The sequence below is a fragment of the Anser anser genome (assembly GCF_964211835.1).
Source record: "Anser anser genome assembly, chromosome: 1".
Classification (NCBI taxonomy): Eukaryota; Metazoa; Chordata; class Aves; order Anseriformes; family Anatidae; genus Anser; species Anser anser.
This window is the reverse complement of record NC_139720.1, coordinates 133,679,878-133,816,035: the sequence shown is the minus strand read 5'-3', so window position 1 is coordinate 133,816,035 and position 136,158 is coordinate 133,679,878. Positions and strand designations below refer to the sequence as shown.

At 40.1% G+C, this 136,158-nt stretch overlaps 2 long non-coding RNA genes across 3 annotated transcripts; one reads left to right on the top strand and one right to left on the bottom strand.

Annotated features, from left to right (window-relative positions):
- The first annotated feature begins 22,735 nt into the window (after window positions 1–22,735).
- LOC310894893 lies at window positions 22,736–38,703 on the top strand. Its single transcript, XR_014580264.1, has 5 exons — window positions 22,736–22,861; window positions 28,206–28,326; window positions 32,781–32,885; window positions 35,243–35,322; window positions 36,128–38,703. It is a non-coding gene; the product is annotated as an uncharacterized lncRNA (long non-coding RNA).
- Window positions 38,704–72,391: 33,688 nt separating this feature from the next.
- On the bottom strand, window positions 72,392–133,480 carry LOC310894903. 2 transcript variants are annotated; one of them, XR_014580272.1, is made up of 3 exons: window positions 133,384–133,480; window positions 89,885–90,050; window positions 72,392–75,388 (listed from the first exon to the last, which is right to left on the bottom strand). It is a non-coding gene; the product is annotated as an uncharacterized lncRNA (long non-coding RNA). The 2 variants fall into 2 exon arrangements; XR_014580273.1 differs by lacking the exon at window positions 133,384–133,480 and adding an exon at window positions 114,004–114,831.
- Between the last annotated feature and the right edge of the window lie 2,678 nt (window positions 133,481–136,158).

The window sequence follows — 136,158 nt, the reverse complement described above, 5'->3', positions numbered from 1 at the left end:
TTAAAGAATGAAAAGCACATAATTAGTACTTATATTCTCAGTTCAGTTACATTGTTCCCATATGGCTAATACAAAATGTTATTAACAAAGTTTGTGGCAGAGACTCTAACTGCAGGAAGATAGAAAAAAAAAGTTGTTTGCACTGGAAAAATGTTCCATCCCTGTCACCAACTTCTTTGCAGCTTCTAAAACTTCAGCACTTGAGGTACTAAATTTTGTAGACTCCTGAGCTGTTGTAGATTCAGGTTTAAAAATCAAATTCATATTCAATCTTCTCTAGATGTTATAAGGACCTTGTTCTAAGTAATTCATTTCTTGTGTCAACATCAAATTTCTATTTTTCTGTTCTCATGTACTTTGAAATACTTTGTCAGATTACCATGGAACTCATTCAGAAGAGTCATCAAACTGAATTCTCATGATCTGGGTCAAACCAGATGAAATAAGACAATAAGTCATGCTTATTTACATGAAGAAAAAATGCTCCCAGTTTTGCATTAAGCTTCCTTTGGGATGATCCTGGAAGAATGAAGAACACCTTGGACACAAGCAAAATACTGCCACAGAAAGTGGCACAATAGATGGGTTGGCTTTAGCAGCTGATTATTCCGCTTGTCATCCAATGTTCAAGTTGTCCCCTAGGACAACATGTTTAAAAGCATCCCTGAATGCTTAAAAGCAAGTACAACACCTCAGCAACCTCTACAAGCTCTTATCTTACAGAAATGCAGGAACAGTATTTTGGGAAGTTGGAAGAAAGCAAGCATATGTGGAGAATTTGTAAAATATTTTGCTTTTCTGAGAACAGAAATGTGTGGGTTGGAAGGGAAAGAACTTTACTTGCTTTTATCCTATATCTAGAAATACCTAAAGTCTTTAATAATAGATGGGAAAATGTACAATCCAGTTTGTATAGTTCATACAGAAGGTCTTATGTTAATGCTTTTCTAATAGTCACTGAGAACACTTATGGTCCATACATCATTTTGTTGATTTAGTGATTTTTTTCACAGAATTAGCCAGGACAGGAGGTTGGGAAATATGTTGAGCACTATATCTCATACCGTCCCATTTCATGTAAGGATTAAATGTGTTAGTTAAACCTGCTGTTCTCATTTCCTACCATGATTAAATTTCTTAAGATCATCCAAGCCACATTTCTCCTAGATCAAGGTATGTGACTTACCAATGCTTGTCACTATTTTTTAAGTTGTCTGTATTAGTTCTTGATCTCTGACTAGAAATTTAGAAAACAGTTGCACCTAGCATGTGAAGTTTACACATAACAGCACATCCGCTGTCTGCTAAGTGCACAGAATGATCGCATTTACTGATTTGTCTCTCTTCCATTCATGATAACCCCCATTATTCACAGTACTGTCTGTGTCCTGTTGCATTCTCTTCAATGCTGATGATTCTAACATCCAAACCAAATGTATTTTTCAACAGGATTTTTTTTCAGGAAAATTATTTTCCCATTCAATTTCTATTCTCTCTTTGTTGCCTTGTATCCTAATGCATAAGCACTTGTAAAGCTTACTGAAGAATAGCTAAGGCATATAGTTAAAGCAGAAGCTTGATCTGAAAAGCCTGGTTATTCTGCATTCCTCCATTTTATAAGTAACAAATGCTTTTGACCCACGTACAAACCTTCAGGCCAGCAAAATTCACCATATGTGTAACTAAATATGAATTACCGATATTCGTGATAAGGAAGGGAAGAGGAACAAATTGGATCAGTGAAAAAAAATAAATGCAGTTTTATCTGAAAAACATGTTGGATATGTCACAATACGTGTCACAAAACATGACTTGGGAAGAATGGTACATAAATTGGCAATTAATTCAAAATTGTTATACCATGATGAAGTTAATTTTAGAAATCATTCATCTTGGGTCTCTGTGGTTAATTTGTGCAGTTATATAAGGCTAAATGAATTATTAATATGAGGAAACAAAGTGGGTCAGAGAGATTATAAAAATAATAATAGAGAGAAAGGAGGTAAAAATTAAAAATGGATAAATGAAGATATGTCCATATGAAGATGTCCAGAAGCAGAAAAAAAAAAAAAAAAAGATAAACGAGATATGTGGATTGTATTAAAATATCCCACAGATGAAATGTTGTTCCAGCTTACTATATTCTGAGAAGGAAGCCTTGCCATAAGTAAAGCTCCATTCTTGAAAGGGAGAATTATATTCTGTATATGGTGATGTTAGTACCAAAGCAACCAGGCTCTGAGGCAGGTCTCCTTTCATTGGTTTACAGTTTATTTTGAAAGTATATTGTATTTATTTTTTATATATATTTATTTTGAATATATATATTTGAATAATGACGATCACATTCAAAATATATATATACGTATTTCTGAAGTTCATCTATACCTAGCGGATGGAGTGTAGCTGATGAAGTGATACTGGAGTTCAGAGTTTAGCTAATGCAGTCATATTTAGTGTTTTAGCCTGAAATAAATCCTCTTGTGACATGACCAGAGTATATTAGAGAATGTTTCTTGCTTTCTAGAACTTTGCACTATCCATCAGATTATTAATTTACTGAGCAGAGTCTTGCTGGGTTCATAGCTTTCCAATAATTTCTACATTGGATTTGGTTCACCTGAATTTATTTCTGGAAGTGTCATCCTGCTTGGTTTATACTTCATATGACTATTGTAAAATTCAGTCCTGTGGAAAAAAAGGTAGCACAATAAAATAATACATTTCATGTTTGTTTCTGTCTTTGCAACTTTGATTTATGAAAATATCGACATACAACTTTGTTGAAGTATCCTGATAAATCAGCATTCTGATAGTAAATTAGATTATTTCTTTCTGCATCTTGCTGTTACCTCTCAATCATGTCCACTGCACAAGCTTTTCTTTATAAAGTCTTGCAGGTGTAGGGCCAATCAATGCACCTTCAGGAAATAACTCTGTTCAGTGCATAAGTACAGTCTGACTCATTCTTGCAAAGTACCTGTAGGGCGAATAGCAGTAAATATCAGAAAACTGTTTTTAAGCTTTCTGTTCTAATTTCTCTGGGGGAAAAAAAAATGACGCACACTTAACTAAAATTTCTGAGTCATATCTACTGAAATAAGCTTCCACTGTTATCTACTGCTGTTAGCTCTCACTCTATGTTCCTCCCATTTTTCTCTGGGTAGGAGTAGATTATTGTACAGGTATTTACTAAAGTAATAGGGTGGAAAACTGGCAGCCCATTTAAGCTAGCAAAGTAAATATCTCCTAGTGGTATCTTTGTGGATTGCCCTGTATGCTTTTTTTTGCCCATGTGAAGTTAATATAGAATAATAAATGCTAAAGAATTGCAGAAGAAATAAAAGAGTTTCTCTCTTTTGACAGGCAACCCAAGAGGTCAGTAAGTACTTTGCAAATTATCTATGAACTTTATCTACCCTCCAATAAAAGAAACTACATCAGTATGGTCACTTATTATGAAATTTTATGTTTCCATGAAATTACAAAAGAAAAAAAGTAAGAATAAATATACCGTTAGATTTGAATAGTTGTATTTTCTGCCTTGTTCATTATAATAGTTTGTTTCAAATGCCAAATTTTATTCTGTCACTGATTTAAAAAAAGAAACCTGGAAAGAATTGAAAGGATTTACATAAATTTAAGATATGACTAACAGGTACACTTCATAAGTTATTTAAATGCTCTCAGTGTGTGTTAAACGTAAATGTGTTGCTTTGTACTCCCAGAGAATCAACTGCATTTGACATTTTATAAGGGCTTTGTTAGAATCCAGTCAAGCAATTCAGCATTCAAATTAAATTATAGTTAGTGTAAGATTGCATGAACTTTTCAAATATCCTTTCCCACAAACAAAGTTTGCAACATTTATGTGATTCTCAAGTTCAGGTTTCTGTAATCATCCCAGTACCAAGATGACATTAGTAAGGACATTCTCCCACTATTGGCTATGCTTGTGTGTGCACTGCAATTTCTGTTTCTGTGTCTATTGTATGGGAAAATAGAAAAGGAAAAGATCATATATGCAGCACAACCCTCACAACCTCCTCACAACCCTCACAACCCTCCTCAGCAGGAGTTTTGTTGGATATTACAAGTGAAAAAATAGTGAAACAAGTAAATATTTTCTAATTTATATTCCATGTATCTCAAGCATGCATCCTAGAAATCCTATAGACATTTAAATTCTGTATTGTTTCCACCACAATCACCCAGTCTACTTTCCATGTAATACGTACCAGTTGTCACTAGTAGTGCTACTGAATTGTTGTACCCAGTCATGATATCCACTGCTCAGAAAAGATGCTAAAACAGTGAAGGGGCTTCATAGGAACACAACAGGAAACACACCTTAAAGGAAATATATATATAATAATAATTTTTTTAATATTAAGTGTGACAGCAGGCAAATACCTACTTTGGGAACAGAACTTCATTCATCTGCCTTTTATTTTTAGCAATGAAAATGAAAGTGATTCCCAACTTTGGAAAACTCAACAGCAGCAGCAGTATTTCTTATCTCTAGACTGAATTTTTAATTTTCTTATTTTGAATATGAACTAATTCAAAATCTGTCATGTGTGTTATAGATTCAGCGATTGCAATGGTCACATTTACAATCTCTGCCTAGTGGATTTTTCTCTAAACTGCAGCCATGGGAGGTCTGAGTGAGTACTGTTTGGTTTATGAAGTGAAAATGTATCCCTTGAGATAAAGCATGTAGTCATTAAAATGTCTGAGAAAGCCCTGCCACAATGAGACATCAATCACATTCCTCCAGCCACTTGCTCTGGACACTGGTGGGACGAAGAAAACATTTACGTATGGTTGTCATGATTCAGACACACGGAGCCTGACCAGAACATTTAGCATTTCTGCATGCATTTATGAAGATTACACTAATCTAGAATGCCTACAATATGACACTATGTACACACATACAGGCAGCAAGTTGCAAGTGAAAATAGCTTAACTTCTTAGTAAGTATAAAAATGTTCCTTCGTAAACTAGGGTATTCCTCCATCATATGCAATCTATCTGTATAAAAAGTTCTCTGAACTTAGTCCTTCTTCAGTAGACCATCTCTTCACTTTAATTCTGTGAACTGTAGAGAATTTAATAACAGATTCTTTTACTCACAAGAGTAATTTCACCTTGGAATAAGAAAAAGCTGTGGTAAGAGACTTTTCCCACTCTTTTTGGTAAGCAAAATATATTCCTTGGAACACAACAATTGATTAAATGCCCATCACTGTTTATGGTACTTTGTTAGATGGACTTTCAATCAATACAGCAATGTCCTTTTCACCTGTGCTGTCACAAAAATGTGGCTTCTGTTTCTAAATGTAGCCTTGAACAATGAACTGAGTATGGGAAACAGCATGGCTTCTATAAGGGTAATTTGGGATTGAAACCTCATAAAGCAAGAGCATAGCACAAACAGGCTCTAGGCAGACCTGCTTTGGCATCATGCCTGCTCTCACATCTTGTAAATTTGCTTTGACAGAATTGCCAGTCAATTACAGAACAGTGAAGATGATAATGCAGGGAAAAATATTCTGAGAAGCAGCATTCATTGGTACCATCTGAACTCATTTGTTTCCTAAAAGAAAGAAGAGTTGAACCAAGGCTCGTGTGGAGCAGCTCCTTCCATCTCATGTTCTATGGAAATACAGAGCTCATCTGGCTCACATTGAGACTCTCTGAGACTGAACTTAACTGCTGTCTGTCATTTAGGATAATTTTCTAAGGATGCTAAATACATATTTCTTCTCCTTTTCCCTCCTCTCCACTTCCCTAAATGTGAGTATAACATTGCTCAGCAATTTAAATACTCGCCAGGCAGAGGTTTTCTTTGGCTGGGATCTTAGAAACAATGATTGAAAATACAGAGAAAACATGCCTGAAGAGAAAATTCAACCCAACACAACTATGACATCATGTGAGGAGCCTAGAGAGTCAGTTTTTAGCTCATGATGTCAGCTACAAGATATTTACATCTGGAACTGTTGCTGGTAGTTTGACTTTTTTTCCTGTGAAATGGCAGAACTTCTGAATTGAGCAGAAGACTGTCAGAAATATGTCACTCCAATGCCAGTTTGCTCTGAGGAAGCCTGCATGATCCCAAATTTGGACTAACTGATTTCTAAGAATCTGACAACGTAAAGGCATCTCAGCTGTCCCTTATGTAGTGTTGCCTGATTTTTCAGCACTTTATTTCAGTGCTTGGAGAAATAAGTATAGTATATATTCTCCAAAAGATCAAGAGTTCCTAGGATGTCTGTGTTCTTGATTCTTTCGTAGTCAGGACGGGTAATTCGCTTCCTATAGAAACTATGTATATACAGCTTTCCTCAGTGAATGATGTTAGCTTTGCTCACTGCCAGTTCTAGCAACTAACCAAAAACTATGTAGTAAGAAAACATAGACTTGCATTAACTTTGCTCCATATGAGTGCTTACATTAACAGATGTAAGTCATCAGCTACCCCAAGTTTTTATATTGGGCTACTGCCAGTAAAAATGTTACAGAAGACACGGATCCACTGTTTTCTACTGTTGAGCGGGGGGTAGATCTGCTCACGGACAGCCCAACTTTCAGCTTTTCCTAACCCGCTATTAAAGTCTCTGAATGCAGCCCTGTGACTTAAGTATTCTAACAGCTATCCACCCCTAGCCAGAAAATATTCAGTTGTCACCATCCTGCTGAACTGTTTTGCATATTTCTAATTTTTAGTTCTTTTCTAGGCTTGTGATAGAGGGTGATTTAATTTTATAATGTGATACCAGGCTTAAATGATAAGTGATAAGTATAGCCTGATAAACACAGAGCACTGATATTTAATGTATTCATCTCCACCCTGCAAGTCTAAAAACAATGATCAGTGATTAGAAAATAAGCTTAGCATGATTTTATTTATGGAACATAGTTAATGAATCTGTTTTTCACTGAATAATTGCAGTAATCAACTGAAATAATAGCAGAAGTGCAATAGTAAATAGGTCAGATCAAGTAAAATTTTAAATGTTTATTCCCAGATGTCTTTCAACCAATTCCTGTCTAAAGGGTTGCACAGCATTTTCTTGTTGGCTTGTTTTCTTTTCTGTGTGTTTCTGTCCAGAATTCAAGCGCAGGTTTATTATAACTTCCTATGGGCAATGACCTTGCATTGCTAATAGAAATAATGATCAGATTGCAGGATTTTCTTTTCTTATTGCCTTGAAGTATAGAGATGGCTGTAAAAATAAAAAGTGACAGTTTATAAGATCCTTTATGAAGGTGGTTGACCTTTTCTTACTCTACATCTTCAAACAAAATTCTGAAATAATGTGGTTGTTTTATATGTTCATAAAATTAATTCACCTTAAGTTTGCCCACAGTGGGAATCCAAAAGCTGTAAAATGAACTGCCATATGTGCCATAAGCCACTGCCAGGTATTGATGCCAGTCTTTTGAGTACACATGACTACTTTGCGGTATTTGTGCACTGAAACATATTCACCAACTCTTCAGACAGACTTTCTTTGGACCTCTGTTTCAAACAAACAAACAAACAAACAAAAATAGAAAAATAAAAGATTTCCCTGAAGGTGACAAATCCAGGAAAGGAAGGCAGCATTTGGCTACGCTTAAATCAGAAAAGGAGCGTAAAACATGGCAACTAATTTTGGACAGGTTGTTTTTTAAAATCCTAAACCGTGAAAAATGACAAAAAAAAAATTGAAAAATGACAAAAGCAAAATTTAATCTCCATATTGGTAACATTTAGGTTAAGTCAGTTATCTGAACTGAACCTTCACAAGTTGCTAGAGGGAATCAGAACCTTTGGCCTATGTGTAAGAGCTTCCTTCTCTCGTTCTTTAAGACAAATATCAAATTATTAATTGAGTTTTGTGAATGTTGTTACTTGTGAGTCTCAGCCTGACTGCTCCTAAAAGTTGCTACTGACTTTTAAATCTATTTCTTTGTCTCCCAAAGTTTTCACAAATTTTCAACCTACAGTTTATCCAGGCAAAAGTGCAGAAATCCTCAGATTAGCATCAGTCTAAGCTTTTATTTCCACAACGCACTGTCCTCTGCTCAGGAAACAGCACAGGTCTCCAGGAAGCAGAGCTTGTTAGCATAGACCCAGATTCATGCAAATGTGGCAGCAGTGCTTCAGGATGTGAACTAGTTCAGGCCATGCCAAATAAAAAAAAACATGCCAAGCACCAATGAGCCCCAGCAGCTGTCAATAAATTATAAATGTAAGTTCGAGCATGATTTACTTTTTCAGTAGCTTTGTTCATCTCTGTAACTTCTACTGACTGTCATGAAAAACACCATGCCAGGCAACTGAATGGGACCCATAACACCTTAACTATACTGATAATTATAACCAAGTGCAACAGAAATTTATTTCTTTTTTCATGTTTTATGTACCTATAGATATGCACAGATATCTATACTAGAACCTAATTTAATAACTTCAGGACTTAACATAAACCATCTGTATGAATGATAGAAAATTCCTGTATGTTAACACTCATCTTACATATGTGAACGTAGACTTTATTAATACATACATTAACCCTAGTGATGTAACAGCCTGCTTTATTCATTGTTTGTTAGTTACAAAACCTTATTTTCAAATGTGTTGTAAACCGTCATTCGATTATTTGTAAGCACTAACAAAACAGAGGCTGTCTACTCTGAAGGCCAAAGCTGGAAGATATATTCAGTGGCTGCAATTGCAGAAATGCCTCAACAACAACAATGGGAAAAAAAAAACCTGCCTGTCAATATAATTGAAGTCTTACAACACAAAGAAACGTATAGGGTACCTTGTATTTCTCAAAGGCGAGATTTACCTTTCTTTAGAAATTCATAATGAAGCAGCTTCAGCAAACCTCCCCTCATCCCTCACCAAATCTCTTTGCATCAGGCAAAACTGAAATCTTATTAACCTGTGCTAAACATAGCCTGTTTCAGCTGGATGGAAGGCTTCTACAGGGATAAATGCCATCTCTACAACGTGCTCTCCACTGGCTGGTCAGGTCCCCAGGTTAATACATATAAATAATGCTTTTGATTTATGTTATAGGCAGCTGTAACAGATGAATGGCTTTAATTTACCAAGCTAGGAAATCAGCATTTTTTTAACAAAAACTAAATTCCTTCTCTGCAGTTGTGAAGGCTTAGTAAGGCTTACATGAGTTCTGTAGCTGATCCATAACCCAGAGGATCTGTAGTTGGCCCCACTGAAATGATGGTCGGTTTCTATGCAATGATGATCAGTTTCTGTGCCTGTTAGTAAAGGTGTCACCTATCACTTGTTGGGGGAAACAACACAATAAATAGAACCCTTATGGTATTTGTTTGATATCTGCTATGTCTGAAATGTTGAGCAGAGAAATTAGACTGAAAGTCCAGCTTTCCTTATCCCTAATTAGTCCCACCAAAATCTTGCATCAGAGATGAATGCTGAGGTGATGTTCCTGCAGCTTTTATCTGATGTTTTTTGTCAAATATTGACCATTCTCAAATCCACTGAATTCAATTGCCTCCATTGCCTCGTTAAAGCTCACATATAAAGTACTGCCTACGACACCCTTAAAGGCAGACAGCTTTACAAAGCAAATGCACCAGACCGATAACCCCTGCCTATATCCAGCCTTAAAGGAAAATTCTGCTGGCCTGTTTCCATCTCACATGCTCAGGAAAGTAATCAGGTGTAGTAAGGAAATCATCTGCATCCTGCTTGCTTTTCCTGTTGGTGACACCAATTGCCTGTAAATGTAACTTAAATTTACTGTGGGTTGTGTCATCTGAGACATGTGAGCATGTATTTCTAAATAGCTTGGAACAGACATATCAACCCCTCCTTCTTGCGTTATTCATTTCTCATTCGGAAATGTGTGCTTTGTCAGCCTGATGTGTTTTTTGTTTTCTGTTATTACTATCAGATGTCTGTTTCCCCCTGTTTCATCTGGAGTTCAGATAGAAGTAATAGACACCAGTCTGGATGCTGTTCTTCAGTCCACCAGGCCTATTGTTTCAGTCCCCACAGTACCAAAACATCAACATCCCAAAGTCTTCATTGTGAATAACTGAAAGCAAGAGCTAGTGGGCCATTTGATCAGGATTTACTGATGATGATACTGGTATGTTGTGATTCCAGAGACAACCTTTGCAATATTATTTTATAAGAAAAAAAATCGTATGTCTAACTAGAAAAAAAATGGTATGTCTAACTAGAAAAGCCACTTGTCTTGTTTCTTCTTGCATGATGGTAGGACTAGGATAGTCCTTGGTGTTTTTCTTCTCCTTTTGTCACCAAAAAGACAGATAAAGAATAGAAAAACCACGGCTGTGGTTTAGCCCAGCAGGCAGCTAAGCATCACATGACTGTTCCCTCACTCCCCCAGCCCCCATAATGGGATGGGGCAGAGGATGGAAAAAACAAACAAACAAACAAACAAACAAAAGGTTAAAAAGTAAAAAACTAATGGGTTGAGATAAAGACAGTTTAATAAGACAGAAAAGGAAGGGAAAAAAAAAAAGAAAAGAAAAAAATATACAAAGCAAGTGATGCACAATGCAATTGCTCACCACAATACAATTGCACAATGCAATTGTTCATCCACCGACTGATGCCCAGCCCCTCAAGCAGCAACCCCCCCTCCCCCCAGTTTTACTGTTCAGCATGCCACCACGTGGTATGGGACATCCCTTTGGCCACTGTGGGCCAGCTGTCCTGGCTGTGTCCCCCCCCCCCAACTCCTTGTGCACCCCCAGCCTCCTTGCTGGCAGGGCAGCATGAGAAACTGAAATGTCCTTGTCTCTTTGTAAGCGCTGCTCTCCAACAACTGAAACATTGCTGTGTTATCAGCATTATTCTCATCCTAAATCCAAAACACAACATCATACCAGCTACTAGGAGGAAAATTAACTCTATCCCAGCTGAAATCAGAACAATCACACATCTCAACCTTGCCCATTCTTTAATGCAGAGTTCAACTAAGTTCCATTAGGATCCTGTTTATGGTTGAATTTTTAGTTTATTGTCATGCATCACACCCAATCTAGTCAGTCACAAAAGACTGTCTGAGTTATCAGAAAGTACCGCTTCCAATTGAAATATTTCTTTTTAATTTTTTTGGCAGGAATCACAAGATGGTGCTGTTACACATGGCCCTGAATATCAATCTTCATGTCTTTTTAGACATTTAAATGATTCTTTATTGTAAGAAGAAATACTGTGTTACATTAGAGCACATTTGTGATTTTGTTTTTGTGAGGTCTTTTATAAAGTCTTATCTCAGTTCCAGGTCTGGGATGTGGTTTCTTAGTAAAATTAATCTGCCAGAGAGTCTGCCTCACTGAGTCATTTGAAATGGAATCAGATCTTTAAGGGTGCTAGGGGCACAGTCCTGTACAGTTTTAATTTGGGGCTTTCTAGTTCAAAACTAATGAATATAAAGGCCAAGATTTTGCATATCTTTTAATCATTGCAAGTGACCAATAAGCTAAAATTAAAACAATGAAACTGTGCTGTACAAGGAAATAGATCTGCTATATAATCTGCATAGTGTATCTGGGTTTCATTTTACTACACTGGTTTAATAGCTTATTACAGCAATCCAGCTGGTGTTCCAGGAATAGATCACTTCACTGCTATGAGTGGGATTTTTTTTGTTCTCACATTTATCAAATATTCTGGCCAGCTGGCAGTCTTTGCATACTTGGCTTCATACTGCACCAGTCCCAATGAGTGCAAATATTCTATAAAACCTTGATGGGGGGGATTAGATGGGTTCTAAGAGGACATCTGTGAAAACATGGGTGAAAACCTTGGAGACATGCAGTCACTTGCCAAAGGTGTGTCTGTTACTTTTCCACATGGCTGGGTATTATGTAACAACACACAATAATACACTTGCTTTTGGAGAGTTAGAGAAAATAAGTTGAAAACATATAATTATACACACTACAAATATGGTTTTACCATATGAAGGATACCATTCAAAACCTGCCTCTTAGTCAATAGCTCATATGAAAACCTGGGGGGGGGGGGGGGGGAGGGGGCTATTTTCCTATATATACTTTTTTTTTTTCATTTCTTGGGAGGAACAGATGTAGGATCATCTTGTCAAAAGTTTAACTGAAATTTAGGTCTTGCATTCTGCTCTGCCAGCTCAGTGAATATCGCCAAGCTCTAAAGAATGTGATAAGCATGAGAAGTTTTGCCATATAAACTATAAAGATAACTTCACCAGAAACTACAGTTTAAAAACAAAATAAAACCAAAACCCACAGGCTAGGTTGCTAAAATAGAGGATGAAACAAGCAAACCCTTTTGTCTTTCTTCTGAACTTTCAGTCCTTATTCAGGACACCCTGAGGTTAGGAGCTTCTACTAAACAAAGGAGGTTGTAAATAAGTTACTCCCACAGTCTGAAGCAATGTTACGAAGGTCTAAGCCACCTAGTCCAAATACAGGAGAGGTGCAGGTGAGCTTTGAGACTGTGACTGAAAAGCAAATAAAACAAGACCTATTTGTTTCTAATATAACAAGAACCTGGACACAAGTAGACCCCAAATGTGTCTTAGTCTGGAACTGAATCCCCCTATCAAAGAATGTCCGAACATAATATTAAAAAGTATATGGCAGGAATTGAACAGGTGCTGCTACTAATTGAAGCTTAGGAGCATGTGTAACATATGGATAGGGTAATTAGCAAGTTAAAATGTGCATGAAGGAAGATGATAGCCAACAGCAAATGCATGGTATACTGTATATGGACCTGACTGCACTCCCATAAAGGAGAGGTGCATAGCTCAGGTTGAGTGGTTAGACCCTGCTGTGTGCCCTGTTAAAAGCATTATGTTTGTCAGTCACAACACTGCTCTGAGTAAAAATAGCCAGGGTGAAAAGAAAAGATAAACTGTGCTGCTGGGCAGCGTTACACACATCTCATCTCTGGAAGAAATGTGTTTGGAAAGAGGCTGAATGGCCAGCTGATAAAGAGCTGCCCCTGGGTTGGGAAGGGTTGACTGGGCTTTCTGCTGGGCCAGGAGCCCTCAGGTGCTGCTGGGGGACAGACGGGCACATACTGGAGGAAACCACCACATTTGTGACCATTCCGCTTGTCTGAAAGCTGTTTGTAAGTTTTGTTTTCTCAGACCAAGTAGAAAAAAAGCAGAAGTAAAAAGTAAATTCGTTTCTTGTAGCTTCCCAGACCGTCTTAGAAACAAGGCCTACACCGCCTGATGCCAGTCAGTCCCCACACTCACTGCCTGTGCAGCCTAATTCAGCAAAAATGCTTAGGATCAGATGGATCCAGTTTTGCTTAGGCCATGGGCCCACTGTCCGAGGAGAACAAATATCCAGAAGAATATTGTCTGAAAGAATATTTCCTTCACATCTCCATGGCTTCGTTCCTTTCCACACTGCACCAGCTCTGGGCTGGGCTCTGCAGCAGCCCTTCTTTGGGGTGGCACAACCCCTCACACGGCTGAGCCCTGAACTGCACTGAGTCGACCCGATTTAAAATAATATCACTGAACTTTCCTTCCCAAAGGACCAGGATGCAGGGAAGGCTCAGGCCAAATGGCAAAACACTTTATGCCTTTGCTCCGGAGCCGTGGGAGCATTGGGAAGTTCGGTTTATTCACTGCCAGCCTCCCACGGCATCAGCTGTCACCCTGCACAGCCTGGCCATTGCTCGCCTGGCATCGGTGAGCTTCAGCACTGCCTGCAGCTCCTTGTGTCCCCAGGGAGCAGGGGCTCCCGAGATGGCAGCAGGAACACTTGTGGCTCAGTGATTTCTGCTGGATGCTATGGGAAGGTCCTGGATTACCTTTTGTTCCCCGCGAGCTGGGCAATCTTACAAGCAGCAAGGTGCATTGATACTTATCTCAGAATAAAACATACACTCTAATTAACAGATGAGCAATTATTGTTGCTTTCAGCAGCATATTTTCAGCTTTACAAAAGGACTCGTATCACATTGGGTTATATCAGATGTCTTGTAAGATTTTTTTCCAATGTCAGCTATCCACTGTATGAGTTGTATTGTTTAACAAACCCAAAGCACATATGAATATATATATATATTTTTTTTTCCAGCTTCCTGCCTGGGCATTGTGCAAGAGTGCACAAAATAATGAAATGAAATGAAATGAAATGAAATGAAATGAAATGAAATGAAATAAAATAAAATAAAATAAAATAAAATAAAATAAAATAAAATAAAATAAGCCTTCTAAAATTTAATCCAAAATGAAATGACTGGATATAATTTTAATATCAAGTTGATAGGGAAGATAAACGTAAAGCTAATGTCGGAAAGTTTGGAAATATCTTTAGAAAATAAGTGCCTTCATATGACCTTTTTTGGATTTTTTACAGTTTTAAGTGTGAATGCCATAATTATTAAATTATATATTTATTTAATTTTATACTTCCCCTGTAAAGAAAAAATTAATATTACCCTTTGAGTTTCCACTTCAGAATACAGGATTTTCTAGTTTATGTTGAGGGTTAGGTTTTCCTTATTTAGCAAAGCTATTTTCAAAAATCATTCTTTCTTGACAGACAATTTAATTTATAGGGCAGTATCTGAACGCTTAACAAATTTTAACAGCATCACTGCCAACCAATATGCTTCTAATAACATACACTCACAGCACATGCATTTTGCCAAAGAATTCTTTAGGGTGATGTTCAGCTCCATATTTTTTCCAACTACAAAAGTAAATATTTGCCAGAAAAGTGAAAGGAAAAGTTCTAAAGCTGTGGTATATAGCCCATGTTCAACTAAAACCTTATACATCATCTGTTCATGATTTTTCCTCACTTCTTGCTGCTCAGTTCAACTTATAGAGAAAAAAAAAGGGGGGGAGGGAGGGCAAAATAAACCTGAAACTAAAAATTAAATATTGATCCATGTGAAAAATTGCTTTAGCTCTGTCTGTGAAGAAAGAAGCAAGATTCTCTACCAGACAAAGGACAGGTCAATGCTGGGAATCAGCACTGGCTGCTCAGTTGAGCTATTAGTTGAAATAATTGCACCTGCAGGGGATTGGGTTTATCTGTGAAGAACATGGGAATCTCTAAATTAAAGGTATATACCTTAGAAGAGAGGATAAGTACATTCAGCCTACTAGAGGGTAGCATATAAAATGCAAAGTGAAACCAGCGTGTCATTTTAGCCTTTCCTGTTTGTAATTTTTAAGCATATTTGAAATGCTTTGTTTATTAACAGGTCTTAGTGGTATGTCCGCTTTAAAATTCTGGACTTTAGACTTTCCTGTAGCCAGCGTTATCCTGGCAGTGGCTTTCGTTTGGTTTTAAACTGAGATGTTATCAAGCATTAGATATGAAATAGATACTATTCAGTCTGAATTAGCAAGAAGTTGAAGTGCTTTGATGTACCATACCATGAGAGAACTGAAAACAAAAATTTAGTGCAAGTAGGAAGGAGAGAAAAACTGTAAGGTATCAAAGAACTTCCCCCCAAAAATACCTGATAATATGGACCAAAAAAAAAAAAAAATCTTCTTTACAGTATTGGCCTTCTTTACATTTCACATAAAACCCAGGAATTATCCGAAAAGATAAGTATTCTCTAAAAAAATATAGGCACTTTGTAGAACTCTAAGCTTTGTCTCAGATTTAATCTTCCAGAGGCTAAAAACTTCAATGTGTCTTTTTTATGGACCTGGACTACCAGCAACCAGACTCTCGATTTTGTATTTCATTAGCTAAGTAAAATAAACAGAATGCATTCTTTTAAGTAGTTTTAGTTAATTCTGCTTTCAGCATTATATTATACATCTTTTGCAAAAATTTCAAATATTCTGAAGCCATATAAAAGAAAAAAGATGTCTTCTGCATTGCAATGTGAAGATGCTGGTAGGTCCTGAAGTCCCTAAATAGAGGTCAGTTAGAGATCTACTTAAGACATATGCTTTTTATTAAGAAAGTATGGAAATACACAACTGAAAACAAGACATGATTTTTTAACCTTGTCTCCATCCTATTGCTTTTCCAACCTTTATCACCTTAGTCTCTTTATTTACAAAGTAAAATTCACACGCAGGACTGAATTTTCAAGCTGCTGTGCCTTGGTTTCATCTGTGTCTCTTCCACTGACTTCTTAATGGGAACTATACGAAAAAAATCCCAAATAGCTTTATGAAAATGTAGCTTTCTGCAGCTTTCTCCCTCTGAGTGACGACTGCTGTGATTGCAGAGGTGGGAGGCAAGAGACAGATAATAAGAAATTTAAGCTCAAAGTATCTTTATGACACATGAAAGATGAATTGAAAATGCTTTAGTTTGGAAATTAGTTTTCATGGCTTTTAAGGTGATTGATGAGATGACTCCAAATTAGATCTACCCAGCAGCGGTCACTGTGTGGTAACAGCAGAAGGCTTATGGAATGCGAGTGTGTATCACGCACTGCACAGCTACAGCTGTCTGTCCAACTATTTAAACATATCTGAACAGCTAAAGTTTTTGCCTTACTAGGATACAAATACAGCTAACTGGGATTTTGTGAAGTATTTTTTTTTTCCATAAGCAAAGCAAACTTGCTACAAATACGACCCGCTACAGCATGGAGGCACCAGTTTCAGGAGGAAAAGGTAGATAAAAGGTAGGCACGTGTAGGGAAGATGAGAAGAGCAGAAAAATGATGAGTGTGAGGGTGGGCATCAAACTTAACCTAGAATCCACAAGAGCTTAATGGCAGAGACACTTATCTGAGGTATGGCAGACCAAGGTTCAAGTCTTTGGTCTTTTGGTTCAAATAGGTTTGAACTTGGATTTCCCATGTTAGTTGGCTGTACTCAGTCAGCCTTCCTCTGTGCAAAGGAGAGCCTGGGAAGGTCAGGCCAAATCAGTCAAACCCTTATGCCAATGCACTCCTCTGTGATGTGCGAGACCCTGCGGTGAGCTTTGGTCTCAGCTGACTGTTCTGAGATGATAGAAGAATCAGTCTCTCTCTTACTGCCTTTGTCTTTTTTTTTTTTTTTTTCCTCTTCTTACGAAAAGCTTTTAGACATTCATCCCAGCGTGGGATAGGATTTTTTTTTTTTAATCTTGACAACTTTATTGGAGCGGGGAAAAGCCTTTCCACCCAGTTCTATATGCAAGTGTTTCATTTTCCCCTCAGGATATTAAGATCACACTGAATTCTGAATTGGAGATCAAGACTCAGATATGTTTCAGGCCACTTTGAAATTAAGTTTAAATATTCTGATGAATATTTAGCTAAGGATCATTAGGTTTGTTAGAAGTGATCCCACACTATTGTTGATTTGAATGATGAATTTTTTATTGCTTTCCTTCTCGTCAATTCTCCTCTCAAAGCCTTGCAAATTACATCTCTTTGTGGTTTTGCCTTTTTGTGGTATAGGTTTACAGAAAGCAATACTGAAAATAAAGGATCTTGACTGGTATTTAAATGTTGGTGTGCACAGTCCTGGTCGCCTGCCTGTCTGGAGCAGGGATGCTGACAGAGCCTTCTGCTCCTCTGCCCTTGCCCCCACAGCCTTACGGCAGCACCAGGGCTCAGGCAGCATCGCCACAGCCTCAGCCAGGGCTGCGTTCCCAAGTCTGTATTTTAAACACACCTCATGAGGCAGCTAACCCAACCTTCTGCTAAAAAGCAAGATCAATTATTTTATAATGACTTCCTCAGGCAGCCAGTTCTAGTGTTCCTCTCTATTTTTACAACTGGAAAGTTTTCTTAATGTCTAATTAGGATCTCCCTTGCCACAGCTTAAACCCCTTACTTTCCTTTCCAGTCCCAAAATGCTTTATTCCTTCCTGTACACAGTAGCATGGTTGTCTTTTCCAAATAAATTCTCACAATCCCTCCTTGCCTTTCCTTGCCTTTCCTTCCCTTTCCCTTGCCCGTGCCCTTGCCCTTGCCTTTCCCTTTCCCTTTCCCTTGCCCTTGCCCTTGCCCTTCCCTTGCCTTGCCTTACCTTCCCTTGCCTTTTTTCTCATGGGTCATGTTTTCTGGACATGTCACACTAATATATATGACACCATAGGATTAAGCTTAGTTTAGTTAGCTGGCAATAGGAGAGGCAAATAGAAGTGGCAAACCTTGCTTACTTGTTGATTCTCACCCAGGAAAACTCTCTGGTCCTTTACCAACAAGCAAGCAATGTACAAGCAAAGTGACAGCCTGTATTGGGATACCAGTCTGCAACTGGACCTCAGTAGTAAAAACAGAAATGCAGGTAAGAGAGTATCTAGACTAAGGGAAACAAGCAACATACAAGGGTCATAAATAACATCTCCTCTTTTTTTTTTTTTTTTCTGAATTGTTTTAATATTCAACACTGTATAAACTGCTGGCATTATCCCAAATTTGCTGTTCAGAAACTAATAGTTATCACTATATACCGAGGTTTCGCATGGTTCCAGCATGAGACAGATTTGTATCTTTGAAATACCAAATCTGGTCTGTGTTTTCCAATGCTAACCATCCCAGGGGACTCTGTTTTTGAGAGAAGGGTTTTTTCCCACCATCTCACCCGTCTGTTCATTTCTGTTCATTCTCTTGCACATAATTTGGAACCAGTTCTTATGACATTCTACCACCTCAGATATGACTAGAGTACAATGACGTTATCTTTGTATCGGTTTGGGTTTTTTTCTTGTTGTTTGTGTTTTTTGTTTTTTGTTTTTTTTTGAGTATTTTGCTCCTTTTGACCTAAAATGGTTATCTAAAATTGAAGATGGTAGTTCAGTTCCTGGGAAGAGAAAGCAATAATTTCTTATACATACTTACGGTGGTTGCAGACATAACTTTCAATGAGATTTAATGTTATCAGAAAGAGAAGATTGAAAACATTTGTATTGGAATATGAGTGTTCCCATGAGAGGTTTTTGATTTGTTTGTTTGTTTGTTTTCAGGAATAGTTGTATTTTAAACTCATGCCCTATCTTTAACTAAATGAACCACAAGCAAATCCTTAGTGGTAATACTGGTAGCTATGCAGCAATGCCCTTGAAGCTGGATGAGCTGCTACAACACAGCTTGTGGAAAACATTGCTTCTTTTTTTATGCCTTATGGAACTTTCTAGCACACAGTCTGGCTCTTTTTGCTATCTGCCAGCAAATCTTTTAATGCATGACCCATACCAAAATCTGCTTACAGGGTGAAAAACCTGAGTACCATTTGGAGTTAAGCTGGTTAAAATAAAATGGTCTAGTGCTTATTCGGGTAGAATAGCAGTTTGGAGATTTTTTTTCCTTAAAAGGCTCTGATCATTTTTCACTTCAATCTCAGCATCAAATAAGAAGGTGTAAGTGTGGGAATGAATATTTACAGAAAAAATAATGGAAAGATTTCTAGAATAATTCAAACACATTAGTTGTGATAATTAACCATTAAAGAAAAATACTAGTAGCACCTCAAATTAATAGCAATATAAATATTCATAATTTAAAGCATTTTAAAACAGTTTATTGTGAAGAAGACTAATTTAAATCTAACCTCATTTTTTAAATCAGCATATTCAGTCAGGCTTAAAAACAAATTTGTATAAACTATTTATTAGATGCTGGATGTGCAGAATCAACTGGCATGTTTTCAGCCTACTGCAGGCAGATTTTTGTAGCAGTCCAGGGGTTCTTACAGGGAACAGAAAGTTTGCAAAAGTGGCTTCAAACAGCTCCTAGCTCCTATCTGTTCCTATCAAAAATATGTGACCCATGGTGGTCTATGGAATTCACACAAAATAGGACTTATCCGAGAAGCTGGCATGGATCCAAGGTGAAAAGGGCTGCAGTCACTGCTAGCAGAGCTTGGCTCTGTGTCCTCATTCGTAGCCTGTTGTGTCCCTCTGGTACCCTGTCTGAGGTCTTAGCACCCAAGCAGGAAGAAGTGAGGAAGGCCTGAGTGGTAAAATAAGGATTTTGGGAGGAAGACACGTCTGCTTCTCCTGATGATGAGACCTGCTAGGTCAAAAACTAAACCCAGATAACCCAGATACCTGCCCAATTCAGACAGAGCAGCATGAGGGTTGGAATAAATCTTCCTGCTTGGAGTACCACCCAATAAGCAGCATCAGGAGAGCATCTCTGCTCTAGCTGCATGTTTTTGTTGTTGTTGTTGTTGTTTGGTTGGTTGGTTGGTTGGTTGGTTGGTTTGGTTTTTGTTTTGTTTTGTTTGTTTGTTTGTTTTCCTTTATTCCTTTGCCGTTCCAATAGCTTAACATCACCTGAGAGAAAACACAACACATGGGCCATTTAGCCCTGTAGGTGAAGGTAGCTTTCTGCCCACTTCTTCACGCATCTGCTTTGTGAAGCAGACCCCAAAGGGTTATAACACGGCCATTTATCTTCCATATCTAATAAGAGTGATACTCTTCAGCAATTGCTCAGTAGAAAACATTGATTGTGAATGGTGAGGACATCAGGACATCTTAATGGCCATTAGAAAATACACTCATTGTTAGCCCATGGATAGGTATCTAATTGATTTTAATAAATCCACTATAAAAACAAGCTGGAGATCCCTGTAGCTCAGATGTGCTCAGAATCATGAAGTAATTTGGCCATTCATTTTCTGTTAAATCACACAAATCTGCACAATTACAGCCCTGGACAGCCCTGGAAAAGTGTTAGATTAAAGTATTACAGCACCTACTGATCCCTCTGACCCGCACCCCAGCGGAGCTTCCTTGAACAGTGGCAGCAGAGATGTTTCATGACAGTTGTTGTGGCAGATACAGTGGGCAGTTTTGTCGTATGGCTCCTCAGGGAGATTTATCGCAGCTATTTTTACAGCACAAAAAGAGAGGTCTTTGCTGCAGGAAAAGCCCTGCAGAGATTAGTCACATGGATCTCCAGGAGAAATCCCTCCTGGCAGAAACCAGGACACTGAGGTTCCCACTCCTCCTTGGCAGGCATCGCTGGCTTAAACTCCCCCTTGTCTTGGTCTCTCAAAGACCAAGCTGGCTCTGACACATTTTCATGGGCAAATTGACACATGTACCAGGGAGCATCTCCCTCCCACGGCAGTGATTTTCCTCTCTGTCTGACATGAGGGCAGCTTTTCAGCTGGAGGGGAAGCCATTACACATGTGGTTAATGCACGGGCTGAGCCAGAGGTAAAAGAGCCCAACCAGCAGTATTTTGTAACCCACAGAGCCTAGCATTACGGGCCCTGCCTGTAAAATGAACATAGGTACCTTCTAAAAACAAAGTATTAGCAATACTTCATTTATGTCTATGTATTTAATGCAAAGTTATTTTGAAGACTGTATACAGCATATTTAAAGGAAATATGTATTTTATTGAAATAAAAATAGGTTGTTATAAAAATATGATTTTAGATAAAAAACAATAGATTTTGCTTCATGCCATCAGCTTTGGGAAAGGAGATAGCACTTTTAATTACCTCCTCATGGAGAAATTAGCACATCCATCTGCCTTATGAGTATACAAATATTTTTTTGTAATATTTCAATGCCTCTGCACCAGGAATATTTACAAGCAGTAAAAGAAAGAAGTCTTAGAAGGAACTGCAAGAGGTCATGTAGGAGACGACTGTCACAGGAGCAGCTTTCCATAAATCCTGCCTGATGCCAGCATGTGTCATCTCTTCCTCTGATCTCCAGTGATATATGTATGGTCTTCAGGCAAGATGTGGCAGAGAGCCATTTTCCCTGCATTTCTGTAGAAGAAAATGAAGGTTATAGTAAATAGGAATCCGTTTTCTGAATTCATGAAAACTATTTAAATCCATAAACCCAGCAAAAAGGAAACTTGTACCCATATTAATATTTCAAGCACATAGACCCTAGCTGTTCTAGAGGAGTGTGTTTTTTCAACACTGACCTGAAAAACTTCCTTCTCCAAGAAAGCACAGGTTGTGGCTTTGGATGATTTGTTCTTTCGACTGTAGCTCAGCCTGTGCTTTATATCTCATGGGCTTGGGAAGCAGAAGAGCCAGAACTGGAAGAGTTAAGAAGAAAATGCACGGCTGATCAGGTCTCATCCCTCCTTCTTAACAGCTGTCATTTGCAAAGCTGGCAAAAATGGTATTGTGTAGTCCAGGACTAAAGGGAGTTTCCTAGGTCTGGCACCATGCCTTACCATGCAAAATTGACTGGTTTTATGCCGTTCTTTGCTCTCAGTGATCCCTCCAGCTATCACTGGGGGCAAACCCCACTGCAGTCGGTGGGCCTAGCAATTGCACTGATAACAACTCCAGTTACTCAAGGAAGCAGTTAAATGTCAGTCTGTTTAGTAAGGCAACACTGAACAGATGCTAGATCATGAATGCCAGAGTCTGACATATCAAATCCATTGTAAGGCATTGCCTAGTGGAAATTATTGGTACAATAGAAGTAGGAGGGAAAGCTCAGCAAGCAGAAGTGGGGACATAGCGAAAACAAGTTACAAACACAATCCCAAAAGGCTGAGAGTGAAAATGTGTGGACTAAATACCAGTTCGAGAGCTGTAAGCAAGCAGATTCAAGCCAGTAAATAGGAATTCCTCAAGAGTGCATTTACCAGCTTCTTGTTAGTGAAGGGTGACCCATCATACCTAACTGAAAGGATCATTGCCAGAATGTAATTTAAGCTATTCTATTAGGCTTCCATGGCAAGAGCTTGGTAGAGGGGGTGCTGCAGGGGTGGCCTCTGTGAGCAGAGCCCAGCAGCTGCCCCACGTCAGACCAGAGCCAGCTCCAGCCGGCTCCAAATGGGACCTGCTGCTGGCCAGAGCTGAGCCAGGGAGCGACGCTTGTGGGCCTCTGGGAGAGCAGACTGAAGAAAGGGAAAATACCTGCTGCACAACAGAAACTGGGAGAATGAGGAGTGAGAAGCAGCCCTGCAGCCCCCAAGGTCAGTGCAGCAGGAGGGCAGGAGGTGCTCCAGGCAGGCAGCAGCAGTTCCCCTGCGGGCTGTGGAGAGGCCCCTGGTGGAGCAGGCTGTCCCCCTGCACCCATGGGTCCCACACGGAGCAGATCTCCACGCTGCAGCCCGTGGAGGAGCCCCCGGTGGAGCAGGTGGATGTGGCCTGGAGGAGGCTGCGGCCCATGGAGAGCCCCCGCAGGAGCAGGCCCCGGGCCGGAGCTGCAGCCCGTGGAGAGGAGCCCACGCAGGAGCAGGGGTCTGGGGGGAGCTGCCGCCCGTGGGGGACCCGTGCTGGAGCAGTTTGCTCCTGGGGGATGGATGGACCCCGTGGTACGGAGCCGTGTGGGAGCAGTTCTTGAAGAGCTGCTGCCTGTGGGCAGCCCCCGCAGGCTCAGTTCGGGCAGGACGGCATCCCGTGGGAGGGACCCCACGGGGAGCAGGGGCAGGGAGTGACCGTGAGGGAGCGGCGGAGATGAAACATTAGGGACTGACTGCAGCCCCCATTCCCCATTCCCCTGCACTGCTTGGGGGGAGGAGGTGGTAAGAGGGTGGATGGGGAGAGGATGATTTTAGTTTGCATTTAGTTCTCACTGCTGTAGTCTGTTAGTGGTTGGCAATAAATTAAATTAATCTTCCCTGTGCTGAGTCTGCTTTGCCTGTGATAGTAACTGGTGAGTGGTCTCCCTGTCCTTATCTCAACCCACAAGCTTTTTTTTTTCGTCATATTTTCTCCCTTTATTCCTTTGAGGAGAGGATGTGAGAGGGTGGTTGTGGTGGAGCTTAGCTGCCCAACAATGTGAAACTACCACAGCCCTTGCACTCTAAATGCACTCTCAGCAGAAGCAGAGACAAACTTAAGGAGAATTTTACTCGTATATGTATCAGCCAGATATTTTCAAATTCCGTAAAACTGTCAAGGTACAGCCTTTCCCACTATTTAACTGCAGACACACAGACAGAGCCTCATTTGCAGTGCTGTCATAAGGAGCATTTTTCTGGCTTCTCCTTAAAACACGTTCATTCGTATGTATACCACAGAACAGAGTGTTCGTAAGAAATGTTCATCCACTTAGTATGTGTTCATCTACAATTGAATTAGCTGCACTTCAAAGGGCTGAAGTTCTACTCAATAGCAGGATAATATGCTAAAATGTGGTACGTTATTCTTGGAGGATCCCCAAATTTGGATACAGCTCTAACTTTCCAGTTCTGCCATATTCTTTCTTTCTCATTATTACTTTTTTTTTTTCCCTGTGGTGATAAATGCCATAAAGAACCAAACTTCTAAAATCTGAACAGTCTCCCAAAAGACCTATGTAATACATAGTATCCTGAATCCCTTTTGAAGTAGTCCTTGGTGAATAACCCAGTGCAGTTTGCTGTGGCTACACACAATTCTTTGCTAGCTTCAGCTCAATTCCAGTATACTTCCTGTTTAGCAGAATTTGCAATAACCCCAGAGACTCATGAGATCAAGGCAGCATAGCCTAGACTAATATTTAAATATACAATATCTGCCCTGGAATTTAGACAGCAGTCATGTCCTTAAAGTTGCATGTGATTCACAACTAATTGCCATGTTTATAATGGCGTAGTTCATTTAAGCTGATAAAAAATGTGGAATTTAATGAATTCTGTAAGCATTTGTTATCAGTATCTTTTCTAGAAAGAAAGAAAAAAAAAACACTTCCTCATATGAATGGTGTTGTAAAGTAAATGAGTTATAGTTATCTAGATTCAATTTATTGGTATTCTCTGCATAACAGTTTATGTCTTCTTCTGGTTCTTGCTGTGAAATCAGCTGTGAAGGTGATTCATATAACTCTAGACTGTCTTGGCAAGAGGCTGCTTCTTTGTTTTGTTTGTTTTTTGAAAAGAGGGTATTCCCACAGATGATCTAATCATGCAGCTCCGCTCTCACAACATTTCTAGCATTTGTCATTTGTCATGAGATACATCTGAGGAGCATTAGCAGTCTACGGACTCCAGTGAATTATTTTTCATCCTGTTTCCATGACCTCATTTCCATAGAGACCTCTATTTCTCATTATGAGGGTTCTCCCACTTGTTTTCATGCTGTTACATGAGTACTATAGAGGCCTTTCAGCTTGTGCAGTGTTTAATGAGGGAGTTCTGGTTCTAAAATGACAAGTCAACAATGAAAGCTCTATCTTAAAAGCCAGCAAGTGTAAGGAGAAAGTGAGTAATTGCCAAAAAATCCATCTGAATTAGTTCTTGCAAACAAAATTAAGCAATGAGGATTTTAGACAGGCAATGAGAAATAGGATAAACTTAGAAGAAAGTGAGTAGCTATTCAGAATGAGGCACAGGTGAAAGGTAACTTTGGTATTAGAGGTAGAGAAAGATCACCTTGATTCATTTTTCACCTTGATCAGAGCTGAAGCCTACTCCTGGATGTTGGGAGATACACATGTCATCCAGATAACATGCTCAAAGCATGAATAGTGAATTGAGAAGAGTTTTACAACACTGTAGTGTTGCACATCCTCATACATTGGCTAAGTCCAGCTTCAGTATCATTCTGGCCATTTAAAATAAAATCTGTTCCCTAACATAGCAGAGAGTGCCAAAAGCACACTCACACACATTAAGTGCTTCAGTGAGGAGACAGCCAAGAACATATCACAGGAAAATGGATAAATAATGGAAATAATGGCCAGTACTCAATGTGCATCCACTTAGATTAGCTGATCTCCCTTCCAGAACTCTGAAATAATTTCCAGAATATGGAATGACGATTCATGAGCAAAAGTCGCAAATAAAACCAAAGCAGGCAGAGTCAAATGAATAGAAAATCACAAAAATTATACCTATGGCTCTGTAACAAAACCATCCTCAAAACTACAGTCCATGAGTCTTATCTCAACAGTGAGCAAGGATTTGGAAGAAACATTGAATCTGTAACGTGAATGGAAAATGAAAAAGAACGCATGATGGATTTCACAACATTCATTTATGCCAGATTAACGTTTAATAAAATAAACACTGTTTTAGGCTATTCTATAATTGGTCTTAGGTGAAATATTTGATATGATAACCAAAAGGATATTGTAAATTTTACTGGAAAAGAGGGAGTTTATTTCAACAAGTCTGAAACAGCCCTGGAACTTACTATGGAGGCAACAATATGTTATGCTAACAGGGGAACTGTTGAGCTAGAGAAAGTTTATTAGTGGAGTTCCTCAAGGACATATCTTGGAAAAGACTCAGCTTCTTCCTTAATGACATTAGCAAAAAAATCTAGTGAAAAGAGTGGATAACATGCAATTGGAAAATGTTTTGTTGTTGATACAGAAGATGATTGTGATGCAATTAGGGGAGAGGTGGACTAGAATATTTGGAGTTAGAATGGCTCAATAATAAAATAACGAGTAATAAAAATATAGGATTTGAACCACAGGATTAACTATCATGAATAACGTATTCGTCAGTTAAGAGCAATGGTGAAGGAAAAAGAACTGTATACGTCTGTTGATCACAGGATGGGTATGACCATTAGTGGGATGTGGCAATGAAGAGGATAAATGGAGTCCTCAGGTACAGAAGGAGAGCATTTCCAGCACAGACAGGGAATGATGGATAGTACTGTATAGGTCACAGTGAAATGTCATCTAGGAAACCATGTGACATTTTGGTTACCATTGCTGAGGAAAGATTAACTAAGACAGAAACAAATGTAGGGAGGAACTACTAGGCTGATCAGGAGAATGAACAGTCTGCCCTAGAAACAGACTGATTGTTTCACAGACTACTACTGATAAATTAGGATGCAGCACAGATTTAAGCTACCATGGCTAGTTTGTTTCTGAAACCTAATTTAGTTCCAATGTCTCTGCATTGTGCTACAGTCAGTACAATGTGGACATAGCCTAAAAGGGAAAAAAAAAATTGTAGTACCGCAAAGGGGATGCTGATTTAAGTTAAAGCACAACATGAGTGCAAGAACAGTATGTGCACGTATATTCATTAAGTTTGTTTTCATTTAACACACAGAGCTCTCAGACTCCAGGCACAGTGGCAGCCAGGTAAAGCACTGTGAGAAGATTGAGTGTGTTTTCGTGGCTGGACTCTACAATGGTTTTCTGCAATACCAGAGGATAGGAACTGCATTACAGAAGACAGAATCACAGAATCATCTAGGTTGGAAGAGACCTCCAAGATCACCTAGTCCAACCTCTGACCTAACACTAACAAGTCCTCCACTAAACCAGATCACTAAGCTCTACATCTAAACGTCTCTTAAAGACCTCCAGGGATGGTGACTCAACCACCTCCCTGGGCAGTCCATTCCAACGCCTAACAACCCTTTCAGTAAAGAAGTTCTTCCTAATACCCAACCTAAACCTCCCCTGGTACAACTTCAGCCCATTCCCCCTTGTCCTGTCACCAGGCACGTGGGAGAATAGACCAACCCCCACATCGCTACAGCCTCCTTTAAGGTACCTATAGAGAGCGATGAGGTCGCCCCTGAGCCTCCTCTTCTCCAGGCTGAACAATCCCAGCTCCCTCAGCCGCTCCTCGTAAGCCTTGTTCTCCAGACCCCTCACCAGCCTTGTCGCCCTTCTCTGGACTCTCTCGAGCACCTCCATGTCCTTCTTGTAGCGAGGGGCCCAAAACTGAACACAGTACTCGAGGTGCAGCCTCACCAGAGCCGAGTAGACCTGACATACTCCAACTTTTAAGATTTGGTGTGGCCTTCTACTGCCTTGTTAAAATTCATTTATTACGGTAAAAAGAAGTAAAGTATAATAGTTCTTACTTGTGGGAAATTGATAGTTCATGCTCTCAGCAGCTTTTCACAGCAACTTCCCAGAAAATATCAGCCCATAACCATCTTAAGGAACTGCTCCTATCCCAATATTTCTAAATATAGAAAAGAAGTCTCACTAGTTACAAGTCTTTCTCTCTAAGGACTTTGATACAATGGAATTTTTCAAAAATAGAAAATGGGATCACATGATAAAATACTTGGCAATATCTTTATAAGAAATATTTATACATTCTGATTATGTCATAACAATGGTATAATAGTTAGGCTTTGCACTGCTGTAGGAGAGTAATAAAAATTAAGATTATACCTCATGGAAATTTTTATTCTTTCACTAAATATCTAAATTTTTTAAATTGTCAGTTACCATCTTTTTTTGTGTCTTCATCCACCTTTATTTTGTACATTATAATTCTTTTAGTACTGAAGTTTTTAACTATATAATACAGTGTACATCTTTCTGTCATAAGAAAAGACTTTTACTTCAGCTGTGGTAGTACTTATGGATATCAAGCAAGTATTAATTCCCTTTTCAATCACTAGATGCTCTACAGACAGCAGAAAAGCAGGTCCTTTCCTGAGAGCTCACCACCCAAGATTTAGGTGATGTGCAGGGTGGAATAAACAGGCCAAAAGAGGGATGGACGACTGGGTAACAACAGAGGTATGCACTTACATTATTACTCTAATAATTCACTGTATTAAATTATTTCAGTATGCTTCATCAAATCTAATAACTCATTCATATATTTTCAATGTTAATAGTTAAGTATTAACAGTTCAATTTGACCCTGAAAGAATAAGAAAATAGTATGGAGTATCAGCTTCTACCTCCAACACTTAAGAGTGCAGAGCTGGGAAATATGTATTAAGGCACATTCTCACATCATACACTGACTACTTTTGCCTGAGATATTTTAGCTGAAAAAGGTACCAAAAAATTCTTTGTTGATGTTATCAAATTAATTGAATCACTCAGATAGAAGGCACCATTCCTATAGGAGCAGCAATGTTTATATTATGGCCAAAAAAATGGAGAATTTAATTTCTACCCTGTATCCTTCTCTCCCTCTTGCTGCCTCCCTCCCAGCCATCGAGTGCCTGTGATCTCGCCTAGAATTTGAGTCTTGCTTGATTTACCAAATAAGGAGGAATGGGGGGCAATTTTACCCTCTTAGTGCACATGATACACTGTGACACAAGGATGAGAGCTGGAGAAGATGTGGAATCTGCGCTGACCCTTAGGCCGCAGACTGAATGTTGCATTACTGAGTATCAGCTGGGCCTCTAGGGTGACTGCATCAGAAGAAACACAAACAGCAGAATCCACTGTGACAGAAAATAGCATATCAGATCTGAAATTAAAAACTGAATCTGTAGAAGCTCTTTACAGGAGTGGGTGGTTTTATCCTGGCTTTGCTTTCAGACATGAAAATCCTTTGCTGCATGAAATTATTGGGTGAGCCTGAGCACAGTCAGGATATAAAAACATATTTTATGGATATAAAAACATATTTTTCTATAGTATTCTTAGCTTATGTAGGTGCTTTGGGGTTGTTTTGTTTGGGAGTTTTCTGTTTGTTTTTTGGTTGTTTGGTTGTTTTGTTTTTTTTTTATTTGTTTGCTTTTTTTTACATTTAAAGTGTGCTCTGATTGTGTCTCACTTGAGGACAAGAAAATTCTTTTGCATGAATTTTGCATGCTTTATGTACCTTATTCTCTTACACACTTTCTTGTGGCATGGTCATCACATCATTCCTTAAGTCCCCTCAAACAGTGCCTTAAAAATCTTAAGTAACAACTGTCAGGAGCTCACCCAGCGAGACAGCAGAGAGAGCAGGAAGACCAAAAGCAATTAAACTTGTAGGTAAAGACAAAAACAATCTAAAAGAGGTAGGGGAAAGAAAAAAAAAAAAGTGATGCAAAAGCAGTCACTCACCACCTCCCACAGGCAGACTCAAGCTCACCTAGTCTCTGAGAAAAGGCCACCTTGGTAGCCAATCTGTCCCCTCCTTCTTCCCCTAGCCCAGTTTATTGCATTGGAGTATGATGTTACGTGGTACTGAATATCCCTTGGGCCAGTCTGGGTCAGTTGTCCCAGCTGTGTTCTCTCCCTATCATGCCCACCCACAGCCTACGAGCTGAGGGAACAGAGTGGAAAAATAAAGCTGTGACGTGGTGTTCAGCAACTATTGAGCAATAGCCAAAATATCCGTGTATTATCAAAAGTATTTTAGGCACAAATCCAAAACACAGCACCATATGGGCTGCTGTTAGCCCCATCCCAGACCTAGCAGGGGGAGAGAGTTGCGAGTAGCTCTTGTCTTGCTCCAGTAACCCCATGGTAATGAACACTGTAAGCTGGAGCATTTTTTGGATGCGATTTTCTGGAAGACAACTTCCAGCTCAGTTTCATCTGAAAGAAGTCCAGTTCATACAACCCTGAACCAGTCTGCAGTTTGAACAAAAGCCTGGCAAATGGCTCAAAAGTGCACAGAGCATCTGAACTAAAACAGTGATGTGGAAAGCAGTGAGTGAGCACCCAACTGTCGGCCAGCCTGCCGCCAGAAATTCGTACCTCCTGTGAGGAACAGTACAGCAAGGCACGCGGTAGGATTTCCTGAAGCTGCAGTCCCTGGGCTGGGTATCAGCCACCATGCAGGTGGATGTTTGTACTGGAAAGCAGATTGCTAATGCGACCGTGAGCTGAACGGTGCTGCTGTCCCCGACAGAGCAGCAGGATTCACCAGCAGCGGGACAGGTCGAACTACTGGAAATAGTGTCAAAGAAGCATTACATGTGAAAAATTTATATACTTTCAGTAGGCTAGAAAATGAAAGTAACTCCAGGACAAGTTATGATATAGAAAAGACAACTTTTCTATCTTCAGATTTTTTGCCAGCTCTGTCAGGAAAGCAGCACTTGGTGCCGGGTGGGAGAATGGGCTCCAAAGGCAGGGCAGTGCCACTGGAGGGAGGTCTCCTTGCAGGGCGACAAGATGCATGAGCTACGTTGCGTACAAACATATTGCTGGAGAGCTGCAAAGTGTTTTGCTTTGTTTTTCCTGTGGGTATATATGAAGAGAACTTTCTGTTACAATATAGGTTCTTTATGAGAAATAATTAGGCACAGAAAGGGCCCAAGGGAAGCCAGAGAGAGATAATCTAACCCAGGGATGTCCCATTGCAATTAGGAATTTGCAGAGACTGTGTACATGCTAATGAGCATCTTCTCTGTTACCACTTCATTTCTGATAAGCCCAGTGCCTTAAACCAGAAAAAGAATTTCTTTATACTTTTCTACTTAGAAAATTATTTTTTAGCCTATAAAAGGAAGAAAAGAAGAAGGATATTAAAATAAAACAATAGAGACAAAAAATAAAAAATCCCTAATGTAAGCTATAATACAAAGATGTAAGGGAGAAAAAAAATAAAGTAGTTTGGTTCTTGTTGTTGGGCAGGATTTTTACTTTTTAATCCCAATGTTATTGCCTTTTTTTTTTTTTTGAATAGTTCAGTAATCTCACTAGAATTTTTCCTCTATAAAATGCCAAGGATTGTACCCAAGGTATCTCACATCTTTTCCTATTACACCAGAGGGAGAGGCTGAATCATACTAAAAGAAGTTTCTTGCCTTATTAGGACATGAGAGTCTCATATAAAGAGACATGAGCCGGTAGGAATAGCTAGCCCTAATACCTGCTACATGTTTCCCATTACTGCAGCACATCCAGCTAACTGTAGACTGTTAAAAAAAAAAAAAAAAAAAAAACACCCTATGGGGGGGGGGAAAGCTATGCCACTAATGAGGTCATTTCTTTTTGATGTATGTCAATAAATAAAGAAGGAAAAACATAAATAACATGTTTCTGTATATTAACCTCTTTTGAAGGAGGATTATGTTTTAAGTGTGCTTAAGATATTTCTCAAATGCCCTTTAGCATTTTTACGGTGACATAAGGCACTTAAGGCTGGATTGCAAGCTGATTGCTACAGACAGAAAGACTGCCGTTGCCACTGTCTGGCGTCTTAGATGTGGATTACGAGCTCTTCAGTGCAGTGACCTTGATGATGTTTTGTGTCCATATAGATCAGGCACCATAATTTTGTTTTCTTTCTAAAGATATAGTTAAAAAGGAAGCACAGATCTAATGGATGTCAGTTTCTCCTAAATAATGACTATCTCTAAAAGCTAAAAGGAAAAAAAAAAAAAAAAAAGGAAGAAAACAAGAATGAAAAGAAAAACAAAAGGAATAAAAAAGAGGGAATAGTATAACTGAAGGGAAAAAAAAAAAAAACTTTTTATTAGCTCACGCAAATCCTGTGCTCCTACTGCCGATCATATTGGTAGAGCTGCCACCTGTCAGGCTGGAGAGGCAGTAAAGTACAAAGTGAGATATTAAGGATGTCAGAAAAGTGTTTACAGCTACCAGCCGTGTATGCTCATCTGCACAAAGGCAAGAATAGAAGCTTGGTTTTGATGAAACCCATACTGATTAGGAAAATAGCTTCAGCTGCTCAGAGTAGACAGGAGAGACAGTTTTAAATGAAGCCTCAAAAGAGCCTTTCAGCTGATGCAAATAATTAAGACTTCGCATGACAGTTCTTAGCAAATGCCATGGTTGTGCTGCACCTTGCCCACACCCTAGAGCAGGATGCATTGCAATGAATGTAAGGAGTGTATTAAGAACTGCAGCTCTTCCTTTATGTGTCCGCTTGACTGTTTTCCTGGTTAAAAATAATAGCGTGTGTACTTCACAGTACTTTTAATATTGAATACATCACAGCGATGTTTTACAGCCCAGTTACCACTCTGTTGAGAGCAAATAATGAAGCATTTGTTTCTTGTTTTGTTGCCGTGTTATTAGGACTTGAGGGAAGAGCTAGTAATGGGGGATTTTTTGCTGTATGTGATAAGTAGAGGCTTGAACCATCTTTCATAAACTGTTTTTGCTTTGCAAAATACCCCTCTTCTTACCTTTCTATCCCTTTTGTGCTTTTTGCTCTTCATGCAACAAGAGTAATGAGAAGGAAACATCCTGATATATAGCCAGCCTGAATAATGCCATCAATCACTCCAGCCTTCAAAGTCTGACCGCACATCTGTTTTTTTCCCTAGCTTTTCCCCAGATTTCACCACCTCTTTGGAGGCCTGGGTCAGCACCACCGTCTGCTGCCAGCCCTCCCAGCGTGCACGAGCCATCCCTGCTCCCAAGATACTGAGGTAATTCCCTGACCAAGCTGAAGAAGAAGGGAGGAGCGTAAATATCCTCAAGGGCAAGAAAGTGCCCAGATTTTTCTTATCCTTATCTGGCACCCCCTTCTAAGAGGGGAGGAGGGATGCTGGCTCCTTTGGCACTGTGGGTGCATGTTTCAGACCAAGAGGAGTTTGTGCAGGGAAAGTGAGGCATTTCTGTGGGCAGCCGCTCTGGCTGCAGTCAGCCGTGACTGTGAAAAGTGCCACGCTTGTTTCTTCTGTCCCCGCTGCCAGGGAATGACTTTCCCTTCTATTTCGTAACCCTAGGCTGACAGACATCATTTTGTAGGATGTTTCCGGCTAAATAATCAGGAAGGATATGAACCTGTTGCTGTCAGTAGAGCATGTGTACATGCATGAGTACAAGCATCTGTCTCCAGCTCCGCCTCACCACCCTCGCGGGACTCCCCCTCCTGACCCCCTCCATCGGCACCTGCCATGGATGGGAGCAGCCTTCCTTTGGTTCTCCCTCATCACCCCTTTCTTCCTCCTTGCTTCCTCAGGAAGCAGACTGTTCCTCGGGTTTATTTTTTCTTCCGTAGTCAACCTCTCCATTGGTTTTGACCAGTCATACTCATCGATGCATTGTATCCCCATCGGGCACCCTGAATTCATCAGGGAGGACAGAAAATCCCATTTCCAGTGCGTAACTTCCTCTCTCCCATCGTAACAAGTTTTCACCCAAACTTCCCCAGCTGTATCTCTAAATTTACCATTCCTGTCTTCAGCAGGGCAGTGTTTCATAGAAATTTAGTTCCAGAAAATCTCTGTCATGAATAATAGATTCCTTAAATTATTCATATAGGCATTTCCACTATCTCTTCTGTTGGGGTCAAGATGTTAGACTAAACAGAGCAATGACTTGCTGTAACATACTCAGAGTGCCTTTTATCATGCTTCTGTTTGGTTTTGGTTTTCTCCCCAGTCTTTCTTTTGAAAGTAAACACGATTATGTTTGGAGCCCAAATTATATTGACAAAGCACAATATAGTTGCTTTTGTTTGTTGTTGCCATTTTCTCTAATTTATTTGTATTTCTTAAGAGTATCATAACGGTTTGATAACCCCCTGGTGATTATCTTGACAGGAACTTTTGTTGTTAATTTGGTACTGTTTACAGATTATATTCCCTTATAGACTTTTCACTCAATTATAGGAAGATACCAAGAACATATAGAATTAAATCCAAGCAATTTGCTTTAGCCCAGCGTGGTAAATAATAACTAGATGTTTTATCAGAGATCAAATGCTAGCTGCTGAGCTGGGGAAATTAAACTAATTACAATTCTGATGTTTTTAAGAAGAACACAGACTTTCTCTCATGCCATCTTTCTTGGGACTGGATGTAATCAGATCTCTTTGACTTCTGAACCTCCTCTTCCCATTTCCTACAGATCCTCGAAACAGCTCAGTGGAAATATACTTCAAACAGCAATCATTTCTGAGGGTGCTGAAAATGATGCTTACAGTGTGGGGCAAGGATTATGCTGAAGGCACTGGGGAAAATTATTTCTATCAGGATTATTTTTCTTTCAAGTACATATTTCAGACCTTTGTAATAAGCAAGAAGGTCCACCATCCGAATTTGCTAGTGCAAATTATTCTGAAAGCTGGTTAGAGGTGGAAGGAAGGGAATATTTTTCTACTTTGCTAGGATCTGAAATAAATTGCAGTAAATAAAACAAAACAAACAACAATAACAAATCCAGTACAAGTTGCTCCCATTCACGTTAGAAGTACAGCAATTGTTGATTATAGATGAATTGCTAAGAACATTGTTTTCATTTCAGCATGTAAGAAGTAGGCGTGCGTACCTTTTCCATTTCCATTTGAAAAAATATATCGTGCTGACAATCTAAAGAATTATAGAGATGGTATTATATTAAATGGTCCCTTTATTCTGTTTCTGGGTCCAGTGGTTTCCCCAAAATGTCTGTACGTGTTCTGAAGGTGTCTAGAATAATAATACTCCTCTTCTTTGTCTTTTTGTATGTACTAATTTCATACCCTTTTACATAAAAAAAAAATCTGCAGAAAGTTATCATACAGATACTGATCTGAATACCGAGATGAGACTGGGAAGACAGCTGTTCAATGAAGTAGCAAAGTGTTACCTTAGCAACCTGCTGTCATAAGCCTGGCTATCTTAATATCTCCAAAGAGGTACAGTCTTTGGTAGGGAGCATTGTAAATAAATAAAGGGCGAGTCGACAGGAAGTACTGTGAGTAATCTTTTTATACTATCTGCTATTGATAGTGTCAGTATCTCATTCCTTCTTTATCCTGAGCAAAATAGTTCAACTGTCATGTGGCTCACTCTTGCAGGTAAAGGGTGCTTCAGAGCAACTACTGAAGAAGTCATGACCGTGGATGTGAGCAGGACCGTCCTGCACACACAGCTGAAGGTATTGTGACCAAATACCCCTCCTCTTTCAGAGTTACCTGATGCTGTAAAAGGCCCCAGTGACTTCAGGGATTTGCAGTTGCACCATAAGGTAAAAACCAAACATTTAGGACCCACTCAAGTCTGACACTGGAAGCTAAGAATTATGATCCATGTCACTGGTAACAACACCTATTTTTATTTGCATAATTCTTCTCCTTATGTTTCTCAGTCACTTGCTAATCTGACAGGTCTTAATTACTGCAGCTAAATATATTCTTGTGCTCAAAAATTTCCTGAAATGGTTTATTAATAATTCTATGGTCTCTATAAAAAACATTTCTGCGATGATTTTGTTTGCAAAAATCCAAGATTCAGAAGTTCCTTAAAGAACACAGATTCCTTAAAGAGCACATCTTTTTTCTTGAGGAAAAAAGGAGGTGAAAAAAGATGGAACTTCTTCCATCGTTCTCTAGTATTTTTCTCCTAAGTGGATTTGCATGGTACATTAAACTAAATGGTATTGACTTCATGTTCAGTCTAGACCTTTGAAGTATACGGGATGCTGTTAGATATTAAGCATTTATGCTGAATCAGATGCCTTGTTTTTGCTGCACCTCTGAGTTGGGCAATGTACCATGAACAATAAAGAGATGCACGTACCAAAAATAATTGTATGGAAGTTCCTGGGGATGGGAGCCTAGAGACCAGTCTCATTACCGCAGATTTAGAATTATACTTTGACATAATTCAGAACTCCTATTATTAAGCAAGGCCTAATAACATTTTCCCAGAAAGCATTCAGATTTTGTTCTCGATATTTTCAGAAAGCTGCCTGGAGAGATGTCTGAAAGGTGAATGCCAGCCAGTCATGCTGTCAGTGCAGCAGCCCAGAGCCTGCCAGAAGCTCCCACCAGCCCCATCCTCAGCCACCCTCTGCCTGCCATCATCCTTCACGTCTCCTCATGTACATCATGATGTACCACATCAACTCTTTCTTACCCCTTTACTCTGCCTTTCAAACATTGCCTTGTATGCACAGTTTACTTGCATAGCGTTCCTTGCATTTCTACCACCCACTGATAGGTGTTTCCTTGTTAGAGATCCTTCACTATTTCCCTTTTCACATACAGTTAAAATACCTGAAAATCTATCTGTTATGGAGCAGCAGATAACGACCTCCAAATGACCCGTACAATGTTTATTGTCACGTTTTGATTATTTGTGCACCTTGCTGGAGAAATGACAGTCAAAAAGGGATTGCTGAATCAGATAAAAAATAAGTGACTGCAGCATAAAACATTTGCAAATAGCTTTTTGTGCAACAAAGAAAGTGCAAAAATATGGCAGATAATGCTCCTAATTAGCTCCTTGGATTAATTAAAATAGAAGTTTAAATGTATGGTAACCTTTTGGAAAAGAAAAAGAAAGAGAGAAAAAGGAAAAGAAAGTAGATTGTAAACTTAGTATTCCAAAACAGAACTATTTATATTACGTAATGTCTAGGAGGGATGGCATGTATGAAATATGTTTGGAATTATGTAGCATCTATAGTGTAGTTTAAAAGCCAATAATAAGATTTAACTAAAGAACAATTCTGTAAAAGCTAGAGAAATGCCCTGGATTCTTGCACCAGCACATATCTCTACTGTATTCATTTGGTGAGTCACCACTGCATGCAATAGCAGCTTCTAAGTGGAAACCCAGGGAAATCAGTGTGCATTATCCACCGTACTGAATACTGAAGCAGCAGTTACTAGAGATCACTAAATAAGCAAACAAATAATGCTGTTATATAGCTAGCACAGGATTGTGTATTTCCATTTCCATCTAAAAGAAAAAATAACAAAATTATTTAGTGGAAGAGTATTTGAAAGAAGTTCCTGAAATGATTTGAACAGACAGATAACAATTGCATCAGCCAGTATGTAGAGAGAAAATATGTTTGCATTAATATTGGATTTTGCTGTTTTTACTGATTCTGAAATAAAATGAAGTTGTAAAAATTCTTCCAATTGCTTTACTGAGTGCATTTTTAAACAATGTCAGCTTTGCTGAACTTAACACATCTTGCTTAAGTTATAGATTTAGAACCACTGCCTCCAAGAAACAAAAAACATTTTCCTTATTGTGTGGTTTGTAATATTACAAATTTAGATCTTCTGTATCGACAGCTTTCATCTCTATAAAAACACATTCACAATATAGATAAACAGCTTCTAAGGCTGCTAAGGCTTCCAAGATAAAAACCTTCAGCTGATGATTCTTCTTTGTAAAAGTACCTCTGAGGCTCAAATGAAAGCTACCCATCCTTATTTGTCTCACTGATAGCCTTTGGGACGGCTCTGGGGCAACCCTTTAGTTATCCTTGGAAAATCCCAGCTTGACTGGCGTGGGCTAGCACAAGATCCAGCCTTGAAGGCCCCCTCTCTCCTACAGGTTTGCAACAGCATTGCAGGGCCAACATCCAGCTGCCTACAGGGGCTCACATCCCCTATTTACACGTGAATTTGTCCACTTCCCACAGTCAGCACCTGTATTTTATTATACACTGTTGAGGGCCTTAGTAACAAAATGTAATTCCCCATGCAACCATGGATCAGCTTAATTGCTTGTTTTCCCTGAACAGCAAGTTTTACCCAAGATTTAGTTTGAATCCATGACATCTACTTTAAAAAAAAAAAAAATTTACATAACAGGTCAGGAGTCCATCCCTCCCAGTTTGCAAAATACAACTGGTCAAGCAGTGCCCACTTATAATCGTATTCTGAGGCTGAACAAATGAGCATTTTTAAAGTAGTTATTGTGACTACCGATTCTGCTCCACCCTGATTCCTTCATTTAAGTGTTATCTCGTGAAATGTTTTGGAGGGATCAGTATATTACTCTGATATTAGCGAGACAAACAAGTAGCATGCTCAAAAACATAACAAATTTGTTAATGCTAAGCTGACTGGCATTACCAAATTGCACTCTTTTATTATTTATAAAGGGACATTTATACTGGCCCCTCCACTATTGTCTGAGATAACTAACAGGCTTACAATTGCCTCCGCATTGCATTTATTCACTGAAATTCAGGTATAACATTAACTGTTGTTTTTTTCGTAAGGTATTTTAAAATGAACATTAATGATTGACAGGGTTCCCTGTGCAGTTCTTCCAGTACCCTAGCTACCTAAATAAAAAATTAGTAAGCAGCAAACATTTATGAAACCAAGTTTCAGTGAAGAAAGGTAATTATTACCAAGAAAGGTAATAAGCAGGTTTTGATGCATAAACTTGGTTTTTTTTCAGACCTATCTTTTCAGTGAAAAATATCCATCTTCCTCCAAAGTAATTTATGTTGATAGACTGTAATATCATTTTACAAGAAAAATACGTGGAAAAAAAATAAGAAAGAAAAGAAAAGAAAAGTAGAAGAAAAACATGAAATATTTACCTCAGAGATTTTTTCTTGATTATTTTATGGCTAGTATAGGAGTCTGGTGAAGTGATGTGCTTTGGAGCTACTCTTTGAAGCTTTCAGCAGCAAGTGGCTTCCTCTCCAGCACGTGTTTTAAATGTTTTGCTGGACTGTAGTCCACCTGCATAGAACTGTGCTGTCCTTTTTACCCTTTCAATATTTTAAACATTTGACCTGCTTTCCTTCCTGCAGTTTTGCTTCCTAGAATGTTCTTGAAATAATTATGTAAATGTCATCTTAATGCATTTTCTCTGCCATGAGCATTTTCAGCCTCCTTATGATGTTATCTTTTCAGAATGCCAGAAAAATGTGAACCAGATGTGCTGAGCACAAAATACCACAGCAGGGATTTCCCTCACAGCAATCACGATATGGAAGTTCTCGGAGGCTCACCGCGAAGTAGCAGGGCTATTTTTAGTAACAGGAATATAACATAGGTAATAGAGTTTGAAGTATACTAGGTATATATTCAACATGCATATTTACCGTGCTGGGGGGGGTGGTAAAAAAAAAAATGGTCCACAAGCAAACACTTCAATGATAAAAGAAAACTCAAGCCAGAATTGCCTTGATATTTTAAATTTTTTCGCTAGGACTATGTGCTTTTTAATATTTATAGATAGCTCATTTTCTGCATTCCTCTGTAATGTGAGTATGTCAAAAAGTTCTGTGAAAAAAGTTGAGCTGCAGACTGTTGGCTTCCTATATATTTGTGTATTGACATTCATTAGCCAGTTAACTCTTGAAATTGTGCCAAGTGACTAAATGCAGGTTCTATGTTTGATTGTCAAGACCTTTATTTTAGACCTCCTGGTGAAAGCACAACCAAGCCTTTCAGTCAGAGGGTCTGTTGCTTGTGACAATTTGTTTATGTGTTGGATTCATTCCTACATAGCATCATTTCCCATTCAAAAGTGAGAATAGCACTGACTCCTTCCATTCCAACTAACACTAAAGGCAAATGAACTGCCCCTATTTCTTGTCCTCCGTTAAACACATGTCTAGCCATAAAACCTGTAATGATATCAGTGGCAGCTGCTAAGTTACTGCATTTTCTACTAAAGTTATGCTATGTGGAATATCTCCCGTGATTTGACCCAGTGTATTACAAGGTGAGGCAGTGATGGTGGCATCTACGCTTCTAACTACATCTTCCCAGGCACTCTTCATTTGTAAAAAAAATTTTCTCATTTTTATCCTACAGATTTATTTATTTTTTTATTAATATATAAATGGTATGAGTGCTGTGGACACAAAGAGGACAAAAAGGTTAAAAAGTTGTACAGGCTAACAAGCAAAAGCTCTAGCTTGACTCAGTGCATCAGACTCCTCAAGGTATAAATTATAAGCGATATTGTATAGCTCTTTGCAGAGAGATTCTGCTTAGAGGTTTCTGTGGTGTTCTTTTGATTGTTTTTGTTTGTTCTGTTGTTTTGTTTTGTTGCTTTTGCTTTTTAATTATGTTTATACTGATCCTAAGCCTTGCTTCGTAAAGCCTGCCACAGACTTAGATGGTTATTCTATCTTTTGACCAAATGCTGGAGTTGGCCTTGATCTCACACACATCTGCCATTTGACCTATGTGAATTATAGCTGGATTAAGGTATGCCATGTCTTATTAGCTTAATGGTAGCTGAGTTAGAGAAAGTCACACTCTAATGCACAGCTTTCTTTGATTGTTCATGACTCAGAACCTCTTGAAACTTCTGAGTTCCTCTTAGCACCAAGTCTGAAGTTCAAACGAAATTGGCTAAGCCACTCTGAGACAGACAAGTAGGACTGTAGTAGTGTCCTACTTCTCAGATCACAGTACTTTGTACCTTCAAGAGGATGAAACTCTCTGTGGCAGAAAGAAAAACTAGCCCGTTTTACAAATCTCTTGTCAAAATCTTAAGGATTTTTAATGTACAGATTTCTAACTGCAGTTGTAGTTAAATGACAATAATAGATCCTAAACATATTTCTGAATTGGTACTGAACATCTCTGATGTGGACTAATGTAATTCCTGTGTGTAATGCTTGCTTGTAACGGAAAGAGAAAAATCAATTCTGCGGACTGTGAAACAGTCGCTATACACTGCTCAGAGGTTTGACAAGGCTCTGTTAGACTGCAAAGATTATTTCAGACAGACAATGCAGGGGTGTAGTCTTGCAGGATGGGTGTTAAAGGAAAACAGGCATGGGAATATGTCAAATTCTGATTCTCTGAAATCACTGGCAAAATTCCCACTGAATTAAATAGGGCCAGAACATCATCCTAGACATTATTATGTGTATGCTTGTTGAAAATTTGTATTAATTTCACAATCTGATCTACAGAATTCAGGAAAATAAATAAAAAAAATTATTCCATACAACCTTATTTTCGTACTTTTATGTAAACAACTCTGATGCATTCTTCACTAACACTGATGCACAAGATTATTTCTATGGTATCACTACCACTGAGTTCCTTTGCCTGGCTGATTCAGTCTGAAGGACTCACCAGTACTACCAATAATAATAAGAACTAAGTTTGAAAAATACTTTTAATAGGAACCGTTAGTGAGCTTAAAAACTAATTATTAGGATTGCTGGATAACTTATGACTCTCAGGTCACAAAAACATTTTTCAGGGTTATTCAGAAAACACCTCTGAAACCAAGCCCATGTGCCAACAAGCCTGGCTTCATTTCAAGCCTCAAGACTACCTTTCTACCTCCTCTTTTGTGTCCTTTTTCTCCAATTCCTGACTTCACAGACAAATAATTTTACAAGGGAACTCCAAGAAGAAAGTGAATTGGCAAAAAGAAGCCTGGGGAGAACAGAGAAGAGCATGGTCTGAGAAGGAGGGTTGTGCATAAAGGAAATGAGGTATTTCTTAAGCTGGTCTGGTTCGCCAATCCCCTTCCTAGTGCCAGCCCTCAGAGAAAGGCCAAGGCATCATCCTCTCCTCTCAACAGTCCTCACCTTGTGCCGCTCAACAGTCAAGGCATTGTATTCTGCTGGACCGTGTGGGCTGGCAATAGCTTTTTGATTTGTAAGTAAACAAGTTGTGATTGCTTTTCCCTCTTTGATTTGAAAATAAATAGCTTTTTAATTTTGTATACAAATAAAAGTTAAAAAAAAAAAAAACAAGTGCCTGCAGATGCCGAGACTCTATTAACTTTTTTTGCACTTTCTCTACAGAAGTTGTTTCTGTCAATTTATTTTCATTTCAGCTGAGCAAAACGGGAAGGAAAAAGCAGGTTGACACAGATGGTTGTCAGCAAAGTGATGACTGCAGCTGAGAATGGGTGTACAAAAATATACAGCTTGCAAAACTGTGTATTGTTTAGCTTCCATGTGTATGAAATGCCAAAAGAAATAAAATTTGGAGAATATATTTAGAATTCTTTTTTTAAGAACTGTTAAAATTATTGCTTTAAAATGGAATAGTGGTCATATGTAAAGGAATTACAATGCAGAAAACAGAAAAGGGAACAAAACCTGCATCCAAAACTTCTAAAAACAGAACAAAGAATAGTCTCTTAAATGCACAGCTAAGCCCCTAAAGAAGTGATCTGGTTTGAGAGCTTATTTGAGTCTTTCATAAGTGCTGAGCACCAACAATGACCTTGAGGTCACCCAGGGAGCAATCACCACTTTCGAAAATCAGACCATTAATTTAAAGGTCTGAATGCAGATTTTTGAACCATATCTTTAGGCTTCTATTTTTTAAAGGATCTCTTAGATTACACAAGTGTCCCCAATATTGTGCTCTAATAGACTACATAAACTTAGTGAGGAGAAAAATGTAAAATAAGCTAAAAAATCTTCCTCAAGTTCGTTACAGTCCTGCCAACTACAAGGCTCGGGCAGGCTTTGTCCATACTGGAAAGCTGCAACATTTTAGGTAGAATTGATCTTATTTTAACTGAGATCTATCTTGAACTAAGGCTAAGCCTAATGTAGACGCACTCAAATCGATTGTAATGTTGCCTGTGTCAATTTAGCTAATTTAAATGTACATGCATTAGCAGATTGCATCAGTTCAACCAGATTGATCTTTAAATTGCTTTGTCTAAAGTTGTGCCATTTCTAGGGGAGCCGAGGAGTGTGTTTGGAGCAGAGGGCTGCCAAAGCTACTTACCTTTCTCCTGCCTGTCAGCTCTTCAGAGTACTACCCCACTCAGTTGATAAATATGTAGGTATTGGTATAGCTACTTATCAACTGATTCTCATAAAACTGTGCTAGAATTTCCTGAACATTCCCAGAAGAAAAGCCATTGAGCTATACACATTACTGTTGTAATTCTGCTGAGATCAGTTAAATTTTACCAGGCATAAATTTGGACCATAGCAGACATAAATAATTGTCAACATATGATGTTATAGTTGGGATTTAGGTAACATATCAGTGACAACTTTCAAATATTTGAATTTCTTTCTGTTCCTGAACTGCTGCTTCTATGAGCTCCAAAGAAGAGTGAAAACCAAACATAAATCCATTTTAAATTGCATGTCCTCTCCCTACCAGCTTTCAGAGCAGTGTCATCTCACCCTCATTCTAGGGGGGGTAAAAAGCAGGTACAAAACATAAGCATGAGATAATGAATTTCTCTTACTTTGGCTGATCATTAATAAATGAGGTTATTTTCCCCCCTGACTCTTGGAATTAGATATGACACAACACCTTAACACAATCAGTTTTTTCTGAAACCCTGATAATGGGAACCCATCTGCTTAGAGACATAGAGAATTCATTATATGCCCAGTAATTACTTTCAATGCAACATAAAGAGATTGCATGCACAGCTTCTTAGAGTTAAACATGCTGTCAGAAAGAATACCTTGACATGTAGAAATAAGAGGGGTTCAAAAAGGTGATAGCTAATAATGACATTTAAAGATTTTTGCAGAAAGAAAATGTATATTGTGCCTTATCCTCCTCATCACCAACTGCAGAGAAATCCAAATTCTTTGTACAGGATTTCCAAAAGGCTGCTCCTGAATACCTCCACTGAAGGCAATTCTTTTCTGTATCTAGCTGTATTATGATGGACAATAACTTGTATAAAGTGCAGATTTTCCTATAAAAGAAGGAAAGATAAAATGACAGATTTTGAGATCTGGGTTTGATGCCTAATCCTTGTGGCTTCCTCCCAAAGCTGGCAAGTCCTCAAAGTCCTCTGTCAGGAGGGAGATTTTGTACATGATTGAACACCAAGCGTTAAGGCCACATAAAGAATTGTACTGTCAGGCTCCGGAGCAAAACTTCCCTGTTTTCTTAATAGAAGAACAGGACCAAAGCCTCGAAGGATGAAGTGATATGAGCTGGATCTACTGGTCTGAAGCAGGTGACTGGAACTTTATCTGGCAGAAGCTGGAAAAAAAAGAATTATTTGGTGTTCCTGACATACCATCCAGATGGTCCTCACTAATTGTATTTCCTCTTGTGGTTTTGGTTATAAAACATGTATAAATATTTACAGTGGGCAAATGTATATCTTTGTTTAAATGTCACTTTTTAATTGTGTTTCATCCTTTGAACAGTATAGTTCAAATGCTTTTATTACATTTTTGCTTTATGAGCAGAAGTCCTCCAATTTTCTTTTCCCACTTCCATTTCTTTTCTTTATATCTTTCATTCTAATGAAACATGGCATGCTAAGAGGCCATTATTTTTGCAAATCAGGCTTTTTAAACTGCCTAAATCTTCCATTCAGCCAGGCATGAAGTTGCTAAGACAATTAACATGCCTGAGGTTGAAAATGTGCTTAAGTGATTTGCCAGATCAGACCTTAAATATGAGCTTATGTCAATGAATTTGAGATATTCATTTTTGACTTGGCTCTTTACATCTAAGGCTTTCAGGCTGAGAAAAAACAAGGATACTGTGGATACAGTGCTGAAAGGATTTGCTGGAGGATTCTGTAGCAGCTAGATTTTCCAAAAGATAATATCTTCTAAACATTATTAAATATCACTCTCCTGAAGGATTTACCTCTTGGCCACATGTGGAATATAACTATTTGGCCTTAACAGAACTCTAAGCCTAATGACATTTTTCTCTGTTTTTAATTATAAGATAAAAGCTTTCATACTTGCTGTAATTAAATACCCAATGTCATCTTAAAAACAATAACATTAATGATAGATTCTTGACAAAACTGCATGTACAGTCCTTTCTCCACTGAGATTGATGGTAAAGTTGCCACTGTCTTCCATGAGGCCAGGATTTTGCTCTCAGACAGAGTAATTATATTCTGCATATACAAATTCCTCTTACATTTACATTTTTATTGTCTAGGGGATGATAAAATTTTCACTAGGATTGGTAGAAAGCCAATTCCCATGTAAATGTGCCATGAGCAAATATAGCACTTTGTCCTGGTGCTTCTAAGACTTCCCACCAGTCCTACAGCTATCTCCTAGCAGGTTGCCCAAGAACACTGACCACTCCAGTGCAAAAGGGCCCAGAGACCTCTGGAAGGCTCCCAGGACCCAGCAGATTCCTTCTGTGCTAGTTCTGTACACTGCCCCCATCCCCTTCCCTGTCCAACCACTTCCACCCTCACTGCCTTTCATAGAATCATAGAATCATAAAATCACAGAATCATAAAACGGCCCGGGTTGGAAGGGACCTTAAAGATCATCTAGTTCCAACCCCCCTGCCATAGGCAGGTATGCCACCCACTAGATCAGGTTGGCCAAGGCCCCATCCAGCCTGGCCTTGAACACCTCCAGGGATGGAGCATCCGCAGCTTCTCTGGGCAACCTATGTCAGTGCCTCTCTACACTTAAATTGAAGAATTTCTTTAGAATGTCTATTCTAAATCTCCCCTCTTTTAGTTTAAGACCATTCCCCCTAGTCCTATCATTATCTACCTGAGTAAAGAGTCCTTCTCCATCCTTTTTATAAGACCCCTTTATGTAGTGAAAGGCTGCAATGAGGTTTCCCTGGAACCTTCTCTTCTTCAGGCTGAACATCCCCATCTCTCTCAGCCTTTCTTCATAGGAGAGGTGCTCCAGCCCTTTGACCATTTTTGTGGCCCTCCTCTGGACTCACTCTAACAGCTCCACGTTGTTCTTGTGCTGGGTGCCCCAGACCTGGATGCAGCACTCCAGGTGGGGCCTCACAAGGTGGGGCCTCACCTGCCTCACTCCAGGTGGGGCAGAGTAGAGGGGGACAATCAGCCTTCTGGGCTGCAAGCACGCACTGCTGGCTCATGTTGAGCCTTTTGTCCACCACAGTCCCCAAGTCTCTCTCTGCAGGGCTGCTCTCAATGAGTTCCTCTCCCAGTCTGTACTCCTGTCTGGGATTGCCCCAACCCAGGTGCAGCACCTTGCATTTGGGCTTGTTGAACCTCATTAGGTTCACATGGGCCCACTTCTCCAGCCTGTCCAGGTCCCTTTGAATGGCATCTCTTCCTCCTTTGGTATCAACTGCACCACTCAGCTTCGTGTCATCTGCAAATTTATTGAGGGTGCACTCAATCCTATCATCTATGTCATTGATGGAGATATTGAAAAGCTCTGGTCCCAAGACAGACCCTTGCGGGACACCGCTCATCACTGGCCTCTACCTGGACATAGAACCATTGATCACTACTCTCTGGGTGTGGCCACCAAGCCAATTCCTTATCCACAAGGCGGTCTACCCTTCAAATCCAACTCTTTCCAATTTAGAGATGAGGATGTTGTGTGGGACCATGTCAAAATCCTTACAAAATTCCAAGTAGATGACATTGGTCAGTCAGTAGATGACATCGGTCGCTCGAGGCAGGCCTTTGCACCCACCTCCTCCACGCATTCCACACCCCATCCCCACATTCTCCTTCACTGGGAAGACAAGTACACGGAGAAGGGGTGCAGACTCCCACACGCTTTGGGAGAGGAGGTGTGTTACAGATAGCTTGAGAAGCACAGATCTAGCCCATGCAACAGGGGCCGTCTTTACCTTGAAGTTTACAGGATTCCTGGGTGTGATCACTAGTTCAGCTGAAATTTTTGGTTAGCATTAACTGTGGCATATATAAACTATTTATAACTAGTAACACAGAGCTCACTATTTTTTTCAAACTCCTTAAAGAAATAAAGACAGGCATGTGCTTGAAACCAACTTTCTACATTAATTGCTGCTTTTTAATGCTGTTTGTTTTACTATAAGCCCTGTGAGTTTGCACACTGTCATCCTGCGTAGTCTGTTCTGCTGTTAAATACAATTGAGAAAAACTTATTAATAGACAAACATGTTTCTAATATTAGCTGATAGTAACTGTCTGGTTTGTCGGTCAGGAAGAATAATGGATGGCTATGGGGGGTATTGGAGATATTGGGTATGCAAACTGTACTGCCATCCACTATGATTAAGTTTTATCTTACATATTTCATAATAAAAACTTGCCTTAATAGTTTCTATACATCAACTTAAAAAAAAAAGTTTTTTTTGAAATATCACCTCTTTTCTAGGTGTTTTTTTTCCTTTCTGTCAGAGACAGCAGCCTCATCTCCAGTACTGAGTGCAGTTTTGGGCACCACAGCACAAAAAGGATGTGAAACTATTGGAGAGTGTCCAGAAAAGGGCTACTAAGAAGGTGAAGGGCCTAGAGGGGAAGATGTGTGAGGAGCGGCTGAGGTCATTTGGCCTGCTCAGCCTGGAAGAGAGGAGGCTGAGGGGAGACCTCATCGCAGTCTACAGCTTCCTCACGAGGGGGAGTGGAGGGGCAGGTGCCAACCTATTCTCTTTAGTGACCAATGAGAGGACCCACGGGAATGGTGTCAAGCTGCAACAAGGGGAGGTTCAGTCTGGACATCAGGAAGACGTTCTTCACCGAGAGGGTTGTCACGCACTGGAACAGGGTCCCCAGGGGCGTAGTCATGGCACCAAGCCTGTCAGAGTTTAAGAAGCATTTGGACTGTGCTTTTAGTCATATGGTCCGAAATTTTGGGCAGACCTGTGTGGTGCCAGGAGTTGGAGTTGATGATCCTTGTGGGTCCCTTCCAACCCAGGATATTCTATGATTCTATGATTATGTGAAACATTGTGCTTTAAAATTCTGCAGCCTGAAGCACAAAAATTGGCTAAATGTTACAGATCACCATCTCCGTTTTTGAGCAAGGACTGCTAAAACAACAGAAAACAAGAAAGTACTTAGTAACTGGCTTTGGTTGTGTTTATGAATTGTTTGAAAGATGCCATCACTATTAGGTGTTTCACTCCAGTTAAATTTTCAGTTTACTGTCCAGGGAATTTAACCTCACAATTCAACTAAAAGGAATCAATAATCTAAATCCATCTGTGCCATCCTGAATATTTACCTCCTGGAACTGGCTAATGGAGATAAAACAAAACCATGTGTAGGTTTCATCTTTTAAAAAGAAATAAATAAAGAAGTTTCGAGCATCCAAAGGGCAAAATCCAGGCATAATTTACTGGTTTAGGAGCAGAGCCAGGTTCATATGAATATGACTGTGAGTACTCTGTGTTCTGTTTTGAAAGCCTTTCATGCCAATTTATGAAATAAAAAAATCTCAACATAAATTTAAGAAATGAATTTGAGAATAAAATAACATTTGTGTTTGCAATAATTTTTCATCTAATTATTTGGGTGAAAAATATGTATTTTTAACTGATTTAGAAGAAATGTAAATGCACTTCAGTCTATCTCCTAGAGACAATAAAGGAAAGCTTTTCTTACATCAAGATTGGGTATTTTCAGTGCTCCTCAACAAACAAATCAGAATCCAGATAAGTGCATATGGTGTTTTATTGTGAGTTTGTAAGTCCATGACAGATAATCATGAAAAAGGTGATATTTCAAAACCAAAGTGTCTTCTGATGAAGAATCTATCTTACAAATACCTCTTCAAATTTTAGAGAATAAATGGCCTTTCAGCTTGCAAACTCCAGTGAGGTCTCCTTCCACAGTTCTGCCAGTCCTTTTGCACTCAATTTTAATGTCTCAAGCATTCTTCCCATTCCGGCACAGACCCGTCAGAGACTTTTAGATTATCATTATCTTCAACACTGACAGCAGACCACAAAGCACATCACAGAATTAGATTTTATTTCATCTCATGTTGTCACATAACCTGACACATCAACATGAGTTCATTTAATTTAATTTATCCATCACTGTTCTTAGAATAGATATTAGCAGGAAGTCAATATATATTTTCCTATTATATTCTTCAACATCTTTAGTTCTATCCTTCTAGTTCTGCCAGGCAATACACAACTCCTCAGCAAACTTTCTAACTTTCTATCTTTTCAATTTTTAATCATTCTCATACTGTTATGGTCCTTGATAAAGAAGCCTGGAAGTTCAGGCTGCAGTCCTTAAAATTTCATCAGATATTAATTTTGAAGTCTAAATTAGCTTTTTGTGCTATAGAAAATGTCTCTTGTATAGCTGTAATGCTCTATCACCACTTTTAAGGCCAAATCTTAGAAAATCACTCTCTTTTTTATTTTTTTTTTAGCAATGCTGTTACCAAAGGGGATAATTTTACAAAATTCTTTAAGATCTTGTGTAATCTTTTCAAAAATACATTTAAATATATCCATTGGGTGAATTATGACTTCAAACATTTTGACTCTGATACTACCCTGCCTGTAGATCTGTGCCTCTCCCTTAGACTCAAGAGCTACGTCCATTTGTGTTGGATATACCCCTGGTGCTTTTACCTACAAGAATGAGAATATTGACAGAAGTGGTAGCATCAATGCAGATATTCAATTTTCCAAAGAACCGGTATCTTTTCCCCCTCTATATAGACAAATATTTAAAGAGATTTTTGGGTAGAGAGCACAAGTTCTGCGGTCAGTAATGCTGTACGTTTTATTTCAGTATCATCCAGTTTATAAATCTACCCATTGACTTTATAAACATAAATAAGGGATAGTTTATAATACCTAGCAATTACAAGTTAACCCTGTGAGAAATACTAAGTGAAGACAGCTATATCACACACCACAGCAGCATCAGTGTTAGTTTTGCTTTTGGGGGGCAGGGAGGGAAATACAGAAAGGTCAAAGACTAAATCACGGGGTTGCAGAGGGAGGTCACTGAGGTCACGAGGATTTGCTGCTTTCACAAAGGACACTGCAATCAGTAATCTGCTGTCATGCTGCATGTACTGCTCTTTAAGCGAGTTTGACACTGATGCATGGAAAGCAATCCGAGCAGGGAGCTAAAAAGACAATTACTACAAACATGAAAAGTACACTGAAACTGTGATGTGATTAAAATAGAATTAACACCAAACCCTTAACAAAACAGAAAGAAACAAAAAAAGAAAGAAAGAAAGAAAGAAAGAAAGAAAGAAAGAAAGAAAGAAAGAAAGAAAGAAAGAGGGAGAAAGAAGGAAAGAAGGAAGGAAGGAAGGAAGGAAGGAAGGAAAGGAAGGAAGGAAGGAAGGAAGGGAGGGAGGGAGGGAAGGAAGGAAGGAAAAATAGTGAAAGAAACACAACAAACCAAAAAACAATATATCCCACGATGGATAGCCTGCCTTAGATACAGTGGATGCTAGAGAGAAGTGGTTTAAATTGCAAAATTAATGTCATACAATTTGAGTGAAAATCAGAAAAAAACAAGGAGTGGCGGGGACTACTATCAAGCAATGCAGACCTGAATGAGCATCCGTCCATTTCATTTGTCTATGAATCTAAATAATTTGTCTCCTCCTAGCCACATCCACCCAAAGTTAGATATATTGTTAGTAATGATATTCGAATAAGTAAACCAAGATCAATATGAGGGGTCAGATTTGGAGCTGCTCTGTTGAACTAAAAATGCTGTGGATTCACATGATTGATTCACAAATGGACAGGGTTAGATCAGCCATGAGAGCTCGGGCTGCCCCATTCCCCATTCCAGCACTAATTGCAGCCCTGCCTTTAGGGTTTTAATTAAATGTCAGTGATGGGGTAGGAGGACCCTGCACACTGCCTCCCCAGTGCCTGGCTCATCCATTGAGTCCCAGTCCAAATGGGCTTTTATTCTAACCAGGTGGCTTACTTCTTACCTCAAAGGCATAAATACTCACCTAACCTGAATTCACCTGCCTAGATGAAGCCCTTCATTTAAACACCGCGCTATGTGGACATAAATAAGCTAACTTTACCTCCTTATTTTTTTGCCTCTTTGAACTCTGAAATATTTCCACAGACATTTGCTGAGGCTCCCCTGTTGACACATTGCTCTACCATGTGTCACACCAATATCTTGCAATGTTGATGTGACTCTTGTCAGAAGCGTGACATGGCACATACAGCTGAGCGGCGACAGTTGATCTGAAGATTTGCATCCTTTGAGAGGGGAGTCTGAGAGCATTTTCCTTTCATTTATAAAAATGCAGGGGAAAAAAAATAAGAAAACGTGCACAGCATTCTGAGTTTATGTATAAAAATATTAAGTAGTTTCCTTCAACAGAGCATTCATGGTTGTTTCGAGCTGCCTGGGAAAAGCCCCAGTGCCCTGCCCTGAGCATGCCTCCCATGAGCAGCGCGACAGGCTGAGAGCCTGACCCCACGGGAGTCAGGGCAGGACTCCCACTGGCTTGATGAGGGAAGATTTGCTCCACAGTCTGTGCGATCAAAGTTAGCTTGTTTTTCATCCTTTTTCTCTTTCTTGCCAGCAGTAAATTTCCAAACTTTGCAAGTCCCTACAGGTATTTTAGACTGGGTTGCAAACTTTGAAATCAGGCTAGCCAGATCTCTATTCTTAGCCTGCAGGAGCTTGGGTGCCTCTTTTCTCAAGTCAGACACTTTCATGGCTTAATGCTCCCGGTCAAGAAGTGACACATCTCATTCTTACGGCTGCACAAACAGAAAAAATGAAAGAGTCTAAATTGCAGCAAAGATTTGGAGCGGGGGGGGGGGGGGTCACTCTCTCTCGTCTCGGCAAAAAGGATGCTTGCATTGATTCTGCCCTTAAGAGTAATTGAATTAAAACAATCTCACTTGTTCCCATTCCCTCTTTTGTGAGCCCTATCAGATGCTCTCAGACATTTGATGCTGAGAAATGCACTTTGCACTGTTACTCAGCAGCACTCCAAATCCCTAACAATGCCAGACTGTAGCTGGGTGAAATCTGAAGCTGAATGCTTCAAGGGACCATTATTAGTAATGGGCTTTTTTATTAGAAACTTTGAAATCAAATAAAAATGGTAGGAATTTAAAGTGCTAGGAAGAGAAGCATTGAAGTTTGTGAGTATCATTAAAGAATAATATTACACTTTTATGAGATACTTTGGTCAAGTTACAGCTCATCACAGAGTAGGCACTGAGAATTTTCAAAAACAGCTAAGTGTCTTAGAAACACAACGTAGGCTTCCAGGCTGAAATACAGCTTTAGCAGCCTGATTTAAGTATCTGGTGAGAAAACGCTGATCCCCCCTATGCAGTTGTCTTGATGCTAAGTGACAGGAGAAGAGGTAAAAGGCTGGGAACAGAATCCAGCTATGCTGTGCCATCTTTCACAACGTTTATCTGCCAATATCTGCATTATTGCTAAGAAACTCCATCTCAGAATATAGCCTCAACATCTCAGACATTGTCCAAATGCCTAGGAGAAAATGGTTCTCCCAAAGGTAGCAGACTGTCTCCTCCTCAAAAAAAAAAAAACTCTTATGATGACAGTGCATTTATTTTCATAAGCTGCCAATTCAGAAAAAATAATGAAGTCTAGCATTTGATTTGATCTTCTAACTTGTGTGAAAATTATTTGAATTTAACTTTAAATTTTTCCAGATTATATAGCTCATCCTTTCATGGATGAGAAAGAAAAAAAAAAAAAGAAAAAAAAGCAGAAGCAGGTGGTGGGATTTGTATTTGATGTAAATGTCATAGTGGGTAGGAAGAAAGTGAGCAGTCCTGGGGGCAAAGCAGGTCCATAGCAGAATACAGAGCAGAACTCAATTTTCTGTCTCCTCCTCAGCCATCTGACCCACGCAGTCACGCAGGAAAGATAGAGGCTGGCATCTGAATGTGGACAGCTCACTTTCCAGAGCCTAAGGAGTTTTAGATATATTATGTGCTCATAGTCCCAATTAAAGTTGCCTTACTCAGCACATTTTAAAATTTCATAACAAAAGGCAGAGATGCTTCAATTATTGAATTTTGAGCATGTCAATTAGGAAAAGATATATTAGTGCACACAACAGAGATGAAAGATTGCTACGTTGTCTTACAGATGCTGCTAATGGAGATGTAAAGAACTAAACAATACAGACATATTTTAAACCTCACGAGTAGAAATGAGTCAAGTAATACTGTCTTCAGTAAAACAACTTACATGTTCCAGCAATACCAAGCCAAACAGCTTATTATGTGTCATTTGTGAAAATGCATACAGTGGTCCCAGACAGAAATTCAGATTACACTGCAGGAGTATGGTTACTGCTACACTGTCACTGTTGCTTGGACAATCTTTTTAAAAATATTTTCCAGGACTTTACAAGCTACATGTCATCCTGCTCTCTATTTTTCTTTGAAAACAGGATGGAAAATTCTACCCTGTTATTAGAACTTCTTCATAGGTGCAGGTATAATTATCAGAACTGAACTTGAAATTTTACAGCCACTCTGCAAATGCATATCATCTTGTCACTGTGAATACATATGCAATGCATCAAGTCATATTTATGTCCTCCTTCCTGCAATTTAATATACCTACAAAAACACCCCACTGCAAGAATGTAAAGAACTTTTGAAAGTGTATGAATCAGACCGGCCCCAGCTGTTAGGAGCCCCATCAGACATGCCACACACAGGTAACTAACTATACAACACCTAGTAAGGAAAGAAACAACAGGGCCTTCTGCAAGGTGTCATCATTCTTATTCTTAAAAATAAATAAATGATTCATACATAGATTAGATAGATAGATAGATAGATAGATAGATAGATAGATAGATAAAAAGGAGCATTTACCCCTATTTCTTACTAGGAATTCTCCAGAATCTCCGGCATGCACTCTAGGTATCTTCAGACCTCTGACTGCCTCATTACTCTTATCTACCCCAGGGCTACTAAAAACAGCGAGTACTTAGACTTCGAGGGAATTATGTACTTTTTTGAAAAATCCATGGAGGTGAAAGACTGTAGCACACTGCCAATCACATTTATGTGCTTGATCAATCTTTTCATCCTTTTCATGTTATTCCATTCCGCCTGAAATATATAAAATTGGAAAGAAATTCAAACTTAGAAAACTTAAGATGCAGCTATAGCAGTATGGTGTCTAATAACAGGAACATAGGCACATGATGTGATCACTAGGTGTAGCAAAACAATCTCACAATTTAGACAATATGGTATCGATCATAAGGCTTTCCATTATAATTTTGTACTGGAAAGTGAATCTAGCAATTCAGTGCCAAATGCAGAAAGAGGAAAATAGCTATTGATTAAATAGCTGAAAATTTAAAAGGCAGAATAGATTTTTACATTATTTGTCATTTCTAACGTTTGCAAGGATATGTTCCCATTCACAGAGGTTCCTGGGGCTTATATAAACACCCACTCTGCTACTAAGTTTATTATCCATAAAAATCTGTTACTTAGTTTGCAGAGGTGAAAGCTAAAGCATTCCTGAATCTATTTATCCTGTGGATTTTCAGATGTTCGGGTTTGTTTGTTTGCTTCCCCAGGCGGTACTGCCTTCGCCTTCAGTAACTTGGGTACTCAATCTGGGAAAACTGACACAGGTTATAATAATAAATGTTGAAGGGTGGTGGCATGTTTCTGGTGAGTCACAGTACAGTTGTTGCAAATGGTTCTTGGTAGCTGATGTGTTTGCTGCATGATGCTTCCAACTATATTAATGTGCAGAGCATAAGGATGGCTGAGCAGATCAGACCAAAGCCTTGCCTCATCTGGTGTTTTGTCTCTGGTGGCAAACAGCAGTGAGTAATTAGTGTGCATCAAACAAGAAGGCCAGGATGTTCAGGATGTAGCCCTTCAGCTTTCAGCAGTCAATGTCTGAGTGACTTTGGGAGCTAAGCCTGTGTTGGGCATGTTATGTTCAATAGCTGCTGTAACCAATTTGTGACTTTGGCCTCCATGGACCCTGTGGGAGACTTGCACAGCTTCATTAGACTTGCTCAGCAAAATAGGCATTTTCTTCAGCTCTGTCTCCAGAGACATCATAATTTTTCTTCTATAAGACAAAGTGAATTGCTATTGCTTACTTACCCTCTTCCTGCCCTGTCATATTCCCCTTGCAGTTGCCTTTTCCCAAGCCTAAAAGTCCTTCTAGGACTGTCCCCATACAAGTACAGACTGGGCCCATTTCTGAGTTTGTTCAATGATTATCTACACACTTTTCTTTCAGACTTATAGACTTTTAATTTCATCTGTCCCTTCATTGATCTTTATGCTATACATGCTCTTCATTGCATGGTATTATACTTTTGTTACTCTCTGAATAACCTTTGTATTTCACTGTCCTAGTATTTTATGACTGCTAATTCTTTTCTATTATCAGCAAACTTTATCATCTCAGTGCTCAGCCTCTTTTATGGAAAATAGAAAAATATGTGGAGCAGGACCCCACGAGAATCCTCTCTCCATTTACAAGACTGGCTGTTTAATTTTCAGCCAACCGTATGAACTCCTAATTTAACTACTAAATCTCTCCCACACTGTCATTTCTGGCAGTGTAAGCAACATAGAAATAAAATATGATGATCTGTCATCATTATGTTTCCTTGTAAATATTCACTAGATGTCTAGGAGGCATTTTGCTTTTTTTAAGGAAAGACGGCAAAAGGTGAAGGTCCTTTGGTTGCCTTCTTGCAAGTGTGGGGAGCTTCTGTTTCCAACCATATTGAGTGAGAACAGAAGACGCTCATCAGTAGCTAGAATATTTGATATCACAATTATGCCAGCTAAATTCAGCTGTACAGAAGTCTCAAATCTAAAACAATCATATAGATGTCCTCTATCATTAGGGTGGAGAGTGGTTTCTTCAGAACGTAATTCTTTTCACCCTTGGATAACCATCAAGAATGACCTCACAGAAGTACAATCCTTATCCATCTTCATTGAAACAGAAGGATCCAGATAACTTGATTAGGTTAGAAGACTAAACCTTAGATGGGCGGTGCAGTGAATCTCTCCTTATACGCTCACAACAGAAGAAATACCACTGGAAATATGACACCATCTGAAAGCATAATTTGCAGCAAAAGCAAGCTGTATTATAAGTAGCAGCTCTAATACAGGTGTGTGCTGTTCTGTGCACCCAAGTGTTCCTCTAAGTGCCCTCTTAACTTCTCCACCCATCCTCTTCTCTGTCTCTTTTTCCCTATTTGAACAGAAAGCACACTGCATCACATCTTGGACCACGGCACATATGCACTGGCCAGCCAGCCACGACCAGCATGTTGTTAGGTAGCTGGCAAACCAAAAGGAAAGAACTGTTCGTGAATGCAAACTGATGCCTTTCCTCACTGATGTAGGTAATTAATCCCTTTTCCATGACACGACTGCAGATTTTTTTAATATATAAATTGACAGGAACCACCTGTTCCTACTTCATCTGCAACTGAAGTTATCTGATGAGTATCAAAGTTACAAGTACAATTGTATGTGTATTATTTCATTGAGAGATCAAGTTAAAAACACATTTCAAGTGAAGTACACAATGTATTTCTAATATTTCCTGTTAAGTACTCTCCTACCATCCTTTTTCTATAAAGCCTCCTTTTCAGAAAGCAGAAAAGGGTGATTGGCTAGCAGGTATGTAGAGTCCATGAACTATATCTCTAATCTGAAAAATAGGGTCAGATTTGATCCTGAGTTCTTCTAGAGCATGAATTATTAAAAAGCCATTGTCTGCTTTAGAATGACATTGTCTGAACATACTGTACTTGGTGCACTTCATAAAGAAAGCCAAATGCAATATAACTTAAATAAAAACAGTCCCATTTTTAAAGCTGCTCACTCTGTTCATTTGATTGTATTCTATCTGTTCACTGTTTTATTGTTTTCACTAAGTAATTAGTCAGTCAGTTCCCCCAGCTATGTTTGTGGGTATTTGATGCTGCAGCACGAATAAGAAAAGATTAAATATATACTTTTCAAAAGTTAATAAAACCACAAAAATGCCAACAACAGATGTAGCTGCAGCTAATGTAAGTTACATTTTATAAAAACAATTAGTTTTCAAGTAGAGGATGTTTTAAAGTGGTTTCCTTCTTTTTCTGACTTTTAAAAAGCTCTTCAAAACACAATTAGCCAGCATTATTCTTGTAACTGTAAACTACCAACATCTTAACAAACCCTTTTAATTCATACAGATGTATTGGATTTCCACATGTTACTTGCAAGATAAGTTGATTTGTCTCTCTTGGGAAATGATTTATATTCAAGGACTTCTATGTTTGTTTTCTTGAGTGTCTGACATAACATTTTCACATACATTTCAATAGATTTCTTTGCAGGAGAAATGACTAGTGGGAAAATAATACACTATAGAACTGCAGTAGATGGCTTTTGTCCTTTTTTTAATCATTTAGCATATACTTGATTTCTGGTTTTACTTTTGAAAGATTAAGTCTATTTGAATTTCCCTCTCAGAAAATAAATTATTGTTGCATTCAGTATGTATCATAATGACTGCATATATATGCATACTCCCCAACATTTTATTATTTTTTTTACGTATTAAAAATCACACTCTGATTATTTCTTGTCCTGAGATAAGCTGTGCTCACAAGCGGTGAAACTCAGAGGCTAAACAAATGTTTTCCTGAGTCTCAGGATGTCATGTTTGCACCATTTCTAGTGTGGCTTTATAAAATTCCCCCATGAAAGGTGGGAAGGCATAATTTCTTCGTGATGCATGTGTTGGAATTGTGCAGTTGTGTTCTGAATCCCTTCTGCAGAGTAACGATCTTTTTGTGCAGGGAGAAGAAATTAAGGTTTGGGGATTCCTGGGGATTTACTGTTATCTCAAAGACATTTTTGAAAGTCATCACACTGGAATAGCTGCTTCACATTGAAACAACAAATGCAGCTTATAACACCAAGGCAGAAAAAAAAAAAAAGGCTCAGATGTCCTTTTTATGAGAATAAAGCCCATAATAACAAGAAATGGTTATACCATATGTCAGTGTTACAAGGCATTGACCAGAATTTAGTCCCACAGCAGTAAGAAGAACCAGACACCACTTCAGCCCCCAAGGTTGGTGGGAATCCAGGAAATCAGGTCTGCTATCAAGAGAGGCGAAGAACCTGAAAGGATCACAAAAACCCAGGCAGATGCAGAGCAGACAGGAAGGCCAGAAACAGCCTGAGCAGAGTGGACACCTGGTTCTGCTCATTCTGTTCAACTTCACCCCAGAAGTTTGCAGAGGAGCGTATGAAATGGTGAGCTGTTTGTGTGAACGTTGGAGTTTCACCGTTTGCTTAAAAAAATTGTAAGTTGTGGTATTTATCCAGTTTTATTTATTTTTTTAGTGCACACTAGAAATCATCGTATCTAAGGAGCTGCCATTTCTGAGCTTCATGCCCCATAGTGAAAACGTTGACTGCGGTACAGGGCTGTGCCCCCATCACAGTGCCCATGCATGAGTCTGAAGTCCTCCAGCCCCAGCCAGGGACCGTCGCAGCCTCCCAGCCCACCGTGCAAGCATTCCCTTTGAATCCAGGTCTTTGCACAGACATTCACACTCGAAAACCTTCATACGGAAGGTTTCATATCAGTCATACTGAAGTGTAAGTGTTGGGCCACAGGGAAGAATGTGGAATAAGATGAATGCCAGATACAGCTTGAATGGTTACTATCTACCTCATAGCTTTACCTTCTTTGGACACTACAGCTTTCGTGTCATTTTACTAACTGCCTTTCAAAGCATTCCACCTTAACATGTATGGCATATTTTGCAGTTGTGTTTTTGCAAGTACTAAGCACAGGATTTCAGCCATGCCGTGCTATTTCAATTCACTTCTGTGGACACAAAAGTTGGCTGAGTGCCATTAGGAAATAAATAAATAGGTTACATCATGCCAGTGAATCAGAAGTACAAGATACTCTCAGACTTTAAAGTTGTGAACTTTGTGCATGTCTACAGGGATAAAAGAAAATGGGATTTGGCGTACAAGTGCCCCATGGGTGTCCTAGCATTTCACAGAGGCACCATGCCACCCACTCTCCCTGTTCTTCCGGCTATGAAGAGCCAGGGGAGCACTAGCCTGGCATGCCTTCCAGAAAATTGTTGCACCACTTAAAGCAACAACCCTTGGCAATGCACTGTTGCAGTTCGTCAAGGGACAGTGGATCATTGTGTCAGGATGCACATGAAGCAACATAAAAATATATATATATTTATCATCTTTACGGGTTCTCCATACATTTAAGAATAGCAGCTGGAAATTGCAGTGGAGAGAGCAGGGGACAGGGAAGAAGGGAACAAAAAATAAAGATGGAAAAGGGTAGTAGGAAGGCTGAGGAGGCTGTGTGTAAAAGCTTCCTGAACCATTCAGCTTTCTCTTGAGTTCAGGTTTGGAGACCACTTGGTGCTCTTTGCAACGCAAATGTGTGTTAAAGGAACTAGTCTGGCACAGGGGTGTTCTGTCCCCATTGGGGGACAGGGCTTGATCCAGCATCCTCTTTTTTTGGTTTTTGCTTTTTAGCAGCGTAGCCCCCTTGTTTTTTTCTTTTATTTTTTTTTTTGTCCAGATATCAAGCTTGGTGGATACCAACAATTACTGGAGAGAGAGCAGAAAGATAAACATCTGGGGGAATCATGAGTATAAAAGGTTATAGAAAAGATAATTTCTGAAACACAAACACCGTCAAAATCTCTGTCCCTTCTGGGACAGCACTAGTCCCATCCTCACTAGTTTGGAGAAACAACTTCACTTGTGCCAGTCTGTCTCCAGTGTCTCAGGCACAGCTCCTTCCACCGGAAATCAGAAATGGTTTCTGAGACCCCCTCTTCACACATTCTTGCTCCAACTAAGTTGCTGTCCTGATATTACAGCTTTCAAGCTTTCTAAAAGATAATTAGACTTAATTTTTAAATATATATATAATTGAAAGCTTTAAGTGAGAACATTATATGCATTTTTAATAAAATACTCTACAGGGCATGAAAAATAGCACAAGAGCTTGAAATTATCATTTTAGATTATTTCATTGTTGTCTCAGCTTTCCTTTAGCCTTAGTTTTACTTCTAACTCATATTCGCTGCTCCTGTCTTCAGTGAGCTTGAACTTCTACAAAAGGTATGGCTTTACCCAGTGGGAATATAATTTACAGAAGTTTCCCAAGACAAGCCTGACATGGTGAAAGACTTCGGGACTTCAGAACTTCAAAAAAAGTCTTCCATGTTTCTTAAACTTCAGTATTTTTCAATAAGAAATAATAACATGTGAGATATTGCCTCTGCCCTTAAAATTCATCAGAGAAATTGTATTGAGACTGAAAAGTAAAATATGCTCCATGAATAGACGGATCATATGCTTAAATGATTGCATGAAAATATTTCATTAAATTATCTTTGATCATAGAATCATAGAATATCCTGAGTTGGAAGGAATCCACAAGGATCATTGAGTCCAATTCCCGGCTCCAGACAGGACCACCCAAAAATGAGGCCATGTGTCTGAGAGCACTGTCCAAACTTTCCTTGAACTCTGTCAGGCTCGGTGCCATGCCCACTTCCTCGGGGAGCCTGTCCCAGTGCCCGACCACCCTCTGGGTGCAGAACCTTTCCCTAACCCCCAGCCTGACCCTCCCCTGTCCCAGTCCCATGCCGTTCCCTCGGGTCCTGTCGCTGTCCCCAGAGAGCAGAGCTCAGCGCCTGCCCCTCCGCTCCCCTCGTGAGGGAGCTGCAGGCCGCCATGAGGCCTCCCCTCAGCCTGCTCTGCTCGGGGCTGAGCAAACCAAGGGGCTTCAGCCGCTCCTCATATGTCTTGTCCTCTAGACCCTTCACCATCTTCATAGTCTTCCTTTGGACACTTTCTAATAGTTTTATGTCTTTTCTTCCAGAAAAATGTTTTTTCTGGAAAGGGCCTGTGGGCATGGGCTGCACTGCCTGGCCAAGGGCAAGAGCAAAAACTCCATGCATGCTGACTCCTCAATAGCCTTTTGAACACAGCAAAATGTTGAAAATTTGCGTCTACCTCAACAGGCCAAATAACCCGTCTATTCACACTGAAGTAGTTGCTAAGTGATCACTTTTGTTCTTGTGATTTGGACACTGGCAAGTGCCCACACACTTGTGACTGGTGTGGGATAGGCTGAAATGCTGACCCAGTAGATCTGCTGGAGTTTTATGTAGCTTCCTGAGAAAGTGTCTGTTGTCAATCTGAAGTTCACCAGCCATGACCATGTCCAGCATCTGCAGCATAGTCGTCTCATAACAAGCAAGTTGAAGTCTGGAAAACCCGAAAGTGGTACTGCACCAACTGAAACTGAGCCAGAAAAATAACTTTATATTCCTGTATGTCCTCCTCCTCACCCTTACTGTTCTCCCAGTAGGTCTGCTGCAAAGAGGCTGGTGACACTGCTGTTATCAAAAATTGCCTGATAAAGGTGTTGGCATTATTTGGCTTGCAATATACAAACCATAAGTGATGGAAACTGAATCTTGAAAACCAACAGATCCCAATATCAACACTTCTCCCAATTGATTTTCTGTATGTGCTCTCCAACATACCAAGTGACTCGAGCCGCAAAAAAGGAATCAAATTAAAGCATATAAGGCTACGGTTATTCTTGCAACCTGGAAGCACTAGCTGAGTTACTGTAGCACAAACAAGACTATTCTATATTCTGTACCACTATCAGTAACCTCAGCAGAAAAGGGTCTTTTTGTCCTCAGCATTTTATTAAAGAGAACTTTTTTGTTTTCTGTTCATGTGACATTCAAAGTTGTGACAGAAAGAAATATAGGGATTACTTCCCTGTTTTAGCCATGGGCCAAGTACAGTCATAAAAAGAATAATCTCCTACCTATCATCCCTGAGTAGAGATCACTCAGACATTTTTAATTTTGATGGCAAAGGCAAAGGTTGCTTCCTCTGACATTATATATCTGCAGTACTGACCAATTTACAACACCTTAATAGAAAGTATTTGGCCAGGTCAATAAACTGCATGACGGTCAAAGTTGTAAATTGGGGCTTCCCAGAGCCAGCATTGCCATCAGGAAAAGCAGAGGATATGAGAAGTATTTGCTGCCCAGATTTTGGTTTCCCCACACAAGCTCTGCCATCACTGTTTCCCAGCAATAAATAATGGTGTTTGTCGATATAGATGCATAGAACTTAAAAGAAGTATGAACTCTGAAGTCATTAAGTCTTACTATGACACAGAGCATAGCAGAGTGCACACACTTCTGTATTTATATTTCTGTCTACAGTCAATAAATCAGAATCTGTAGTACCTGCTTTATCCAAGCCATCTGCTTTACCACATTAAAAAAAAATGAGTAGGTGGGAAAAAACTTATGAGCTGCTTTTTTCTCCTGTTCCTGTTGCTAGAGAAACCAATTCTTTAAAGTATTTTCTGATGTCTGAAAAGGAAGCTGTCATGTTCCCCTTCCCCCGCAAAATGCCTGAAACAGTCTGTTTTATGATAGTTTGATAGTTGGTGGAAGAAGGGGAGAGGAAATCAAACCACTGATTTTTCCACCTCTTCAATTGACTTGTTGACTGACCTCAGGCAAATTGTTAAGGGCTGCTGTGTGTATAAGCTATATTAGGGAATCATAACAAGTGTACAGCATAACATCAGAGGGAATGGTGCCGTTAAGAGGAGGACTGAAATTGTAAAACAGACCATAACTGTATATGTTCAGTTTGGCCGTGCCATCTTCAGCTGCAGAGCTGGATGGTGCTGCCCTTAGGGGAATTGGTTCATCTTTGTCTTTAGCCCAGATAAAAATCAAACCAATGAGTGCTGAAAACCAAATTGCCTTCTTTGCTTTCTTCCCAGCCTATGAAAATGATAGAAAAAGAGAAGAACTGGTTATTTATTCCCTTTGTCTGTGTTTACACCTGTAAATAGGACTAGTAGGTGTACTAACAATACAGTGAAAGCTAGTTATTGTTGGTAAGTCCTTCAAGCTCCTTACATAAATTTGTAGAACTGCAAAATAATATAACTGATTTTATTCCCTTCAGAGTTTGTATCCAACTCCTTTATTAATTTGTAATGATTTTGTATCAGGTGGCAGGACGTTCAAATAGTATTGAAGATTTTATTGCTGATGCGCACTTCAACAGATACCCTGCTCAAATGAGCTGTAAAAAAACTAATCATACAAACCCAATTAATATTTCAAAGTATTTATGAAGACATGCCATTTTCAAGTTTATGCCACTATTTATCCCTCCTCCCATAACTCCAAAAGCCATTTTTCACAAAACAGATCAGATATGATTTGAGTTTGTCATGTATCTAGGATATGGTTCCCAAAGGAAAGGACAGTGGTTCTCTGAACCCCCACCCCCACCCCATCAAAAATTAAAAAAAAAAAAAAATCCTTGTAAAACAATTTAGTCACTTATTTCAGGACCTTATGGAGAAAAAAAGTTTCATATTTAAGTTCTTTTGTATTTAAGTGTTCTCTGGTTTTGGTTGGACAAGATTAGAAACAGGCTGTGGATGCCCCATCCCTGGAGGTGCTCAAGACCAGGTTGGACAAGGCCCTGGGCAACCTGATCTAGTGGGTGGCGTCCCTGCCCATGGCAGGGGTGTTGGAACTAGATGGCCTTTAGGGTCCCTTTCAACCCAAACCATTCTATGATTCTATGATTCTATAAAATACATGGATTTTAAAATACTTGAAATATTTAACATATACTATCCAATATGTTACTGTTCAGTAGCACATCCCGAGAACTGAGGCTGGCTTTTATAATACAAAACTTCATTGCTTTGGGAATTAAGGAGAAAAAATTATCCATAGTTCTCACTTAATATCCTTTGTATCACAGTTTAAATACCTACGGCCAAGTCTTCTTTCAATTACCCTAAAAACCCTGCATTGAATTTGATGAATATGAAATAACCTAAATGGCTGCAGAATTTGGCCCTTAAGGTCTATGCAAATCCCCATTTATTAAGATTCCTCACTTTCACCAAGGCTGTCAACATTATAAGCAAAGTGTGTTAAGCATGGCTGTGTATTCCCATTATACCACATAAAGCTTTCTCTTACCCTTTTCCCTTACCATGTCTTGGGGTATATATGTTTAATATTGCTTGAAATTGGTGTTAATCTGAACTTCAGCCTCTGCAGTGTGGAATCACTTCTGACCAAACCTCTCAATGAGACAAGGATACTTAACAGCCATATTACATATATTCATCCCAAATGATGGATCTATAAACTGGCACTGCCTGATCCTTTGCAAACTCACAGTTGCTTTCCCAAACACTCCATTTTGTGACTCCTTAAATAAAACTGAAGCTTTTGATTTCTATTACAGCTTCTAGGACATCTTACAGCTGGAGGTGACTGAATTATTAGTTGTGTTGAGAGTGCCTGACAAATTCAGCAAATTTTTCCTGTTCTCAACTAATCCACAACACAAGTGACACTTCAAAAATCTGTATGCTTTTCACAACTAATCACTGAATAATCTATGCGATATTAATTTCAGATGCTACATTGTGAATTATATCATGTTTATCTGCCTGCATTGTCATTGATTTACCGGTATTTATTTATTATCATTATTCATTATAAGATTCCATGGGGTACCTTTTTCTATACTGCATAGTATAGTCTTTCCCTAAAGACAGTGTGTGAGTTAACAGACATATAAATGGGCTTTTGTATTTCACACAGAGCATAATGGCAAGGAGGATTGGCAGAGAAAATCTATTTCCCTTTTTGTACAAGAAACACACGCGCATGCAGTTATGCACAGAGAAAAGACAGTCTTTACGTATCATTTGGCAGTGCATACATTCCTTTTTTAATAATAGTACAGCTCCAAACATTTATTATTTTTGGCATTATTCTCTGTATATTACAGAAGCTCTTAAAAGACAAGAGGTTGGGCTCCAGGGAGAGGGTAAAACCTGAGAAGAAGGCTAAAATGGTGCCTTAATGTCCAGATCAGGCACTGTCTATCGCCTCACTTGCCACAGCCCACTGTGATCTCAGCCTTAACTCACTGTTCCTCCATTTGTCATCTGCTAGACAGGTTTTATGACAAACAAAGCTTGTGAAGTGCTCAATCATCTTATAATTTCAGCCCTCTATAAATTCTTAAGACAGAAGCATAACAAATAAGTCCCTGACACAAAGAGCCCCAACAAGTGTGCCTTAACGTATGGGAGCAATCCTGTGTATGGATGCATTGCCTGCTTCCCACTCCACTGTCTACAGCGCATGGAAACTCCACCATGAGGGGTGATCGAGCGACTGCTAAGCATTTTCCATTGGCGTCAGTGTCACAAGAAGACAAGACCTGTCTGGTCCCATGCTATATGCCACAGTGATTCAATAGAACGGATGCCCCTTGCCCCAGCAGCCTCTCAGCTCCAAGACCTGCCCAAAGCCAAGCAGTCCCATCTTCAAGAGCAACACCCGTGGGTGACGACAATGCAAGATGCTTAAAAATAATCAGATATAAAGGGGAAATGAGCAAGTGAGTCACCTATTCTGCTTTCATTTACCCAGTGAAGTCAAACTAGGCTCTATGGAGGTTTCATGGTGGCTTTTTGTTTTTAAATCTCCAAATTTTCTAAAAATATATAAGCAGCTAAAAATATATTTGAGTTTTTCCACTCTAGGGAAGTGGATTTGCTTTATAACATAGCTTGAGTGTGCATTTATTGTTTCACTCTTGTGAGTCAATGCAGAAAATTGGGATTTTTTTTACATGAAGTTAACATTGTCATACAACAAAACCCTGGCAAAAACATACACACCACTTGGGACATCTTTGTGAAATTTACTTCCCATTTTTAAAAATAATAAACTATTTCATTCAGAACCAGCTCCACCTGGTCTTTTCAGTGAATCTGTTTAAAATTTTAGCACTGCTTAATTTATCCTTGTTTGTAATATTTGCTCATACTTAAAATTACAGTCCTGACTATTAGCTAATATTTGATGAATAGAATTGAGATACAAGGGAGGTTAGCTCAGATGATGAATCTATATTGTAGATGTTTGGCAGCATTAATCCCATCTGAAGCTTCAAATGAAGCTTCACATTTCAGAAAGCTGTAATTTTGAATTTCCTCCTTATTTACCTACTAAAACTCATAACAAACTAAACGCATTTGATGATCTATAGCAATGTTCTCAATCAGCTGCGTCCCTGGTGTAGAAGGAAAAACATGTTCCTGTTTCACATTGAGCATTTTAATGATGTAATCAGCTGCCCAGTAAAGACCCTGAGAAGTTGAACTTTGGTCTTGGCATTTAAAGTGACTACTGATGCACAAGACAGTGCTATTTATGCTCTGCTCTGCTCAAAGAGCCACGTTGTGGAAATAACTCATTCAGAACAAGCCTATAAAGGCAGATTGAAAATCTTTCCAAGCTTTTCTAAAATGTTGCATCTCGCCATCCTTCCCAGTTTTTAAAGTCCTGACATACAGGAAGCAAAGGAGGTTCAGAAGCTCCATGAAATAGCACACAACATTCAAACTATGGGATTTTGGTCCAAATTTCCCAAAGTCAAAGGAAGCTAGAAACTTCAGGCATAAAAGCAGTCGGCAATCATTTTCTTCTTGCGTGTTGTCATTGATTCTGATCCTCCCTTGTGTTTGTTAAATGATTTTCCCCTCTTATTCTCACTGCAGAGCTCTGATGAATGAGGCAGTTTGTTAAACACGGAAATCAACATAAAGACAACTATTTGAGATTTATAAGGAACACTCACATGTAAGTTTCTCCCCTCTCTGCCCTTCCTCTTCTCAACTCAGTATTCACAACAGAAAACAGAACTGTCAGAGAAATTCATAACAAAAACATCTACTACTACCACCACCACCACCTCATTTTTTTTTACACCCAGAGTAATTGCACCCCTCTTTCTGTGTTTCAAAAAATGGACTTGGTTAATGCAATATGACAATAAATCAGAACTTTCTTTTCAAAGAAATTTATCAGTTTCCTCCCACATAGTCATAGAAATGCCAATTCTAATTATTATACCTTAGGGAAACAGGATTGACCAAAAGAAAAGACTATCTCAGCCCTACTTTCATTTTGCATGTGAACGGTTAGGTTACCCCATGCTTTACTTAAAGTGATGTTTCATGGGCTCTTCTGCAGGGTCGAGGGTTGAGTCTTAACCTTCCCTGCCTCTCACACAGAAGAAGCACCGTCCTAGCTTCAGCAGCCCTTTACAGCTTGTTTTCAGAGTAGGTCAGGGAGTGAAAACTGGAGGCAGGGAGCAAGGGATCAGCAGGACCACGCCAGCCAGCCAGGAGCGAGGCAGCTGGAGGCTGGTTGTGGGGCTGGGGCCGGGCACCGCTTCAATGTGGAGCAGATATCAGGCCGCCTCCAAACACCTCTCACAGTCCCACTGCTTCAAGCTTGTGAGTACAGCGTGGCGTCCCCCCTCCAAGGGGTGATGGAGGTCAAACATCTCCAGTTTCAGCCACGTCTCACTCCTGCTGGGGCCTCGATCTAGCGTGTATCCCGAGCTGTAGTACTCAACACTTCAGATCAAATCACTACGACGTGCCTAACTTCCTACGCACTGATGCTAATGTGCATGTCTGATACGGGGAGAGGGAAGCACCCGCAGCAAACAGGAGGCAGGGGAGATAGAAATGTCTTCTTACATGATCTGTTGCTTGTTCTTTGTCTCCAGCCTCCTCTTTTTTCACCAGTAAAGGAAGCAGTTTGTGAAAGTTAAAACCACTTGAACCCTATCAGAAAATAATTGCACAGTAAACCTTTCCTTCACACTGTCCTATCAAATTATGTTAAATAAGCACTTCTGCTGTAGTATTGGCCAGATTGTAAGATATACACTATGTGCCAAACTATCGTCTCTTTCTATAGAATAAGCATTAGCACTTCATAATGCATTGTATTGTGCATAGCAGCCTTTTGCTTATTGAGCTTTAGTCTGATCACTCTCACAGCACTTCACATATCTTAGAAATATAAGTACACTTTCTCAAATGTTTTTTCCAGCAGGCAGAAGCAAAAATGTATTTTTTCTGGGAAAGAACACTTTTCTTCGTGTCTCAGTCTGAGTTTTAATGCTAATATCCAAGCGTTAATGCTAATAACCAAGAATATATTTTGGCACATGGCAGCTGGAGGGCCTGATTGGCAGTTAATGAAAGATAAGGAGGATTCATTGCATGGAAAAAATTATTATTGAACAACTGAACCAATGCTTGTTACACCTTGGCTTTCCAGTACTAATGTGAGCCAAATGTTACATCTCAATCTGCAAAGCGTGTAGCATTTTACAGATGTCTGAGGAAATAAATTGTCATGTATATCAATTTTCTCGTGACACTTACTCCTGATAACAATTGATCTGAAACCAAACACATGTTCCAGCAATTAAGTTGACTGTAACAATGTAGGACTCTGGTACTTTCAGAGGTTCCCACTCTACCAGGATGGGCAAAAGCCGAACTCCAGTGCAACAGAGAAAGTCCCAACCTACCAAATGCTGCTCACTGAGCATCTGTTGTTTGCCTGACAGTCTTGGAGGCTTCAAGATTTAATAGTAACACAAAATAGTCCATCTCTCTTTTAATAAACAGTTATCCCATAAATTGTTGAAAGGACAGTCTTGCCCAGTTAGGCTTAACATCGTTATTACTTGTTAATGCAAATGAACACAGGGGAGGCCAAGTGAACGCAGTGGCACGTAGCATCCATCTACAATCAGCTGGTGGCAAGGTGAGTTGTATAGTTTGAGATGCTGGGCTCCTTGTGTGTTTTTTAATGTACTTTTTGATTGATCGTGAGAGATAAGGAATGTGAAACAACAGGTTAACCCTCAGTCTTCTAATACATGAACTAGTTAAACTGACTTGCATAGAAAAAAGTATTTTTATGAATAAATACACAATTTATCTGGAGAAAAAAGACAAGAATGCATCAAAGTGTCTTTGCAAGCAATGGCAGTATTTTTCCCCCTATCCATGAATCAGGACCAAAACTTTCATCCAGTATTTAGTTTGCAGCACGAAAAAGGGAAAGGAAGTCAGGAATTGCCAAAGGGATATAGAAAGGAATGTTGTACTCTGCATTTCTGTTTCTGCATTTAAATGTTTACATTACTCTACTGCTGCCAACTTTCCCAGCTCAACTATCTACAGTTTTTGGCCTCATTCCTGTAAACACTCTGTCCTCATGCTTAAATTTCTTCATGTGCATAATCCTATCTAAAGTCACCGTAACCGTTCAGGTGCATGGTTATACTTGCACAGAAATTTGTGGAGGCTCAGGGTCTTGGAATGAAAAATTAAATGAATAAATGAAATATGAGTTTATAAGAGAAGCACTCATGCCTACCATGATTGCAGCTGAGCGACTGCTATTTTACTCATGTATAATGGATGCTGTGTTGTAAAAACACATGGTGCTCTGGCGCTGTCTCGCTATCTCATTCACACTCTTTTTTTTCCCCTAAGAAATTTTAAGATGACATCAGAGAACAAGAAACTATACTTGTACAATACTGTATCATTGCATCACTTTAATATCATTTTAAAGAACATTGTAATAAGCCAGAAATGACTTAGACAACCTACTCCATTTCTTTTTTTAGCTTCCCTCTCAAGATGCTTGCCAAAAGGCACATCAGGATGTCAAGCCATACTTTCAAAATGCCTGTGAAGCCCCACATGGTGCACTGTCCAAAGTTAATGTATTTGTCCTATGGACACACACATGAAGGAAAGTCAGAAATTATTTTCCTAGAATTTAAAATTATGCTGTTATTTTGAGACCATCATTTTGTAGCAACATTGATGTTTTATGTAGCATTGTCTTTTTGAGTTCAATATATTTAATTTCACCTTTTTGAAGAGTGCGTCTGTGAGAAGTATGCCTTTTGTGGTGTTGGCCAGAAGAATTGCAGGCAGTGAGCTATATGAGCTTGTGAAAAATAATAAATCAATGATTGCCAAAGCACCAGGTGATCCTTGAAGGGAGACATTATTCACATTCTGTACTTCTAATAGATGTAAAAATAATTCTTTTGATTTGACCTTCAGTGAGGAATAGCTTTGCCACTTATACTAGCTTTTCTGTTTATGCCACTTAGATGTGTCAGTGAGATTTTCTGATACTGACTTGAAAGGTGCCAGGATTGCATCCTGTTTGTGGTGAGCAATGCAAATCACATTATTAGCAAGTAAGAAATAAGCAACAGAGCCCTCTAAATAAGCCCTCCTTCAGATGGAAGAGTAAGGGATCTATGTGAATGAGTAGTCATGTGTAAAACCTTTTTATAAGTGCATTTGATAATTTATTTCTTATTAACAGAATAAAACATTTTTAAATGCTGGAAAAAATGAAAAGGTCCCAAAAATCATTAAAACGTATTCATAATTCTTTCCCTTTCTAAACAGCTCCAAAACAATAAAAATGCTTTCATTGTTCTGAAATGAAATATGCATTTTTCAAGACTTCCTAATGATACTCATTTTCCCCTTGACTCCTGAAATTATAGGTCAAACATATTAACTTCTATGAAGTTCTATGTAGCTTAGAGATGGCTTCAGGGGATATAAAAGTGGTACCTCAGATTTAGAATACTTTTAGAACAGAGCAGACAACTGTACAGTTCCATATAAAGAATCAGTTCTGAAATAATTTACCGTGGTATAGAAAAGAAAAGCTGGAATGGTTTCATCAAAAATCTCATACTTAGAGAAGCAAACTATAACTCAGTTTGTGATGAAAGGAATGAGGAAAATGTCTCACTAAGGTTTAATACTGGTTTTTATAACAGATTTTAAAGAAAAACTTTCTTCATTTCTATTGTTCTTGAAACTGGCACAATACGTGCTTTTATTTCCACAGGACTTTTTAGCTGCTTTTACAATAAATGATAGCTTTTATTTCCTTTACAAATGTTGCACACGTAGCACAATCGTTTTCATACATCACAACAAAATACCAAAGGAAAAGGAGTTAGGTGAGTGTTATACTGAAAGATTGGGCATGCATATATACTAGTGCCTGCCCATGTATTTAGGGTTTTTATAGAAGACGTATTACCCAACATCATACCAATTTTTCTATAGCATTAAGTAAGCCAAAATGATATAGTAAGAATATATGAAAATCCTAAATCTCTTGAAATTTATTTCCCTTGGAGAAAAAAAATAGAAAATAGTTGCTTAATAGAATTTCTCCATCCAGACTACAGACTCATGCTTCCATGTTGGATCAAAATTGATTCATTATGGCACAGGCATAAACTTTCCACAGAAACTCAGGTGCCAGACTGGTGTTGTAATTGTCTCTTCAGTTCTTTAGGATAGCTAAATGTCTATCAGTTCCACTTCTACTCAATATTATAGTACTTTTCCACAAGGAACAGCATTTATTAAACTTACACCTGTGGTTTGAGGTTGCTACTTTTTTTTTTTTTTAATGCAAGTATTAGCTATATTAAAACTGATAACAATCCATTAAAGGATGAAATACGAGCTGGCATGGAAAGGCAATACACCAGCTGGCATTTTATCCCATGCTCACTGGGGTCTGACTTGATTCACATTTGATTAGGCCTCCAGAGATTCAATATTCCCTAATTTGTCATCTATTAAGTGTTCTATTTATCACCAGAGAGAACAAAATCAACCTTTCCTCCCCTGCCCTTAAGATTTCTAAAGATACTAATGTACAACATGGTTAGAAGGTAAGCAGAAATGACGGCAGTAGCGGGGAAGGTCAGTTTTACTCGCCAAGTTTTTTATACAGGTGATTTGGTGTGTTTTGGGGATTTTGTTATTGTTGCAAGTCAGCATATCTACCTTTTTTCAAGGCAAAGCTAGTCTTTATTTACAACTTCTGTAGTTCAAAAACAGACACAAGCTGCTATGAGCTTCTCACAGATGAAAATTGTTGCTTTCACAAAACCTTCCCTTGGTCCCTTCCCACCTTTCCCTCTATTCACCCTGGCATTCTCACCTAACCTCTTAAAACATGAACACAGCAGTGTGCCCTGGCAGCCAGGAGGGCCAGCCGTACCCTGGGATGCATCAAGCACGGCATTGCTAGTCGGTCGAGGGAAGTGATTGTCCCGCTCTGCTCTGCGCTGGTGCGGCCTCACCTCGCGTACTGAGTGCAGTTCTGGGCACCACAGTACAGAAAGGATGTGAAACTGTTGGGGAGTGTCCAGAGGAGGGCGACGAAGATGGTGAAGGGCCTAGAGGGGAAGACATATGAGGAGCGGCTGAGGTCACTGGGCCTGTTCAGCCTGGAGAAGGCTGAAGGGAGACCTCATCGCAGTCTACAACTTCCTCATGAGGGGCAGTGGAGAGGCAGGTGACCTATTCTCCGTTATCACCAGTGACAGGACCCACGGGAACGGTGTTAAGATGAGGCAGGGGAAGTTTAGGCTGGACATCAGGAAGAGGTTCTTCACCGAGAGGGTGGTCTCACACTGGAACAGGCTCCCCAGGGAAGCAGTCACTGCACCAAGCCTGTCTGAATTTAAGAAGTGATTGGACTGTGCACTTAGTCACATGGTCTGAACTTTTGGGCAGACCTGTGCGGTGCCAGGAGTTGGACTTGATGATCCTTATGGGTCCCTTATGGGATATCCCCCTTATGGGATATTCTATGATTCTGTGATTCTATGAAGAATGTCCTTAGCAAAAAGAGGTGTGCAGAAATGTTCACTGAGGCCCAACCATCAGCACAGTCCATGCTCCCGCTTAAACAATTAAAAAATCATTGCCTTTGTGAGGTACACAGGCATTTGTGATTGTAGATAAACCCTAACTGTGTGGAGTATAGCCATCACAGCTAAATCTGTGCCCATCAGCTGACAAGGTGCAGAATTATTCTCACCTCTAGAGATTTACCCCATGATGAGGGGCACCAGAAAAAAAAAAAAAAAAAAAGTGTTAATAAACATGGAACTATTTACAGATGTGATTTTTTTCAACAAATCAGGACTGTTTCTCTTATGAATCTATTCCAAACTCTCACAAATTAAAATGATTTTAACATTTACTTGAAATGAAATAGCTCCTTCAACAAAGGACGGCTAAGACAAATTCCTCTTTACCCTGACCTTTTCAAAGATTTTTTTCTTTCATTGAATAATGTATATGCTCTTGATGTTTGATTCAAAACCTGCTGGAGCTGCTACCACTCTTGCAAAGGTGTAGGAGAAAAGCATGAAAGAAACCCTTCTTTTAAAACATATCCCCTTACAACATATCCAATAGGTCAGTGATTGTCTTCTGAATGTAGAAAATGGGCAGGCTGCCTAAACCCCAGTTACACTAGACTCTGCAGAGTAGTGCCAGACTATTTGGAGGTTTTTCTAGGCCCCTCTCCTGCCTAGAGATAGTAACTAATTCAATTTCAGCTTGTCATCTCCATGCCATTACTTAAGGCCGAATTTGTACATTCTGCATTCTTTGCACATCAGGTAGCTTTGCTCTAATATTCCTAACTCCTCAGAAGACCAAATACTAAGAGAGCAAACAGCACAATTTGTCAGCATGATATGAGCGTTTTTTTTTCAGAGACAATTTATGAAGTGTATTTTAGGGAAGCTAATGTGGGGGAAAGGAAAATTTTATGTTGCTGTGGCAACTTGAGAAAAAAAAAATAAAAAGGTTCCATGCTGCAACACCTATGTTCAGAGCAGTTTACTTTTAAAATACTATTGATTTCCTCAGTGAAGGAAAGCAATCAGCCAATTTTACAGAAGATGACTTCTGCTTCCCAACCCTGCAGTGTTAGAAGTTCAAACTAAAACAAAGCTCTTCTGCAGCGCAATTACTTGAGGCTTTTCAAAAGAGGAGCCGATGTGCATCCAGATGATACACGTGGTCTTGGTGAGTGGACTATTGTAAGATTTATTTCAGACATTTAGCTCTTGGTCCAACCAGTAGCCCATGAAAAATGCTGGGAAATTCCACCATTCTGTTTATACTTTGGCACAGTCTGATCCTTTTTTCCTCCCTATGGCCAAACTTCAGCCTGCCAAAGACCTCTTCCCCTGAGTGAGTTGCAGCCAAACCAGTATTAAACCCAGAAATAGAGGAAAAGCCAGATCTTTCCCCAGAGAATGGGGTTTGTAAGAAGCCCACAATAAAAATGGCTTTAACTGGAAAAGCATAGAAAAATCTCAGTTAACTACACAAGGGATCAATTAAAGGAAAGATTTTAAGGGGAAGAGATCCCACTGATCAGTACAAAAAAAATGGATTTTGATGAGAAAGAAAGTCTGAAACTAAAAGTAGAAAAAGTAGATGCAGGGAGGAGCAGGGTGAGAGGATGAGGACGATAATAGAAAGCCAGAATGAAATAGGATTTTCAAGCAAATTAAAATAGAGATGCATGGGTCACATTACAGATAGCCCAGACAATGTGAAGACAGGTTTTTGAATTTGATGAAAAAGATTAAAAAACTACTGAGGGGATTTGGTGTATTGAGAGGTAAAAAGGTTACAGTAGGAAGTCCAGAGATCCTTGTCAGCAGCTATTTCATATATTAAAGGGAAGATAGCAAGAAAGCAATGAGGATGTTCAGAAAGGACCACAGTAATTCTGTAAGAGGTAGTGAAGACAGCAGATTGCATGTTTCGATGATTTCTTGTTGACAGCAGCAGTCTCTGCAGGCATGCCTGGATACTCATGGCTGCACAGAGGTCCCATCAGGACATCAGGAGCTGTGGAGCTCCAGCCTCCCAAGCTGGGAGCTCCCCTGGATGAACAGAAGTTTTCTGGGTAGAGCCCTGTACATGCTTTGGTACATTTGAGATATTAAGTGCTAACTAAATATTTAACACAGGCTGTAAAAGACACAAGTGCTCACCTACTGTGAAATGCATAAAGCTGAGAATGACAATAACAAAAATTGCACATGCACAACCTGTGGCTTGGAATGAACCTGTCACTGAGAAGAACCCATTGTTTCCCTTTCCAAGAGCACCAAAAGGTTCAGGTTGTGTTTACTATGTGTTTTTTTTTTTTCACTTCTGAGAACCAAAAATGTTGTTCGGAAGAAAGAGTGGGCAGCAAGCGGGCCTGGCTCTTGGTTGCTGCTGAATGAGTATGCCGCTCCTGAAGCAGAAGCTGCTTTCCAGAGAGGAAAGGCTCTTGCAGCCCTCTGCTCTGCTCTTACCTTCTCCTCCAGTGCCACGCAGCAGACTTTGTGGTATCTGGCTCTTTCTCCCGTCTTAAACAGTTTAACCCAGGAATGAAAGAAAAACTCACCTGGAATACTCTGTTACATAGAGCTTTATGTCCAAATTGGAGTTAATTCAGAGTTACTTACCTAGGAAAGAAACTGCATTTACTAAAGGGAAAACCCTTTTCTTATGGAATTTCCTTTTCTTTCTTGGCCACAGTAAGCACTGGCAATTAAAGTGGCTGTTTCTGATGGAGATCAGCTGTTTTTCACTGAACAATAAGCCATTTCCAGTTAACATAGTTATTGTTTGAATTTCTTCTACCGTTTTCATGATGTTGCTGGTTGCATTTAATTATATCCCTGTGGAAACAAAGAGATAACATCCTCCTTTCTCAATATATCTCTCTCACACATGCGAGGAACCAGCTTCCTAATTACTGAGTAAGGCTACTGCTAATGACAACATAATCAAAATGTAGAAATTCATTTTTCAAATGCATGAAAAAACACCATCTGCATGCATTTTTTAAGTGAGACATTAAAAGCCTGACTCCTTCTGTTCTGTGGACATTAAAAATGTGTAAAAATGAGGGTTTTCCCTGGTGCCGTTGGCCAAAATCTCTCTTTTACCCACAATTGCTCAGTCTGTTCAGTTCAAATGATTCATAATATTACATCTAATTTCTCTTTCTTTAATTTCATGTCATTACTTCTCATCATATTCCTTCTCAGCACTTAACCCTTTCAATACAGATTATTATGATACTCATTTAATTATGATTCAGTCAAGCTTGGTATGTTCAGTTCTCTGTTCACTATTTTTGCTGGTTTGCTCTCTTCAGATCATATCCTGAAAACGTGTTTTTGGTAACAGGATGCTCAGAGCATAATGAAATAGGCCCTGTTTTTTCACACACACAGAGGGACTCTCACTTCTCCCTCATATCTCTATATAGCCTAAAGGTAATTCTCATTTCTTTTACTGCCGTACCACATAATACATAAATCAGAGGTAAGGTCATGCCTAGTTTGCTCTTTACTGTCAACTCTAGATTTTTCTGTTACCTCCAGTTCTTTTCAAGGTAGCATCTTGGGTTTTCCCTTTATCTGAACTTTTCCCATCTGAACTGTTTCACTATTTGTATATGTACTTATTTTTTATGTTAAGCCCTTGATCCATTTTCAGACTGTGTATTTTCTCCCAAGGCCTTTATTAGTAGTAATTTTCTCTGGGAACCAGTTGTATTTTAACATATTTTTTCTCACTGGTATTTCTATTTCTCACAAATTGGTATAATCTGCAAATTACATTAATGTATTTATAAGACTGATCCTAATTGCCTGTGCATCTGCCCTTATTCCTTGCTGAGTATTTATGTTATTGCCTAAGGCTTTAGTGAGCATTCAGTCCATATGAACATAGCTAAAATGGCTGTGGGGTAGATGCTTTGCTGGGTATTTAGAATCTGCTTCAATATTCACTCAATTCAGCTGAAACACTTCCAGTGACACAGATCGTCAAAAGAGATGATACAACTTCTGCATTACCACAGCTGGGCTATGTGCTTTGGCATCACAGCTCTGAGTAGGGTAATCAAGAGGAAGAGTAAAATCCTTGGTAAGGAGGAGAGAAGTGTTTAGCAGAGCAGCATCGCTGAGAGGCTGCCCTGGCAATGAAAGCAATGCAGCACGAGTACGATTTTATTAACAGAAATGCCTAAAGGGGTAACAGTACAGCTACCTAAACTTTGAGCAGCCCTTTTCACTGTTTCTCTTTGAATGGAACTAAATTTCTCTCTTGTTAGGAATGTTTTCCAACCCCTATAGACTACAAATTGAGTTCAGGAATCACCAACAATTTTGCACAATGTGCTTCAAAGAAAATTCTATATCTAGTGATGAATGTTTCATAACTAAGAAGAAAAACAAGTTGAGAGACTTTTTTTCTTTTTTTTTGCCCATGTACAAAACCTACTTTTTCTGTATGGTACTTTGGCTTTTAACCAGCATACCAATGAGTTCTGATATTCTGTATTCTATGTGTTTTAACTACATTTATAAATATCCCATACCCCAGAAAATACAAATAGTCTAAAATAAGGTAGCTGATATGTGAAGGTATCCTTTTTAATGAATATATTTTCCATATTTTTCCATTCAGCAATTAATTATTCTGATGGCAACAGGTTTTCCCTCCTGTAAATTAGGATATTTCTTCTTTAATGGGTTGGAATTGCCAGTAAGGGATTAGCACTCCTGAGCAAAGGAACTGCCTTCAGGCTGCAGTTCCAGCCACAAGAGAGAAGAGTTGAAAATAGCAAGAAAAACAGCCACCTCTCCTGTACCTGGGCTCACTGCACCACAAGGCACAGAATAATTCCCCAGGAAAGACAGGGGGTTCTATATTTTTTGACACACCAACACCAGCAGAAATGTCTCCTACCTCCTCCAGGGAAAAATTCCTGGTCTCTGTATGTGCAGCTACTTATAACGAAAAGAATACCTCACTGAACTTTGGAAGGTCAATTCTGGCAGGGATTAAATGGCAATATTGTCCAATAAGTGAGTTTGTAGCGTTGTTTAGATCTACTAAATATAATTAATTCACGGTTGTATAATCTGCTAAGACTTTTTGAGGCAGGCCGATGCACGTGGAAACAAGTGCAAGGTCATACCATAGAACAAACTGGTAGATTTCTACCAAGTTTTTTTTATTGCGTATCATTTGAAAATCAGATGGAAAATTGAACGCTGGCAAATGGAAATTGAAAACCTAGCGAGCTGAGGCGCTTCCCTTCCGAGGTCACCTCCCCTCCGGCAGGAGGTGCCTGTGCAGAAGCTGCGCGCAGCCCCGGCGGCAGCTCCGGCAGAGGCTCCGCGATGCCAAGGGGTCCTCCGCCAGCGGCCACTGCAGCCCCAGCCTCGCCCCCCGCCCAGGCACAAGCGGGCCGGTGGCTCTGGGTGGTACCCGGGCAGGTGCTTGCAACCCAACTGAGAGCTCAGAAAATTGCTAGGGAAAAAAAAAAAAAAAAAAAAATGTTTGTTCAGAGGTAAGCCTAGCCCTGCATCCAAATGCTACTTAAGTCCTTTCCAGACCCCAAGGACATTTGAAGCACCTACGTCGAATGAAAATTCATGCTCTGTACAGCTTCTCACAGCAAGATTGGTAACAGTTGTGGGAACATTTATTCCGCCCATCAAAAGAAGCCACCTAAGAACTAGAAAAGATATCACATTGAGATGCAGTTATGAGAAACCAATGAAAGCTGACTTCCCACGGATTTGTGTCGGGTAGGTGAGGAGGACACGCTTCAATTTTTCCCAAAGCGGTGGCATTCAGAAAGCACTCTCCCAGCAGACTTCAGATTCTCTGACTCCTTATAGCAGCTCATGCTGCAGCTTTTCTCTCAAGTGAATGAAAAGAGTTCCCTACTCTTTCCAGCCACCTATCCTTTGATAATCCAGAGGTTCCCTGGAGGGTCTTTGGCCTTATGTCTAATCGCACTAAGTGGGACCCACAGTCACAGTCAGATAAACTGTCTACTGACTAGTTTCTTAAGCAGGCTAAAAGTAAGTAGCACAGAACCCGGACACTACAGTGTGTTTTTATAGGTAAATAACAAGTGGGATAGTGGATTGGGGCTTTTAATGGAACTGGAAAATGTTTTCAGAAATTCTTTCCTTTCTCCAGCCACAAAAGAAATGGGGAAAAATGGAAATAATATCTGCTTCCGTACTTTCAATCACTTTCTCTCCTATCCCACTGGCACATACTTAAAATTGTAGGTTTATATATCTGTACATTGTGAGTCTGATTTGTGCTAGAGAAGAAATGTAGTTATTTAATAGATTTTAGGTTCACAGGATGTCAATATAAGAGAATAACTACCTGAAGGACTACAGCCTTAACATCAGGCGTCATTCATTGCTATTCTATGCAGGCAGAAACGATCTCTGGATCAGCAGTGACATCAAATCCAGCAACAGGGAATCTCCAGTTAATAGAGGATGAAATAGTCACTTCTTCACCGTGACTTCTAAACCATCACCCTGAAAGATACGTGCCAAAAGCATTTACCATAAATGATGGGTGTTTTCCCTCTTCTACCCTCAAATCATATTTAACAAGTACGTTTTTGTAGATGGCTTAAACCAATCCAAAGTCCTACCAAAGGTGAAAGGTTTCTCTCTCCTCCTAAACCCAAGCTATAGGGTTGAGCCCCTGCTTATTGTCAGCACCACCATTCACACAGTTGTGCAATGACCTACAGCAGCTCAGATCCAGCAGAGAATCAAGACCTAAACACATTCCCCCACCAAAAACCTTTCAGCCAGATCAGATCCTCCCTGTGCACCTTCATGCAATCAGGTAATTTTTCACCTCCAGACAAGGAAGGGCACGAGGACACACAGATGAAAGCAGGGGCAGGGGGATTACTCCATTTAGCAATACCACCATAGGCTGGCTGTAACTGCATAAAAATTCTGATTTGTACGGTTTCTGACTCAAGATGAGAGCTAAGTGACAGTAATAACAATAGATATTATTACGCTGATTTAAAACTTCATCCCAATTTTTGCCTTTCTCACTCTGGTATAGTATTACCTATATTACCCGTTACAGTCCTCTAGTTCCTGTGATTGAACCGCTGCTATATGCACAGCACAGTAATTCCCAGGGACATATCTGATTCCAAAGGAGTGAGATAAGAAGAACAGTTAATGGATTTCCTTACTAGCTCATTTTTGAAGTTGTTACTGGGAGTTTCCATTTTCCTTTGTCGTATTCCCATCAAAGAAAAAAAAAAGAAGGAAAAAAAAGAAAAAAAAAGTCTCTGAATGCTCTGAAAGTCTCTTACAGCTAGATTTAGAGGCTAAAAACTGTGAATATCTTAGTGTTATTCAGTAAGTTTTAGTTGGTTCACACTAGGGACGTTTAGTCCACAAAAAAAAAAAGAAAAAAAAAAAGCGTATGTTCTCATTTTAGGTTGCCTAAAACAATTTGCCTAACTTGGGCTAAAGTTACAAGGTAACTAGGGAGTGAGGCTGGAACAGAAGCTGACAGGCACCCTAGGGCCGAAGCCACACTGCTCAAATTAAAATCCACATTGTAAGAATAACTTCACTATTGTAACCTGTGGTTGGAACATACCTCTTCCATTGTATTTTGGAGAAAAAAGGAGATATACCAACTGCAGGCAGCCTCTTGTCCTAGACAGAATCACATGAAAGACTTAATCTCCATATCTGTTATCATCAGATGAACTGCACTAAAATGATTTTCCATTTAAAATTCTTAATTTTGGATTTCTTTTTCATCTGAATTCTGTACATACTACATCAACCTGTTGTGATAGAGGTTAAACTGTAAAATGTTTAAGTAGTTGAAAGAAAAAAGAAATATACAGATTGTATGCATTTATGTGCTTTTTTTGCATACACGTCTAGCCAGCTAGGAAGCTGCAGCATCCTCCTGTAGTGCCAGGGCAGTACAAGGGAGAGGTCAGGCACCCTCCGGCTTCAGCGCAAAGCTCTGGTGGACTCTGCACCTTCTAAAGGGAAGGGCATGTTCCCACCTAGTTAAAACAGACTCCTGCACCCGTCAACGAAGTGTCCTGGTGGATTTTGAACAGCAGGCTGAGACCCCTGCAACATTACAAGCAGATCAGGATATTCACCAGAGCAGCGAAATAAATTTGTTCCAATATTCTGATTTCAGGATGTCAGTAGCAACACACATAAGACTTTCACTGCTCTTGAAGAACGACCAAAGCTCTCCTACATCCCTTTCCCATGGTGTCTCAGAGATACCCAAACCAAAGTGGAGATCTCATGTTTGGAGGATTAACTCTCAGCAAGGCAGATAAAGAAATAGTCTTAGATGGATTATGATTACTTGCTGTTAATCACTTTTGCTCAGTGCTTTGCCTAGAACTGAGAGAAACACACAGGCAGGCATTTAATGTTTGTGATAACCAGAAGCCAATGCAACAGTTTCCTGGAAAGGAGCGTTTTTGTGTGGGTAGATATTTGGATTTATATACGCACATTTACTGCTTATAAAGCTGCCTGAAAGGAAGACATGCAGAAACATTCGCTAAGATGGTGTAGCTTCAAATTTTCCAGAAACTCTTCAGCAAGAACTCACAAAAAAGGTGATTTTGCATGACTAAATATGGGTGTTTGTAACATACACTTTAAGGATATGAGATATAACAAGTAGGATCAACCTCCATAGATTGGAGGGTTTTTATCACGTTCCTGTATTAGCCACCTACATATGATCTGATTAATCAGATCCTAAATGCAGTTGACCATATTAACCAGATTTCCTCTGACTATCAGAGATTTGGATGATTAGCTCAGATGCAGACACCTGCATTGTGGACAATTAAAGATTAATAATCAGGATTAATATTCATTTCCTTTATTTTCAAACTTAAACTGCCAAAGGATCTAAGGATCTTCTAGTTTTTTGTTTTGTTTTGGGGGGAGGGGGGACTGGTTTTTTGTTTTGTTTTGTTTTGTTTTCCTGCTGTACCACTGCTTGAAAGAGGACTTTCTTAAATGCACTCTCACTAAGGCATTCCTAGTTCAGCATTATACTCATTTGGCCATTCAAGACAGTGAATGGGAAAGATTACACAGGAGTTCAGTAATTTACTCCTAATGCAGAGGTTAAACACCCCTTCAGTCCAAAGGAAACCTCTATTAATGCTTTGAGAAAGGCCATAAAGGGAACGTGAAATGCAATACATACAATTCAAAGAGAGCACAATTCTGTTCCATTACAAATTATACTGTTCTTTGGATTTCTTTTGTCCTACAAAACAGACTACTTCTTACAATCAATCTGCAATGCCTATCTTCACTTACTGAAGCTAAAATCAACCTTCATGCTCAGCAAAATGGGTAAGGAGACACTCCTACACTATAAAGACATAAAGTCAATAATGACGGAAGAGAGAATGGCAAAAAAAAAAAAAAACAACACAGAAAGAGAGAAAGAAGGAGAGAAAGAGAGAAAGAGAGAGAGAGAAATAAAAGAAAGAAAAGAAAGAAAGAACAAGAGAGAAAGAATGAGAGAAAGAACGAGAAAGAGAAAGAACGAGAGAGAGAACGAGAGAGAGAAAGGAAGGAAGGGAAGGGAAGGGAAGGGAAGGGAAGGGAAGGGAAGGGAAGGGAAGGGAAGGGAAGGGAAGGGAAGGGAAGGGAAGGGAAGGGAAGGGAAGGGAAGGGAAGGGAAGGGAAGGGAAGGGAAGGGAAGGGAAGGGAAGGGAAGGGAAGGGAAGGGAAGGGAAGGGAAGGGAAGGGAAGGGAAGGGAAGGGAAGGGAAGGGAAGGGAAGGGAAGGGAAGGGAAGGGAAGGGAAGGGAAGGGAAGGGAAGGAAAGGAAAGGAAAGGAAAGGAAAGGAAAGGAAAGGAAAGGAAAGGAAAGGAAAGGAAAGGAAAGGAAAGGAAAGGAAAGGAAAGGAAAGGAAAGGAAAGGAAAGGAAAGGAAAGGAAAGGAAAGGAAAGGAAAGGAAAGGAAAGGAAAGGAAAGGAAAGGAAAGGAAAGGAAAGGAAAGGAAAGGAAAGGAAAGGAAAGGAAAGGAAAGGAAAGGAAAGGAAAGGAAAGGAAAGGAAAGGAAAGGAAAGGAAAGGAAAGGAAAGGAAAGGAAAGGAAAGGAAAGGAAAGGAAAGGAAAGGAAAGGAAAGGAAAGGAAAGGAAAGGAAAGGAAAGGAAAGGAAAGGAAAGGAAAGGAAAGGAAAGGAAAGGAAAGGAAAGGAAAGGAAAGGAAAGGAAAGGAAAGGAAAGGTTGGAATACTGTCCAGGCAGGTGGCTTGAAAATAAAAATCTAGATTTTGAATCAGCTAATTTTACTAGATACAGTAGGGGTTTCAAAGCTTTTCATTACTTATTATAAAATGTTCATCATTCTTACAGTCTTATTTTGGAGCAAGGACAATCACTTATGAATTATTTGTGGAGAATCTAGCACCTGGAACCAATTAAGCAAGATAAGGCTTATAATTTGGGGTATCACTGCAAAGTAAGGGTTAAACAGTGATAGTTTAAAGCCTGAAATTCTGCACAGGCAGTTCTGAGACAGCTCACCAGAGCACTACAAGAACTGCTCGTGCACATGGCCCACCCTCCTGCTTACCCGCTTGCTTCCTTGGACGAGTCTATTAAACAAAATGAGATGGAGCATTAAGTGAATGCTCAGTAATTTAACAGCTCTGCTCAGCAAGGTTACTTACAGAGTCTGATTCACTTCATATATTTTAAAGACAGATTAAGTATTTTGTTTTTATTTTCACTGAGCGACTTGATCAAACCACAGGGTTCCCCTTCTACTCTGGCAACTGCTTCTTTAAAAATTTGTTCTTCTTGCTGGCTTTAAATGCTCCTCTGTGGTGTTGCTCCAGAGTATTCCAGCCACTCCCATATTCTGGGAGAAACAATTCTGGCAGATATTTTATTTTCCTGAGTTAGTTTAACTGGCTGCATCATTTGTTTCTCTTAAAGCATTCTTATACAGTTTGACATTTGCAAGAAGATCAAGAAATTCACATGATAAACGGAGGTCAGCCCATCAGAAACAGAGCCCTTTTATCCACTAGACAAATGGCTAAATCTGAATTGAAGGAAATGGTTCTGAGATAATTTCAACCCCTTTTGTAAACTGTTCACACTAATTGCAGGCAGAGAGAGTTAGCTGAAACTAAAATTGCTTGGACTGAAATTTAGCTCCCGGAATTTGGCAAAACAAAACAAAACAAAAAAAGGCCATCTATTTATTCAAGATAGAGCTAGAATTTACTCAACTGTTTTTCTTTTTGATTTACACTGTCTGAAACTGAATGGCTGTACATTATAAAAATGATTTCTAGAGCAATAGCTTTACAGCTTCTAAATGCTGCCAGTGTCATAAACGGTGACATTTGTAAGTTGCTAAGGGAAAACCTTGAGAACAGAAAGCTCAGAATTTCTCAGGCTCGTCTTGCTCAGATAGATCTCAAGCCATAGCCAAACTCAGAATTATACCCTCAGTAAATTCAGGCCACTGTTTCTCAGTCACTATTGACTACCTAATTAGGATGCTCTCAAATGAGGATGAAGCCAGAAATGGCTCTCCATTAAATGGCTCAGACTACTAATGTGTTTAAAGTTAAAAATGTGTGACAGTTTGCAGGATTGCTGTGTATATCTGCCTTATTACCAATATCTTGAAAATAAGCAATTATTATTTGAAATAACCTACAGTTTTATCCAGCTCTTGTCAGCTTCTAGGCTGATAAGAGAGGGGAAGAAAGAGAGAGGGTGAGAGCTCCCTTTGGTTCAAAAAAAAAAAAAGCTGCAAGGGGTATCTTGCATCTAGGAGATGAAGTAGGAGGAAATTTCACCTAAGCAGGGCCAAAAGTTTGGGTGAGGGTTTTCCCATCTACTGTTGACAGTGAAAGCCACAGAAGTAGGAACTTTTCTCTGAAACTGAACATTTAACATTCAGAACAGAGAAAATGCATTCGCATATGCACAAACCCTCTCCATTTCATGGGTGAATACTGCTTCTTTCCAGAGTTGCCTTTACCATAGATATAAAGAAACTGCAACTACACACACAAAGCTATGTGCATTTTGACCGTGTCCACTTAATAACCAAAAGCTGCTCCAAAACTTGTTATAGCAAATATTTCTGTAAAATCAGGAATTTGATCTGTCTTCTTTCCTTGTCATCTTTGCTTCCTCTCTCTCTCCCCACAGGTAAATTCTCAACACCACCTCTTATGCAGCTGATGGTTTGCCTTACCTCTGTAAAAATGAAGTCTATCTGGAAGACTGTGTTGCTAGTCCTCCTGCTTCAAAACCAGCACTGCTAATTACCTGGGTCTGAGAAAACAATGCGGTGATTCACCACCTGTTTCTGTACAAGTCCTGTGCCTATCTGCAGTTCCCAGCTGGTAGGAGGGGAGAGGAAGAGAGAAGAAATGCTGAAGTACTGGTTAGGCTACAAAACACAGGTAGTAGCACTGCTGCCACACACACCTCATGTACCAATAGGAACCGGGTTTGTTCTGTGAAGAAAACTTCAGTAGAAGCCAAACCACTGCATACATACCAACCTATAAATCTGGGCAAAGAATTTTTTGCAGTTCCAGGAAGGCATGTAAATAAATGCAGCTGTACAGTAAAACCATACCCTACCAGGAGGGAAAAAGTTTATCCACACAGAGGAAAACCAAAATATGTAACTTGATCTTTACAGTATAGTACCTGCTTTATAACAAGACTTCTGCAGAGATTTGTTTCTTGTCCTCACCAAGGGACTGCAGTAGCTTTGCTTCTGGGAAAGGAAGTGTGATCGCTTCCCTTGGCTCCCCTGACTTCCAGCTGTTCTGTGCGTGAGGGTAGCGTGCTTCAGAAGAGCTGAATAAAGGCATTTAGTATCCCTCAGTTCCCTTCTTTTCCTCTAGAGTGGAATTCACAGAGAGAAAATAAGTAGACTTTAGGCAGAAACAGTGAAATATCAGTCATTCAAGATGGAATTAGTTTGGTGAAGCAGAAATCATAGTTTCTTTAGGATCAACTCAACAACTGGAATGACATTACTAATTATTGTTTATTTTAGTTTTCAATAAAACTTAGTTTTAAAATTGCTTCTTTTCTGTATTGAAACTTCGATTTGCTTTGTTTTCTTTTTCATTGTTTTAGGCCAAATCGATTCAGCAGGGTACCTAAAGAGTTTCAGGCAATTTAAAGGAGCATTTTCAGAAGCAGAAGGGTTTATTCTAATAAAATATTTTGCCCAAATGCTGATCATCTGCAACTGAGTGCTCTTGATTGCTGAGCTGATCACTTGCACTGTGGTCTATGCACATGATTATACTTCTTCTGCTATATTTGCAGAGCTATTTCATAAAGGGCATACGTAACAGCACTCCTGCCTCATTCCTACCGAAAGTCCCATAGGAATGAGATGCAGTGTGAGAGGCACTAAAATGGTGCACTGGTCAGGAAGAGGAGGATGTCAACTTAGCAGTAGCTGTCTTCTTGCAGTACCACTTAGACAGTTCAGCCTCCCCATGCCTTTTTCCCAAAGAAAAATGGCAAATGCAGAAACTGTACCACATCTGGCTCTTCCATTTGGCCCCTTTTAAAATCTATTAATAATTATATACACCATCTATACATTCATGCAACAAGGAGCTGCATTAAACTCTACACAGCTGCTTATTTGGAAGATCTGAGCTGACCATACTGCCTTGAAACAACCAGTCATTCTCTCTCTCAGATTTCTTTTTCTCCTTTCCTCTTGATTTTTATTAGTATCACGAATTACAATATTACTTTAATAAAAAATGTTACAACATCAGGGTTGAACTTTTAAAAACAACAGTGAGCCTTTGTCTTTTTGGTTTATATCATATTAGTGCAGCCTGTTTCCCACCTCCCATCATTGCCCAGTTCCTTCCAGTCCACATGGCTTGGGATAGCATCCTAAAATAAACCTCTTCCAGCCCTCTGTCTAGGCTCTAAAATTCCACCCTGAAAAAAAGTTAAAAAAGAAAAAAAAAAGTTTCATGTAACACTTTGTTACTTTCTATCTTGGAAAAAAATCTGATTCCTTAAGCTCCCTGGCTGCACCAAGAGGGCCCGCCGCATCTGTGAAACTCATTGACTGTGCGTACCGCCACAGTATGAAGCAAAATTTCAGCTTTATGAGCTTTAGTTTGTGTGAAGCCCAGCAATAACGTCATCAGAGCCCTGTGGGCATGGCAGGGAGGACCAGCAACGATGACATGCTGTAGAGCATGTGGGAGCGGGTCCAACAGGGCTGCACGCTCCATCTAGAACATTGCTGAATCTCAGCACAATCCAAAATACCATTCGTGTTACAATATTTTGAGCTGCCAACCACTGGTAAATTTATTGACTGTCAAGCTAAAAAAATACAGAGATGTCAGCCATTTATTTTATTATACTTTTAGATGGCCGTTACGGAGGCAAGATAGAGTAGGAGAGAAAATACCTTCCCTCCTCTCTTGAGGCGTATTTCCAGATTACTGGAATGGAGTGGCTGCTCTTACTTGGATAATTTTCGTAGTATACACGGAGCTGTACAGTATGATATATATGAAAATGCAGCATGGATTTATGGATTTCTGAATAGGAGGTCTGCTTCAAAAATTTCCCCTGACCTTCACATGCAAATACAGGGAAGAGAAACACATTATGTTGGGCTTTCAGTGCCCCAAGCACAACAGCTAACTAGTTAATGCATAATTATACAACCGCATGAAGAAAAAAGATCTTCCTCTGAGAGTCCAGTTTTAATTATGCTCCAACCAATGACCCTTTTCAGCATTGATTTCAACTGGAGAAAGGCACATGACTTAAAAACTGCATTTCTCATACAGATGTAGGGACCAAGATGGGACCTGGAATGTAGTTAAAGTTCTACCTTTTATTCTCGCAATTAATTCATGGCTGTGAATACTAACCTGGGGGGAGATTAGATAGCTTCTCTCCAAGTGCTATTTGAGCTTTTTGACTATTTCCGTGAATGAAATTCCAGCAATAAAAGTGATTACCACCTCACAAATTCTGTGGAGAGGATGCACTGCCTGGCACATTAAATTGTAAAATCTCTAATTACATGTTGCAATAAGCAGCCAAATGCTGCTGTAGCAACACACCACTAAACACAGTCTCCTTTTTGAAAGGTGTAAATATAAACAACAGACTTCTGCCACAGCTGCACTGGCTGATTGTAAGTAACCAACATTTTTTTTTGTTTTCTTGTTTTTTGTTTTTAACTGTTCACCCACAGGGCCCAATTCTCCAGTGGCTGACAGCACTGTAATTTAACTGACTTGAACAGTTCAAGTCCCCTCGTCCACAAATGATGGTAGAATCCAATTGATGGAGGGGGTAGGGGTTTCCACACAGAAGAAAATACAGCTCACTCTCTTGCTCAGCATAGTGGGAGAAGAAGACACAGCAGATGTGTCTTTCCTCCTGACTCTAAATAAGCTTTGTCTGCTTCCAGTATATTTCTTCAGCTTGGTCAGGAAGCTGTCCAAGTGTACGAAGGCCAAAGAGGTCATTCAAAGCCATTGCTTTTTTATGGGCTGAAAGCAGGAGGTCACAACCCTGAGCTTTAAAAAATATATTGAGGGAAGGACAGATGTCATAGGTAAGGCAAACTCATATTCTTCCTTTCACAGTTTTCAGCTTTTCTAAAAATCTATTTCCACTCAAAGTTGTGCTACATGTTCTACAATATTTATATTGCACACTGTTTCTTGATTGTGAAAAGCAGACACATCTTCATGTTATCTAGGAGGATGGACACAAAAGTCTGTGCTAAGCAAGGCTCTAGCTTTCTACTCCTGGTTGTGCTGGAAGATGGATCATTTACATCAGAAGTGGTTGCAAGGAAAATCTGGATTTGAGAGAGCTCAGTGTGATGGTGGAGCAGCCTGCCCAGCAGGCCCGCCCAGGAAGCATCCAGACCCTGACCCCAACACTATCGGCCACAAATCCAGATAAGGCTTTATGCAGAACCTGCCCTGCTACCCATAAAATAAAGGAAAACTTGAGGCACATTTAAGCTCAGAAAATCGCTATTTCCCAAAATAACTTCAGTTAAAAAACTTGCAAGGAGTGTTATGTTCAGGACAACAGTAAGAAAACACCTCCCATCTTGAGGTCAGCCAAGAAACTGATCTACAAGGCAGCTCACAGAAAACAGTGTGATGGCTACCATGAGACTGTTTTTTTCTTCAGAGTTGTGCTACAAGGAGCCAAATTTCCCAAATAATTCACTTTTCATTTTGGCATCATAAGAAGAAAATTTCAAAAGAATTTATCAAAGCACGTGTTAACCCTCTGAGAAGCTGGCTGTTGAGCTTTCCAGACACAGCATTTAAAAGCACACTTCTGAATCCTGCAGATAGCTGTAGACCTTGTATGCGTTTGGTTGTTTTTGCTTTTCCTCTTCTTGTTGTATGTTCAATGCAATTTTACATTTGTGACACCTAGGCTTTTCTGGGGAGCCTTGTAATTATACCCATATTGTACGAATAAAGAGGTTAACTGTGAGGAAAAGACACAGAAATATCTGAAATACCCTGCAAGCTGTCCACAGAATCAGGACAAAAACTTGGCCCCACAACCCATTGGGCTGTGCTAAGGGTTGCAGTTCTGTTTCCTGTTGAAAATCAAACTGCAAAGAGGTGTTGACTGAACCAATGATCCCTTTCCTGAAGCATGATGTTGACTGATACATGGTTCTTAGAACTAAATACTATTACCTGTATATTTTATTGATTAATATTTAAAATATCATGGATGCCTAAATACCAACCTTTGCATTTTTAGTGATTTAAATATATTTTCAAGCTGGTGCTTTAGAGATGTTTTATTCTGTTTTGTTCTGAAAAGCTAGAATCATGTTAGCAACAGTTAAATCTTTGTAAGATGCATTTTTCTCCATTTTCTTTATAATGGTTACATTCTGTATTCTAAATTGTAAAATCCAAAGCAAGAGAAATATACCGCTAGAGGAGACAAATGCATGGATTTTGAGCTCTCAGCCTTCAGACATCCAGCTTTTGACTTGGGTTGGACAGACATAAAGAAGCATAAAATGTATGCCGAGAAATTAATATCTATTCCCTCAGTTAAGAGAATGTTCTAAGATGTTTTTTAGGCATGCTTCTGCATTTTATTTGTGTTACTATGCCACTGGATTTGGTGTTCTTCATGCAGGATCACTTAGGATCACTGCAGTCTTTGCCAGCAGTTGAGGTAATGCTGCAGTTGCTAAGCTCATGAAAAATATGATGAGTGGGAAATGGATTTCCTTACCTGTCTCAAGGGAAGACGGGTAGAAACAGTGCTAGGGTGTCTGCCTCAGAACGTGGTCTGAAAGGTTCATCTCTGACAGAAAAAGTGTAATTTGCATTCTATAGGCATTCATTCTGGATTATTTCAGGACATTTCTTGAGGTTGCCCCTCTCTGCTTTCCAAGAAACTGAAACAGAGAAAAAAAAAATGCCCTAAAATGTGTTAAGTCATTGCAAGCAACTGAAACTGACTCCAAACTCAATAGGTAAAGAACTTTGAATACTCATTTCTTGTGAATCAACCAGAAAGTCCCACAACAGTCTACACACTGATGGAACTGAAATTGTCACCTAACAAGGGAAGCCTCAAAATTTAAGCAGGACCCATACAGCAGAACATACTGTTGCAGAGAAATAGAATCAGCAGTTTCTAAACTAAACATAACTCATTTCATTAGTCTTGTTTTACCTTTATACTTTCTTGTTCCCACTCACCCCAGCTAACTCAGAAGAATGAAAGAATATTGTATGTATTTGAAAATCCTTAGAAGACATACAGTAGTAAAATATAAATCAGCAGCTCTGGAGAAGAAGCTCATACCTCTTGAATGAGGAAGGTACTGTTTTGCTATAAACTTGGGTTGTCAAACAATCTGCAAGGCCACTTAGATACTGGGTTTTCTGCAGTTATTCTGGTCAAGGATAAATGTTAAATGATCTGCAATTGAAAAGCTCAATATTCCATTATCAAATCTTTTAGACAGTCAATACCCTATGACATTGGATTATCCTAGATTTATCAGCAAATAAATCACTGCCTTTGCCTGAACACACTAAAAAGCTAGGAACACAAAAGATCATTTATATTTAGAACAGCAAAATCAGCTGATAAGTCTCAAACATGACCGGCTTCATAGTATTTTGTTAAGGACCTGAAAACCTTTAGTTCTCTTTTAAAGCAAACTACATTTGAATGCTCATAGCAGTTAAACTGTCTAACAAAATCTATGATGGAAGGAAATGTGAAATAATTGCTAGTGGTTTGTGCAGCAAAGTGCCTCATACAAATAAAGGCAACAATATCAATAGAAAATAATTTGGTTCAAAATGTAAGGAAACAGACCTCACAGGGGAAAAAATAAAAAATGTATACATTCATGCTATCAATTCACAGTTATTTTTAAATTTCCACTGTGAAGTGACAGCACCAGCAGAAATGAGTTCTCCTGAACAGTATACTGATCATAAGCGTGATCTGGGTAATAAAGATTTCAGATTTTGTTGGACATTTTCCACAGTCCTCTAGATGAATCCTTAGTAAAGATTTCCCTGGGGGAGAGGTTGGAAAAGCCAAAAAACATCAACAACAACAAAACCAGGAAGTTCTCCTCTGGAAGTCAATGTCAAAATTAAAATAAATGACAAAATTTGACTTAATTGGGATCACCACTTCTGTATATTTCTGCTACCACGATGACAAAGTCTGACTGTTCAAGAAGAAAATGTCAGGAATTGAATCCCCTTATAATCATGGGCCTCCCATGCTCAGCACAGCTGCTTCAATATGAGCTTTAATGTCCTTTTTTTCTTTTTTTTTTTTTTTGTGCCGCTCAAAAGTAGTGCAAATAATTTTCCAATAATGAAAGCAAGATTAACTTTCATGAAGTTCATGGTGTTTTATAGATCACTGTCATATCTCAAGAGTCTCATAGTACATTGTCAGTATCTACTGTGAAATAACTCATATGTATCACTTTTGAAGATTTCAATAAATTTGTCAGGAAGGTCACAAAAGCTTTGCAAGGAAATGCAAGTGAAAGAACTCATTGTCTGTAAAACTGTGCAAGGTTATCTGTAGTACTGACATCACCCAGATTTAAATACCAAAGCATCATAATCTTCACTATCTACATTACAGCGTTCACATCTTCCAGACCTCAGACATCCAGAAGGATCAGGTTCTTCTCTTGACCAAAATTCTTGCCCTCCAACAAATTCCATGTGAGGAATAGTAGAAGTAAACGTTATTCCATCTGCAGGGTGGGGGTGAAGACAATCATGATTCATTACCACTGAATACTGTTTGGCCAGTAAAAAGATGGCTCCTCATTATTGACCATGTACTTTTTGGTTCTCTGATGCCCTATGCAGGAAGAAGACTGGCCACTGAAATGTTGGCAGTATTTAAAAGAACTGACAGAGACAAAATGAAGTATAACAGATTTTCCAAGTCTGTTTCATATGCAAAGAGAACAGTCATGTTAGCTTTGCTGCACTGAAGTACACACTTGCTAGCAAACAGTATCCATTCTACACACCTCCACTGAAATTTATGGTATTACCACATTCCACATTACCACAATACCACATTCACCGTAAGAAGGTCCAGCTCTAAGATTCCTGTCAATCTATGCATTTCCTAACCCGTTAAAGACAGCCTGGAATAACGCCAAACCACTTACTTCAACCCTTGAGAAGCCATTTCTGGACACTAGCATTCTCCCCTCCAACCTACCCCACCATTCCTGGGTAAGCTCGTAGCGTAACTAAACAAAGGCCACTGCAACCTCGTCTAACTGATGCTCATAATCTAAACTTGGAACAGTATGAAATCGTGCCAGAACACAGAATGGAGCCTTTTTAGCAGCACAGATGATCCTCTATCCGCAGAGAGAACACAGAAGATGGTTTCTCATCTGGGGCTTATCTTCAGCATTTGACTGTGAGCTACATGGTCTTATGGAGATTATGAGAAATTTGCTAAAAAAGATGACAGGAGCAAAAGGTAATTTACTAAAATGTTTTGAGTCTTTCTGGAGTGATGCCACCAAAACCTGATGGGGAAACCTCACTTTCATCTGGCATCTATTATTTTGGTGTACCATATGATGAGTTGTCCTTTACTACCCATTCTATGGACTATTTAGAGGATAATAATGTAGATGACAATAATCTGTAACTACACAGAGAGCTACCTTTCACACATACAGTCATGTCTCTATGTATAAAGTAAGGTGAAGTGGACAAAGCACATGATGGACAAAGTACATGATGAGCCTCAGCAGGGAAGAAATTTCTTGTGAACAAACAATAAAAGCACATTCTGAAGATTTTTCAGATCTTCATTTGCTAGTCAGTCAACAAATATAGGTGGGATTCATCTGCTCTAACATAAACACAGGAACGACAGATATCTAAGGAGGAGAGTGTCACTCTAGGTTCCCTTTGTATAATCAACAGGGAAACCTCCTGAGAGCAACTCATTATATCTGTGGGTCAGATAAATCACTTTGTGGAGATGTATGCAAAAAGAGCCTAAGTGATTAGCTCAAGATAAAAAATATAACATCTAGACATCTATAGTTGAATAATTCAGGATTTCTCACTAATACTGAGGAGTGTGGTAGTGCCATGCTCAGACTACACTAATATCAGGTTGGCGAGAAAACTCTGTCTCTTTCTGGAGGAGGACACAATTGCAGTAACTCAGTGTTTATTTTTTCTGCATCTCTTCTGAATTACAGCAGTACATAACATATCCCAGCATGAGACACTGCTGCCTATGCAACTACATCTGAAACAAAGTGTTGGAACATGCCTTCAACCATTTATGCCACCAGAAACATATAACACTTCATCTCCTTTGTCTATCTTAGCCTTCCAGAATATTTAGTCATTTTAAACAGACTTAATTGTCTTTTATGATGAGATCACCCACCTAGTTGACCAAGGGAAGCCAGCTGATGTAATATTTTTGAATTGCAGCAAAAAATTTCAATAATTTTTCACATAAGATTCTTCTGGACAAAATGTCCAGCATACTGCTAGATAAATACATAATATGATGGGTGAACAATTAGCTGATGGGTCAGGCTCAAAGGGTGGAGTTCCACTGGGCTCCATTTTGGGACCACTTCTCTTCAATGTTTTTCATAGATGATCTGGATGCAGGATTGAATGCAGTAAATTCAAAGATAATACTAAATTATGAGGAGCTGGTGACTCCCCTGAGGGTGGAGAGGTCTTACAGAGAAATCTTGACAAATTAGAGGGCTGGAAAATCACCAAACCCATTAAATTTAACAAGAACAAGATTCAGCCCCTGGTTATGGGGCGATCCTGGCTGTACATACAGACTGTGGGATGAGAGGCTGGAGAGCAGTCTTAAAGAAAGGGATCTGGGTGTTCTGGTCAATGGCAGGTTGAACATGAGCCAGCGGTGTGCCCTGGCAGCCAAAAGGGCCAACCGTACCCTGGGGCACATCAGGCACGGCACTGCTAGCTGGTCAAGGGAAGGGATTGTCCTGCTCTGCTCTGTGATGGTGTGGCCTCACCTCGAGTACTGTGTGCGGTTTTAGGTACCGCAGGATAAAAAGGACATAAAACTATTGGAGAGTGTCCAAAGGAGGGCAACAAATATGGTGGAGGGTCTGGAGGACAAGACATATGAGGAGCAGCTGAGGCCCCTTGGTTTGCTCAGCCCAGAGCAGAGCAGGCCGAGGGGAGGCCTCATGGCGGCCTGCAGCTCCCTCACGAGGGGAGCGGAGGGGCAGGCGCTGAGCTCTGCTCTCTGGGGACAGCGACAGGACCCGAGGGAACGGCACGGAGCTGGGACAGGGGAGGGTCAGGCTGGGGGTTAGGGAAAGGTTCTGCACCCAGAGGGTGGTCGGGCACTGGGACAGGCTCCCCAGGGCAGTGGTCACGGCACCTGCCAGACTTCAAGAGGCATTTGGACAATGCTCTTGAGCATTGAGACATTGAGACAGATGGTCTCATTTTGGGGTGGTCCTGTGTGGAGCCAGCAGTCAGACTCGATGATCCTTGTGGATCATCGTTGGAAGGATGATCCCTTCCAACTCTGGATATTCCCTGATGCCATGATTTGGAATCACAGTTATCTTTGTAGTCTTTATTTGTAAGGATTCTCCAGGTTGCAGAAAACCATAAAAATCACCTAAATTTTCAGGATAATGATTTAATACTTTCTTCTTTGTCATACAAGAGCTATCTGTAGTAGAGGCACACTACTGCTGTTTTGTGCCGCCAGTTAAGTTTTCTCAAGATCTTGCCATAACACCGTATATTTGATTGCTTCATGTTCCTGTGGCAGTCTGTATTACCCACCATTTTCCTGGCCACTGGCAAGAACTACTCCCCTGTTCCCGGACAAAAATGCTGCCTCTGTGAAGGTGAAAGCAACCCACTAGTTCCTGCTCTGTGACTCTCATGAAAATTACTAAGCAGACCTCTACAAAAAAAAAAAAAAAAAAGTAAACCTCAGAAAGTAAGCAATTATTCAATTATTTGTAAAAATAAATTTAGTAGCTGTGCTCTACAAGAAGGGCAAAAATCATCTCAGAAGCCAATCTACAGTTGTGGAGTGGATTCCTAAGAAACTAAGAACATTCACAGCCCTCAGTGTCTCTCAAATGCAAGCCACATTTCTTTGACCTTGCCCTCACTAACAGTAATGCATAACATATGTGTTAAAAAAACACCAGAAACTTTACCAGAAGTGCTTCTCTGCCCCACCCAAGGAGTAGATGAGTGTGTGACAGATGTTAGTCATGTTCTTTAAAATGCTACTGGGAAGCATTCATATACTATAGTAATGAGTATGGTATAAGAGTCTTACTCAGAATAATAAAGCTACACCAATTTTAATGCACATTTTCCACAGAAAAGAGCTTTCTGCTACTTATTTGTCATGCCTTATGATTGGAGAGTAATAGTAAGAAAGGTTCTCAAAGCATCATCGGGTTTAGTGAGCAAAAGGTGAAATAAAAGGAGAAAGGTTCTTAAAGAAAGGCCAAAACCTGCATCATCCCTTAAGGCTTTCTCTTAAGATACATGAATCACAAAGGTAAATCAATTATTCATTGTGTTGCAAGAAGCAGCATATCCATGCCTACTCCCCAGACACCCTTCTCTTCCAGAAAAGAATGAATCCAGGTGAGAATATGCAACCAGGAAACTGCTAGTTTTTTCATATCCTCCACTCTCAGAACACAAGAAGGGGTCCAGGTTTAGAGAGCACACAAAAAATAAATCTAATGCTAAGCTGAGTAACAGCACATATAAATGATGCTGTTTATAGATATCCTATCAGTATTACATGCTGAATAAAAGATAACAAAAACAAAGTTTTAGCACTACTAAGAATGAATTTGGGAAGGTAAAGTCAAACTTGCACGTTCTGGAAGAAAGAAAAGAAGTCCTGAAGACAATGTTGATATTGCTTTGAAGAGGGAGAGGGACCAAAGAGACTCCAGAGATTCCTTACATGCTGAATGACTCCACGATTCTGTGTGAAAAGCTACAAGAGTCCTAACTAAAGTGAAGGTTATGTTCTCAGTGACAAGGCATTTCTGTAAAACCATACATCATAAACCTGTAACTTCATTTTGCTTCATTCAAAGCCTTACTGGTTTTAAGAAACTCCTTACACTACTATTTTTTATTATTTTTTTTTAAATAAGAACTTACATTTTCCCAACTTTAGAATAGCCTGGACATTTATTTGAGTTGTCCAAGAATTGCGCTTCTCAGTATACTGTGCATGGTTGTCTGAGTATTCACATTCAGCCAATCTAATTTGTTTTACTGTTCTCGAGTTCTGCATATTTGAATGTCTGGATTTTTACAATGGACTAAAGCAATGCCGGAAAACACAGTATAGCATGACATAACATTAGATTTTGTTTTCTTTCCACCATGATAGAAAACCTGGATTCCAGTTGTGCAGAAACCAAGGGCAGCAAGACCTGAAAAGCAGGTTGCCTGTTGGTTAAAAGCTTTGTTAAGCTGACCTGTTGCACTATCATTTTTTGTAGATTTGATAGCACTTATGTGTAATTTTAGAAGCATCTTCCAATTTTAGGGTATTGTGTTTTTCCTCCCCACTCAATACTGGTGCAAAAATGTGCTAGCAAAGTGTCACTTTTACATTGCCATAATGGAACTTCTTTTTTTTATCAGTAAGCTACTATGTTGAGGCAAGGTGTTAAAGTCCTGTGAAAAATGGCTGCAATAGCTTAAAAACCTGACATCCGAGCTTGTAGTGGCAGTTTCTAGTGAACAGATAAGATTTCTCTTTAACTTTGCCTCCAAGAGCTCAGAAATATTTATCTTTGGACCTGCTAGCCTTAACATTAAAATTTGGACAAAGAGACTGGAATGGTCTTTAATTGTTATGACTTAGATCATTGCATTTTCTAAGCTTTCTGCGCCAAACAACAATGTATCCTCTCCTTGAAAGGACTTCAGTGCAGCTGTGTTATATGCACATAAATTTTCCCTGGCTATAAAAGCATTACCAGTAATAATAGACTCTTCCCTATTTAGAGGACTGATTTAAGGCATAGTTAATTTCAGATTTTTGCCTTCAGTTCCTTGCTTCTCTCTAGTAACAAAATTGTTTCCAAACAAAGCAGACAGCAGTCTCAAAGGCATTAGTTAAAAAAAAAAAAAAAAAAAAAAAAGAAAAGTAGTTATCTGTGCTTTCTAAGACTTAATGTGAGTAAACGTGAATTCAGTATGGTCATTATTTCTCAGACCCAGAGGCTATTGATCCACAACAACACAAAACCCTGAAACAGTGTGTGTTCACTGTTTCACTTCAGAATTACAAACCAGTCACCTTCAGGGTTTTTCTTGTTTTGGTGGTGGTTTTTGTTTTTATTTGTGTTTTTCTTTTTGTCATGAATCCTAAGAAGCCCCAAAACTATGGGTTTTGTGTGTAACTAGCACTTGTCACAGATTCAAAAATCAGCTGCATAGCAGCACCTCTCCTGTTCTGCAGAATGTTTATGCTGGTCTGTCTCAGCTCAGCTACATACCTGTTGGTAGGTCCAGCAATACACAAACACAGTAATAAGCCAAGATCTTTGTAAGTATTTCTGAAACAGTACATTGAGACCTGTCTCTGTGAAGTCTGTTGTCATATACACATCACTACGGACTGACCAAAAGAAAAATATTTTGGCCTTTAGATTTTATAGCACTGCAAAATGTTTAAAACTGAGATAATATGTAGTGCTTTGCAAGGAGTGCTCCATGAGATGGTAATACGTTGAGTCCCTTCACACTGCAATTTACAAAACATTCAGAAACAGGAGTTTAATGCCAGCCATAATTTAGGTGTTTCCTTGTGTTTCATATAAGCAGCGGAGTGGTTATATATTTGGATGAAGGTTGGTTTGAAAAACTTCTATTTGTTTGCAAAGATGTTTTGGTTTTTGTTTTTTTTTTTTCACTCATGCTTTTGACATGACGCCTCTGGTTATTTGGCTTTCCACAATTTCTGGAAAGTACTTTCACTTTTATGTTTTCCTCTTTCTTTGACATAGTCTTTATGTTTAACCGGCTTTTAGTTTCTTCAGAATCAGACTGGTGGGAGTTTCTATTCCATGATACGAGAGCGTGCCTTGGTGTCCATCCCCCAGAGATTTTGAGATTTCCTTTAATCAACTGTACCAATGAACATTTTGCTTTTTGCCAGGAAACAAACACAATTATTTTTCCAGACAGCAATTTTGTCCTTTTTTGATCCTCAAAGTCACAAGTTATTTTTTTCTAGTCTGTAGGTGGAGGTCGCCATGCCTGTGCCAGTCTGGAACATTTCAGAAGACGTAGGACAGCAGAAGGAGAAGCTTGTAAACAGCAGTAAGATGCCATGCTGAGATGCACACACAGTCTCTCTGTTTCTTCCCTCCCAGAACCTGAGCATTCATATATAAACTTATATGTACATATACATGTGTATGTATGTGTCTACATATATATATACATATGTATATATGCATGTAGTCAGTTTAAATGTTCTGTGAACAATTTTAGTGCAGAAAGATCCAATCATGAGGTATCAGTCTTCCAGTGCATTAGCTACACAAAAGTACATGTTATTAGCTGAATATATAGGGCCATTTTCAGTGAAACTTCTGGTATTTAGCTGTCTCACTCCCAAACCACTGAGGAATAGAAATGCTGCGACATTTCTTTTCTGATCTGGAGAAAGGAGACAGGCTTCGTGTCACCCATCACCAGTGACATCTGCTGATCACTCAGAAGCACAATAACAGAAGGGAGACATGCAGCTAAACATTCTGTGCAATTGCCTTCCTCATCCACATCATTGCAAGCAAATCTGTGCTTTCGTCTCTATTTAATTCCTCTTTGCTCTCATGTAAATTTATTCCAGAAGCAGCTCCAATGTATTTTCCACAAAATGACACTGTAAGACTGCCAGATTTCTTCCTGCTGTCACAGTGCCTACTATAGATCTCTAGCCCTGCCATTAACATTTAGGAGAGCTCTAGAGAAAGAGGTCAGCATTAGAGAGCCATTTGTGTACAATTACAATTATGGCTTTATCAGGATTTCTGATAAATCTCTGTTTTGGGGGAGGGTAACCCAGTAGGAAATCAAAACAAGCACATGAGCTGCTTCTAGGTACTTTTCTGAGCTGAAATCACATATTTTTGACTGAATATTTCACTGTGGTTAAAGAGCGCATAACAGAGCTCAGGATATAGATGTGCCAAGTTTTTCACGGTCTGATTCGGCATAGAAAATTTTGGACCACACTTCCTACGCAAGCAGCACAGGGGAGGAGCAGCTGGAGGTAATATAATGCGCTGTGGCTGGCTGCTTTGTGCTGGCCATTTGATGCAGAGTCATTTGCCCTGCAGCATAGGATTGGGCTCCGTTGTTATGAATGGTTTTGAAATGCTTATATGCCCCAGGAGACCAGCATGGAGTGTTTTAGTCCATAATACATGCCTTAGCCCTGTCTGCACTTGGAAACAGCCCCATTTCAGCAACTGGCTCAGCTGAACTGGAAGGAGGAAGACATAAGGGGGTTCATTACACAAATGCATAGTGGCAGAGGAGGGTGTATTTATATATGTGCAAGCGTTGTTCTAAATATATCTATCAGTTTGTTCTATAAGTTCAATCTATCAGTTTGTTCTTTTTGAGAACTTTCATTTAAACTATGTGAGGTTTTTTTTTAACATCTCTGAAGCCTGGACTATCTTTTGTATTGCACCTGAGTAGGTCTTTTCTGTGATTATTAAGTGGATTGAACCTTCATCAGACCTTACTTACTTAATTAGGGCCAACTGTCATGTGGAACATGGGTTAATTCCAATCAACCGAGGTAGGAATGGCCACTGGAAATTTTATCAGTATTTAAGATAAACTGTTGTCAGCACCAGACTGGACCTTTCGTTGCAATGGCTGAAGAGATGTGACTTTTAACCCTAAAGCATGTCTATGCATAGGCCATTTAAAAACAAAACAGAAAGTATTTCATTTTTTCTTCAAATCGGTACACAATTTCAATCAAAATTTTAAAAGAGAATTGCTTATTTCATCTTCATTTGTATTTCCATCACATCACATTTGCACCATGGCTTAAAACACAGCCTTGAATTAAGGCAAGAACAGCTTTCTGCAATTTCCCAAAAAGGTCTAATTATTTCTGAAAGTGTGTTTAATTATTTAAACACACTATTGTTCTTCTTTCTATTGAATTTCTCCACAGTTTCACAGAAATTTAGGTGCACAAATTCTGCAAATTAGCCACATTCAATGCCTGTCCCCTCTTTCCCTCTGGAATGTTAATGGATGAACTCCAGTACTGACGATTCAGCCCTGCTGCACCAACACTTCCTGCTGAGGGCATTACGATATCACAGAAATGTCCCTGCCTTTCTTCCTATTGCATACACAGTCGGCACTGCTACTTTCCATCACATCACAGCAAGTCGACATGACATCATTCAAGCATTTACTTATCAGACAGCATGTCAACAGTTTAAAGGAAACATTTCCTTCTACTTGCCTATCCACTATCTGAACCAAACTGTGGTAGGCTTGTGGTAGATCATGCATATCTACAAAAGCAAGTAATTGAAATGATCCGTGGGTCAATATCCAGACATCTGTAATTTGAAATTACAGTGGCTTGTGCTGCACATGTTTTATAGATCAGCTTCTTTTTTTCCACCTTTGCATGATAAGATTATCATCAAGATGCAGCAGCAGTGTCGACATACTTAAATATCCCTGGAGCTTTTTATTTTAGATTGAAAGTAGCTTTTGAAGTTTATTAATATCTCAAGTGGAAGATAGAAAGACCACATTTTCAAGATAACACAATGTCAGTGCTAATGTTAAGCCCCATTCTTGTCTAGTGCTGTACCACTAAGTCACACAGTCTGTGAAAGTGTGTGCAGGAGGGTGTTAGGAGGAATGTGAGAGAATACTCTCTCATAAAACCCTAAGTACAGAGTGAACGAAAAAGGGAGCTGTAAGTTTAGATGGGTGAATGTAACAGCTGAACTCCAGTCAAGATAAGTTCTTCTCAAATACAGAAATTCTTCTGCTTCTGCAGTTGTGAGAAATAACAAAAGAATCCTCTACCTCTACCTGTTTTGTTTATAGCTCCACTAGGGAGCAACATCTCTGTAAATAATATCCACACAAGAAGAAGAAAAACTTACATGCCTTTTTTTTTTTTTTTTCTGACTACATAGACTCATTTAGGGGAAGGGAGCCAAGAAGGGTTCAGCTGTCTGTGTTACATATATTTCCAAGTAACTTGCATATATTTGCTTTATATTTTCAGAGAATTCCAAAAAAAAGTGTAACTCTTTGGCCATAAGCCTGCAAATAAATCCTAGCGTTTTCTCCGTCCAAACTGCAGTCATTGAAATTCTTGCAGGCATGCTCTAACCTAATTTTAAATTAAGTCTTTTAGGTTCGTTAGTCAAGCCAGAGATGACTTTTCAGTTGCTCTACTATTTGCCTGGTTTCACAGATGGATTTGCAGCCCAAGATACACCTCCCAGAACAGGTCTAATAGCATTTGCCCGGCTTACTGGGAAAGGACTGTTGTAAAAAGAAAATCATTAGATGAGTTTCCCAGGACTTAAGCTATAGCTTGGTATTCTGCCTGTGTCTTATAAGTTATATGAAGCCAAACAGGAAAATCCATCACATTTGCATTTCTCTTCCAGGAACACACTGGCCTAGACTGCCTTTGGGAAATGAACAGCAACACCTCCACAGCATCCCATAGCTCTCCCCATCATACTCTCATCGATGGTCCTTCTGTGATCCCAAGGAAAAGAAACATAAAGAAAAGTTCAATTAACTGTTCTCATGACAACCACTCTGCCTTTCCTTCTTCCAGAGAACAGACACGAACATGGAGATGTACATAATGGTCTGGTTTATACAGAGGTGAAGAAACTGCTTTGTCCACCATTGCAATGAACTGTGTGCTGTCAAGGGAACATCATGAAAGCATCCCTGGTCATTCCAGTCACCGAGGCTTAGCAAGAGTGTCCTGGCATCTAGTGATAGCTGACAAGGGTGGCTGCAATCATAATGTTCCCATGGAAGAGATATTTCTAACCATGCGATCTATTGTCTCTGCAGGCCTCTCCTGCAAAAATGACACACCCCAGTTTCTAACCTTTTCTACTCTGTTTCTAAACTACTTCTGTCTTTCTGCTTGCAGAAAGAGCAGGAAAACTTCCAAACCAAGAGAGATCTTCTCTGCAGGAGACTCACAGGCAGCTACAACCCATTTTGTGCCAACCAAGCTTTTCTTCTCCACATTCTCTGAGGGACTCCAAATTTGTGGCAATTTGTTGTGATTTAGTTGTTATACCACCAATTATTTCCCATTGTGTATCTGTAATTTAATTTTGTCTTCCTAAATAGAGCACTGGGGACTTTTCCTTATCAAATTCCATTGTGATGATTTGGGCCGTCTTTCCTAATTTTGAAACATGGTTTGAATTCTGATCCTTCCTCCAAACTTCTAATTTACCCTAACAAGTTTCCACATGTTAAATAAGTGAACTCTGTTCCATCATGCATGTAATGACTTCCATTTAAAAGAACATAGGCCAGAACAAACCCTGGCAAGACCTCATTTGAAGCATCTTTCCATATTTTCAATAAAACGTCATAACCCTTCAGTAAGGATTTTCCAGCTTTAGGCTCTCCCTTCAAAATCAAATTTCATTAAATCAGAAAAAAAAAATGGACGGTATCAATAGTCTTACTGAAGACATTTAGCAAATAGACTTATCAAAGAAAGAAGCCGGACTAAACTGACATGTTCAGAATAATGTCCTAGATATGCTAAATTTCAGCTCTTTGTGGTGATGCTCACTTGTCCTGCCAAAAACCAGTCATCTTTACTTTTCTTCAGGTCCTTGCCACATTCATAACATGTTTTCTAATACTTGCAACAAATGGAGTAGTAGACAAACGTGTCCTTCAGCTCCTCCCCGCTCTTGTTCTGATCTCTCAGTCTCTTTCTCACTGTTCCTCACACCTCTGCTTTCATGATAGTTTAGCTGGGTATCCTTACCTGATTTTAGTACTTAAGTTGTCTGCAATAACAACTAACAGAATGACATAAATGGCTTTGTTGTATTTATTAGGGCTGAAGGGAACTACCTTTTCTTTTTTCTAATTCATTCAGTTTTAGTTGTTGCTAACGTTTGAATCTTACACTGAATGGATCATTAACACATCTAATGCTGCATAGGGAATCTATTGTTTCTTGGCTGTCTTTAGCCCATTTCTCCACTTTGTTCTTGCAAATAAATGAACCACACTGAGTAAGGTAAGAGCTAGGACTGCAAACTGTATCAGTATGCTGAGGCAGCAGGTATTGGACACAGATGAACCTACATAAAGTATTTACAAATACAATAGAAATTGTTTATGCTAAACACAAAACAATATGAAACTTTGTGGACAGTGTGCCAGAAAAAGACCTAACTTGTTTTACCACAGGGCATTGTGCAAATTACAGTGCTGGTTCACATGAGCCCCTACTTATGTTCGCTTTGTAAGAATGACACATACACAACCAGACCCCACATATTTGCACACAAATACACATACATACAGGTCTTTAATGTGATTCTGAAGACTGCAGAAGCAACAGCTACAAAAGAAGATAAATGCATGAAAAGAAGTTAGCCCAAATATATACACAATGTACTTGCTATACTCTGAGGAAAAAAATCCTTCCCAAATCACTTTTGAAAGCCAAGTCTAAACAATATGAAAGCCTCCAGCAAAAGGATAGTCACCCAAAATCAATCAAATCAAAACAAACTCAGTTAAAAAAAAGTAAGTTAAGTGTTTGTTTATCCCAAGATTATCTTACTGTGTGGTTCCTTAAAGAAAACTCGTAATTAAATCCATCAAAAGAAGATTTACAATTTCATTGTGTTTCCCTATCTGCACGTTTCCTTTTTACAAGGTAAATTCCTTCTCACAACAAGATCTCCAAGGCACAAAACCTTACAACTCAATTTCCAAATCAGTCAGTTCAAAAACAGTCCAAGTTAAAAACAAACAATCCAACACAGGGTAAAAAAAATGTTAGACCCCACTGCTGAGATAGGTTTTTTTTTTTTTCAAAGCAATAAACAGTCTCAGCTCAACAAAAGTATTAATTCATCGACCTATTCAATGGTCTCCAGTGTCAGAAGATTAATCAGTCTCTCTACACTTACTCTGAAGTCAATTCTCCAAGTCTGAATATCTTCCAAAAACAGTTCCTTACTTGAGCTGTACTTGCAATAAACATTTCCTCTTCCAGTGTGCAGTTTCAACACATTACTAGGAAATAGTCACTGATGTCATTCCAATGGCTTTACCACAGTGAAGGACAAATGGATCTCGTGCAATCTTGCCAGCTGACTGGTGTGAAGCCCTGGGTAATCCAGAAGCAGCACAGTGATCCCTGTATGGCATACAAGGTTACTGGTAAACTACTGTAGCCCAAATTCCTGCACAATTGCTGTCCGGCTAGCAAAGCCATTGTGTATGCAGCATGTAAAAGCTGATCAGGGAGGTGTTGTCCATGCAGATTAAAACCAGCTCATGATTCTGAAAATATGTCAAGTCTCCTAAGTCTCCTAAGACTTTCTCTCAAGTCTCCTAAGACTTTTTAACTGATCCCTAATAAAGGAACTACTTCCATGTCAACGGATAAACAGCAAATATTTCAAGCTACTTTTCAGTTCCTATAGCAAATATTTCTGTGTACTGGCAGAACTCCACCCCAACCATATTCTCAGGCATGAGTTTTGCATACAACTTTTAAGACTAAAACAAACTGAAACTACTGCCTATTTTGGTTAATATCGACATGCCCTTTCTAATACATATAACAGAGACACGCAAAAATGGAGCTTCAACAGTTAAAGCCTGAACAGCCTAGCTAGCCAGCTGGCAAATTCTTAGTGATGCTGCCCATTTGTAAACATCTTTATGCTTTGATGAGGTGATGCGAAATGGTAGCTAGTATGTGTTTGTCAGAAGGAACCATATCAGATTAAATTAATCAATTTCCTTAAGACCAGAAATAGATTTGTGGTCTCTTCCTCTTCTCACAGTAATTCAATCCCACTTACTTAGTAGCATGACGGAAACCAAATGAATACTTAGGTGAATGTGCAGTGCAATAGAAAGCAAGGGGAGTACTTTTCCCATTGAAATCTTTACACCACGAGTCAGGCTTATGGGACTGGACCCTTAAAAGACTGGGAATGTGAGGAATTTAATGAGTTAACATGAACAGAGTACCCTTTGCTAGCTATGCAGAATACTGTTATATCATTGCATACAAAGGCTCTTCCAATGACAGTGTGTGCAGTGACCACAGCTGTGCACAGCTGGGATGATGACACAAGTAAAGGGCCAAATTTATTCCATTGCACAGCATTATCCAGCTCTGCCACAGCACAGGAAGGAATACGGACTGCATGGCCCTGAAGGAAGCTTTTCCAAATGAGAGGACGCTTTGATTACTTCTAAAAATACCTCAAGCAGTAGTCATAACATTTCAAGGAATTCCATAACAATACTTCATTTAATACTACTTTTCCCTTGAGTAATTCTGAATATTTGTATACCAAAAGAGTTTTGAACATTCAGTGAGCAATGCTCCAGTGAGCAAATAATTAAAAATTCTGAACTTGAACATTCACTAAATGTGTTGTAAAGAAAATAAACGTTCTTATCCTTGTTTGGATATAACGATCCTTCAGGAATGCTTCAATATTGTGATGTTTCCAGTCCTGGGAAAATGAAAATGCGCCTATTTTCCTAAAATGTTTCCTGTAAGTGCACATAGGCTCATCACAGAATAAAGCATCCTCAGGTCTAGATTTCAAACTGCTGATCCATAACTGGATTTTAATTTTCTCTCACCAAAAATTTAGGTGTGATGTTTAAAGAAAAGATAGAGTCCCTTTTTTTTTTTTTTTTCTATTGATGAAATTATTAAAAGAGGAAAGGGTGCTGTATAAAAGAGGAATTTTGTTGAGCTATAGTATAAGCAGATTTAAAAAATCCTGAATGCATATCTGGCTGATTGTGTTGGTAAATCTATCAATCTCTGACATAGCACCACTTCCTGAGGGCAAGTCCAAAACTGCATAATAAGGAGTAAACAAGAAGAAACATATTGTCAGACAATGCATGACAACTAAATACACCAGACGAAAAAGGAAATTGAATTTTCTTATTGTCAAAATCAACTCCCATCTGCACTCAGAGAATACATGCACATGATACAGAAAACCGTCCCCACGACTACATGTAGGCAAGACAATGCAGATGACTCTTCCATCATCCTGAAGCAAAATACAGCTACAAAACTGGAGACATACAATACTGGAGGTATTCACTTATTCAGTTAGTTACATCCTACATCACTGTGGGTGACACTTCCTTGCCTAATTTGGAAAGAATTTCAATGGTAACAGTTAACAGCCTCCTGAAAAATGATATTAACATATGAACAAGTTCTGTATTTGGTACACCATATTCCTGTCTAATATAACATTTATAAAATCTGTAAGAGTTTCTGAGATAATGCATTGCATTTAAAAAGTAACAACATAGGAAATTATAATATCTAGATTTCCTTTGTCATTTTAAATACTTTTCTCAGTTTGCCTTGAAGTCAGTGCTAATAGCTCTTCCTGAATCCCCTTTAATCCCAGATACATAATTATTTTTCACTCTCCTGGCAATGTGCATGTGTATGTTCACACATATTTGGTCCTTAGCACAGACATGCAAGGCAGAACTTTCTTCAAGTTGCAATAAATTCTCCAGCCTGTACAACTGGCAGAGCTGAAATGCATGAATGCATAGGATTTGCACTTCCTCTAAAACTCTGAGGGAAAGGTCATAGCAACGTAGCTAAAGAAAATGAGGCCATGGTTCCATAAAACAGCAAAACCATTTTAAGGAGTTGCACACCGGTGACACAGAGTGCTGAACTGGAGCAAACTCTGATAGACAAATTTGTAGACTTCATGCAGATTGGAGGCAACCTGGTGCAAGCTCCCGCTCAAAGCACAGCCAGTTAAACCAGTTGGTCGGGCCCATATCCAGGCAGGTTTGAAACATCTCCAAGGACAGATAACCCACAACCTCTCTGGCCACCTATTGCTGTGGCTGATCACGCTCATGACAAAAAAATGTTACTTACATAGGTTCCAAATTTCACACATTCCAGCTTGCGTCTGTTGCCTCTCATTCTATTGTGGTACATTTCCAAGAAGTGTTTAGCTCTGCCTTTTCTGTATCCTCAAACCATATGTCAGAGAATCATAGAATGGTTTGAGTTGGAATGGACCTTAAAGACCATCCAGTTCCGACCACCCTGCCATGGTTCTTTTGGTGCAGCCCAGGATACGATTGGCTTTCTGGGCTGCAATATACACTGCTGGCTCATGGTGAGATTCTCATCAACCAACATTCCCAAGTCCTTCTGCTCAGAGCTGCTCTCAATCCATCAACCCAGCTTGTATTTGTGCTTAGGACTGCCCCAAACCAGGTGGGTGCAGGACCTTATACTTGGCCTTGTTGAACTTCGTGAGGTTCACACAGCCCCACCTCTCAAGCCTGTCCAAGTCCCTCTGGATGGCACCCCTTCCCTCCAGCACATCAACCACTGTCATCTGAAGCTGATGAAGGTGCAGCTTCAAAAGTGTTGGATAGAGGGCAGGAATCACTTAACCTGCTGGCTAAGCTCCTTCATCCCAAGATGGGAATAACCATCTTTGCTGCAAGGGCACACCACTGACTCACGTTCAACTTGTCATCCACCAGGACCACCAGGTCTTTTTGCTTTCCAGCCAGTCATTCCCAGCCTGTACTCATGCATGGGATTACTCCATCCCAGATAGAGGATTTTCCACCAGGCTTTGTCAAACTTTATTCGGTTCCTCTCAGACCATTTCTTCAGCCTGCCGAGGTGTTTTTGAATGACCCTTCAGTACATCAGCCACTCCTCCTCAATTTGGAATCACCCAAAAAGCAGCAGATCGCACTCTGTCCCATCATTCAGTTCTAAAAGAGAGGTGTCAAAAGTACTGGCCCCAGCACTGACCCCAGTAGACACTATCAGTTCCCAACAGCCAGTTGTTTTTTTTGTATCACTGTCACTACACTTTCAGCCCGACAGTATAAACAACTTTCTACCCCACCTTCTTGTCCACTTGAAGGTAGGGGTTGGAACTAGATCGTCTTTAAGGTCCCTTCCAACCTGAGCCTATCTTTGATTCTAAGATTCACTTAACGAGTTCATCTCTCACCAGTTTGTCTAGAACAATACTATGGTAGACAAAGTCATAGGCTTTTCTAAAGTTAAAGTTCACATTTGTTCAGTGTTTTTTTTTTTAAATAAATAAGTTTGTCTTGGCAGAATAATGATGGATCAGATATCATTTGCCTTCCCTGCATCAGAATAAAGCCTAACTGTGGCATAAACACCATGTTGCTTGTGTTGGATAATTTAGCAAAAATATGATGGTGTGCTCACTCCCCATTCAGATTAATTTATATTTGCTGTCTAGTCTGACAGTGCACAGATCCAGGATTAATGTACATGGAGCTATGATCTAAATTAAACATGCTTATTCTCCACAGCTCTGCTGACTCCTAACTCTCCAAGAAACAACATAATGCATTATTGTGAATAAACATGGGAGGCAACAGTTCAGACAGAGAAAAATGTCTGACCATGAAATGTAAAATTTATTTACCCAGCTTCATCCTTATAAAAATATCTTTTCAATATTTTAATGAAAGAACAAATAGGATGTGATTTGACAATTTGTGTAATTAAAAGCTAAGATAAGTGCGGCACTGCAAAAAGAAAACTTTCAGGTAAAATAACAACGTCACAAAGCATTTTCATTCCCTTATACAATTAAACAGAGAATTCTCATTTTTTTCATACAGAAGCAAGAAGGACAAGCCCAGAATAATCAGAATTTAAGAACCATATTTTTTCGTATTATATTTAAGTGCTACAGCCATCAAGCTCTCAGCTTGTGCAGTTGCTTTTCTTATGACCAGGTATCCATCCTAGAAAAATGAAACCACTGACATTCTCATGAAGACCAGTGTATTTCCAGGAAATGGTGGATTTTCCTCCAATTCCATTACTTGACAGAACAACATTCACAACTGATGATTTTTGCTCTTCGATAGTTATTTAAATTTAAAGCCCTGGGAACAATGATATCCTGGAAATATTTCTCCATCTGTATACTACAGCCATAGCTTAGCATTCTATGTGCCACAGGATCCCAGTCTTCATAACACCTGGGTTAAATGTGACATATCAAATTTGTCTCTAACAGCCTCCTTTGACAAACCTCTGGCTTGTAAAATTGAATGGGTTTGAGGTCAAAATACCTATATAAGGTTGCTTATTTGTTTAAAGATGATTTTTCCTCTCCCACTAAACCAGGGAAGAGTTTGCTGCATAATTTAAAAACTCTTTTATTGACAGCAGCACAAAAAATCCTTTCTTAACACCAGTCTCACCCACAGAGCATTGTGTGATGTGACTTGATACACTGGCAGATTCTTTAGGATCTGTTTTTTGCTTCAGTTTTTCCTTTACTGTAGCATGACTAAATATATTTCAGTGTTTTTTTTTCTCATTTATTGCTTTTTTCCATTTGTGATCTATCATACTATTAAAATGTTTACTTTCTTGTTTATATATAGTTTTTTGTTCTTTGGGTTCCAGGGAACTACTTTTATCCAGCTTTACAGGTAATTTTACTTTGTGTTTGGGCTCATAAATTAAAAAGGAGAGACGGAGATAAAACATCTCATCTCATTTTTCAGTTGGCATACCCAAGAAGGTGAAGCTTCCCAAACTGCTGGTGGCACTAACATAATAAAAATATTTCATTTTTTACTAATAATTTATAATGATCAGCCTTAGGAGAGTTCACTAAGCCACAGTTCAGTGAGCTTGTTCCCAAAGCTTCTGGGCAGATAAAAATGTTTGGCATAATTATATGACTACCCTGTGTAAAAAGCCTACATAAAGTTGCATAAAATGTTCGGTGTGTTAACAGCTTTACAATAAAATATTAACTTTTGCATGTTCATATGTTGTTATATTCTTTTGTGTCAAAACACATAAAGCATGTAAAGCCTCAGACTTTAGCCTAGGTCCTGCAGTAGGATCTTGTGGATTTTCTTGTAATGTCGCTCAAAAAAAAATTCACAAAACCCATTTTGTTTTTAGAACGGGGCTGAATGGCCCATTACAGAATGAGAGTAATAACAAAGTATTTCTATTTGCATTTTCACATATGCTTTCTTAATGTGCACATTTGCTTTGATCTATTTTTCTACCCTCGGCGCATTAATAGACATTTACAGGGCTGCAGGCTCTCCCTTCAGGCAGGTGGGGAAGGGTTTTCAAACTGCGGTTGCTGAGGAACACGTGACAAATCCCCCAGCTTGCAATCGTCATAACTTTATCCTAATCAAAACCGCCTCGCTCCATCCTGCGTGCATTCCTCCCCTTCCTGTTCCAGGCTGTCTGGGGCTCTTTTCGGCAGCAGGCCTGCAGACATAGCTGGCTGGGCGCGGGGCTGACCTCATCTGCACGCCGCGCAGCTGCAGCGGCAAGCCGCGTGCGCCGCGCGTGAAACGGCGCATTTCTGGGCAATCCGCTCGTTCACACAGGAACGAACATCGGCATTCAGCACCGAGTTGTGGAGGGCTTGGGCTTGGTGGGAAATGCCTGAGTGCAAGGTTTGTATTTCACTGTTAGGAATGAGAAGTAAAGCACATAATCCATCCCAGCAAAGGCATGTGAGAAGCAGCTGAGAAAAGCCTAGAAAACCCTGGAACACGAACAGCCCTGTGCAGGGAGTCAGACGCTCCGCATGGTGCAGTACACGCCAGACCAACACACTAGGTGTAGAGGGCCAAATTTTAGTTCACATAAATAAATGACTTAACTAAAACGACTAAGTTGCTATATATTAAAAGCCTTCTGAGATTTCCTGTTCCTGTTCGCTGCTATAAGCCTTTCACTAAAGCACCCAAAGGGCAGAACCGTGTCCGCCCACCTGCCTGCCTTTCATCATGTCCCTAGGGCACCACCACCCCGGGGCTCCAGCCCTGCCGGTGGCCCAGGACCCCCTGCCACCCCCAGGGCTGTTGGGGTTGGGAGCCAGGTGCCAGGGCTGGCCACGGGCAGGGGTCCCCATGTTGAGGGCCCCTGATGGCAGCCCCCGCAGAGTGCAGGCCAGCCTTGCGGCCTAACGTGGCAGCTCCTGCACTCCTAGGCCTCACGCACGAGCTTCAAAAAGCACTTTTTCTGAAGAAATCTCCAAATGCAGCCAAAAAGGCATAGCCATTGCTTGGTTCATGGGACGGGGATGTGCCTGAGAGGTAAAGGCTGTAGCCTGGCTTGTGTTGATGTGAAAAAGAAAAAATAATAATAATTAAAAAAATCCCACTCCAGGCTTGACCGCTCCAACCCCTGCACCACAGAAACTGGTGCTGGTTGCACAACTGCACCTTGCAGGGACAACTTGCGAAGAAAAAGCACAGTTTGCAGTGGACAGTATCCAAAACCCAAGGCCTCAGGACTATATAGAAAAAAATAGAAAGTAAACAGACTGCTGGAAATACATTTCTCTCACTGAATTTTCTCCAATTCTGTCACAGGATGTAAGGTGTAGGGGAAAGGTGCCTCCAGCTATGTGATGGAGGCAGGACGGACAATTGGCAGTCATGAAAATTGTGAAAATCAGTGTTTGAAAAGCGTGGGATAGCTGTGGAAGTGATACAGTATAAAGGGAAAGATATGGAAAACACAGTCGTCAGACACAGACCGACAAATATCGTGGATATTTTTAGTCTATGGCAATTCTGAAAAAAACACTGGGGGAGGAGAAGGGAATGAAGGAAGAGAAAGCAGTTGTCAGTGAATTGAAATTCCTGTCAGTGTTGCACAGATAATTTCAAAGTAGAGCTTTTTTTTTTTTTTTTTTTTAATGAAAGTAGAGTTCTAGGCAGGAAATCCGTTTGAATTTAAAAAATTGAAAGTTTCATTTTGAAAGTCAAAGCAAAATATTCAGATTATTTTGGCATGTTTTAGATTTTTTAAAACATGAAATTCAACGAAGTCTCACAAGTCCATAGACTATTTTTGTGCCACTGAATCTGCATCTTTCCATGGAAAATGTTTCAGTTTTAAATATTTATCCAAACCTCATAAGAGAGATGTTTTGTCATGACAGGAATTACAGTAGAAAATTCATAGCATTTTGTGTCCAAACATTGCAGTATAATTTGCACAATATGCATTTTCTTCTCTTATATACCACCAGAGTACCATGTGTCTTCACTATAATATAATGAGTTTGAAAACAAAGATTACTCAGTGTATCCATCACAGCATTATATTATTTTTTAACACTCCAGAGAAATCATTGGAGTTTCAAGAAAAAAAAAAAGTGCAGAAAGCATATTTAAAAGCAATGTGAATACAGATAAATTTCACTAAAATTGTAATGGATCTTTCAGCCTTCAGCTGATGTAAATAAACACCATTTCTTACAGGAGTGAGGAAAAACAGGGATGCAATGTAGCCAGTGCAGCCCAGTGAAAGACCTTTGGTTTCATTGTCCACAAGGACTGCAGGAAGAAAAAACTCTCACACTCAGCTATCAAAACACCATATCCCAACATGCCCGGGGATTATCTAGAAGCCAGGCAAGGTGTTTGACATGAAAGAATTATGGCCAGCCTTTGATCATCTGAAACAGTGTCCTGTAACTGGGAACACAGGTCATGTGCTGTCTTGGACTTATGTCAAGACATCGCCATAGGCAAGCACCAGAAACAGATGCCCGTCATCTTTGACTCTCCCAGATTCCCAACTCAAAAGGAAGGAAGCAAGAATCTATCTGGTGGCAGACAAAGACACCTCTTCACATGTGCACACCTGCACACCCCCATGTATGTATACATACATGTATATTCATGAGGAAATTCTTTGGAATGCTTTCCATGGAGATTTTTCCCCCAGCAAAGTAGGGCAAATGGAGAATAGAGATTTATTTTTTTTCTTACCTCATTTTCCTTTAGATTGTATTTAATATGGAGACTGAAAAATTTTCATCTGCTGACATGAAATAGTGCCTATGCCAGGATTTCTTCATCATAATTGTGCTACGGGCATAGACGTATTGCCCGTCTTGACTGCTGTAGTGATTAAAAAGCTCAACTCGGCCTACATCAGCCACCCTATTGCCAGTGACTAAGCAGCATCAATACTGGCAAAAACGTGAAGTTTCTTCAGAAAATAAATAAATAAATAGAAGCACAGGCATAATCCCTATTTTCATCACCTCTTATTTTTCTAGGAGATCTGTTAGTGATTTTAACATGCTGTTATATGGATGTTCATTGCCCAGCATTCAACTGTCTTTGCCGAGCTGAGCAATTCAGACAGCGGGGCGTAAGCCACTATTTTTCTGCCTTCTGGTGATTGCCAGATGTCACCTAACTTGCAGGACAAAGTGCACAGCAAGGACCAACCCCTGGAGGACTCCACTTTAGGCCACAGCATCTGTAAGACCCAAGCGGAGGTCACCAGCTGTTAAATATGACAGAGGCCACTGCCACCACTGCCACCACCCATGGGACCAGCCTCCACAGCCACAGCCACAGGATGCCCAGGAAGCAGCAGCTGGTCAATGACGGCCCAACAACAGCACAATGTGCTGCGCTACTTCCTCCTCTGCTCACCTAGCCTCCTCCTTTGGGGCTTCTTTTGAGATCCATCAGCGAAATCACCTTTAATCTATCCTGTGAGCAGCCTGTTGATGCTTTGTGGAAAACAGGGTATAACAGCCCTGTGTTTTCACTCAAAACCAGACTTGCATCATGTTGAGTGCTGAATGACTACAGAAAAAAAATCCCCATTCTGTCAGCTTAACCTCATGAGGCTAAGCACTTAAAAAAAAAAAAAAAAGCATCATTCAAAATACTTCCTCTTAACAAGAGTAGAAAAATCTGTGTAGGGTAAAATTACCAAATTGGTTGATTCTTTCAGAGCACCATTCTGCATTCAGAAATGTAAAAAACGTGTGTGTGCTTTTTCTGCATTCTTTTTTCAAAGCTGCTGATCGTTCGTGTGTGTGTGTGTAAATAAAGCTTTCACATTTATAATCAACCACCTCCTCTTCCTTCCCTCCTTTCCTGCCTTATTCTTTTCATACTGCTTCAATCCTTTGTTAGTAGCCGTATTCACACAATGAGATTTGCCTTAGAAATTTCAGGAGAAGAAAAAAAAAACACTTTTCTGCACATTTTCATAGAAGCATAACATTTCAGGCTGTTTTTCCCCTATGACTGAATGCAAATTCCTGCTTCTGAAAAACATACCTTTAAAATTTGGGGGCAAAGGAAACTAAAATGTTTTTCAACAGAAATGCAAAAATGATAGTGATTTTACAAAGATATCTGTGTAAAAATTTCAAGAAAAGAGAGTTTAGTGATGAAACACCCTTTTTACCTCAGAAATATCTGGGTAATGAACAACTAGAATACAGAAAAAATTCAAGACAATTATTTAAAATTATGCATTTCTGTTTAAACCATACATAGTTGTTTTTTTTGTTGTTGTTGCTGTTGTTGTTGGTTTTTTGTCTCAGAAAAGGTGTTTTAAGAATGGAAAGAGTCCCCAGCTTACCCTGTTCTGAGTAGGTGGAGTTCATTGCAGAAATGACTTTATGTGGATAATATGGATTGCTTTTCCTGACTCTGCTCTTCCCCATTGTCTGCTCTACCTCTATCTTCTAATACTATCTTGTATCTACTGATATTATAGAATCTATTTCAAATAACCTTTTACTGCTCTTGGTTTTGGTTAGAAGGATCTGCTTTTTCTTATATAAAAAGCAGCTTGTTTCACTTTTGGCGAAGGAAAATGGAAATGGGAAATAGGAAAGGGAAATGGGAAGGGGAAGGGACAAGGAGAAAGGAAGAAAGAGAGAAAACTCAGAGTTCCATTTTACGATTGAGTGATTCTCCAGATTTGTTTTACAGATGACAGAAGATGAGACAAAGCTACCTTACAAATGTAAGTCTTTTCATCAAGCTTTTGCAATGTCTTTCAAACTCTAAGTAATATTGCAGTCCTCATCACCCACAGTAATTTATGTTCATATGGCATTTTTTGTAAGATATGTAACTTTAGCCTAGCTTAAGACTGGACAGAGTATAAGTATATTATTGTTCTCTAGTTACCCATCAAAGTCACTGTTGAATCAACGACTTTTTGTACTAACTTGACTTGCTTTCACAGGCCAACTAATTAAACCTTTACTTTAAACTGTGACATATAATATATTAAACATCTAAAGACCTAGAAAATTCTCTACGAAAAACCTTTAAAATACAATTAATGCACTAGCTAGAAGTTAAACAGCTTGATTTGAATTGAAGACTAAAACAAAGAATAAGATGGCATTTTTAAACAAAAGAAAAATGTGGCATATTTTCCCCCAAATCATACAAAACCATTTAGATTAATCAATCCCAAATTCATGAGGAATTATAGAAACTACAGTTTGGGCAAAAATATGCTGTCATTTACTGTAGACTACAGAAAGATAGCATGAATTTAAAAAAAAAATAGTTTAAAGCGCTTGGAATCATGATTGGATTACATACTAATTACAGTAACACAAAAATCAAGATGCCATTGACATAGACAATTCATTACTATAGTTGCAAGAAAATGAATTTGTGGAGTTTTCCTGGTAGAACATTGTGTTTGTTGTTATAATAGATTGTCATAGCTGTCTGTTAGGCATTTTTATTTATGTATTTTTCCAAACTGCCTTATACCATAAATAAATACATAAATAAATAAATAATTTATCTTATAATCCTTTCATAACTACTGCAAGATTTATACATTACCGTAACCTAAAGTGCAACAGATGGATTGCCAGCAGGAAAAACAAAAAGTCATCAGAAAGACGGCAAGAAAAGGAGAAAAGGAAAAAAAAAAAAAAAAAGCAAGAGTTCCTATATATAGCCTTTGTTTGATCGAGTATACTACTTTTCCACTATTCTTGTGAATACTTGAATACTTATTCTCTCAGACAAGTATATTCCTATTCTACCAGGAAAGAATAAGGGCCCCAGCGTTTCCAGAATTATGAAGAGGGGAACTGCAGCAGCGCATTGACTGTGATGTGCTTTAATTATGCTGACTATTACAGTGCATTAATTGAGTGAACTGAGATGCATCATTATGACCATATTTCTGTAATAATTATTTTATTTTCTATTTTTCCATCTTTAGATATGTAGAAAATTGTCTGTGTGTGCCATGACATAAGAACTTTTTCCCACAGTATATCCAAGGACATCAGAACAACTCTCGAGGCACAGATCTATTCTTCACATACAGCTCAGCTAAAGCATTTTGTTGATGGCACTTACTCCATGGAAAATAAACATACTTGCTAAAAAAATAAAAAATAAAATCCCTTCATGCCTATACTGTTATAAAATAGTCGGTAAGAAGCTATTATTCTTGCCAAGTATCAAAACAGGTTATGAAGAAGAATACCATTCATTAAGAAAAAGCCCAGATGTATAGGGAGACCATATAAGGTAACAGTGAGTAGCTGAAAGATGAATCGTTTAAAAAAAAAAGAAAAAAAAAAAACGAAAGAGGGCTGACAGGAAGAATTTACAGAAAGAACAGACTACTTTTTAGATTATATTCACAGGCAGAGAGAATTTATTTTTAATTACTAGAAATGTAAGGGGATTTTTTTTCTTTTTTGAGAGAATGGATGGTTTGCATGTTTGATACTGATGAGCGGAGATTTTTGTGCACAGTGCAAACGTTTTAACCGCTCTGGAGGCTTGCTGTCCCCATCAGCAATACAGGAGGCTTATAAATCAGGTTATAGACAGCTTCATCTCTCTTGGCATCAAGCGTCTGGATGCTTTGCAGGTATAAAAACATATGGTGCTTTTGACAGCAGTGACCACAATTGGGCACCTGGGGCAAAATCTCCTCCAGGTTTCTTTACCCTCCCTGGCCACATTCACAGGGAAGGCCAAGGCAGATGCGGGACCCAGGAGACCCGTGAAGGAAAGGTTAGAAGCAGACATACACCGTGGTGGTGTGGAGACAGATCAGAATGAGATGCAGAACGCTGTGGCTGATGTGCACTGGCAGAGCCTCCTGACGGTAACGGGAGCCACAGGAGAAAGCTGCGAGCCTGCAGAGTGCTTTATGAAACATTCAAATGACAAAATCTCTGTTCCAAGGAGGGCTCATTCTCCTCGTTTCCACCGAGCCAGCCAACCCCACCTCCCGGAGCCAGATCAGACACCACCCCTCATCTCCCCGCACAACCTCGGTGTGCCATTTTCCAAGAGGTAATCTATTTGCCAACTTCTATTTCTGTCAGATCAACCTGTTCCCTGAAGCATAATGAAAACTCCCTGCCAGATCAATTTGTTTCTGAAGTTTCCCGGTTGCCAGCTCCACTCTGAGTTATTTCATTTTGTCTGCATGTCAGAACCATTAGCCTGGCAACTGCTTAAACCTTGAATTATTGTCACAGGTGTGTGTGTGGGGGGGTGCTGGACAATAACGAAGGGAAGCAAAATGCCTGCCCTGCAGAGACACCACTCTAAGTGACGTGGAAGCAAAAGCAAGCACTGGCAGTGGGTGTTGTCACCACACGGTGGGAGAGGTGAAAGGTTTCTTGGCTTTCATGTCCAGCTGTGCAGGCTGCACAGCGCTGGTTTCTGCAGGGAGAGAAGGAAGCGGTGCTGAGCCTTCAGCAGGACCAAAGCGCCATGCATACAACAAGCAGCCCTCTTGCAGAGCCCGAGGAGACACCAGCTCCCAGTGCGGCCGAAACCTGCCTCTCAGTTGGCATTGCGATTAGCTGAGTAATCCTAAAACGTTAAAGTCCTTGAGTGCATTTTTTTTTCTTTTCTTTTTGGAACCAATGTGATATTTTTTAGCATCAGGAAGCGAGTGGCAAAGGCCAGTGTCCAAGAAGAGATGAGTCACGTTAAGTGGGCAGACAAAGGAAGTGGATCTGCAACCCTGCAAGACGAGCAGCGTGTTAGAGGAGAGAAGCATGGGGGTTTTGTGAAAGGCCGTGCTGAGTCATGAATGACAGCAAGGAGACAAAGGGAGGCTGGAGGTGAAATAGAGTATACACAGAGAGGATTACCAGGAAAAAGCCTGCATTTCATATTATCCCTCCCTTTCTTTAGGGCTTCACAGGAATTTATATGCCTTGCTTTCTTAAAACTGAACATTGCGGAAGCTGTTTTTGCTCTGCGCTCGGTTCGTTCTGCATGCTTTGCTATGAACTAGGACAGTGCTGATTAGAGTTAGACAGCTCATAACCCTATTCAGGATTTTTCCCCTACGGTGAAAAAAAGAAAAAAAAAAAGAAAAAAAAAAGAAAAAAAAAAAAAAGAAAAAAAAAGCTGATGTAATTCCCCAGGGCTCCTTCTTTGGCGTTGCTATTGCATAGCTACACAGTCTCCCAGAGTAATTGTCTTGAACAACATCCCAGCCCCCTCGAGACTGAAGGTCCTTCTGGCCGCTTTTTCTTGCATGTGTTTTCTTCTTTATGTAAGGAATGAAAGGGGAAGAGTGAAATGAGAGGAATAAAAAAGGTGATGAAATTTTCAGTTCAGCCACAGAAGGTACATTCAGTACTGGATGTCAGGGGGAAATCCAAGAAAGTAGCTCTTGCATTCCACACTCTGGCTTTTCGACTGATGGGGTGAAACTGCAGTGGGAGGCGGCGAACGACAGGCTGCTGATCCTCCAAGGCAGAGACCATCGTTCGAAACGGTATCAGCCACGCAGAGACAGAGACTCGCTGGGTTCAGACCCCTGCCTCCGTCTCCAGGGCACCACACCGTCATTCAAGTGATTTGGAAAACCCGCTCCCTGCTCGTACCCACAGGTCTCATAAATGCACCACGGTTAAATTCATCCTGGTCTGGAGGCTGAAGGATCACATACATAACCAAGCCCTTGTCTGATCTCCTCCGAACATGAGACTGGAAAAACAACAAATCTGCTTTCAAATAAAAAATGAACATGGTAAGACCTGTTCTAAAAGAGCAAATTCACCTAAAACCATGTCCACTTATTTTAAAAACATCAGAGGAATCAAAAGAGACACTCAGATTTGGAAGGCCAATCATATTTGAACACAAATAATTGCTTTATGTACTGGTGGAGGGAATTCATTTTACAGTGTACTAAAAAATAGCTTGCTGCCTCTGTGTCTCTTTTTTCCACCTGAAAAGTAGGTCAACAATCCTTACAGCTTTGAGAAGAAGAAATGAGTAACGCTTGTTGAAAACATGCAGGATTTAATTTCAGTCGTGAACAGAAAGAAAAATTAGTTTTGCTTTTTGTATGAGATTTCGGTGTGCAGCTAGAAGTCAGGCACCACTGCACGTGATGTGGTGTTCACATCAAGAGCCAGCTGCACCCCAACCTTTCATTACTCTGCCTCAGTGTGAATACAAACAGAGGAGGAAGGAGAATAAGGTTAGAGACGGGCTAGGGCAGCCTTAAAAATGAGGAACTACTTCAGAAGAGAGAGATGGCAAGGTGGCCAAGAGACCCGATGATTCAGCATATCCCACCACAACTATCCAGAACGGAAGCTTACTTCATCACAACAAAACCCAAAGGGAAAATAATAATTACATTTCTTGGCTTCCCTTACAATAAATGGCCATCAAGGGCATTATGGATTTTACGGTACAAAGCCCAGCCCAGAACCTGTATTTTCCCTTTGATAAACGCACTTCTCAATTGAAAGGAATAGCAATTGAGATATATTTAAAAGCAGTGATCTGAGAAGGTTTCTGTTTTCTTCTATCGGGCAGCTTCTGGTACCAAATGTGAAGCACTTGTTATGGTATAGCAGGAGAGTTCTTTACAGAACTGAACATGTTAACGCCTACGCCAGTACTCACTGACACAGGCATGCACACAAACACAGCTTGATCCATAACTATGACTGATGCCATTACACACTTTTCTTCTTTCTCTTCCTGATAAGCTTCTGAGAATACTTTATTTTACTGAAGCAGAGAGAGAACTTCCAGGACCCTGTTGCTCTGGCCACACTCCGTCGTACAGTAACTACTCAGAAAGATCCTGGGCAAAAACTGAAACTTATTTATAGTTTAGCTTAGATAAACAAGACTGCATATGCATTAGTGAGGCAAACTGAATAATAAAATCACAAACAAGGCAGGATGGAAAATTGTATTTTGTTTAGTTGTACGATGAATTTTCAATAGCCCTTTAAAAAAAGTATTTTATGACTTTGGTTGAGATTGCAAGCATTAGTGCTGTTTGTAATGTGTCCAGTGATTCTGGTGGATCCTCGTCGAATTACAGCACGCTTTCCATTTGGATTTTCTCCATCATTAGGTCTTATTTTCCTGTCAGTTTGCCCATTTTATCATGAGCTTCTTTCAGACAACAGACTGGGCAACATACCTCCAGCAGCAAAAGAAATCAAACAGTCTATAAAAATAAAAATATGTTTCAACAATTTTTCCACAAAAGATGGTTTGTTAGAGTGTGTAATATGAATGATAGATTCATGTTGGCACTTCAGTTTTCCCAAACACACAAAAAAGTTTTGCTTTTCCTTATTTTCTTCTTTAAAAGGGTCGATACAGTAGAAAGAATTATATTTTGGATTCCTGAAGTGTGCTAAACCAATCCAACAGAAGCTAACTTGCCAAATTCAACTGTGATGTGAATCGGGGTTAAAGGTACACAGCAAGTTTAAAAATGGGGGAAATATTAATGTTTTTCCACCAGTGCCACTCTAACAACTCAAAGCAAATTCTGAAAGCTTTTAAATCGCACTGATAACTTCTCACAGGCTAAACTGCCCCTGTGTTAATTATGGACATGATTATTGTTTAAGTAAACATCAGTGTACAGCAAGCCTAAATTTTGTAGTCCCCTTTATTTGCTTCTGCTAAAGGACGTCTCTCATCGTTCCAGGATCAGAGTCACTTCTTGCATTAATAAGAGCAATTTTCTGAGATTACTGGAATGGCATTAGATTAGGTCAGCAGTGAAATTGGCCCTCTGCATGTATCCTAATTTTACATCCCCATGAAATACCACATCACTCACATCAGCCTGACTTTTACCCTTGGAATTAGTTTCCCAGCACACTCTTGCGGCGCCACTTCACAACATCATTTACTTCACCCTGTTATCTGTCCCTGAATCTCCCGAGAGACTTGCTTGAATCTGCTGACTCCAGGCAGCATTTGACAGACTTTGGCTTTTTAATTTTTATTTATTTTTTCTTAATTTAGTGGACATTTAGGAAAGCTTCAGGAAAGAGGTGATGCATTGGTACTACAAAGAAATTATATTCCTTTTTTTGTTTGTTTTTTACTGATGCCGCAGAGGGCACTGCAGCCGTATTGCTTCACAGAAGGGCACCCAGGAGTACCCGTGATGACTGGCAGCTCAGCACACCATTTCTTCTGCCAGGCCCTCCTGGGCTGATGTGAAGCTTATGGTGCTGAAGAGCTGGAGCAGGGTTCAAAGGTGCTGGTGCCGCATTGTGCAGCTCGCAAAGTGGGGATGAGTTCACAGTTTCACAGCTATGTGTGCAAGGAGTCACCAGGGCTACAGGCCTTGCATCACCTGGTGAGGGAAGGATGGGGCCTTGCCTCATCCAAATCTTTAAATTCCCATTACCTAAGATCCCCAAATATTCCAGGTGGGGCTGTCCCATGGGGGATTTCCCCTGTTGTCAGCACACGAAGTGCTGCAGTACCTACACACCACTGCCATCTGAAACAGAACGGTGTTCATGTGTTGCCTCCTGGGCCTGAAATCCAGACTTCTCGAACATTTTCCCTTTTCCCCACCTCCTATGCCTCTCAAAAACGTTGAGGGAAATACTCCAGCACTTCAGCAGAACGCAAATGTAACTGATTGAATGTATAGCATTCACTCAAAGTGCACTCTCGGGACTGTGTTTTGAGGTTGATTATCAGGATGCAGAAAGTGCTGCCACATCCAGGCACAGAAACACACATCGCTTCTGGCTGGGTTTTGAGATTGACCATGCTGATGCTGTGCACCAACAGCCCTGCAGAGCGAATCAGCTGAACGCCTAACAGGGGATGCTGGGCTGTGGCCTGGCCCGGCCTGCCCTGGTTATGTGGGCGAGAGCCCAGCCCCATGCCAGCTGTGTCCCATTACCCCCGCCCTGGAGCCGGCTGGCACTGACACGGCACGACGCGCCATGTGGAGGCCTTATTACCCAGCGGGGCGGCACAGGGCTCGGGGCGGGCTTTGGCCACACAACCCCCCGGCCTCAGCCCCGGCTCGGTGGTGGCACAGTGCGGGCCTCCCTGTGTGCCAGGACGGGGCTCAGGCAGCCTGAGGGGAGCCGTGGCACACAGCACGGCACACAGCAACATGGCGCACAACATGGCGGGCACGCAGCAAGGGCACACAACATGGCGGGCACACAGCAACATGGCGGGCACACAGCATGGGCACACGACATGGCGGGCACGCAGCAAGGGCGCACAGCATGGGCACACAGCAACATGGTGGGCAGACAGCATGGCGGGCACGCAGCGACGTGGCGGGCACACGACGTGGGCACACGACATGGCGGGCACGCGACAGGGTGGGCATGCAAGATGGCGGGCACCTCACCGGGCGGCGCAGCACACACCCTCCCTTCCCTAGATGGCTTTTTATGAGGTGTTTTGTTGTTGTTGTTCATGCTTTTTGACTTTATTATTATTATTATTACTATTATTATTATTACTATCACTGAGCGGCCCCACAGGGAACCGCCGCGTCTCCACCGGCAGCCACCAGCCAACATTTGCCGTTCGCCTCTGCACCGTGCCCCTCCCCCCCTTCCCCTCCCCCCTCCCCTCCCCCTCCCCCCGAGCGGCGCGGCGGCCGCCCCTCCCCCCTTCCCTTCCCCCCCCTTCCCTTCCCTTCCCCCCCGTTTCCCCTCCCCCCTCCCCGCGCGGCCCCGCGGGGTCACGTGCCCCCTGCCCTCCCCCCCCCCCCCGCCCCCTTCCCATCCCCCCGGCGGGGCGGGGGAGGGGCAGCGCAGCCGCTCTGTGCGGCGGGGCCAGCGGCGGGTACCGACAACCCTCTAAGAGCCGGGCACTGCCGGCACGGCGCCGCACGGCACGGCACGGCACGTCACGGCGGGGGCCTCCATTTTGTGCCCGCGTGTCCCCAGCACCCCCCCACCTCCCCCCCAAGCCGCACCGAGCGGCTGGCACCTGCCCTTCGACCTCTGCTGGGGCGGGGAGGCGGGTTAAGGGGTCAGGGAAGACAATCGAAAGGCCGCCCGTGCTGGAATAGCACGGCAAATCAACTTATCCCGGGGGCTCGGTGAGCCTTTAGGGGGGCCGCGGCCTCCCCCAGCGCTGCAGCGGGGGCACCCGCGGGTATTTTGGGGAGGGGGCGGCAGTGCTCGGGCTCCCCTCAGCGCTTTTACTGCAGGGCGCAATAAAACGAGGAGGGCCCCCCAGCCCAGTGCAAGCCGACTGAGCTTCCCTGAAATCTGTCAGTCGTTATCTTCTTCATCTTTTAGTCATTTCTAACCCGTAATGGTGACATCTAAAACCGAGCAGATCAAGAGTATGGGCCCGGCTCTTTTTTTTTTTTTTTTTTTTTTTTTTTTTTTACGCAAAATCCACCACTGAAACTCCATCCAGTAGTGAACTTAGTGCTGATTTACGCAAGGGTACCTGAGAGCAAAAGTCTCCCTGTGTATAAAATAATATTTTAGAATGAATAGCTGCCTGGAAGTCATAGGTACTGCAGCTCTCTTTGGAAGGCACCTCCACAAGTACATTTTCTTGGCCCTATGCTGTTCAAATTTCTGCAGTGTAACCTGGCAATCTCCATAAAGGAAGGAGTCGTGTAGAATAAACTCGCTCACATGGCTGAAAATTCATCAGATTTTTTTTTAACGCTTTCACAAAATATTTTTTCGGATTATTTTTAAATTTTAAAACAATGGGCCTTTTTTAGAAAACTTCAGTCCCTGCAGACAGAAAACTTCATTCTTTACTGTCAGTGTTTCACCCGGATCTTTGTTCTTTTTCCCTTTTTGGTGAGAAATCCTGGGAGAGAACCCCAAACGTTTCCCCAGCTGCCTTAAGAAAGCCGCTGGGCATCGCCAGCCCTTTCTAATGGCCATCCATCCATCCATCCATCCATCCATCCATCCATCCATCCATCCATCCATCCATCCATCCATCCCCCTTTGTGCAGGGTTTTCACATCAGGGCCACGCCACGACCATGCCAGTCAGAACAACAGGGGGAGTGCTAGTGAAAGGGAAACCGGCTGGGCAGTGCCTCACCATCTCGTTGGTTTGGGTCAGGGCCTGATCTACCAGTCGTACTGGTTAGCGTGAGGTTAAAAAAAAATAAAAAAAAAAAAAACCACATTCAAACCATCAGCCTATGTGTGCGAAAGACCTAGTTAAACCCTGGAGTCGGAATAGGCTGGGATGCAACCAGTCCTTCACACCGACTGCAATGTGGGCATACCGGCACTAAAGATCTCCTGCATTTGCATCGAGAGGAGCTGGTGTTGGCACTGCGAGCACAGTCCTGAAGGACTGCTAACGTCAACAAAAAGGTCCTTGTGATGTACAGGACTGGTTGGAAGTACGGGATGAGGGAATTGCTGCAAAAACAGAGTCGAGTAAACAGAAACTGTGCTTAGATAATTAAAACGTTAATGAAACCAGGCATCTTTCAGCTAATATTGAACATGCAGTAGAAAGTATTTCATTGCGTTGGAACTGTGTACACCGCCCTAATGCCTGAGTGCAGATGCAGCACATGCAGATAGCATGAACTCATGTTTTTATTTTTATGTAAAATTTGTTCTTAAAAAGAAATGGCGTCGTTCGTTTATTTGTACTGGGAGATCCTGGAATAACAGAAGCCAGATATCCTGAGTGACTTTTTCAAAGTATGGATACATGAATTGTTTTTTCTGCTTTTTGTTGTTACGGCCCATTAGAAAGTACTGATACATTTGTGCATAAAAGCCTGTTGTAGATAAAACACTCCCGCTACCCATCACGTTTCTGAGGGCAACGACAAAAGAGCAGGTAGGTTCATCTTGAGCAGGGAGGGTCCAAGCAGGCCCACCTCCCGCCCCCAGGTGCCTGTTTCTGTATAAAAGCGAAAGCCTGCTCGCTGGGAAGCCACTGGGGAAGCCACGTGCTGCCGACAGCAGCAGCAGCAGAGCTGTAGGGACCCCCAAGGTGGCTGCAGAGACACGAAGGCCCTGGGGAGTAGTCCAAGGGTTGGGAGCAGAGCTGCGGCTCCAGGATGGGTGGACCCCGTGCTGATTTGGGGGTATTTCCATCAGGAGGTGGTCAAATCCCAAACGAGTACCTCCGTCAGCAAGCCTCGCTGCTGGCCCTACGTACAAACCCGGGCGTCGGTGCGTGCGGGCTGTTCTTGCATTGTTCTCGGTCCTGAGGTTGAAAAGAGATTTTGTCCTACTCGGGGCGAAAAGGATATAATAATTTTAACAGAAAAGGCAGTCGTCTCTTTCCGGGAGGCAGGGAAAATACTGCCCTTCTGTGTGTAATTGTGGAGCCATGCGGACCCGCTCGGGAAGGGCCGATGTGCCCCCGTTGCGTGTCGTTGCTGTGCATCCACGGCTGGAAGAAAGATAGTCCGTCCTCTCGGCTGTTGCTATGGGAACTTTTTCAGAGTTCTTGCAACTCCTTTTCCAGGGCTGCTGGAACAATGAAGGATATTGAGCACAGAGCATTAACCGTCCTCCAAAGCATTTTAATAAATACCAAGTTTTATTTAAAGCCGCGTCTCCACCAGCCCTTGCCAGCTCTTGTCTAATTACTGCTGCATCAAATATGGTGGCTTTCCAAGAACGCCGCTGAAGCTCCCCACAGCTCTGTTGCTCATCCGTTTGGGTCACCTACTGAGTTACATTCTGCCTTGTGGTAAAGCAAATTCCGTGTGTGTTTCCTCATGACGGTGCAATTAATTTATTTACTCAAGCAATTCACTGAAACATTAGAAGGGAAAGGCATATGGTGTGAACTGGTTGCACAAGTCAGAGTCGATTTGTTACTTTCGGCAGCGGTAGCTTATTATATTTGATACCTCTCAATTGATTTGCTTTTGTGCTCAACTTTGATCTTTTAAGGCATTAGCCTTAAGAAACTGTGACTTTATGCATACACATGCATTTTGCAGTGGCGCAATTGATTTCTCGATGCAGTTGTTCCTTCACCTTAATTCTTTGTACTATGTGGGCCACGTTTTCACAACCTTCGTCCAGGAAGCCACTGCAGCACTAAAGTCATAACATCCCTCTGGATGCTATTCCAAATAGGAATCAGTCACAGATTTAAATCGGGACATTTTTTTAGTTTTTACTCAAGGTGAAGTTGAAAATTTTTTTGATTATTTTTCCTAGATCTACCCCATACGACAAGTCTGTAGGAATTTTATGATTGATCTTCTCTAAGGTTAGAATTAGTATTTCCTAACATACTAATTCTAATATTACTCTAATCTTATGCAACATCATGAGCATGCCTACTGACATCATCACGGTACTGATCTCTTGCACTAAAATAGATTAATTTTTTTTCACAGCTAGATTTGGGGAGCAGGAAAGAAGAAGGTGGGTTTTTTTTGCATTTAATTTTGAGCTCTCCCCTTCAGAACGCTTTCTGCTCTTAGGAAAGGGAGAAAAAAATTAATTCATGACATAGACGGTAAAGGAAACCATAAGAGAGATGTATTGAATGTGAAATTATGCTGTTGCTAACCACAATTTCAGAGGTGCGGGTGTGAAAAAGAATTCACATTACCAGAACCAAAATGTGTGTGATTCTTTAAAAAAAAAAAAAGAGTAAAAATGGAAAGCTCTATATTAGTACAATTTTTTGTGAGATTGAGCTTTAAATGCAGAGTGCATGGTTTTATGCCAGTGAATATTTGAGAAAACAGTTACCAGCTGCTGGGCTGCACTCTCCAAGGCTCGCATGAAGGGCTGCTGTGAAGATTAGAAAATTACATCCCTCAGCTGCAGTTTGCATAGGTGCGCACACCGTGTGGTGCCTTGGCCTTTTGCCACTCAGATTCAGGCAGAGAAGGAAAAACACGAGGCTCTTCCCTCCCGGCGTTTCGGAGGAAAAGGGTCCTTCTAGCAGCGCCTGCCTGTGCTGAAGTGGGGAGCAGGACGCCTGATTGCATCGCGTTGGCACAACCCTCCTCAGAGGGAAATGAAAATTGAGGTTCACTGGGAGATCTGCTGGAGATGAATGGGCTGAGGGTTGCTGTTGTGCGGAGAGCAGTGCCTAATGGCATTCTGCTTCAGAGAGCTCCCACGATCTGCGAAACAATGTGCCCATTGCCACAACTGCTCAAGGTGGCCAAGTTACTCCCCCGCCGCTCCGTGCAGCTGATGCACATTTTAATCAAGCCTCTCTACAGTGTACAGAAACATAATCAAGGATTTCATTTTTATACTTGGTGCTGCTGCCCCTCGTGGGTCCTCATCTCTGTCACCCCCCATTTGTTTTCCCACACCGAGCAGTACGGTGAGCACTAACGACACGCACCAGTAATTATACACGGGGACGGGCCGAGACAAGCAAGCAGTCTTGTTGCTCTTGGTTTGGAAGAGGAAGGCTTGGTGGGCAATTCAAAACCCCAGTAGCACCCCATTCCCCCCCACAAAAAAAATATTATATGGTTGCACCTCTGCTTGACCACTCCATGGCCAAAGTGAGGAGAAAGGAGAAACTGCCTGGCACCCTAAGGGGACTGCGGTCAGGTCAAAACTGTCTCAGAGAGGCAGAGAAAAGAGAAACTGAAACTCGATTCACAGATTCAACTCAGCTGCACGCATTTTGTTCAAAGATGAACAACTCTCTTCCGGTCTAGAGTATCAAGCTGACTGCCTCTGCTCACAGGATTTAGCTGAAACAAAATTAAATGTGTCTGCGGAAGGGGCAGAGAGTGAATGAGCTGTGAAGCTACGGTTTGGGAAAAAAAAAACAACACAGTTTTGCATCAGTGTGGTTGCTGCTGCAAGGTCACACAGCAAAGAAACACTCATTCTCCATCCTGAAAACTTTGTTCTACAGATAGGGATTTTCCAGGGTCAAGGGTCAGGAGAGGTAGGGGTGATTTCGGGGTGGTGTTTTCAGGAGTGTGGCTTCAGCCAACCTCGCCAGCAAACAACCCATGAACTGCAACTGCAGTAGGAAGCAGTGCTGAGTGCCTTTGAAAATCCCACTTAGGCTGCCTAGCCAAGTTGATAGCAGCTGTTTGCATATTTGTTTTTTAAACAAAATGGTCCTTTGGTCTCTGCAAACTTTTCTTCTACCAGCAGCAAGAGCTCCCTACCTCATCTAATCCTATTCTTCACCCTTTGTGGCTGTCATAACAATGGATTCCACTTACGCAAGTTCATCACATTTTTCAGAGTTCATCTATATTTATTGTTACTGGATTTTTTTCATCTCTGTTCAAAGAAAATGTTGAAATACATTCAAAATGCACTAGAACTCAAATTCCAATTGGAAAATGTGCTGGGAAGTGTAGGCACACTCTCAGAATGCCATTTGAAAAGGCAATAACTTAAAAAAATGTTTTTGTAAGTTGTGGGAAAATGAAAAAATACAGATTTTCCATGAATTTCACACTAAATACATAGTGATGTCCAGTTGATGAACACATACCTAACATCCCTACAGTATTTTTCATACTGTAACTGTTTCCAGAAGTAATGGGCACCAAATTCTATTTTCACATTTTAGCCAGGTTGGAGGAACTTCTTACTTTTAAGTCTCTGGAGTCCCAGAACAGCTCAGATTGCTTGTATTGCTTTTGCTACTCTCTGTTAGCACTTTGAGTCAGCAAAACAGGAAATGTCAAGGGATTGTTGAGGTACGCTGCAGGTATAACAAATGAGTAGAAGCAAACTCTCATCTATTCTGTGCATTAAGAAATCTCTGCTGGATTTGGGATACGCTGCTGAAACTGAAGGACATTTCAGGTATTCTCTGGATAAAAGAGAGATTACAGTTCAGAGAGCAAACTAATTCAAGGGCAGTCAGATGTTTTCTAAAAGTAAAATACATAGAGGAAAATTTTCCCTCAACTACCAGTCTATGCATTAACTTGACTTACATTTGTGAGGAACAGTTTTTTATAATTACCTAAATGCACAAGAGATCACCAGGCAAATCTGGACTTTGGAATTACAGGGTACTGTAGATCTCACAGAAAGACTCTAAAATGCAGTTTTGGGTCAGATTCACACGTGTAGTTATCTCAAAATTAACATGAAGTCTCTCTACCAGAGGCAAATAAAACAGATTTACAGTGGACTGAGATCATAATTTGGCTTGTGGTTTCCTATTTAGACTAACATCGAGGCTTGCTTTGAATAAGAAGAGCTGAGAAGTTATTAACGTGAACAAAACATGATCAACAACAACAACCGTAATGTTCAGGAAGTGGAAAAGTTTACAGTGCCCACAACTCTGAAGTTTAAGTGATGACGTCATATATCTGCATGTGTATAAGAATTTACAAAAAAATAAAAAATAAAAAGTATTCACACTGCTCTATCGTAGTCTGTATCTGATACCGTTTTTAAGCAGTACCAGTCTGTATCTGATACCATTTTTAAGTATGAGGAAATAGCAGTACCTCAGCTGGCCCAATGGCAAATCTCTGAAGATCTGAACTTGTGGTGGTTATTAAAAGTGCATAAAAATATAAGTTTATTTTATTTTTTTCATTTATAGCATTTACTTAACATTTGCTGGTTGCTTCAAATGCAGAATAAGATCCACCTTTGTTAAAATCTTTGCTTTGTTACACAAATTTGGTACTATCATTGCTTTTGGTTTGGTCAGCAATCGCTTCAAGAGATGTCTTCTCATTTCCAGACATTCTCTTAGAGCCATAAAATTATTGTGGAAAGTTCTAAAGTTACTACAGGCAAATTATCTTACTGCTTTTTCCCCTTTTCTGTTTAGGAGCCTCCAGAAGCAGATGGCAGCACTAAGGAACTGAGGAGCAGAGAGCCACTCCTGCACTATGAGACAGCAATTCTCTATTTCCATGGCCATCCCACTAGGTCGTCATCCTCTGTGAGTGAAGATAAGGTGTCTGCAGGTTAGTTAAGGTGGTCCCCAGCATTTAGAAGAGAATGGCTTCCTCTGCTACTCGTTGCCTGTGAGATCTGTAAAGAACTCAGCTTCCAGAACTCAAATTAGGCATCTACATTTCATTTCCTCCAGATCATCTATTAAAATAGAAGAAACATACAGAATATCCTACTCAAAGAGACATTCAGACACCAAAGCAGAGGTTGTGAATGCTAATGCCACACTGGCACATAACTCAGACCTGTACAGAGATGCCTAAACCTGGAGAGAGGCAGGGCTTCAGTATGTCTTTTTAGACACCTTTAGAATCCCCACACCCACCATGTTGTCCTGATGATTCATTCCCAGGCGTTTAGCCATTCTTAAACAATGCGGAACTTAGGCATAAAACTTCATCTTTTTATTTATATCCTGAGAGCCAATCACCTGAGAATTGTCATGCCTAAACCCCTTTGAGAACTGAGTTGTAGCATCTGTTCAGTTTTGGGCCCCTCAGTACGAGAAGGACATCGAGGCCATGGAACATATCCAGAGCAGGGCTAGGAAGCTGGTGAAGGGCCTGGAACACAAGTCCTGTGAGGAGCGGCTGAGGGAACTGGGGGTGTTTAGTCTGGAGGTGGCTCAGGGGAGACCTGATTGCTCTCTACAGCTACCTGAAAGGAAGGTGTGGGGAGCTGGGGGGGGGGTCAGCCTCTTTGCGCAGTAACTAGTGGTAAGACTAGAGGAAATGGCCTCAAGTTGTGCCAGGGGAGACTCAGGTTGGAAGTTAGGAGACATTTCCTCTCAGCAAGAGCAGTCAGGCATTGGGAGGGGTTGCCCAGGGAGGTGGTGGAGTCACCGTCCCTGGGGGTGTTCAAGGAAAGGTTGGACGTGGTGCTCAGGGACATTGTCTAGTGGGTGACATTGGTGGTAGGGGGGTGGTTGGACCAGATGATCTTGGAGGTCGTTTCCAACCTTAATGATTCTGTGATTCTGTGATCTCTGGGATGCTTCTAAACTCAAAAGAGCAAATACCTGTCATATGATAGGACACACGATCCTCCCCTGCAAATCATCCAGACCAATGTATCTGCCAGAGTACACCAGGGCTGTCCCCCCATCCAAGCAGTCCTTTTTTTTTTTCTTTTTTTTTTTTTTTCCAATTGGATATCTGGTTGGGTGAGGGAAGAATAATGTTCACTCGGGTCTCATGGTAATAAGCTCTTGGGAGGCATCTGAATGTGAAAACTGAGAAGCTGTTCTAGGTATTTGGATATGCATCCTATCTCTGTTCTCTGTTTCCAAAATGAAGAAAATACCAGTTTTCAGTATATTCAAACAAAAAATTACCATTTCTATGGCATGAGGATAATGTGAATAAATATTACAAGGAACTCAAGTGCTATGAGCTTAGCCTTTATGACTTAACCCTGAGGGCCATATAAGCCTTTGACAGCTTAAGTGTGGAATGGATGGCCTCTTGTCCTTCTTCTTTCCCACCTGCCTGATCAAAGATAAAACTATTGCAGATCCCTGGAGAGACCCATATACATAGGTCAGGGAAAGACCTATAAATCCAGATGTTTATTTCGGATCTTGGATCTAGCTATCTGGGATCTACTCTATCCGGTAAGTTGAATTTGTTTCTACTGTCCGTGTGTAGCATTCAGCACAGATTTGCATAATTATAGTGTTCAGAATGTCTCAAATGTTCCCTCTTGTAAGATCTTTCTCATATAAACACTTCCTAAAACAATTTCTCTTAGGAAACCTGTGTTCCTATACAAACCTTGCTTCTGTGTGAAAAAATACATATAGTTGCTGTGTAAAGTTCCATCTCAAAACTTGGTCATCTGAAGTTATCTTATCTGAAGTAATAAGACCAGCAAAAACCTGCAGAGTGACATACATGAGGCAATGAAGAAGCACGCATCACTAGAAATGCTTGTTCTTTCAGTCTTAGCTTTGGTGGCCCTTCTGTTTCCTGTTTCCTTTCTCGTAGGAGGGAGTTGCTGTCTCTTGGTTGGCTGCATTTGTCTCTGTCCTCCTGCAGATAAGTCTGTCCCTCTCTGATAATACAGTTGTGAATCTTCCTAGAGTTGACCAGCCTAAGCGTGGGATTTGAGGTTCCTAGTACAGGCAGTGGAGATTTACAACTGAAGTGATGAAATTCACTCACCTGTGACAATTTAGCCCACAATAACAATTTTAAATGGCCTTATTCTAAAGGCTGTCATTCGAAGATTCAGTAGGTTAAAAATTAGCTTGCTTCAAAAACACCTGTATTTGCAGCAAGGTTTTCTTCAAACAGCTCAGATCAGTCAAATTGTCTTTGTCAAATCTCACCAAAATGCCACAAGTTGATTACATTTCCCCAAATATCTACCTTAATTACATGGTTTCTGAGCTGCAACACTACTGCTCATAGTTCAGTGGTTGCATAAACTCCCCAGCGAGAAATCTGAACAGTATTTAATTAGCCTGGTCCTGCTGTGTGATACTCCAAACACCCTGTTTACCCAATTAAGACAAAGGTTGCGTGATCTTATAGTTAGTAAGTGCCCGAGCCTATGTACTAAGCCTTGCAGCTGGAAACTGGAAATGTAAAATGTACATCTCTCCTTGTAAGCCTTAATTGTGCTATGTCTAAATAACACAAAGCAGATACAGAATAAAAGGAGTCCTTTTCAAAACTCCTGGTTAAAACATCTGCAAGATCCAAAGGAGGCTTGACTAACAAAAGGGTGCAGGTCCATGACATGTTCTGTCACAATAAAATAAAACAAAGGACATTACAGATCGGTGTTTAGATCTCTAATAATACGCCCAAGAAAAGGATCTTCAAAATAAATGTACTCTCCAGCACAAGGAATGTAAGAATATTAATGTATGTGAAATGTACCTGAGATGCAGATCTTACAAGGCGATGGAAAGGAAGGAAGGAACTGCTTAGCATTCATATCTCCTCTCTGCTTGTTCCAATAACATGTTTTTGTCCTGAATACAGAGTATATCCAATTAGCATAACACAGCTTTTGCAAACACTTTTATTTCATTTCACTAATGGTGAAATAATTGCCTCACTTATCCGCAAGATAGCCTTGAAAATGTCTCTTTCAGTCTGGAGATCTTCCCATCCAGAACGGAGATCACAGCATGTTGCATTGCTTCAAGGAGCACCACAAACCAGGCCTGCTCCTCTGACTCATGTGGGGTCTACTGCAGTATGTTTTGCTTTTTCCATGGGAGGACATTGCTTCAGCCTCCATTTTGCTATTTTTTTTCCCAACAGTGGGCTCCCGATACCCTTACAAAAATCTGAAAGTAATCTTTGAGGCCTATTTCAGTGTTTAGTAGAGGCAGCGATTAAAGTTAGGTCTTCATTTTCTTACACTGCTTTGAAAAGCACTGAAAATTTGAAAATTTGGGGAAATTTTTTGGGAAAAAAAAAAAAACAAACAGGAAAATCTGGGTGAATTTGATTTTCCAATGAAAAATCAAAGAAAAAAATCACCAAAATATAAAAGTCCATTTTACATCAGGAATCTATTTCCAAGCAATTCTATGGTAACGTACATACCAGAAATCAACATGAGCTTTTATTCAGATCACAGTAATATTTACATTTATGTGGAAAATCTGAAAGGATAATCCTGGTCCTTTGAATAAAATCCATGGGATGCTTTCCCTGAATATTTAAAAGAAAATTATGTAGGCTGTTTTCAAAATAATATTATGAATGAAAAATATTTCAAAAGCTGTGTACTTTTTACTTATTTGCCTCAGAATATATCTGTGATATTAATCTTGACTTTCCAAAGGTTTTCTTAATGAAGATGTGTATCATTAGTTGTGTTTCATCCTAGAAGTCGCTCTTTTCCATCAGTGGGGAATTAATGTGCTTGTGCGTGCGGATGTATATGTGGGTGGGAGTCATCCACTGCCCAGCCACACTGGTTGAAGTCACTTCTACTAGGTGGCAAGGCAGCTAAAACTTAGGTGTTGCCATGGCTATAAGCAACATACACATATTGCCACAGTCCTTCCTGCTTTTTAAAAGTTTCTTTGATCATACTTGTGTCTGTCTTCAAAATTACTCTTATACGAAGCCACAAGCAGTCTGGCAGCATTGGAAAGATTGGGAGAAACAGCCTGGGCAAAGTGTATGTGTGGGGGGGTGTCATTGTCACTAGCATTTGTAGTCTGCAAAAATTGTTTGCCTGAAATTTACATTTTGATGAGAGACTCTCAAAACTATCCTTGCTAGGTGGGTGTAACGCCAGTGATGTGTGTAAGGACTGATGACTAATACTAAGAGGATGCATAATCCCTACTTTTCAGCGAGTTCCTGAAGTGAAGAAAAGCCAGCCGGATTATAAAATCTTGTCCGTTCTAAGAACCCAAACGTAAGTACTTATCAAAGATTTTTCATTAAGCCTTGCTTTCTGTAATTGCATATCTAACATTTAATTGTCTAATAAATGAGGCCAAAATTGTGTTTAAAAGATTATTGAAAGACAGCCATTAATGTTACAGGTAAATTGATCAGCAGATCTCAGATAGTAGGAGGCGAAGAAAAATCACACTGCAATAATTTTTACAACCTCCAACAAAAAACTATCCAAAAAATCTTGTAGGAGTGATATCCACCACTCAGCCAGTTGGAGCTAAATTCAGGAAGAGCTGTTACGCAACCGGTTTCCCTTTTAGACATCTGAGCCTGATATTTAGGCAGAGCTAGCAGTTAAAAACTTCAGGCTCAGCTGCTGTCTAAATTGCCTTGGCACATATGGCTACATCCATACTAATAGCTTCAGCTGTGCCAGGGAAAGTTCCCAGGCACTGGAACTTGAACTGTTTATTCTCTTACACTGTCGGCGTGGTCTTTGGCTTGTTTTGGGTCCACCATCACTGTCCCTAGCGTAGTTCAGGGCTTTGCACAAACCAGAGAACATTTCCACATGACAGCTCTGGTGTGGGTATCCTCCTTGGTGGCTAAAACAGCTTAATGGTATGGATTGGGATATGGCCACAGGGTCAAAGGACAGTTCAGGGAAAGTTCAACCTACTTTTATAGACATAGTCTAGGCATACGGGAGAGAAATTCCCACAGAAACATCCCATATACTTCTGCTTTGATGCATACGCAAATTTGCACCCAGTTCCTGGCCATGTTCAAAAACTGGTGGATTGATCTGGCAAAGAGAAGTATCCCTCAGCACTAATTTGATATAAATATATCAAATATTTAAACAGAATTTCTACCCAGGAAGAGGAGAGACTTGAATTTTCATGCCTGTAATGCGTGTAGTTTGGTTCAAACATTCCTGGTCATCTCAAAGAGCTGGTTGTTAGTTGAAGGGACATCAGGCCTCAGACTAGCTAGTTTATTATCACAGCACAAAACTTGGAAGTGAAAAATAAGAGCTAAATATATGCATGTGTATAGCCAAGGCAAAGGAAAAACTTCTTTCACAGAGCTCAGAGGATCCACGCACACAGACCATCTCTTCTCTTAAACAAAGTGGTCTTTTACCTCCATTTTGAATACTGAGACCACATCTAGTTACATGAATAAATTGCCTTCTCTTTCAAAAATGTTGAGTGCTCTTGAATCCCACTGCAGTCATGTTCCCACATATTAAAAATGCTAGGCTGGAAAAATTTCTAAGCACTG